This window comes from Amborella trichopoda, chromosome 7 (genome assembly GCF_054954075.1).
Source record: "Amborella trichopoda isolate Santa Cruz 75 chromosome 7, AtrichopodaSantaCruz75HAP2 v2.0, whole genome shotgun sequence".
Lineage (NCBI taxonomy): Eukaryota > Viridiplantae > Streptophyta > Magnoliopsida > Amborellales > Amborellaceae > Amborella > Amborella trichopoda.
The window spans coordinates 43,990,527-44,117,573 of NC_142342.1; the positions used below are offsets into that span (position 1 = coordinate 43,990,527).

At 35.3% G+C, this 127,047-nt stretch overlaps 6 protein-coding genes across 31 annotated transcripts; 1 reads left to right on the forward strand and 5 right to left on the reverse strand.

Moving 5' to 3' along the window:
• Positions 1 to 2,341: 2,341 nt before the first annotated feature.
• LOC18423147 (splicing factor U2af large subunit B) lies at positions 2,342 to 16,977 on the reverse strand. 17 transcript variants are annotated; one of them, XR_016059062.1, is made up of 19 exons: positions 16,647 to 16,977; positions 15,882 to 16,231; positions 15,405 to 15,518; positions 9,586 to 9,653; positions 8,901 to 8,974; positions 8,722 to 8,766; positions 8,591 to 8,650; positions 8,374 to 8,434; positions 7,841 to 7,953; positions 6,047 to 6,162; positions 5,843 to 5,941; positions 5,398 to 5,473; positions 5,161 to 5,249; positions 4,885 to 4,951; positions 4,458 to 4,547; positions 3,798 to 3,879; positions 3,422 to 3,698; positions 3,022 to 3,245; positions 2,342 to 2,837 (listed from the first exon to the last, which is right to left on the reverse strand). XR_016059062.1 is itself a non-coding variant. In XM_088871602.1 (19 exons), the coding sequence occupies exons 1-18, from the start codon at positions 16,779 to 16,781 to the stop codon at positions 3,067 to 3,069; spliced, it is 1,824 nt and encodes a 607-aa protein (XP_088727728.1). In that variant the 5' UTR covers positions 16,782 to 16,977; the 3' UTR covers positions 2,342 to 2,837; positions 3,022 to 3,066. The 17 variants fall into 17 exon arrangements, 15 of the variants coding, with proteins under 15 accessions (XP_088727728.1, XP_088727727.1, XP_088727726.1 ...); XM_088871602.1 differs by having other exon boundaries at positions 3,022 to 3,210; positions 3,631 to 3,698; positions 15,405 to 15,494; positions 15,882 to 16,228; XM_088871601.1 differs by having other exon boundaries at positions 3,022 to 3,210; positions 3,631 to 3,698; positions 8,371 to 8,434; positions 15,405 to 15,494; positions 15,882 to 16,228.
• Positions 16,978 to 24,751: 7,774 nt separating this feature from the next.
• LOC18423148 (trafficking protein particle complex subunit-like protein) lies at positions 24,752 to 42,399 on the reverse strand. The gene is made up of 12 exons (XM_011627277.3): positions 41,486 to 42,399; positions 40,711 to 40,795; positions 40,363 to 40,493; positions 39,988 to 40,090; positions 39,727 to 39,741; positions 38,908 to 39,050; positions 38,542 to 38,737; positions 37,745 to 37,819; positions 36,025 to 36,141; positions 33,669 to 33,713; positions 33,480 to 33,578; positions 24,752 to 24,891 (listed from the first exon to the last, which is right to left on the reverse strand). The coding sequence occupies exons 1-12, from the start codon at positions 41,773 to 41,775 to the stop codon at positions 24,871 to 24,873; spliced, it is 1,320 nt and encodes a 439-aa protein (XP_011625579.1). The 5' UTR covers positions 41,776 to 42,399; the 3' UTR covers positions 24,752 to 24,870.
• A 3,382-nt stretch (positions 42,400 to 45,781) lies between these two features.
• SFR6 (sensitive to freezing 6) lies at positions 45,782 to 60,333 on the reverse strand. Of its 3 annotated transcripts, none has more exons than XM_006827739.4 (16): positions 59,778 to 60,333; positions 58,135 to 58,203; positions 57,920 to 58,008; positions 57,383 to 57,495; positions 57,183 to 57,284; positions 56,575 to 56,662; positions 55,792 to 56,382; positions 54,791 to 55,412; positions 54,608 to 54,687; positions 54,423 to 54,505; positions 53,392 to 53,628; positions 51,361 to 51,520; positions 49,613 to 50,148; positions 47,941 to 48,120; positions 46,491 to 46,865; positions 45,782 to 46,064 (listed from the first exon to the last, which is right to left on the reverse strand). In XM_006827739.4, the coding sequence occupies exons 1-16, from the start codon at positions 60,053 to 60,055 to the stop codon at positions 45,924 to 45,926; spliced, it is 3,744 nt and encodes a 1,247-aa protein (XP_006827802.1). In that variant the 5' UTR covers positions 60,056 to 60,333; the 3' UTR covers positions 45,782 to 45,923. The 3 variants fall into 3 exon arrangements, with proteins under 3 accessions (XP_006827802.1, XP_088727734.1, XP_020526132.1); XM_088871608.1 differs by having other exon boundaries at positions 51,367 to 51,520; positions 59,778 to 60,288; XM_020670473.2 differs by having other exon boundaries at positions 56,575 to 56,636; positions 59,778 to 60,251.
• Positions 60,334 to 85,065: 24,732 nt separating this feature from the next.
• On the forward strand, positions 85,066 to 92,768 carry LOC18423150 (cold-responsive protein kinase 1). 6 transcript variants are annotated; one of them, XM_011627286.3, is made up of 7 exons: positions 85,066 to 85,266; positions 87,468 to 87,599; positions 88,683 to 88,803; positions 89,961 to 90,171; positions 90,615 to 90,852; positions 91,840 to 91,990; positions 92,189 to 92,768. In XM_011627286.3, the coding sequence occupies exons 3-7, from the start codon at positions 88,801 to 88,803 to the stop codon at positions 92,543 to 92,545; spliced, it is 960 nt and encodes a 319-aa protein (XP_011625588.1). In that variant the 5' UTR covers positions 85,066 to 85,266; positions 87,468 to 87,599; positions 88,683 to 88,800; the 3' UTR covers positions 92,546 to 92,768. The 6 variants fall into 6 exon arrangements, with proteins under 6 accessions (XP_011625588.1, XP_088727736.1, XP_088727735.1 ...); XM_088871610.1 differs by having other exon boundaries at positions 88,683 to 88,798; positions 89,961 to 90,181; positions 90,631 to 90,852; XM_088871609.1 differs by having other exon boundaries at positions 88,683 to 88,798; positions 89,961 to 90,179; positions 90,623 to 90,852.
• Positions 92,769 to 93,537: 769 nt separating this feature from the next.
• On the reverse strand, positions 93,538 to 98,699 carry LOC18423114 (clathrin light chain 2). Its single transcript, XM_006827741.4, has 3 exons — positions 97,908 to 98,699; positions 95,148 to 95,301; positions 93,538 to 94,583 (listed from the first exon to the last, which is right to left on the reverse strand). Exons 1-3 carry the CDS (start codon positions 98,363 to 98,365, stop codon positions 94,113 to 94,115), a joined length of 1,083 nt encoding a protein of 360 aa, XP_006827804.1. The 5' UTR covers positions 98,366 to 98,699; the 3' UTR covers positions 93,538 to 94,112.
• A 5,490-nt stretch (positions 98,700 to 104,189) lies between these two features.
• LOC18423152 (wings apart-like protein 1) lies at positions 104,190 to 115,530 on the reverse strand. 3 transcript variants are annotated; one of them, XM_011627297.3, is made up of 14 exons: positions 114,674 to 115,530; positions 114,127 to 114,226; positions 112,387 to 112,726; positions 111,977 to 112,089; positions 111,149 to 111,277; positions 110,944 to 111,037; positions 110,739 to 110,819; positions 108,765 to 108,842; positions 108,250 to 108,656; positions 107,017 to 107,297; positions 106,400 to 106,556; positions 105,624 to 105,721; positions 105,392 to 105,473; positions 104,791 to 105,273 (listed from the first exon to the last, which is right to left on the reverse strand). In XM_011627297.3, the coding sequence occupies exons 1-14, from the start codon at positions 115,219 to 115,221 to the stop codon at positions 105,190 to 105,192; spliced, it is 2,592 nt and encodes an 863-aa protein (XP_011625599.1). In that variant the 5' UTR covers positions 115,222 to 115,530; the 3' UTR covers positions 104,791 to 105,189. The 3 variants fall into 3 exon arrangements, with proteins under 3 accessions (XP_006827805.1, XP_011625599.1, XP_088727738.1); XM_006827742.4 differs by having other exon boundaries at positions 104,190 to 105,273; positions 108,250 to 108,842; XM_088871612.1 differs by lacking the exon at positions 108,765 to 108,842.
• Positions 115,531 to 127,047: the final 11,517 nt, after the last annotated feature.

A 127,047-nucleotide genomic window follows, 5' to 3' on the forward strand; every position in this document is an offset into this window, starting at 1 on the left:
CATCAAAAATAGGTGAATCTTTGAAAAATATCAAACATGAAATAAATTGATCAAAATACCCCCAAAATATTTTGATGGGTATTTTAATCATTTTATTCTTCACGAATAATTTTTTTTTAATTTTTATTAGGGGCGTCTTGATGAGAAGAACACACACCTAAAATTTCACGTGATTTGGATACGTAGAAAAAAAAAAAAAATTCAAGCACTACCTGACATTTGTGATTGTTAGATCGGCCCGGATTCAATATGGGCTGTTGGGCTTATATGTTCATATGAGCTAGTAGGCTAATTCCATATATATATATATATATATACCCTCCCCCACCCATGTGTATAGGACCTCAAAGGATCACCATTAAAATTGACATGGATCTCTAAAAAAAGTATCACAAGGGTGTAAGACTTGACTTTTCTATTGATCCGTGCTAAATTTAATGGTAATCTTTTGGGGTCCTACACACATGGGTGAGGGAGGGTTCTATAGGATCATTTCTCATATATATATATGAAAATAGTTTGGTAAAGCTGTAGTTCTATCAAAATAAATAAAACATCACCTCATAACTCATTGAAAATTGCAATTTAAGAATCGAAAAACCTTTACATCGATCATCTTGGCTTGAACATTACGGTTCTCAAAATAATTAAAGTCTTACATCAAAACTCATTGAAAATTACAATTTAAACATTGAAAAACCTTTACATCGATCATCTCGGCTTGAACATTATGGTTACTAGAATAAATAAAGCCTCACCTCATAACTCATTGAAAATTGCAATTTAAGAAGTGGAAAACCTTTACATCAATCTTCTCGGCTTGAACATTATGATTATGAAAGATTTTAAAGTCTAAAAATAGTGTATATTGTAACTAATTATCTAAACCGTCCATTGTTTTAGTAAAACATACTATTTTTTTAATCTTAAAATTTATTGTCCATGTTGGAAATTTTGAATTTAGTGGCCATTATGGAGATTTCTGTTGCTAAAAGCTCCTTACGAGCAAGGATTTGAGATGATGCGTTATTTTTTTTGCATAAAGCTAAGCCTTATAGCGACTTCATCTAGAAGAATTCATTCCCAAAAACTTAAATTTGACTCCAATAGGTGATAAAATGAGATAAAGTAAATTTAGTGGGCTAGTCATATATAACGCACACTCAATACAACACTTGCTAAGAGATACAAGTTTGTTCAAATGGAATGCTCAAAAAAGTCAAGAGATAGGCCAAAAGGGCAAATCCATTAGGTAACACGTGTTAGTCCAAGTCGAGTGTTCAAAAAAAACAATAGATAGGCCGAAGAGAGTATGATTGGAAATAGTGAAAAACTATATAGAAATTTATTGCCTCAATGATGGCATGGCTCTCGATATAGCAAAATGACAGAATTTGTATAACCAACCTCAAACAATTAAAAAAAAGTAATGATAATAATAATGATAATGATAATAATAATAATAATAATAATAATAATAATATTATTATTATTATTATTAAAAATTAAATCAAAAGACATGAGTTAACATGTTAAACAGTTAATCTCTCATCCATAAATATGTTTAATGTCCAAAGAATTATATCAATTTATTATTGTTAATATATTGTGTTGTCCGGCAGAATAACATCCATAAGAAAGAAAATAATAAAAGGGAAAGAAATGAGATTATTACACCGTAGTCCTTGAGCCTATTAGCTTGACAAGTGTGTGTATTGGTTATATGGGGTAGAGAAATCCTTGAGCCTATTAGCTTGACAAATGTGTCTTGGTTATAAGGTTTTCTACCCCAGTAACCATGAGAAGATGCCTTCCAACCTTCCAAAAAAAACAATAAAACAGGAGATCTTTTGCAATAAAAATACTAAATTTAATGAAACTCAATGAAGTATATAGGAACCTCTCCAAGTGATTAAATGCACTTTAAGAAAGAAGTCATCGCCCCCACCCTTAAAAAATCGTTCATCAAAAAATGAGGAGTATTGTCTAAAATATACTTCCCCCATCAACCATTCGGAATGAACGGCAACCGAGATAACCCCAATGACAAAGTCACACCTCTACACTATTTTATTTTAAAATTTTCTTCTACCTAACATTTTGACAGACATCCACTCCTCTTAAACTCAACCCTATAAAAAATATTTTTTTAAAAAATATTCCCAATAAAATAAAATAGCCAAAATACCCCAAAAAATTTCAAAGATATTTTAGTCTATATTTTATCAAAAATATTTTTTAAGTATTATTTTCAGGTGCATTGAAATGATGGCATGTACCAAATTTCATATATTTATATCATTTGTTAAAAAGAAAATAAAAATAAAAATCTAAGATCAAATGGTCAAATAGCTCATCTAAATTGGACCATTAGATAGGGGAGAAGTTTATATCTTCTAGTTAGTGGAAGTATAAAAACCTTTCACTTGAACAAATACACCCAAAGCCACAATCTAAGGGGAAGTATAAAAACCTTTTAACTTGAACAAATACACCCAAAGCCACAATCTAGTACAGTTTTTCCCTCGTATTCACTGCTGCTTTTTTTTTCTCCTAAAAGCAACCATTTTCTAAAGTTTTGTCAAAATTCCTTCTCACAATCTTCGTCTGCCAGTACAAAGGAGATGGGCTCGCAAAGTTTGAAGTGAAACAGCTATCTCTAAGGCCTCCCATGAAAACATGTCATCCCCACTATAATCTGTAAATATCAGAGTTCAAGCTTTAGCATATACCAACATGCAAATATTCTTTGGAATTAGGATAGTTCAACAAATTAACATCATCCCAACAAGGATGATCCCCTCCCAAAGGGGCATTTAATCCAGTTATCCCAAGACCTGCACATTTGCACATCACACAGTACCAATTGTCAGTAAATATCCAAGTATCTTTGCTTTTGAAAAATCATCAATTAATTTAGCCATACAACTAAAGCATTAGATAGAATATAAGCCCTTGCAACTTCAAATAAACGAAGTGATTTGTCCATTCATAAATAGCTCCACAAAAAGAACGACGCACATTTTAAATGGGTTGTTTCTTTACTGGATCATATCCCCAACACATTCAATCTTCGGCATCGTATTCTCCATTGGAGAACTTATCCTCTGGATAGTAGACGGCTATAACGACATTGCCCCCAAACTTGCGACCATTAAGTGCGGTTCTAGCCCTTGCAGCACCAGCAGGATCCACATACTCCAGGAACACCTGAAAAAAGACCACCAAAAAATCAAAAAGCATTCCTAAGTTGAAGTATTTTTGTGTGTACGAAATAGATAAGAGGGAGAGAGAGTAAGAGATAGATAGAGATAGAGATAGAGAGAGAGGGGATCTCAGCTGCCAACATACACAATTTGCAATAGTTTTCTCTCGATATGTTACCCCAGCACAACAAACCAAGGGTTAGTGTGGGGGTCACAAACTCACAATATTAAATAGAGGGACAGTTAAAAACAACAGCCATGAAGGGCATTTCTAATAGTAATGGATGCTAGTAAGAAATGGTATAACTTTATATAAAATGCAAGACGCGAAAAAGAGAGAGAGAGAGAGAGAGAGAGAGAGAGAGAGAGAGAGAGAGAGAGAGAGCAACAAATTTGGAGGAACTAGTTGGCCTTTGTTCTTTACCTTGCCTAAGCCTGGCGTTGGTTGCCCATCTGGACTTGGACGGGGAATAACGACAGTAGTTAAGGGCCCTGAATCAGATACACCCAGTTAACTATAAGCCGAGCGTGTCAACAAGCGAGGAATGAGGAAAGATGGGGAAGGCTAGGAAACTGGAGTTAAAAGCATACCGAACTTTCTGCCCTCTTCTCTCATGTCCTCCAATATTTCTTCATATTCTTCATCATCCTGCAATTCATCTGCAGACACCACCTAAATATAGGCAAGATCCGCAAATGATTAGGATAAATAACCCCGAACCATTGAAAACTTACTTTGAAAATTAAATGAAAGCAAAATTTGCATAATTCATGCAAATGTCCCTCAGGGTTGTACATTTTACATGGACAAGATCAGAAATGGGGAGCATTCCAATTTCTAAGTTAGGACTCCAGAGAATCCACCATTCCTATGGTTCAACAATCAAAGTAAAACTTTTCATCACAATCAGGTGAAAAGACATTTTATTTTTTGATCGATAAACAAAGTGGATATGGCCTTTAATAAAGCAGAATGGAGAACCAGGATTCATGTAGCCGACCCAAATTACTTGGGAAAAGGCTAAAATGATGATGATGATGATCAATAAACAAAGTGATTGCAAGATTTCACAATAAATTCAGCTAGAGATCCATATTACCACAAAAAAGAAACATGCAATTGTATGCTCTTTAAGTTTTCACAATTAATTGTACAAGAAACTAAGATAAATCGGATGTACTATAACCAGTACATAAAATGCTTTCCAGTTGAAGGTGGAATGGTATCCAAGTTTCAAACAAGGGAGATACCTCAGTCAAACAGAGTACTTTAGTGGGGTTCTCCGAGACCGTAACAGCCACCCCTGGCACTGCCGCTCCACCAGCCTGTAAGACCAGCTTCTGCACCACGTAACACAAAGACATAAGTGTTTATCTATAGCAAAATATAGTCAGTAAAAGAAACAGGTACAGTCCAATGGTGTATTCTGGTGGACGGCAGCCTAAACTAAATCCACCGCTTAGTCCAACTCATGAATAGTTGTAAGAGATGTACTCAGGTACCCAGATGAACGTCCCTGTGCGCCACGCTCCAGTTAATCTCCAACTGCCCACAAATGGGAACAGATTGTAGATGTAGCCTTGAGTACCGTGTACCATATTGACAGTGGAGCACAGTAACTTTCCCTGTAAGGATTTGAGGCCGCAAATATAGGAGGAAGAGAGCTTCTTGAAATACCTGCAATGCTATATGCTGCTGTGCTTGTGCTAGAATAATCTCCTGATCAGGTTTTGCTTGTCCAGTGCTGTAAATGATGACATATAAGCCTCACTTTTGACCGCTTAAAGATGTATAAGCTAAAAACTATCAAAAGCTTACAGGATAATAAGAAGAAACTATAAGGAGCAAGAAGAAACAACAGAAAAATTGGCTTCCAAGTTCCAAAACATCTTCCATTTTGTTTTATGTTCTTTTCCCCTAGTCAGAAAAATTTTAAAAACCACTTCTGGATACCTTGCAGTGGCGCGGCGAACAGTGAGAGTTTTGTCACCCATTTTCAAGCCATTGAGAGCAGCACAGGCAATGTCTGTAACCGCAGGATCCTGAGAAATTTGAGAATAGGTTAGCAGTTATGTTAAAAGCCATTACCCATTGGGACACAAGAAGGAAATAAAAAACTATAACATAGACAAAAGAAACAAAGATAGGCTTCAGATTACAAAGCACTAATTCACATCATTAGGCAAGCACCTGGTATACGCAGAAACCATAGCCTTTCGAGTTCCCAGTATCTCTGTCTTTAACAAGATCAAATCCTCGCAGCGGCCTGTAGCAAGTTGTAAGCGGACAATTTAACATAGATTAGTATATTGTTCCATGCAATTAAGGAAACCACACAATTACTACCAGATACCAAATATTACATAAAGGATATTTTGAAAATCCATATCCAACAATCAATTCAAAAGTTTCATACAACAATTTTAACAGTTTTTATAACCACTAGACACAAACACAAAACATAACAGATATATGTGTGTGTGTATCGGAATAAGTGTCTGCACATAAATTTCAAACTACATATTCCTTTTCTCCAACTTTAGAGGCACCATGTGCCATTAACTACTCGTATGAACAACTGAAGAGAAAAGCAAAGAAAATAATGTCCAGAACAGATATAGCTAGTGACAAATACCCGAATGACTCTAGTAGCTCCCTAATCTGGGCTTCTGTGAAGTAGTATGGCAAGCCACCCACAAAAATACGATCAGGTCCCTCGGCTCCACCAATGGCTCTGGTACCCACAAATTCAGGATTCAACAAATACCGAGCCTTCTACTTGTACAGACAACAGCTAATAATTGACACTAGATTCACAAAGAAAAGTATGGCGTTTTACCCAGGTATGAGACCAACAGCTGCTAAGGTGAGATGAGGACTTGGTTGGCTTGGTCCAAGTGCTGCAGCCAATGAGGGATTGTAATCAGTAGGCCTCCGAACCCTTACTGAAACCCCCTGTCAAGATAAAACAAATCCCACATAATTGATCAAGAAATTATTTCTGTACTATCTGTTACTTGGCAAGCTATAAAGCATGAATGCCACCAGCTTACATAAATTTGCTTTTCTGGTTATATATGTGGCTTTAAGGAAATGAAGTTATCTTAATTTATAGGTAATTAATCTGCACATGTTTTTCTAGTTCCAAGCAAGGACAAAAAGCTGTTGCTTAAACATTCCGAACTCCTATATATAAAATGGACACTTTACTTTTAACCTATGAGACTTTATCCATAATCCAAAACACAAAAACAAAAGTTTTCAGAGAATCAGATAACGACATAAAAAAGCATATGAAAATTGACAATGTAGAAAAAAACAACTAATCACCCCAATAACAGGCCAACAACCCAAATATCCAACCAACAGAATGAACCACCATTTTAGATGTAACAAAACAGTCAATAAAACAAAGCAAACACCCAATCTCAATAAGCAAAAGATTGAATTCATGTTGCTTTGATGAATCAGTGTTACAATGTCAAAGCTAGATAAATAAAATAGAATAATAACACAAATGTCGCAGACTCGAAACCTGTATGGGCCATACCCATGTTTTTTACTGAGCAAAAAAGGGCAAAAAAAAAAAAGAGAGAGAGAAGACTTGGCTCCGTCTTATTCTGTAAAAAATTCCAATAAGTTCCAATTTTGTCAGAGCTATCCTTTCTTTCAAAAAAAAAAAAAAAAAGAGAGGAAGGGACCGAGCTGAGTCAATGTGGATAAGTCCAATGTCTCTTAACATAGTTTCTAGTCACCATTATACTCACAAAAGAATCTAATATGGTTCATTCCTAGAAAAGCAACAGAAGCAATATATTATACAAATATATATATATATATATATATATATATATATATATATAAAATTAAGAGCAAGCTTTCTATACTTACCCTACTGTCTAAAACTTATCCCCTATCCAACCGTCCATTCTGAATGGACGCGCTTGATATGGCCCTAATCACAATATCATGCCTCTACACTACTTCATTTTTAATTTTCTTCTAAAAAAACATTTTGACACCAAATTTCGGCATCCACTCCTCTCTTAAACTCACACCTGTAAAGAACATTAAACAAATATTTTTTATAAAACAAAATGACCAAAATGTCCCCTAAAAGTTTCAGGGGCATTTCGTTATTTTATTTTATAGAAAATATTTTTTTAGGTGTGCCCCATTGAGATGATGGCACGAACCAAATTTCATATTCATATAATTTGTAGAAAAAAACTAATAATCATATAATTTGTAAAAAAAAAAAAAAAAACGACTAAAAAAAATATATTCTGGGGCGTCGGATCTAAATCCAACGGTTAATGGCTCACTTGATCTAAATTCGATGGCTAGAGGGGGTGGGGAGTATATATCTTCTATACAGCATGGGAAAAATAGAACCTTTCCCTATTATTAAAGGCTGACAAACCATAAACCAGGTAAAAGACAATGTTACCATGGAAGAAACAGCAAAATAAGAAAGAAAAATAAATTGTCAAAATAGAATAGAGAGAAGTCAAGGTGGACCAAAGTGCTGCTGGCTTGATAATAGAAATTCTCAAGTTCTTTAACAAAGTCCATAGCAGAAAGGATGCCCAAGATATACATCACAGATAGAACTTTATGAACACATGGATACCTCAAATGTAATCCCATCTAATGCCATTGCATTACTTGCTTCCTCAACAGTCCTCATCTCCACAAATGCAAACTTCTTTTCATGGTTTATGTACACATTAACAACAGCATCACCTGCAAATACAAAGAGAAAGCAACCTGGGTAACATCACAATAACATCATATGCAATACAATAACAAAATGGATAGTTGCACGAACTGATTAGAAAGTATGAAAAGAAGAAAGTATCCACATAAATTTAATGGACGCTTCCAAAAGTGTTAGAAGAGATCCAAGAGATCATAAGCTCCATGTAATCCCAATTTCAGTAAGTGAATAGGGAGATGACAGTAAGAAGCCCTCGCGCCGGACCACGTGGTGTTGAGGGCAAGTTTAAGTGAGATTCAACATTGAGTAGGTAGAATTCTCTCCTCTCAATGTAATGACATGCTTATTTTATGGTACCATCCATTTTATGATCAAAATGGATTTAAATTGCAGGAAAAAAAATACAAAAGAAAGAAAAGAAGGAAAGTACTAGAAGTACTTACTACCTGGACCTGCAGTATTTCCTCCAATAGCTGACATAACATGGCTGAAAAATGTTGCGATCGTCTGCATAAGATAAACAAATGCTGTTAGCAGCAAAATTAAAAACCAAACTTATAATAAATACAATAATATCTTGGCTCCATGAATGAGGGAAATGTACATTGTTTTTCATATACAATGGGAGGGAGAACTACTTATATAGATACAAGAATATCTTACCTGCTCATTCGCCATGGGAGGGAGACCTCCAACATATACACGGCGCGCATGCCTTGTAGCCTGTTGGAAAGTGAAAAATGTGGTTCCTCGTTTCACAAACTAGATATTGTCAAGATAGGATTCTGACGTACCTGTTGAGTCATTGCTTGTGCCGGCATCATTGCCATTCCAGGAAACTGTAAACCCAAAAAACATCAACAAAATATGTACATGAATAATGTTTGTCTAATGTTCTGAAAACATTCAGGTGCATGACCCAAGTTTGCAAGCCAGTATAAAGCAGTGCTTGTGCATGTGCGTGTGAACTCACCGGAGCAGTTGTCCCAAAGGGGAACATGTTGGGGAGCATTCCAGGCATGGGCTGTGGGACACCAGGTAACTGCCCTGTGTGATAGAAAGAAAATCATTCAATAAATGAAACAAGATTAATTGCCAAACAGCGACATTACTAAATGTGTTGCGACAAGCAATCAAGCAACACATAGACAGCTCCTGTGTGTCACCTTAATGCATGATTTTCATAGGCCTACTTGATATGATGCCTTTCATAACTGAAATTCATTTATGAAAAAGAGAAGGAAGTCCATCATTTCAGATGCTGAAGGAAAATCTGTAAGTCTACCAAAAGGCAATAGTTGCCGGTTGAAGGCGAACAAGATCCATACTGGTGCATTGATTCCTCGTTGAACATTAAATCTACTGTGGTCACGCCAATGGGCAGCACAGTGGGACATGTGGCCCAACATTGCCTTCTTACCCCAAAAAAGTAAACACAAACACAAACAAACAACCACACACAACAGCCAACAACCAAACAACCGGCCTCAGTTTCAGTATGAAACCACTAATTAAACGAAATATTCCTAAAATAAAAATGATAAAGTCCTCATGCATATCATAAGCTAGTGCTAGAATGCACATGCAAGTATGCAACAAATCACACATGATGAAGATATAGCAAAAGCAGACAAAGTCCAAAGGGATGTAATACGTACCTGCAATAGGAACCCCAGGGATCACAGAAGCACCAGGAGGTGCCATGTCAAAACCGCTAGCCCGTTTGCTGACAAGTATTTTGCCAATAGTTAGATAATTATATAATTATTAATGGACAAACGAAATTCCTGTACCCATAATATTTGTCATCCATTAGCTCATCTCACATTTGAACTCCAGAAAATTCAGAGAAGCCATTAGAGAAGTTATGAAGAAACACTAGTAGTACTTGAATTAAAGAATAGAATCAGTAAAAAGGCAGTGAATATAGAAGTTCTATTATGAAATGAACATAGAGATATTAAAAATCTTACAGAACAGGTATAAAATAGATATCTACTGGCATGGACCATCCTAATAGCGTATACATAGGATGGACACATAAAAAGAGAGATGCAAGTATACACATGCACAGGCAGAGGCAGTAAACATGCATGCATGTGTATATTACATAAGTTCATAGAATGTAAGTATAAAATGCAACCATACAATGAAATACCTAGATATTTTCATATCCATTGCATGTTTGTTCATTTTGTACCATGCATGAGTGAATAACATTTACATATGCTGGCACATGGTCACATGTTTTGAATCCCAGTATATGAGCATTTTTTGCCCATCGCACTGATGAGTGCACAGACACATTTGTGTGTTTGTAATCAAATTGTGACATACACTGAAAAGGATTTGGAAAGCCCACTTGTGTACAGAACAGTATATGCCTAACTGCCGAGATTCAATCTTGGAGAATAGGACAGCCACCGTCACATGTTAGTCTGTGAGTTCTATTTTTTGTTTTTTGTTTTTTACAAGTAGATTGATATGAAACTATGTGTGTACGTATAACTAGAGCTCACCTAATAAAATTACAAAGAACAGAGAAAAAAGAATGACCAAATTGCACTGAATGTTTCACGGGTATCTTGGTCGATTGTCATTCTGCAAATTTCTTTTATACTTTATTTTTTGATACCGTTAACATTGTATTGAAGGAAAAGAGAAATTACAAAGATACAAAACAGCCCTGGAAGTGACAAGGTCACCAAGGGAGGTGACAGGGAAACCATGGAAAATAAAAAGGGGAACAAAGAAAAGACGGGAAAAGGGAAAAACAGTAAACACTAAAACAGCAAATACAGCCAAACTAAAAGACGACTAACACTTGAAAGCAAACACATCAAAAACTAAAAATTGAAAAAACTGCGCCACTCAAAAAGCGCCCACCAAAATTTCGTTTATACTTTAGTGGGTGTGCATAATTTATTTACACCCCAAATTTTATGTGAATTGGATTTGTAAGAAAAAAATAAAATTCAAATCCCAAATGCATTCATGGCCATCCACACAGCCCAAGTTCAATCTAGAACGCCAAGTATACGCTATTGTGCACATGAGATGGAGCATTAAAGCGAGCTCAACATCTTCAATTTATATTTAAATCCCAGCATATGTGACTAGCATTAAATATATATTTAAATCCCAGCATATGTGACTAGCATTAAATATGCACATCTTGTTCAAAAGAATTCAAAGCAAGGTCCTGTCACTAGCTGCAAGAAAGGAGCCTACTTTGGCCTCCTAGGACATCTCCTTATTTAGTAGCAATAGAACAGCCTAATAGATGAAACTGAGTTGGAGGTGTGCAACAAAGCACAAGTTAAGGAATGGAAACCCACTTATCAGGAAAATGCTATCAATAGGCCTCCTTTTGGACTTTAAGATATATATTAAAAAAAAAATTGCCATTGTGATGAAAGTTGCTCCACTTATTTTCATGAATGCCCATCAAGGCCACTAAAGATAGGGACTTGGATGTGGCTACTAGAACGTCAAACGGGCCTAAAAGATATCATATGAGTATGACATCTTACAGAACTGCCATCCTATGAATATATATAGTTAAGACTTAGAAAGTAGCAGTTTTCTGAAACAAATGGCATTACTTGTCATGTAAAATCACATCTAACCAACAGCCACTCCTACAATGCATACCATAAGTAAAAAAAACCAAAAACCAAACTTTGCCAAGACAAGACTCCCCGAGTTTCCTCCAAGCTGGAAAAGTTGCCCAAAAAATCAGGAAAAAAATAGAAAAATAAAAAAATAAAAATTCGTATGACATATTTAACAAATGGAAAATGATAAAAATTTGATGTTATTGGCTGACATAGTGTCTCGATTTTAAAAAATCTCAGAATTCTGAAATTGACTGGTTGGTTGTGAAAAATAAGCATGCGATTTGATAAAAGCTCAAAAAATGGGCTGAGGTAACAAATTTCAACCAATATCGAGCTATGGTCACAAAAAACTTGCAAGCGTTCGAACTTCAGCCAAAACCTAGCCTGCAAATTTCGATCTCTCAAATTCGAGAAATTTGAGTTTTTTCCTCAATTCGGATCTCCAATAAAAATGGATAGATCATGCAAAAAAACTGAGCACAAAAATTTGGGCTCGATCTGATCAATGGTAGACCCTCCCCTCTCCCTATTAAACTCAAAATTTTGAAATCAATCACAAACTCGCTAAGTCTTTTTTGGGGGCGGTTTGTATAGAGCCTAGGCTCTAAAAAATCAAATTAGAGCCTACCTTCAAATACTGTTGAGAAATATGGTTTCAATACTGGAAATCTTTTTGATAGCCTTAAAATATATTTTCATCTTTATTTATAAAGTTTAAAGCTTCAAAAATAGTGTAGATCGAGAGATCTATGAAAACTTGAAAATCTTTAAAATTGATAGTCCAAAAATGCGTTACAAAAACTTGAAATCCATTTTTTTCCAAAACTTGAAATCCATTTTTTTCTCATGCCCATGCATCTTGATGTCTAGATAATCAATTTGAGGATATTTGGGTATCAAAAGAACCTCTTCTGGTGAAATTTTTGAGGTAGGCTCGAATTTGATTGTTTAGAGCCTCGGCTCTATATAAATTTTTCCCGTCTTTTTTAGATGTCGCCCAAGTTATCGCATTAACTCAGGCAAGTAAGTGCCCAATCCCCAAACCCAAGTAGAGGATATTCTGAGCTAAGCCGGACTCTGCAAATCTTCCAATGTTGGTTGATTTTTATCAAAGCGATCCAAGCACAGAGTAACACATCTATAGAGAGGAACCTACTTAAGACATCTTATAACTACGAGTCTTACCACACTGGAATCCTACAAATAAGTGTGGAATCCTACAAATACATACTAGAAAGTCCACCGCTTACAAAAATAGTAATTTTTAAATTATCTAGCATTATTAATCATTATGACTCACTAATTTTAGCCACATACAAATATATACCGCCAATATAAACATGAATAAGAAATCCATTGGGTGCCAGAGCCACTATGTGACGTCAAGCGGACCAATGCTATCCAACACCAATAGACACCACAAGAATAAATAAATATATAAAACAATTTTCCCAAAATAAGGAGCAAGTTCTAGTGGGGCCAACCAACCAGCTTTCTTTAACCAGCCTTACCATACTAAAAATGTGCCATTTTTAATTTGTTCATTACGCTATTGTTTTGAGAGTATCTTGAGGCTTTAAGCAAAAAAAAAAGTGAAATAACCTAGTTCCCCTCTCCATAATTTATTATCCACATAGACCCTCAGGTCAATGTAAAGCTTGTACACCCCCTCTCATTGAAACATAGGATTGAAACCAGCGTTACCATACTAAAAATGTGCCATTTTCAATTTGTTCACTACGCTATTGTTCTGAGAGTATCTTGAGGCTTTAAGAAAGAAAAAAAAAGTGAAATAACCTAGTTCCCATCTCCATAATTTATGGTCCACAAAGACCCTCAGGTCAATGTAAACCTTGTACACCCCCTCTCATTGAAACATAGGATCGATATACCCCTTCCTTACCGATTTAATGCCAAATTTATTAAATTGACCTTTTTCTTTTAAAAATGCCAAAGTACTCCAAATTTTACAAAAAAAAACCATAGCAAACTCTTCTAGCAGAAGAGTCACCAGAATTTGGATCTTTCTCTTTTATTATCTTGCTTCTTGTGATCGATTTCATTGGACTTTTTCTCTTCAGAAATTTGATTATTATTGGAAAGTCCATTTTTGAAGAGTTCTAACAAAATATGCAAAGAGGAAAAATTGCTAATCCTTTCCTAAAACTCTAGAAGTAACATAAAAAAAAAAGGGAAAAAAGAAAGCAGTGCTCATCAAAGAGAGAACCAGCTATCCATGCTTATATACTTTCTGTGTTTTGAATGAAAGAGAGTTCTCCATGCTCATATGCTTTTATAACATTTCATCAAATCTCCATCTCACAAGAGGGAGGGATGGAGGAAAGGAGGAAGGGGTGCAGATGCAAGCAATGACGATGATGATTCTAATTCTTATTGATGTCCTCTCTCTTCTTTTGTAGTACCTTTATTGCGCCATCTTGGTTTGGGCTTTAAACATTTCGATTTTGGATGTTAGACAGACTTTGTTTTGCCTTTTTGGACTATTTTGTTGTCCGGTTTTATACTTTTGAAAGTTAGTTTGATGAAGACTTGGAGAGTTGGAGACTTGGATGTTATTATGGTTTATTTTATGGATAGGGAATATGGAGAATTGGAGAGTTGGAGACTATTAAACTATTACTCTTACATAACCTATTAGACTTTTACATCTTTTGTATGGGTTGATTTTTGAAATTTTGAACAAGTTTATTCTCAACATACGATATGTCATATGTTTGTATATAAAAATGCATATTACAATATTTTCAAATGCAATAAATTACAAAATTGACACAAATATATGCATATATGTACGTTTGGACAGTAAATATATGCATATACACCCACCTGGGCGCTAGGTGCCAAGCCGGCCACCTAGGGGCTGCCTAGAGTTTTTTGAACCTTGGGGGACCATAAATTATGAAGAGGGGGATTATGCCATTTTCTCTGAAAAAATAAAACATTACTGGGAAGGCATTAACTCTTGTTACATCTTGGCAAAAAAGAAGACAAAGGTCAACCTAATCAAGGAAAAACCAGTTACATATTACTGTCATGACCATACTCTGGAAACAAAACTACAACAAACTTATCCTTATGCCGATAGGGTGATGTATTAGAAACCAAAACCATACGAAGTGAATAAAAACATAGTCATACTCTAGATGTCACTAAATATCTTAAATCCCCAAACTGACATAATCATCATCATCATCAGCTAAGCCTTATTCCAACTATTTGGGGCCAGCTACACAAATCATGTTCCATCATTTCCGCTCTATCAAGACCTATACCCTCGGGTCCCATAAGTGACCATAATTTTTCTCAATACTTTCGCCCTTGTAGTTTGGGACCTTCCCCTTGCCCTTTTAAAACCTTTCACTTGAACCAAATGACCCGTCCTTCGGTCGATGTTGCACATTATCAAATCACCTAAGTCTATATTCCCTTATTTTTTCGCCTATTGGAACCATCTCTAAGTTTCCTTGAATGTATTCCCTACGAATTCAATCCTTCCATGTCTTGCCACTCATCCATCTCAACATCATCATCTCAGCTACACTCATTCTATGGATATGTTGTTCTTTGACTGCCAACATTCTATTCCATTAAGCATAGCTAGTCTTACAACCGTCCTACAGAAGTTTCCCTTCAATTTGATTGTGACGATCCCATAAGATAAATTTCGCCCAAAATAACTAAAGCAGCAGCCAATAACATTTCCCAAAACCTCATGTAGCATCCACAGTATATAATCAAACAATACAACGGATATGTAGATCATAGCTCACTTTCTTTCAGCAAATGCATTGAAACACAAGATGCATAAATTTGAACCTTGAAGACAGCAACATTACCTTCTTGAGCGGGAACGGGAACGAGATCTAGATCGGTTCCTTGACCTATCCAATGAACGTGAACGTGATTGATGCCGATGCCTCCTATCTCTATCACGATCATAATCATGGTTCCTACCCAATAATAAATATCATTATTATTGTTATTACTAGACACAAATGTTACCCTTGTTTTGATCAATGAAAACACTAAAATTATTAGTATTACTCCAGATATTGGACTATTATTATTAGTATCACTCCAAATATTGAATCACTTTTACTAGATGAAGAAAGAGGAGAAAACCAAATAAAAAAGAAATTAGGTTTCCAAAAGACACCCTATCAATAAGAAAGCATAATTCAATATGTCACATCAGTTCAAATATCAAGAGTCTCAAAATCAAGGAAACCTTGCACAACTGGATCTATGGGTATCAAAGTTTAACAAAATCTGATATAATCATCTACTCAAATATGCTGCAGACTATTTATTACCGATCAGAATCACGGCTACGATGGCGATCGTAGTCACCGGCTCTCTCACGCCCTCGTTCATCCCTCGTACTTCTATCCCTTTGATGACGATACCGATCTTTATCCCTTTCTCTATCTCTGTCTCTTTCTCTTTCTCTTTCATTTTCTCTGTCTCGGTCTCTATCTCTTTCATTCCCTCTCTCTCTTTCTCTGTCTCTGTCTCTTTCTCTATCTCTCTCTCTCTCTCTTTCTCTGTCTCTATCTCTGTCTCTGTCTCTGTCTCTAACTCTATCTCTATCCCTACTCCCTCTATCTCTTTCTCTCTCTCTACTCTTTGATTTGTCACGGTCTGATTCACGAAATGTGGGCTGCTGTAAAATGAAGACTTATCAGAAAATTGCATAAAATGAAGCATATAATACACGAATTGCAATAATTTGTTAAGAATAAACAGACCCAAAACTCTTAATGGGATGAATTGAACATATAATGGATCTTTTTTTTTTTGATAAAGAACATATAATGAATCTTTTGGACAAATTGAAAAAAACATGGATTTTTACTCCAGCAAATAACTAATTTGCAGTAACATACACATCTAATCACAAATATATCAGAAACCCACAAAGAGAAAGGCAAAATAACACTGTAATCTGCGGAATATACAGAAACCCCAGACAAGAACCCAAAGAAAAAGTGGCATAAAACCATATAAATAAACAAATGATAAGACAAAAATGGAAACAACCGGTGTGATTACTAGAAAATATGCAGGTAAAAACCAACCTGGGGCTGTGAATCTCGGTCTTCAAAGGCATCATAAAGGGAAGAGCCATCATAATCTGGTTTTCTCTGACTTGGAGAGCCCCATTCATGGAAAACCTCGCCATTAGCATCGCAACTCCCATCATAAACGGACATTTTGAATTTTGTTGAGAAACCCTAGTTTCTCAGGACCTCCAGGGAAGAAAACACCCTCGATTTCTCCCTTAATCCCTGAATTTAAAAATTCGATAAGGCAAAGGCCTACTTTGCTGGATTAAACCTTTTGCTCAAAACAACCGCGTCGAAGACAAAAAGAAAACCCTAATTTTCTCATCTCTAACATTTCGAAGAGTAACCAGAGAAACTTGTGCTTTTGAGTCCGGTTATGAGGAGAGAAAATATGGAGAAATTCTGAATATTCTTTCTTTATTTTTTTTTTCCTTACGACTCTTGACCGTCGAAATAAAACATCAAGGGTCAGGATCGGGCCTTTTGTGGGACCAGGCCATCAATGGATAGAATGGACGGTGGATGAATGAAGAGATGGCATTACATCGACAGGGACGGTGGAGATATCAGCCAATAATGATGAGCAATAATATGTAGTCATCAATGTTAGGGATAACTTAATCAATTTATTTTTCTTATATTATTTTTTAGATAATATTATTAAAAAGGTATGAAACCCCCAATAAATTTATTAAATAGGTTAAATTATCTCTATTAATATTTAAAGGCTTATGTTTTTTTTCATCTCAATTAGAGATATGCTAAAAACAAATTATACGTTTCCAGATTGCCTTTGTTCAGTATTTGGATTGCATAACAATCATGGGCTTTTTTATAATAGAAGCCCACGAAAATATCTCATTTATGCATTACAAATGAAGAACATTTCAAAATTGATGGTAAAAAAATGCATTATAAAATACATTATTTTCAAAACTTGAAATCAATTTTTTCTCATGTCCATGTATCTTGATGTCGAGATGATCAATTTGAATATTTTTTGGCATCAAAACAATCTCGTCTAGTGAAATTTTTTAGGTAGGGTCGAATGTGATTATTTAGAGCCTCGACTCTATATAAACTTTTACCATTATATAAATACTCGTAGTTGTTACGTGTTAAATGTATTTAACGCTTTCACCATTAAGGCTTCTTGCAAGGTCAAATTACTAAAATACCTTGCATTGTTATTTATTCTAAAGACTGGATAAAAGTAATTTAGGTATTTTAAAAAAAAAAAGTGCAGATATCTAAATGAAATGAAAAAAAAAAAAAGTATGCATCAAATGTTAATATAGATAATATAACCCATGATTTTTTTTAAGGGTTTCATCCTCTTTAATGATAGTTTCCCTTACTTTTTGTACTTTTTTTTGGTATGAAGTGTAAAAAACCAAATAATTAAAGTTAATCTAATTTATAAAAAACCTAAAATTTGAAAATTACAACATTCATCTTCCTCCATTCTAATGTGACCATTTAGGAGGCTACTTCTGCACTATTGACATGATGTACACACTCAAAAAAGATGCACAAGCGACTATTTAGATTAAAAGGGAAAAAAATAGAGGGTCATAATTGTATGGGTGCGGTTTCTATAAGGTTGCAACCTTAAACAATCCAATTAAGACGCACCTTAAAATGTTATCATAATATATAATTTTGTTGTAAAAAAATCTTAGTATTATCGTAAAATCTATTTTCATACCTAATTAGAAAATTTTAAATTTTAAAAATGGTTAAAATCAAGTAGATCTATAAATGTATGAAAATCTTGAAAATGGACGGTCTAGATAATATGTTGTAAGATACACTATTTTCGAGATTTTTTTTTTTTATATTCATAGATCTCGATGTCGAGATGATTGATTATAGGGCTTTTTAAACATTAAAACAACATTTCCGATAGATTTTTGAGGTGCATCTGTGATTCTACATTTTAAGGTTGCAACCTTATATAAACTTTTCCCTAATTATATTTTACAATTTGCTTAATTTTTATACATAGAGAATTACATGAAATTTACAAGCTTATTACATCTAGATGCAATTAAAAAAGGAAAATTGTTTCATGCAGGCTGAACCGCATTTCTACAATATGCGGTCCAAAGTATAAAGCATCCATCTTTAAGATGGATGCAAATAGGTGGTCCATCTAAAAGAAAGTATAACTAAAAGTCCAAATGTTTTTTTAATATAATTATTATTTATATTTCTCAATTTATTTATTTTTTGTATATTCATGATCTCCATGTTAAATATAATATATCCTTTATAAATTAGAATCAAATTATATTTAAAAATATATTTATTGCCAAGCCCGTATTTTTACAATATGCAGACTGGCAACATAGAAACCGTGTCCCTTAAAAAAATCTAAAAGAAAACATTTTATAAAATTTAAATCGATCAAAGTACCCATAATATTTTAATGGGTTTATTGGTGAATTTATCTTTCAAAAATTTTCATATATTTTTAGGTGGTTTTTGATCGAGAAGTGTGTATGCACAAATTTTCAAGTTAATTTAATTTGTAAAAACATAAAATTAAAGTGCTATATGTAATGATTCTAAACATGACTATCAATTTTCGTTCATCCTAATCCGAAACGTCGATAGCACATTTAGCACCATTCAAGTGTCCACATGTACTGCCCTTTTGAATTTTTTATTAAAATAAACATTTTTATTTTTATTTCACAGTTTAATTCATTATCCTAAATACTACATTATTAAGTTGCAGTCAAAGGGCAACAATAAGTTGAGACTCAATTACAAGAGAGAATGTGGGGCAGGCGACTATTAAAGAGAAATATCTTAAGAGAGGACGTAGGTCACATTCAAATCTCTAGCGAACATGGACTTGGAGGAGAGAGATATATTCCTAATTTCCTCGAGATATTCAAGAAGTTTTAACGAAATGCTAATACATATATATTCTAATATCATATCTTTATTTTTGTTTTTGAGTTGTTTTGTTGGCTTCTAGTTTATATTAGGGATTGTATATAATGAGACCATTTACTTTTGGTATAATGAAGTCATAATTACTTATAGCCATTCGATATGAAATTTGAGAGCTTAGGTGCCACAATATTGGAGAAATTTTTTTTTTTTTAACTTCAAGCTTGATCGATGAAATAAATGCAGACACTCAATTTCACATCCAATTGTCAATATTAATTGTGACCACCTTCTACCAAAGATAAAGGCCTCATCCATTTCCTTTATATTAATATCTACATAATGCATAAAAGATATTTTTAAGGAATGATGGTTATGATAAATAGAAAAAATCTTTAACTAGGGATGGATAAATGTTCCCAATCTTGGATGGTCGCCTCCCGATTGCAATATGGTGCTAGGCATGGTGTTAGGGGGATGTCTTATTGTTGGAGGTCTATCAATTCTTGTAAAAATCTTATTAACAGAGATATTCGATGGTGCTTAGGTAATGGAAGCATGATCTCCTTTTGGCACCACAAATAAGTAGGTGACTCACGGTTGAAATATATTTTTCGATTGGTTTTCCAAATAATGGATAACCCTCATGTCGTAGTCTCTGATTATTATGAGCGCAGGGGTGAACAAATTATTTGGAATATCATCCTCCCTTATAATAGAATCCCTGACTCTCTTTTATCTGAGCTCTCTGATTTATTGAAATTATTGGAAGGTATTTATATATTTCATAATGTTGTTGATGAAGTTGTTTGGGATATGGATAAAGATAGAGAGTATTCAATTAAATCGATGTACCAACTGCTCTTTCATGATAGATGGAGGTAGTCTACGCCTCAAGCTGCCATTATTTGGAAATGGCCGCTCCCTCTTAAAATTTAAGGTTTCATATGGATGGATGTACAAAACAAGGTGTTGACGATAGATAATTTGATCAAAAGATGGAGGATTTTGCTAAATGTATGTCTTTGTGTAAAGAGGATAGGGAAATTGGTGACGATCTCTTTCTATATTGCCCTTTTACTTATCGCATTTGGAGCTGGTTTTTTACTCAGCTTGGGACTGCGATGGTAGTGCCCTCAAAAGTTCAGGGAATTTTCTCAAATCTGACACTTGCCCTCATCAGTTAAGGAATTTTCTCAAATCTGATACTTGACCAAAGAATCACAGGTATGATTCTTTGGCAGATTTCGAGAGGTGTGATTTTATGGGAAGTGTGAAAAGAGAGAAATAAGAGAGTGTTTGATGGGAGTAGCATGCCTTTTGAGAAAATATTGGAAAAAATTTTGCACGCAATTTGGCTATATATGTGGGTTACGAAAGTTGTGGAACATATCTCGGAAGTTGCTGTTAGGAGGAATTTGCCGAATCTTTTCCATTTGAGTTTCATCAAATGTAGACCTAAAGGCAGGTGGGTGGCTCCAGCTTTAGGGGTTTTAAAGCTTAATTTTGATGGGAATTCGTTAGGGAACCTTGGTCTAGTAGGTTTTGGAGGAGTGGTTAGAAATTGGAACGAATATGTTATTTTAACGTATATAGGACCTCTAGGGATAAGGACGACAAATTATGCCGAAATCTATGGACTGTTATATGGCTTGTGATTTTTGGTGGCAAGGAATCTGGATTCTTATTGTATTATTGAAGGTGACTCTTTGAATGTTATTAACTGGTGTAATGGGATGCAGAAGGCACCTTGGGAGTTGAGGTTTGTCTTACTACAAATTTTGGATATTTCAAGGCCTTTTACCTTGGGAGTTGAGGTTTGTCGTACTACAGATTTTGGATATTTCAAGGCTTTTTATCTTTATTTTCATGTATGTTTATCGGGAAGCCAATGTGTTGACTGATTACCTTTCCAAAGGGGGTTCCTTCTTATCCGAGATTGTTGTCTCGGACTCTATAATCTGGTTTTGACTTAATAATATTTTAGAATTCCTTTCCAAAAAAGAATGTTCCTAACTAAAGAGATTTTAATAAGGGTGTGGTTTGTATAGAGCAGAGGCTATAAACAATCAACGTAAAGCGCACCTTCAAATAGTATCGAGAAATGTGGCTTTAATAATGGAAATATTTGTGATAGCCTTAAAATATATTTTCACCTTTAATTGTAAAATTTAAAGCTTCAAAAACAGTGTAGATTAAGCATATATATGAAAACTTGAGTAGATTGAGTATATATATGAAAACTTGAAATTTTTAAAAATTGACGGTCAAAAAATGCATTACAAGCTGCACTATTTTCAAATTTTGAAATCCATTTTTTTCATGTGTCGACGCATCTTGATGCCGAGATGATCAATTTGAGGACATTTGGGCATCAAAACGACATCTTCTATTGAATTTTTTGAGGTGGGCTCTAATTTGATTGATTAGAGCCTCGGCTCTATATAAACTTTTTCATTTTAATAATAGAGTTTAGAGAGAGAAAGGAAGTGGCGTAGTAAAAAAAAAATGAAGAAGAAAGTAATTAGTCTATAATTCCATTTGTTATTTCTTGTATGTACAAGTCCGAGTGAAAATTAGTTTTTAGAGTTTGTATATTATGAGACCATTTACCATTGATATAAAGAACTCACAATCACTCATAGCTATTAGTTGTCAAATTGGATCGTTTGTAATGAAGTTTGAAAATATAATCGACTTTGAATGCACCCGATTCAAAATGTGACAAACAAAAATGATTGTGACATCCTTGTATTAAAAATAAATAATAAATTTATTTTTTGTTCTTCTTATCGCAATAAGATCAAGGATTTACTATTAATGTTGATAGTCAGTACCAAGTACAATCAATCGATGAAAGCTTTTCCAATAATAAATAAAAAACAAAAATTATGTGGACATTTGAATGGTGCAAATACACGTTCTCAACGTGCTCAGTTAATGGCAAGAACCGAAGAAGCTCTCACTTTCTCTCTCCCGTAACCCATGCGATTCGTGTGTGCTTCTACTTCAGGTGGTTAATCGGCCTGAGCTGGCTCTTTTGCCGGGTCCAATTTTGGCTAAGATTCATGCATGTTAAGGGTTAAGACCCATAGGCCCAAAATATTTTTATTTCATGTCCATGGGGTGGCAATGGATCCGGATCCGATGTCTGGACCTAACCCAAGTTTAGGTATGGTTCTAAGAACTGAACCAGGCGGGTCGGGTTTGGGTCCAATAATTGGATCCGAACACTATTTAGGTCCGGGTCCATGTGGACCTGACCCAAATAGTGTTATTATATAAATAATATTTAATATATAACATGTTAATAATATTTATTTAATATATAAATAAATATGATGACTTTAAAAGTATATATCACAAGTGTAGCCTAACAAAACCCGTAGTTATAATAGTTAAATAATACATGTATATATTTAAGTATTGTTACAATGAGACCATTTACCTTTCATACAAGAAAGTCACAATTAGTTACAACCATCATATGTGAAATCCGATAGCTTGGATATGTCACAAAGTTCGAGAAACTTTATTTTGAAATTGAAACTTGATCGATGGAATAAATGCAGTCATTCAATTTCACATCAAATGGTCAAGATTAATTATGACCATCTATATTTAACATAATATATATATATATATATATATATATATATATATATATATATATTATTTATTTATTTTTTTTTTATTTTTTTTGAGTTAAGGTCCAATTAATTCCATTCCGATCCAAGTCTAAGTCTAGCCGGATCTGATACCTTCCGGTCACGTCTAGGTCCAGGTTGCATAATTTTTTTCTAGATCCGGGTTTAGCTGGACCCAAACCCGACCTGACCTGCTGCCACCCCTACGGCTCCAGGTCAGCACTAGCCCTCCACCAGCTCAACCAGAAATTTTTTTAACTCTATACTTATACAAATTAAAAACTTTTTATCATATTTATGTAGGGCCTAGCCCATTCCAGCCCAATTTTATTCGCCTCGTTATCAAGGCCTGGGCTGACCTGTAATTTTTCGGGTCAGAACGAGCAGGCCCAAACTTGAGCCGTTAACGGTCCTACTTCTACTTAGGGCTAGAGCACAGTTGTATTTTTGCATATGGCGGAAAAAACCTGGAGAGTTGGACAAGCAATGTAGAGGGATCATTTCATTGCAGATATACTGGCACCATGAAGATTGGGTGGCATTGACTCAAGGGTACTCTCACGGTCGAGTTTAGGGAAGCACTAGGTTTGTTGTTTTGGCGACTTTGGGCTGGCTTAGGCTTTGCCCAATCACAATTCAAAGTAAGCTTGGTCTTGGACAGAGTGAAAAAAAAGGGTCGGGTCCTCTATAAATATCGAAAAAATTAGTTTTATATAATATAAAAATCATCATTGTCGAAACATTTTTCCAATTAATTAAAATTGGCTACATAAATTTTGATACGTCATTCTATTATATTAAAGGTCATACCCTCATTTAGATCATAAATCCCCATATATCTTTTCATTACTTTCGACCATTTCTTTTTGTACCAAACCCCTTCTCTTTTTTAACGTTCCACTTGAACTAACTCGCACCTTCTAACAATTATTATACTGGGTTTACGCCACATGGCCAACCCACCTAAATCCTAACACCTGAAAATACTTTGGCCCTACCAGACCTAACCCACAACCTCAATATGCAACCCAACCCGATTCAAAACTAGCTCCAGCCCAAAGGGCCACAATCCGGCTAAGGCCCTTTCACAGCATTACGAAGGAGAGATGGGATTGTGAATCGGTGATCTATCCATGATAAATGGGGGCTCAAATGTGTGACCCAGTTCACACGAAGTTGAGGGTTTGAAGTGCATGTCATACACAAACCCCACCCATTTATCCAAAATGATTTATTCATGCAACTCTATCCACATGAAAAAAGGGAAACTTGTCTATGGCTCCTTATGCAGGTCTAGATCCTGAAAGTTGTCCGACCCCTATAATTGAACTGTTGATAGACCAACACTGTAATTGATGTGTGACATTATTTTTTGTACACTCCCAAACATTCAATTAAGATCAGGCATCGAAATAGTTCACCCAAAGAGAGTACGGACAAAAATAAACATGTTTGGATCCCCAGATGCACTCTTTAATAAAAGTAATGCCGAACTTCCTGAGAAAATTAAATGGAACACCTGCATGGACTCTCCCAAAGCAGTTCTAAACTCTAAAGAAAACAAAATTGAAACCCTGAAATGCTCCTAGTCATTAACAAAGATACCCACTAAATCCAAAGTTCCTAATGCATTAAAAAGTCGTAGGACTGCACAATTTCTTGACCAGTAAGTGGGCAGCTTGATATCAATCCGGACTGACAAATATCTGCATAAGAGAAAAAATTACAACTCTACATCAGAAAGACTCAATTTGAGCATGCAATATAGAGATGGAGAAAATATGTACTAAGATAAAGGCTACATAAACTTACCAACTTAAGCCTAATAAAAACAATATGGCCCTCTCAAGTCTATCTGACATTAATCCAGGCTTTTCAGTTAAGAAAGGAGTACTGCATGGTATGATATCCAGAAACTCCTCCTTTTTCTGTTCTTTTTTTCTTTTTTGTCCTTGTTTCTAAATGAAGATTCCCAAACCTTCTATACCATAGAGTACCCAAATCGGTGATTTGAGAAATTTGCACTGTAGGGGCAAATGCATGTGTGTGTATGCAGGATCATGATAATAATGTTATGACAAATAACAGAACATATCTCAAACTATATATCATGACATTTTTAATAGATAATATAGTATATATGAAAAATATGAATTATTTTTTAAAATATATATCAAAACATATAATTGATTAATCTAAAAAAGAAACAAAGATTCCCCCCTACCCTCCCCCCCCCCCCCCCCAAAAAAAACAAAAGGAAAAAAAAGAGATATATGGCATATGTTTATGTTGTATAATATAGTCCATATTTCATATACTATATGGCATAACATCTAAAATTTTGGATTATGGATTAGGATTGACATTTACAAGAAGCTCACAATCAACCCTAGTCATTAGATGTGAAATGCCATAGCTTGGGTTGTATCAAAAGTCTGGGAAAATTATTTTGGGACTTTGAGCCCATTCAAAGACATTTCAAGCCATCCAATTTCACATCTAATGACTAAGAGTGATTGTGACCTCTTTGTATCAAATGTAAATTGTCTTACTATATCTACTTTCTCTTGTAGATTACAATTATCAGCTGGTAATCAATGTAATATATATGTACCAGAGCTAGGACAACTGCTCTCTATACGATCAAGATGTTTTGCTATTAAGCACTTGATAGCAAAACACTCTATGGTAGCTGACTACATTAGCTCTGTGCATAATCGAGAAGATGTTTTAGTGCATTCAATCTGTGTCTATGGTGCTTCAATGCTAATGACTGTTGTGCATCCAACACATTTTGCAAATGATCTTTGCGCACAACAGTATTTGGTACTTGCGAATTGGACATTTGATAGTATAAAATTTTATTTTGATGCTTTCATATGACAATTTGGAGCATTTATTGCAGTTGTTTTATTTGAGCATACCTATACAGCTAAAAGTTGTTATATGTCACTAAAATAGCCAGGGCCTTGCACGACTAGACATACATGAATCAAGGCACATGCCCGGTGGCTCCATAAAACTCATTTCCAGCCAATACTGGAAAGGTGGACATTATGTCCTTAATGACTTTCTTAGGCTGGGGAAAGAACCAATGGTCATCATGACTTTGAACATGGAAGGCAGTCACCTATAGTCAAGGTAGGATCATCTTTTGACCTTAACCATTAGGTGCAGCTTGAGAGTAGCCATGAATAAGCCCTCAGACATTTCGGCTGAAGCCAAGATAGGTACAAGCCCCTGGTGAAAAATCCATAACGAGCAAACCCATTTCCCTGTGTAAAATATAGCTTTCATTTTTTTTTTATAATGTTAACGTTTATATAGAGGCAAAGGGGGTACATAAGGTTGTTCCAGGGGACCCACTAGCCCGGTCGCATGGCAAACAATAGGTTACCCAAAAGAGTAGCCTTATACAAAAAGGGGCTTATATCAGTTGCCCAATACATCAGTGTACAGAGAAGGCCGGCAAAGTAAAAGAAGTCGGCCATATACAAAAGAAACCAGAGGAACAGTCCTTTGGTACCAAAAAGGCTGGCCCTATTTTCGTCTCAGAAGGTCTATGATCCACCATCTGTGCAAGAGTCCCATCCCTAGCCAGCTGGTCTGCGAGGGAGTTTGATTCCTCCAGGTATGCATCCACAAGACGGGAAGATCTCTGCAAATGTGGGAGATTTCATCAAAGATGGGTGCGAGGTACCAAGGAGCAGGGGCATGTCCAGGCGCCCAGATTAAGATGTTCTTCGCGTCTCCTTCTACTAGCAATGGAAGGTCCCAGCCAGATTGGAGTGCTTTGAGTTCCGACAGGAGAGCCAAAGACTCAGCCAACTGAGAATCAGTATGACCTATGTGAGTCGAGAAGGTTGCTAGAATGTGTCCAAGAGGATCTCAGAACACCCCCCCCAATGCTCGAAGGTCTGGGATTCCCAAGGGAACACCCATCAAAGTTTAACTTGATGTGATTTTCCGGGGGGGGCAACCAATTGTTTGCTCTCGCAGGCCGGTGCGGATGGAAATGAATGACATTTTCCCAACTATGAATGAAAGCCGAGGCTGAGATGCCATTGAAGGCTTTGTGATTAGATGCCCAGAAAATCACTAAGGATGTGATTCTATGGAAAAGGTTTGTGACCTCACTTTTGGCACTCTAAAGATCCTTGAGTTTCTCTCGGTCCAAATGACCCATATGGTTGCCACTATGGATGCCTTCCATAAGAGTCTACCTGCCTTAGGCCAAGGAGGGTCCGCGGCGAGGAAGAAGGGGTCTGGAATAGAGGCTGGAGTTACCCGAAGAGTCCAAGGATTTTACTCCAGAGGCTATGGGCGAGAGTGCAGTGTATGAAGAAGTGGGGGTTGGTCTGTTCCTCGCAGCAGCACATTGCACACATGTTTGGGATTGGGATACCTTTCCGTTGCAGGTGATCTACCGTGAGGGCTCTTTCCAAGCCTGCAACCAGTTAAACGCCTGCACCTTCGGTGGGGCAATGGAGGACCATGCCTTGAGGACGACTGAAGAAGGGGAAGGAGACGTAGAGGGTGGCAGCAGCAAAATCTTGTAAAAAGAAGGGACGGAGAATAGTCCTGAAGGCAAGGGAGTCCAGATGATTCTATCAGCCCCAGAATGGGTCAAGAAAGTGGAGTGAAGTAAGGATGCCAACGAGGTGAATTCTAGGAATTCGGGGTCCAAAAGGGACCGTCTAAAAAGAGGGTTCCAAACCCTTGGGCCGCCTAAGGCTGGGAGCTCTTCAGCTATGGAGGAGGATGGATAGGAGGCCTGAGAGAATAATAAGGGGAACCTATCCCTCATGGGCGTGTGACCTAGCCAAATATCAGACCAGAAACTAATTTTGTGACCACTCCCCGGGTGAAACCGAATATTCTTCCAAAAAGCATCAAGACCGTAGAGAAAGATTTCCAAGCCCCCGAAGGTTCTGGTGGGTCTTCTACCCTCGGGCAGCCAAACATTTTGTGGGATGCGGTATTTAGAACAAATCACATTAGTCCAAAGAAGATTGTTATCGTTCACTAGACGCCACCACCATTTGCCGAGCAGAGCAATATTCTGTTTTCTCAAATATCTAATCCATAGTCCTCCCAAATGTTTGGTTTGGCAGACTTTTTACCAAAAGACAAGGTGAAACTTAGTAGAGTCAGAGCTGCCTGAGCAGAGGAAATTTCTCATAAGCTGTTCGAGGCGATAGGCTACTGCCGTCGGCATGTGGAACAGAGACATAGGTAGACCGGAGTGTTGGACAAAATAGCCTTTATCAGTATAGTCCTGCCTGCGAATGATAGGAATCTGCCTTTCCAGCCAGCCAGACGTGGGTCTACTCTATCTATAACATGAGACCACTGTCTCTTTTTGGGTTTCCCAATACCCAAGGGCATCCCTATGTAGGTAGTAACTAGGTCTTCGACTTTGCACTGCCAAAGGGGGATGAGTTCTCTGGTTTCAGAGGGGGAACGAGTGACCCCAATCATGGTAGACTTCCCCATATTGACCTTGAAGCCAGTTGTGTATTCAAAACACTTTAGGAAGCGTCATGAGTGCTCAATTTTGAGAGGCACAGCATCGATGGACACCCGCGTATCATCTGCATACTGTAGATGAGTAACCATGGGGCCTCTAGGACTACTCTTGAAGCCTGAAAGAAGGTGGGACTGGTACATGTGTGAGATAGAGCAGCTGAAGACCTCAGCTGAAATTGCAAAGAGGAAAGGGGGCAAGGGGTCCCCTTGCCTAAGACCCCTTGAGAAAGGGAAGAAACCACTTGGTGTGCCATTAATGAGCACGGAGAAGAAGGGATGGGTGTAACAGCCCCTCATCCAGTTTCTCCAACAGGTCCCAAATCCCATCCAAGCCATTGTTTCATCCAAAAGTTGGCTTGGTCTCACAAGTAATTGTGGAAAATTTCAGATCAACCACCACCTTAGAGGGAGACGATGTACTTCACTAATGTGCACTTTGCCAAAAAGAAGTGAAGCGCTCTCACATAAGCGGTGCTCCCACGGAAGTTTTCCCACAATGGAAGCTCCCACAGCAGAAGGCTCTATTCTCAAGCCAAGTACTTGAGTGCGTTGAACTTTAGCCCTTGTAAAGAGAAAAAACTCTGATAAAGGGTCCAAAATTGGTAATCCCATTCTGAAGGAAAGTCGATGATAACTAGTATGACAAGAGGCAAGATATGATGGCTACACATTACTTGCACGAAGCAAGAAAAGACCACATGTCATTTGGAAGGAGCAAGGATGACCATGAGTCTTTTGCCTCCATGACCAACAGAGAAGGACAGAAGATCTCTTAGAAGTTATATAGTGATATGGTAAACTCAATTTCTTAGCTGAAGGGCTCAGGTCAAGGAAAGTTGTATCTCGGGGTCCGCTATGGGAATTGTTGTGTACTATACTCAGTTAACCACCGGATAGAGGAGGAGTATTGACCTTACTACCTAGGCTCTGTCTTGAACCTCCTTCTGCATGGGCCTGAGAACCTAGAAGAATCCCGGGCTGTCCAACAACATAAAGTGCCAATTTCTCTCTCTAAATTAAACTTATTCTCTGTGTTGCTGTTCTATAGGCGGCAGAAAATTTGAAACTTCTCTTGTAAGTTGTACGACCTAGTTCTTGACAATGGTAAGTAGGATTACTATGAAATTTCAAACACATCAAGGAATGTGAGAAAACTTGATGTACATTAAATTTCATCTAAAATGATTTATAATTTGTAAGGTATCGACATAATTTGCAATCTCATCATCATCAGAGCCTTTTCTCAACAATTTGGGGTCGGCTATATAAATCCTGGTCCGCCATTCTATTCTATCAAGGACCATACCCTTAGTGAGGCCATAACTCCCCATATCTTGTCACACAACTTCCAAGTTCCAACTATGTCCGTTTGGCCCTACTACTTGCTCTTTTTAAGTCTACGTAATTTGTGATCTGCCGACCCATTAGTTGGGATAAAGCTCGGATGATGATCATGATTGATGTATAAGTGATCACTGCCACCATGCAACTGCAATTTTCAGGAGTCTCCTGTTCTCTCTTTTCCTAGGACCAGCATTTCTTAACATTAATAATGTCTAATAAGTAACAACATGGCAAGGAGAGAATTCACCTCCTACATGATGAATGATTTGAAGCCTATATTGGAGAGCTTTGAGGTTATGCATACTATGGAGGCCAACCTGAAACCAGTAGGGAACTCTTGTCCCAAAGGCAACAGATCACAGCCATTATTAATGCCTTACCTCCTTTGTAGGGGGAGGTTCAGCAAAACTTCGACACCCTCCCTGGCCAAAAACTGTTGGGGAGCTCTGCACATTACTCGTAATTGAAGAAAAGGCAAGGAAAGCCCAACAACAGGGTCAACCACAGCTGTATATAGCTGTGGAAGATAAGAAAGATCAACGGAGGATTCAATCCTCTCAGTCGGCTCTGTTCAGGGGCAAGAATCCTGACTTCAAGAAGAACGTCGGGTGTTTCCAGTGTGGGAACCTGGAAATTTCAAACGAGATTGCAGGACCAAGAAGAAGGAAATGATTCACATTATCGAGGAGGTAAATGTGGTTGCAGAAGCTCTGACTGCATTTTCCAGTGGCTGGTGTGGGTAACCTTCTCCCTCCTCTGGTTACTCTTTGTTGTTAAAAGATATGCTTCCCGTATACATAGGTTCCTAACTTCAGTGACCATCTTAGAGAAATCAGGTTTTGGAAACTACGTTAAAAAATGACAAGTTCATCAGTTATGGAAACAGTTGAAAAAATTGTATAAATTGAATGAGATCTGGTGGTTATAATGTGTCTTTGATAGATTCGGCATTTCAATGGTACAAAAGGTTAGACCACATATATTATGACACTAAGGCACCTAGCACAAAAAGATTTTTTTAAGGTTTGTGAGTTAGATAACTCACCAAAGGCTGTAATGTAATACTGATATTTGAAGGAAACTTGCATCTCGAGAGAGCTTTCGAGAAACTCCTTTAAGGAAGGCACCTTTCTTATAAAACTTGCATGGCAAAAACGTCATCAAGAAACTTCTTTTAAGAAAGGCATGTGTGCATCTGAGCTATTGGAAGTGGTTCATACTGATATTTGCAAGAAACTTCGAAGTTCATGTGGGTATAGTGAGTATTACATCATTTTTATTGATTACTATTCAAGATATTGTTATGTGTCTTTGTTAAAATTGGAGTCGGGCGCTTTTTGAAATTAGTTGAATATAAATTGGAAGGTGAAAACGTGTTGGGTAGAAGATTCAAAGTGTTAAAGGAGCAGCAGGGGAGGAGAATATAAGTCTACTGCACATGCATTATTCACTAAACCTCAACTCCTCACACGTCCCAACAAAATGGCCTTGCTGAATGAAAAAACTGAACCCTTGCAGAAATTGCCCAATAAATGATTATTTCTCCTGGTCTTGATTACAGCCTTTGGGATGAAGCCCTTATTGGCTACCAACTACGTGCTAAACGATATCACTGCTAAATCTTTGTTTATGTTTCCCTGTGAAAGATGGACAGGTAGGGCTTCTAATCTCAGTGACTTCAAAGTTTGGGCTGTGTTGCACATGTTTTCATTCCATCTCAGATCCAAGCTAGACCAAAAAATCGCCCGTGTTTTCATTGGGTATGAGTAAGGAACTGAGGGTCCTAGATTGCTTGATTTAGAGACTAATAGGCTGATTATTAGTTTGCTCACTTCCTTGAAAATGAGTTTGTTGGTCCGCTCAAAAGAGCAAATTCCCAATACCTCAGGGTTCTAGAATTCAAACCCATTCATTCTCTTTTGCCCACTGGACCTTCTGATTAACCTCTACAGTTAAAGGAGGAGTTCTTGACTATTTTCACCCCAGATTTCTTCACCTTTCTTGCTGAGTTCCAAAATGATCCATTGACATACACTGTGCTATGGAGTCTCTGACAGTGACCAGAAGATGGAAGCATTACAAGATCAGATGGAATCAATTATGCCAAATGGAACTTGGGAATTGGTGGATGCACCAATAGGAGTGAAACCAGTGGGAAACATGTGGATGCACTAATGGGAGTGAAACCAGTGGGAAACAAGAGGAGAAACGGAAGTCGAACCCAGATGGTAGTGTGGACAACTACAAGGCCAAACTTGTAGAAGACGGATTTCTCAAAAGCATGGCATCAATTTTTCTAATACCCTTCTCGCTAGTAATAAGTACTAAAACCATCCGTATTTTTGTTGCCATTGTAGCGTGTCTTGACTTGGACACATCAGTTAGATGTTAAGGCAACAATTTTTTAACATCTTGATGAAGAAGTGTTATCTGAAGCAACCAGAAGGATTCATCAAGGAAGGCAAAAAGAACAGAAGGTGCACAAGATGAGCAATTCTTTGTATGCGGATTAAAGCAAGAACCCTGAAAATGGTATAAAAAATTCAGTACAGAACTTCGCATGTGGTTTTCATCAGCGTGATGCTCATTGGTGTTTATTCAAGAAAATAAGTGGGGGTTCAATCTTGTTGCTTACCATTTATGTGGATGATATGCTACTAGCCAAAAATGATTTGAAGTTTTTGGGTCATGTCAAAAACTGGTGAGCTCCACAATTGATGTTAAGAACTTGGGAGGAGTATGTCTCGGGAATCAAGATAGTACGAGATAAGGCAGGCAAGTTATTATGGCTACTTCAGTTCCATGACATTGAGAAAGCGCTAAAACAACATAAGGTATATGACTAGAAGACTCTTAGCATACCTATGTATGAAAAACTTAAGCTGTGATAGGATATGAACCCTCAGGATGAGGGACACAAGTGCCAGATGGGGCATACTCCATATGCCAGTGCCATAGGTTCTTTGATGCATGTTATGACTTGTACTATACCAGATATTGGCTTTGCAGTTAGTGTGACCAGCCGGATTCAGGGTAATCTGGGAATGCAGCATTGGGATGTCATGAAACTCATCATGATGTATCTTGAGGTACCCTTTGGCATGGACTGTGGTTACAGGATTCGACGCTTATATTTGGAAGGGTATTGTGATGTGGAGTGGGGAGAAGACAAGGACAAATGCTTGTCTACCTCAGATTGGTTGTTCACCTTAGCCAGTGGGGTTATCTCTTTGTGCAGTAAGACACAGTGCGTGACAGCACAGTCCACTATGGAGGCTGAATACATGGCAATGCATGCGGCATCCTTGGAAGCAATTTGGTTAGTGAAATCGCTGTGAGAGTTCCCATTCAAGGTTCATGGCAAGTGTTACATTATTTTGTGATAAATCTATATTTTAACGGTGGCACAAAGAAGACAAACCTCGGAAGTTGGTAAAGAGTCATAGATCTTCTTTTCTCTTGCATCAAGCACGGTGATACCAGATATCTTCTGAACCCCCAATCTTGTAGCAATTAGACTCTGCTTAAAAGAAATAAGAAACAGAAGAGGTACATATGAATACTTTTTCTCTGCAATCAGAAGTTAAATACAAGATTGTAAATTTCTCACCAGGTTGAAATTCATAGAGCTTAATGCCTCTAGTTGGGGTAAAGCCTGCCAAATTATCACTATGTGAGAAACCCCATAAAGAAATGAGAAAAGTAGGATATGCAATGAGCATTCATTAGCGAAGCGATGTAGGTGAACTTGAAAAAACTTAGAAAACATCAGCAAAAAGCAACTTGACACAAGCAACTTTGGAGAAACCCTAAGGTTCTCCCACCTAGGCATCAAGCCTTAGGCTTCTTTTACAAGACAAAGTCTTTCTTTTCTTAAAGAGGAATACATGAATGACTCTCCAGCCCATCCATACCTTTATTTATATTGAAAAATTATTGTTTTGGATAATATTGTTCATACAATTAACTTTTAACCAAAAGGTCCTAACTTAAGTATAACTTGAAACTAAATTCTCTAACTTTAATTAAAATATTGAAAAAGTCTCTAACTTTTTCAGCAATGAAATAAATAAATAAAAACATCTGAAATAGCCTCAAAAAACTAAAAAGAAACACCCAAACTATTTGTTGCTCTTCTTGTTCTTCTTGGAAGCCCTCCTACGGTTTTCATCCTCCAAATATGAGCGAAAATTAGGACTCTGTCGCTCCAAAAGAAGATACCCGTGGCTACTTGTTGTGCTCTGATCTCCATCACGAAGGGAACAACATTTACAATCATGAAAATAAAATAAAACATCTATCCTAAGTTTCTCAAACCCCTATCCCGCACAGAATGGTACACCATAATAATTTGTTAGTATCTTTGAAATACAGCCATAATGGTTGCTTGTCTTGATGATTGTTTCTAATTCTCGTTATACTTTTAGAATACAACATTGTTAGCCACATATTGGCTATACAGCTATCACAATCCTCAGTGGCCAGAAGGATGAGTTTGTCTCCCATATAGAAATCAGGTCACAATCCTAGGGGCCACTGAACAGTTACAGCAATTGCTTTCTGCTCGGCATATGACTCTTCTGGACAATTGGCAGGCTTAAAAGGCAAGCCTCAAGTGACACCTAAGGATGGTCCCTAGCCCCTAATATGGGAAAGTACAATTACAAATAGCTAGCTTCAATAGCAACACTAGATATACCTTTACTAAATATAAAAAGGTTATGTTAGGGTACTCATACATGTGAGTATGTCTTTAATGTACTCAATATTTTAGATACTAATTACCCTTGCTTTGTAGGTGGCAATTAATGCTCTATGTGGGTGATGTCACCCCTCATGTGGATAATGTCATTCTCTATTATAGTTAATAAATGCTCTTCTCTCTATCATGAATTTCTACGTTACCTTTGAATAATTACCTAATATACCCCTAGACAAAAAGTCGCTACATTAGCGGGTAAAGGTATTAAATGTCTAAAAATGTTGAATATATCAAGGAAATACTCACATGTACAAGTACCCTAACATAACCCAATATAAAAAGCATCATCCTCGTTTTTCCTTCTTGAGAGTAACATTCATACATAGCTAACTCACAGAAATGGTGTCAACCGCGAATTTCATTTTGTCACCTTTGAAAAGCTAAACTCTAGTTGCTTTAGGTTTTTATTGCTATAAATTCTATAACAACTGCATGCCTTTACTATTATAAGACCAACGTAAATAACAAGAACTATCCTAGTCTTTGTCACAACATCTGAAAGTTGCGATCCAGCTGCTCAAGGAACATCTCCAAGATGATGCCACATCATGATCACACTAACATGTTACATTTTAAAACGACGTGTACAAAGAGAAAACACAAAGTCATTTCTACAAACAGCATGTTAGCCATGGTTGTCCTGATTCAAATAAATGTGGCTTAAAAAAGGTAATGGATTTCCGAACTCCTTTTACCAATTAAATATAGAGGGAAATAATATTTAGAAAGGAAGTTTGTGGTCTTTCTCTTTCAATTCAAGATCTTCCTTAATAGGGTAGACCATCAATATGGCACAGCTCAAATGCTATAAAAAAACATGATATAGGCCAAAGTTTTAAGTATCCTGACATTTAAACTTAATCACTTGTAATTAATATTGCTAAAGGTTTCTCATAATCTTTACTAGAGAATGGGTAGAGAACAGATAGCCTCGGCCAAATTAGCCCAATTCTTGAAATCTCCCATCATGAAAAACAGATATGAAACACAAATATTTTATTTTAGATAATGCTCCTAAGGAAAAAAATAACCACATAAAAAAGGAATAAGCAACTAATAGTCATAGCCACAATTTTCTGGATTTAACAGCTAAGCAAAAGAGAAAATTGTAAATAGTAGAACAATTATTGATGGTACACCACCACATAAGATGTCATTAATGCAAATATACAAGCGAAAATCCTAGAATAAAAAAAGGTCATACCAATTTCCAAAGACCATTAACGTAGACAACATTACTCTCAGGAGACTCATCTCCGGAGAGAGATACTTCAAATGGCCCAATTCTCCTTTCTGTGTGGTTTGTAAGAATCAAGTGTACCTGGAAAAGCATGAAAACTGCATATTAAAGGGAAACGCTTGCAGATCTGTTTACAGGCAGAAAAAATAAACAGCCAAAAGAGTACATTAAACTCAAGGCCTGAAATTACAATAATCCATCAATATTTGATTTGCACCCCCAAGGTCTTTCACAAATAATAGCAGATGCTAATGTATCCAACAGAAACATGAGCATACATAGAATTATATATTTTCTTTCCATAAATGGGAAGTTAAAAAGCATGTGTGAGGAGCGACAAAAGAAAGACAACCATATTAGTTAGAATTCATATAATAAAATACCATATTAGTCACAAAGTGCATATAATGAAATGACATTCACAAATAACCAAGAAGAATGCATAGGCGCAGGAGTTAGATGGGAAACATGCTCTAGAAGACGACAGCACCATTATACAAGCAACTAATTGAATAGCACAGAACATAGAGCAAGTCTGGGAGAATCAATTTCTTGGTATCTTTTATTGGTTGGGAAAAAATAAACCAGAAACAAGATTTTTGCCAAATCACAAAATTTCCAAAGTGGATATTTTTGGATGGTTACGTTCAAAGAGAGGAGTTTAACCATCACTAATTCGATTTCTTTTTCACCAAAAAAAAAAATCTCCTTTCTTTCTTCAATTGTGAACTGTAATAGTCAGCATATTGCTTGAACACAGTTATAGGTGTCATGTCAAATATTCATACACATGGATCCCCATGCAATAAACAAAAGAACTCGGAACACCTTGCATATATATAATTTATGTGCGCTATTTTATTTATTCACTACTATAAGCTTGTTTCCAAAAATTACACATATAATCTAAATTTCTCAATTATTTCTTTTTTTCCTTCTGACCATGCCTTAGGACAAAATTGCTAAAGTATACATTCTCATCTAGCTCTTGTAGGCCATTATACACTTTCTAGAATCTTGGTTCGCATATAGACACCACAGAGATACAGTCATCACTCGTCTAGCTAATCCAGATTAAAAAGAAACACATTTTCGTCCTCTCTATGCCGCTTGGACTATATGAACAAAAAGATTTCCCAGCTCCATCTTTTACAAGATTCTGTGCAATGAACCCCTACGGCTGGGGATCGTAACCATAAATGCAAGTCAATTTCAACAAGAACAGTTAGAGAAAGATCAGCAATATCTAAACAATTATCTTTTCAATATTTATTTCAGTAAAATTGACAAATAGGAAGCAGCATGTATCAATGTGATACGCACACAGACTTCATTTCATTCAAGGAAATAAGAATTGGATGCAAAACAAGAGTTAAAATGATAGTTAATGCTCATAAAATTCAAAAATTAAAGTTTTTATAATTAGACATGTGGAACTAACCGACCCCAAATAGTTGGGATAAGGCTTAGATGATGATTATGGTATGTGGAACTACAGGGAAGTGAAATGATTGCAGAAAAAATGGTCAGATAGGTACAAATTACATAACAAAATACAGAAACAATTGAATTAACCCAGAACCTCAACAGTGTAGAAACATAGAATATTTTAACAGAAAAAATGGTCAGATAGGTCCAAATGGCAAAAGATGAAAATTAGGTATTGGAATAAGGATATTCTCACCAGAAAAGGTTTATCTAATATGATAATGGAAGGAAGCTCTCCAATCTGTAATTCGATCTCTTTATGTGAAATGGGCTGCAAGAGAATTGCATATGCTTAGGTAACAAGAAAAAATTTCCGCAATGGAAACAGTCATGATATTTTAAAAAGAATTGCCATAGTCCTATAGAGCAGCAGTACAATGATTTCAGAATAGAAGAACAATAGAGAAACCCAAAAGATAACAATGTTCTACCATATAATTCTACAAAATTATGAAGTACGATTTTCAACTGATGGCGGTGTGGAAAAGCCAAATATTAGAATGAAGCTTAATTTTACGTGGGTTAAAGTATGATGGAGCAATGAAAAGCATGGAGTTAAATCTTTTGAGGCAGCAGAGCAGGTGTTAGATGAAATGGCCTGGATGAAATGCCTCAGAAACGGCAAGTGCAGGTCACTTAGAAGGTGAAGTTTGGGCCAGGCTACCTATGCACCTCATGTCTTTGAGTCATGAACAGTGGCAATTTTAAGTTATTTTCATAGGTGACCTTTTTATTGGATTTCACAATGATGCATATACCAAGATTGCATATGGTAAACAAAAAGGAGACATAAAAGTTAAAATGGACATATAAACAAGCTGAATCTTGTAATGACCCAGCTGGAATAGGCAGAGTCACAGATAACGAAAACCAGATCAAATTGGCTGGTCCAGTCCATTTTTATGAAATGGCTATTTTAATGGGCAACAAAAATTCCATGTCAAAACAAATGAGCAACAAATGCTCATGAGACTTTTTTTAAGAGATACTTACACTACCAAGAATTTGTTGTGTCTGAAGGCGCCCAGGTTCTCCCAAATTAGTACGCCAGGTTATCTGAAGTTTACCAAAGATATTGCTTCCTTCAACCTTCATTTGTGCTGATTCAGGGGATGATAATGTCAACTGATAAAGATAATTACGAATTCCTCCTCCTGCTCTAATGAGAACAGGAGGTTTAAATACCTCTCTGTCAATATGAATAGAAATCAAGCAAACCAATAAAAAAAGATCAGTCTGTATCATACAGCTACAAACAATTGGAGACCGCAACTAAAGAAAACAAACAATAGGAAATAAGCCGAGGACGAGGAAATAAGAGCAAAGTAGTAAACATTGCATTTTTGTGCATTTCCATACCTAGGCTGAATAGCTTCTGAACTATGTGTGTCAGCTTTCAAGATTGTTGCAGTCCAATGCTGGGCAGGCTCAAACTCAACTTGATCCATATAAAGGTTTGACTTTGTATGGTTTTCAATGCAAGCTTCCAAGAACGTATTTTCCTGGTTAATTCAATGCTCTGTGCATCAGTAAGGGAGAAGAAGTTATCAACAGCAAAACAAAGAGGTATCGAAAACCCAAGTGCACTGAAGAAAAATTGTATATCAATGTCAAAAAATTATGCCTCCAATACACCAAAATCAAGAGAAAACAGCATAACTATGTCCATTAAAAAGAAACCAGCATAGCTATGTCCATTAAAAAGAAACCAGCATAGCTATGTCCATTCACAAGACGAAGGCATATTCATATAAGTTAAAAAAAAGCCAGTTAATTATATTCATGAAGAAAACAACGAAAAGGAAAACAAGCAGAAGGCACTGTAGTCGTCAGTCACCATATGCAAGTTGTAAGCCTTTTGAATGGAATATCAAAGTTTTTTTTTTGTTTTTAACATATTTAAAACATAACCAACATTCAAAAGGTATTACCAAATGGTAGCTCAAATTTCAGGAACTCTGTAATATATCCACATTCAGGCATAAAAGTTTTGGAAGCAACTTTTCAGAAGAAATCTCATGGAATCCAGGACAAATTAATCTACCAAATAGCGAAATCCCCCCCCCCCCCCCCACCCCAAAAAAAAAACCCAAAAAAAAGAAGAAGGGGATTTGGAATTCGAAGTTTAAAATTAAAGAAAATCAATTACACTCACCAACTTCTGAAGAGGAAACCTACCTTAACAGAGCGAACCTGCACAAGAAAATTGAAAAAAAAATAAATGAGAAATTTTGATAGGGAGGGTTAAGTTAAAAAGATAAGCATCAGGAAAACTTTTGAAATCAACACTCTCCTCTTTCCGTCTTAATTGATTACATGTATCTTTATATGTTGTTGGAATTTTAAGCTGTACTTTCATGTTTTTTTATAAACTGAAAGTTACTACAGCAAATGCATGGTATTTGAGATTATCTGCACAAAACTACAAATCCTTCATACCTTTGTCCTAACTGAAAGGGGATTTGCAACTGCAAACTTGAAATATTGAGGAAGATATTTACGCTCCCCATCTCCATCATGGTACAAAGCAGTGCAGACCAGCCTTGAATGTACATATGTCGAAATGATAATTAGATTTTTCATATCTATGACTGAAAATTGCAGAAAATGAATCCAAGCAATCAATAACAGAACACAAACTGTGATGCTATGTGTATTCTACAACTAGATTTACATTGATAGCACATCATGTATTTGAAGAAGTCAAAATTGATATTTCTATGACATGTAAAAGTACTGTATGGAAATATCACGAGAGTGTGATTCTACTTCCCATCAATATATTAATGGGTTCTATGGCTAGAATCAACTTACGTATGAGGTCCCAGTTCCTTCACATCATGTTCTACAATGAAATCATAGCGCCCACCGGATCTTATGGACTCTACTGGTGATTTTGAAGTATCCAAAAGCAATAACCGTTGCCTTTCTGTTTGAATTTCTGCCTACATTCATACACCACAACCATTTCCATTATATTTGGGATTCCAATGTTTTGCCTACAAAAGCTATTATAGCTTAAGACCAGACAGATTAATTAATTACATGGCCAAAGTTATATATTAGACAAATTAAATATATTATAATGTCCCATTCCATAACCCAAATATGTACAAAGGCCCCATAAAAGAGATCATAACAATTAAAAAGAACATCAAATACCTTGATTGTGACATCCCTCACTTCGAAATTAGAACTGTTATTAATACTAATGTAGCTGCAGAATGTCTCACCAAGGTAAATTGCACTGCAAGCATAAAAGCAATGATATAATCCCTTCTCAACCAGCCTTTCTGATCCCATCAAACGTATCAAAGAAAGTCCTGAATTTTGGTTAAGGAACAATTCTCAGCTGAGGAGTAAAACCCAACTTTTCTTTTAATGGAGGAAGGGCAGCCAAACATAACCATCTCAGTTTTTCAGCCAGCGAATGGAGAACCATATTGAAATGATTTTAATTGTTTTTGAATTTCGAAAAGTAAGTCTGAAGACTCTGAACTATGCTAGACCCAGTGAAAACAATCCAATTCAAAGACTAAGTTTAGGAATATCAGCTCTGCAGAAACAACTAAATTTCATTTCACATTCAATTATGAAAGCAAGTAATACAATTTGATAAAAACGGATTAAAAGTTAAAGAAAAAATGGCAGAATTTTAGCATATTAACCAAATTTGGATTTGGATTTGATAAATGAGACATACAAACTGGATGAATAAGAAGAAATTCTAAAATTGGGAAATTTTGATTCTGCGTTCCGGTAAATTCAGGTTTACCATGAAAACAGTTGCAGAGATTTGCACCAATTTCAATTCCCAAGAGGGACAGAAGCAAGAATTGAGCCAAATTTTGAAACACTCTGGAACGGATCCCATCAAAGATCCAATCTTTAAGGTTCGGTAAATGAAATTGCACACAATACAGGAGAAGAAGCTAACCCGAAAGACTGCGGAACAACCAAGAGGCCTGAGAGACCCATGGCATCAGAAGGGTTTTCGAGCACAAATCTCCTCCAGTAACTCATATCTCTGCTCTTATTCCTCTCATCTTCAGAGAAAGAGAGGAGGCGAGAGAATTGATCGATGGCTTCGCCATTGTCGAAGAGGTCTTCACCAAAAAGGAGATCACTGAGAGGGTCGAGCTTAAGGGGGTGGTCCACCTGAAATGAAGGCCTGCAGAGCCTCATAACCCTGAAGGCCAAAGAGTGCGACCCCGGAGTCGAGCTCATGTTGATGGAGATGAGAATTTCTCTCCCTTTCTAACGAGAAGGGATCAGAAGCTTTTGTTCACCAAACGAGAGACAAAGAGAAGCTTAATAACCAGAGAATAACCAGACTAGAGAGAGATGGTTACTAACCGGAATAGAGAGAGAAGGTTACTAACCGGAATAGAGAGAGAAGGTTACTAACCAGACGAGAGAGAAAGAGAGAGAGAGAGAGAGAGAGAGCAATACACATGAACGAGGAAGTGGAACCAGGTTTTAATTGTATATTTTGTGGTAATTAACCGTGATTTTTTTTATCCCAACCCAATAACCGTCCCATTTATTATGAAAGAAAAATTATAAATAGCCCCCAGAAAGTTAAAGAGTAGGAATACCGCCAAATTTAACATACTTTCTAAACCCCTCAAAACTTTTTTATCTCACCCTAAATTCAATATTAATTTTTTATATATTTATATCTCAAATCTAAAAATCAATAATTTAAAATAAAAATGCTCTACTTTTTCTCTTATTTTCTTTTTAGAGTAGTGACTCTCTCAACCCACACTCTCTCTTCCGAAGTAAAAACCAATATCCTCTTTTTCTCTTACTCCCTAACAATCCATATCCTCCCTTTTTTTCTCTCTTTCAATCTCTAGTAACGCAGTCTGGTATATAGGGTATCAGTAATGCAGTCCGGTACATGAGGTATGAGAGGAAAAAAAATTTATGGTCCAGCACAACAAATTGTGAGACCACACAAAAATTTTTGATCCTACTAGTTGGACGGCATTACAAGCCACCATATTGGAACTCAATGCGGTCTAGGTGCCGGACCGCATTATCGCGAATAAGAAAAAGAGTGAGAATGAGAGAGAGTGAAAGAGATAATAGTTTATACTTTGGGAGAGAGAAAGTGTTAGTAGAAAAAGAGTAACGGGACTTCAAATAAAGGGGATTAGAAAAAATAAAGGCACTTTGTTATTTTTTTATTTAAGGGGTTAAATATTAAAAAAAAAAATAGTATCAAGGTTTAAAAGTAGAGATACAAAAAGTTTAGGTATAAGATGTTTAGAAACTTGAAATTGGGGTATGTATATCTCCCTTCATATGACAATGTGTTTTCAATTATTTACACTTCTTCAATTATTCCAATTCACGATGATGATAATGTACCAAGATTCTTGAAATTAAATATCCCTTTCTTTTGGGGTATTCAAAAAAGAAAAGTTAACATAGGGTCGTAATTTTTTACTATTGCACACCTTAAAAATCCTACAACTAGAGTGTTTTAGAGTCGGAAAACCCTTCAATGGATCATCTCGGGCCTTGAGATATATACATACGAAGAAAAACAAGAATTTTAAGCCCTAAAATTAGTGCATCTTATGATAAGTTATCTAGACCTTCTATTTTAAAGTGTTTTGGATTTTTTTTGAAATTTTATATTTTATAACTAAGGGTCAAATTAAATTTTTAATTCGTTATAACGGTTCCAACCTTGGAACGACATCTCTTCGCCAATAGGTGTGACTTATCTATGTGATATAAGGACACAACCTTATATAAACCCCACTCTTTAAGTTGAAACGTATGTAATCAGATCATTTACTTTTGATATAAGGAGGACACAGTCATCATTAACCGTTAAATTTGAAATCGGGCGGCTAAAGATGTACCATTGTTTAAGCACAAAGTCCAGAACAAAATTTCTTAAATGTCATGACACCCTTTCATCTATTGGATTTTACATCCCATGCCTAAAGTGATTGTGAACCCCTTTAAAATATAAAAACGTTAACATTTACTTGGGGTACATTCATTTTTTTCCTTTCTATTTTTCATCCAAGCCCTTTTTGGAATGTGTTGAAATTAGTTTCTTACGATAAATATTGTTACTAAGTGTTCCTGAGATATTTGTCTTCGAGAATGCCATGAGAGCTAGCAGGACCTACTTCTTCTTCTAGCTTGTATCTATATTTTCTATTTAATTTGGTTGATCATATCAATTAAAAAGACCCAAGTTACTATTTAAAAAAAAGAAAAAGAAAAAAAAAAGACTATTTATGTCTTAAATGCAATTCGGGACTAAGAGCATCAAACAAAGTTCATATTTTAAGGAATTGTATACTACGAAACCATTTACTTTGTATAAAGAGGTCACAATTATTTTTAGCCATTGAATATTAAATCCAATAGATTGAAGTATGTCACAACATCCAAGAAATTATCTTTTGGATTATGTGCCCAATGACACATCCTTGACCACCCGATTTCATATTCAAAGGTCAATTATGATTGTCACTATCTTGTATCAAAAGTAAACAGTCTCGTTGTATAAACTTCCTTATTTTAAATGTTACATTCAGTACTAATTTTTACTGCAACTCAAGAGTAAATCAGATATTACAATGATAAGGTTTTGATGAGCCTCCAACCCTATTTATATGAGTTATCCCTCCAAAATCCATCTCAGAGATGGATTTAAATCCAAAAATTTAGTGATTGAGAATGTCCAATATGATGAACAAGAATTAAAAAAGAAATAAATTTAAAAAAAAGAAAATGACATTTTTTTATGCGTTTTTAATGGTTGATTTGACGATTATGTGGAATTATGTTCAACGATTTTCCAAAGTTTAAGTAATTCAAATTTCAAAGTGTAGTTTGATCATTTTTCCATTTAATTAAGGATCCTGACCATTGTGCTGTAACAATAATGAGCCGTGGTTGAATGAACTCTAAGGAGAAATAAACAAACAATAGCAATACGAAAATATGAGCAGGAAAATTTGGCGTACTGATTTTTCTTGTTTTGCACGTTGAATTTGAGAGAGAAGATCTTAGGGGGTGACAAGAGGACGGATCGGGTCTGGCTCAACCTGAAAAAATTTATGGGGCCCAGATCCAAACCCGACCGGAGCCGATTGGACCCAATCCAAAAATAAAAATATATATATTTAAATGTTATGTATTATTTAAAAGGTGAAGTTTGTATAAGGTATTGACGTTATATTATTAAAGTAAGATACACCTCAAAAGTATGCTGAAAATGCAATTTCAATGTATAAAGCCTTGCGATGATATGAAAATCTATTGTTGCCCTAATTATGAAATTTAAAATTTCAAAAATGGTGACGATCAACCAGATCTATAAACACTTAAAAATATTGAAAATAGAAAGTACAAATAATATGTTAAAAGATAAACTATTGTACTATTTTTAGGACTAAAAATTCCCTTTTTTTTCATGCCTATGAATCTCTAGGTCGAGATGGTCGATTTAAAGATTTCCAACATAAGAACAACCTTCTTTAGTGGGATTTTTAGGTACATCTTACTCCTATAATATAAGGTTGACACCTTACATAAACTTTATAAAAAAGTTAAATAACACAACCTTACCTCATTGGATGTTGAAAAACCCTCTAATTGATCATCTCAACATTAAAATGTATGAATATGAAACAAAAAAAAAAAAGATATGAATCCACAAAATAGTATATCTTGCAACACATTATCTGGTCCATCCATTTTTAAAATTTTCATGTATTTATAGATTTACTTGATTTGAACCACTTTCATAATTTAAAATTTTATAATTAGAAAAAAAAATGGATTCTTTAGTCATCTTAAGAATTGTTTATTGATAAAATTTAGAGGTACACTTTAATTGGATTTTGGATTGTTTAATGTTGCAATCTTATGCAAACCACACCCATAAACTTTTTCTTATTTAAATATTATAACTTAGGAAAAAGTTTCTATAAAGTTGCAATAACTAAAATATATAGTTATATTTACTGAAATATTAATAAAATATTAAATATCAATTATAATAACATTATTTGGATGAGGTCCGGATCAGGTCTACATGGGCCCAAATGCTGACCCACTTGGACCTAGACCAGGACCCGACCCGCCGGATCCAATTCTTGATTCTTGGACCCATACCGGGACCCATGTCAAGTCAAGACGTCAGGTCTCAATCCATTGCCGGCCTAGAAGACTTCTATTTTCGTTACTCAAATTCGCATAAAAACAGTGTTACCTCTTAAATTATCAGAAGCAGCCTAAAAATATTACAATTAATGGCAAAATTGCCCACTGAATTTACCAAAAAAAAACAAGAAAAAAAAAGAAAAAAAAGAAAAAAAAAAAAAAAGGGGAAACTACACCACCCGGACCCATGGGCCACCGCACATTGGGCATCCATATGCCCATCGGCTGATCCACCATGCTTCTCGGTCACTCTGGGGATTGGTAGGGCCAGGAAGGGCTAAGGCCGAAGTTTGACGCAGGCACCTTATGCACTGAAAAATGGAGAATGCTTGATATTATAATCCAGTGATATTAAAAAATAAACCACAAACGAAAAAATAGCCCCATGGAAACAAGAAAAATGGGTTTCTTAGAGAAAAACACACTTACTGTGGAAGTGTAAGGGGAGAGAGAGAGAGACAGAGAGACTAGGTGGTTGGTGCCCCGAGTTTTATTCCTATAACGGGTAGGGGACCTTTCCCCACTGAACTACCAGAGAGCATAGATCAATTCAAAGGTGTGTGAGAGAGAGACTATAGATCAATTGAAAAGGTGTGAGAGAGAGAGTATAGATCAATTGAAGGGTGCTTGGTGTTGCAAACTAGGGCTTATGGATTTAAAGAATGACACATGCAAGATCGAGAAGGCAAACCTTATGGATTTAAAGAATGAGACAGGCAAGAGAAAGAAAGGCAAACCTTATGCCACACGCCTTCAAGACCTGTTTTCCACACTGCCATGATTACGTCCCTTCGAGATCCCATCAAACCAAGATAACCTCCGAGACCCACTGAGGTTTTCAGGCCAAAAGCAGCATCTCTCTCAGATAACCTTCGTTTTCTTGGCCAAAGGCCCTGAACACCATTATAGCTATCGTAATCTTGTGAAGAATCAAACTCCCAAGGCTCGGCAACTGAAGAGGTGCTTCTCAGGCTTGGTGTTTGATCCTCTTCCAACTCGGACCATGGTCCACCAAACATATTACGTTTGTGCCATTCTTCGGCAGGTGGGTGGAGCTCCAGCTCACGGAGCAACAAGCCAGCAGCATCTGCACCCCTTGGCCGGGGTAAATTCTAAGGGAAGGAAAAAGATGAACATTTCACATATGGTTGTGTTTTTTGTGTCATCTCAGTTATTAAGAGTATACAACTCTAGGTTAGTATTAAGTTTTGCAAAAGGCTTACAGTAATTTGAGAATCTAATGAACCAAGAGGAAATCTTTGAGGAATTTCATGGCAATGTGGTTGCCATGGAGATTTTAAAGTTTCAACATTTATCAAGAAATCCTTGGGTGAAACTGTAAAAGAAAAAGGGAAATTTATCAAAAAGAAAAAGTTTATATAAAGTCACAACCTTAAAATATAGAATTAAGGTGCACCTCAAAATTCCATCATAAAAAATTTTTTTGATGTTAGAAAACCCTCTAATTGATCATCTTGACATCGAGATCTATGAATAAGAAAAGAAAAAAGATTTCGAGTCCCAAAAATAGTGCATCTTGTAACACATTATCTAGACCATTCATTTTTTAAAATTTTCATGTTTTTATAGATCTAATTAATTTAAATTATTTTTGAAGTTTAAAATTTTATAATTTAAGATGAAAATAGATTCATGTGCCATCCAAATAAATCTTAACACCAAAATTACATTTATGATAAACGTTGGACGTGCGCCTTAATTTGATTGTTTAAGGTTGCAACCTGACGTAAACCACACCCTTATCAAAAAATACCTAACCTATAACATTTTTATCTTTTTCAACTATTCCAACTCTTCATCATGTGTACTTCGATGGGGCTTTTGAAATGAAATTAAAAAAGGGTTAGAATGCTAAATAAATTATCTCTTAGGTGTGTTTTGATGAATTTCCAAAAGAAATATTACAAGAAGAGAAAGGAAAATAAAGGGAAAATTTAGTAATGAAATTAAGAAGAGCTGAAAATTATTTTTTTAATACAAGTCAAAATCCACAAAGGAGGGAGAAATGACATGAACTTAAGGAAATCATCCTTCTTCCGAAGTCCCATGATTTTTCTGGATTTTCAATAAGATGGAGATGTTTGAATCTAAAACAGCAGATGTAAGAGGTTTACAATGAGTATCCGAAAGCATTTCATACTAGGACCTGTATTAAATAAACATTACCTGCATATGAGGGCCGAGGGAGGCCTCTACAACCTCAGGCAGGACAGTATAGTTTCCATCAATATAATGCAAGCGAATAATGATGTTGCTGGCCCCCCCAACTTGAGATTGTGGCAATGGATGAGGAAGAGATGCCGTACGCTTACAAAGATCAGCCAATACAAGAAAAAGAACCTTGACCTGCATGGATTATTACACAAGCAAGATGGTTAAAAAATTACCATATGAGGCACTCTTTCACTGATTTCTCCCAATAAAGAAAGGCGCTTAACGAAAAAAAAAATCCTTTAAAAATGTAAAATCCCACAAAAATTACCAAACTTTTCGAAACAGGGGTGCCTTTCCTCAAACTCACTATTTGCTTGGAGATTATATAAGGGCACAAGTAGAATCTTCAAATGTATAGAGCCTCAGCAAGTGATGTCATGGAATCGATCAACCTGAATCTCATATCTTTTGAACTAAAATTATATTAAGGATTTAAAACTTTAAATAGGCAAGAGGAGCACAGAAGTGTTTCTTTACTTTGTTAGACAAGGAGACGACAAAATTGAGTAGTCATAGAACTTGTAAATCATGTACCATAGGGTAAGAGAGTTTGAGTATGTCCTCTGAATGTCAAGCTTAATTATGAAGGTAATTTGTTGAGGAACCCTGGCCAACCTGTTTTGACGGGCTTCGTAGAGATGAACAAGGTATAGTGCAGAAGGCCTTTGTATTAACAAATTATGAAGGGGCAGAAGCCAGAGCTCTTCTCAATGCGAATTAAGAACTTCACAACTGCTTTGGCCTCAAACCAGTGAAAAAGGACTCGGAATCTTCAATTCATTGGATCACATAGAAGGCCCAATCCCGTGGACACAAGCACAAGTGCTCAAGGACACAAGAGAACCAAAACATATTGTGCATATCTATTATATCTATTGAGCATACTCAAAGACAAATGAACACAAAGGCCAATTCCCTGCTAGAGAGAGAGTTACTAGTACAGGTCTGGGTGTTTTGGATGTCTTCCCCAGATTGAGATCTTTCTAGTGTAACAAACCTCTCAGCTTTCTATGCCCTAGTAAATAGAAGTAAATAACAGAAAAAAAGAAATTGCCCCCATATAACAAATTGCACAATGTGCAAGTTAGCTTCCTCATGCTCATAACTGCTGTTAAAGTGAGAAAACAATGATCAAAGTACATGTATTAAGTGTATAGCAGTGGTATGTGCAACCGCATACTGTAGGTAAAACATTTTAGCATGCAACTATGCAGTTACCATTGCCAACCTCCTACATTTTGGGTAAAAGGCCAACTAATAATCTAGACATTCAGCAAACGATTTGAGATAAGTAAAGTTGGAGGGAAAGGCCATGTAACAAGACAAATAGATGTATAAGATAGAATTTGGGAAGGCAAGCAAACCATCCCTTAACAATGGATCTCAACACCCTATGTTTTTATTTTTCTTTATATTTGACATGTGCCCAACACTACCCATGATTAACAACATGAAATTTGACGCTGACAATAAAGTGAAGCAGCCCCATAATCATAAAAATGATGCCGAAGTTGTAAAAAAGGGAATGTCACAAAGATACCAAATAAGCTATAACCAATACAAGTTCCAACTAGAAAGCAAAGACAATTTATTTTTACTAACATAAAAGCAAAGAATTTTTCACCTCCTCTGATGTGTACCCTTGACCAGCATTCCCCGATCCTAACCGTAGAGGCCGACCTCCAGAAACTTCTTCAAGCCCTTTTGCCCCAGGAATCAATTGCCCAACACGGCTGGCTTGACCCTCTTCTGGTTTGAGCGAAACTGGTGCCGAAGGCCTGGCCCCTACATTGTTCGTCTCCTCCAAGCCCTTCCCACCACCAGCAGCAACAGTTTGAGGCTTAAGCGGATTTGTTTCAGGGTTTCTCAGTGTGGGCCCAGTAGCTCGAGGCCACTGTCGTCGTCTAAAGAACAAACAGAAGAGTAAAAGTTGGCACAATTTGTGAAGAAAATGGCAATCCCCAATAAGCCTAACGGCAGGTGTTCCTGGAAATGTTCCTGTATTGATACTAATTGGCATGAAGGGAGTATGACCACCCATGGGGTTTGGCGTCAGAGAGGAAGATCCATCACTAGTGTTACTAATCTTGGCGATAGCACCTTGCACCCAAGCTTGCATTTGGGTGCTTCCAGTGGTATTTGATGAGCCACTTTGACTTCCTGAAAAACATAAAACAGATGACACGGTCAGAGAAAAGTAAAAATACCCAATACCCCTACCAAATATTGTATAGGGTACTCAAAGCACCCATCCGCCATCCGTACTATCAACAGACAGAGGAAATGAGCCTCTGCCACTATCTTTTAATATTGTCCCGTTCATCAATAAAGCAGCTGTTCATCTCTACTGTCCTTTAAACTACATATATGGCAGTATGAATACCTTATATAATACTTGATAGGAGTATAATATATGGTCCTCAGAGAAAATACTGAACCAATTCTTAAAGCCATGGTGGACCTTCAAAAACCCCCTTCCCAAACAAGTACCGAACCAAGTCCCTCCCAAAACTCCCTCCCCAGAGAAGTACTGAACCAAGTCCCTCCCAGAACTCCCTCCCTCCCGCTGTATGTGTATGTGAGTAAAGATAAAGAAGAGCTGACGAGGAGGCATCTAAATACCCCCTTAAGAGTGCCAAAACCTACCTTTATTTCTTAGGCAATAGAGAGGAACAGTTGAATGGATCTATGGAATGATGGCAGTCAAGATGTTTCATGACTTCAACAGCTGGAAGAAAAGGCCTTTGAATAATTTAGAAGTATTGATGCACCCTAAAGTTGAAACAGCATGGCAAGAAGCCAAACTACAGGAGAGTTTCTCCACTTTCATGTTAGTAAGGAAGTACTTCTGATTGGAGCACATTATCCCGACAGAAAACTTTTCAGTCAAGCACCCAAATACTGCCTCGCAAAAGTGACCCACTATTTCAGACCCAAACTTCCACGTCTTCCATGTGTGCTTTTCTTATAAAAAACCAGAAATCAGACTTTATTAAGGGTAATTCCATTTGTTTCTTGTTTGTAGGGGCCATTACATTCATTTTGAAATATTACTGCTAAAAGAAATATGCGAAATTGGATGTTCTGGTGTTTTGTTATTTGTGAAGATTTGAGAATGATGATCCTTAAAAAAAAAAAAAAACCTTGGGGCTCTGACATCAAGCCAAACATAGAAAACAAAGATATTTTATTTTTCTGGAATTTTCTGTGATAAACCTCCCACATCTTAATATCCACAAATGATTTGATTCGTCAAAAAAAAGAAATAGAATTAACTTGGTCAATGTTTGAGAAGATCATGGAATTCAAATGATACAAGGCTAAAGCCCAATACTTGGCATAATATTTTGTTTAATTAGCCAGTGAACAGACCTTGACTAGTTGTCTGAGCTGAACTGTGAGAGGGACTTGCTACCATACTTCGAGCACTGCCTGCATTTGCATGGCTCGCTAAAGTACGACAAAAGCTAGCATAGCGTCGCAATCGTGTTAGAAAGTGTGAAGCCAGATCAAGAACAGCATCAACATATCCCTGCAATGTATTATATGAAATCAAGACATGCATATTGCATACAGACATCTCTCTGACAAAAGAACCATAGCTGCACAAACTAATAAAAAACTTAGAAAGTGTCAAACCAGATAAAAAATAGCATCAGCATATCTGTGCAAGATATCATATAAAATCCAAATATCAATATTCCATGAAACAGTTTCATCAAAGTGAGGTTTGTATAAGGTTGCCTCCTTATACTGTAGAAGTAAGGAGCACCTATAAAATTTAGTTAGGGATATCATTTCGGCGTAGAAAACCTTATGATGGCTTCAAAATCCCTTTTTATCTTCAGTTATAAAATTTAAAATTTCAAGAATGGTACAGTTCAATAAACACTTGAAAACTTTGAAAATAGACGGTCAGATAACATGTTACAAGATGCACTATTTTTTGGACTTGGAATTCTTTTTTTTCTTCACGTTCATTCATCACAAGGTTGAGATGATTAGTTAGAGGGTTGCAACCTTGTAGAATTTTGGAGGTGCACCTTCAACAGTATAAGGTTGCATCCTTATATAAACTTTTTCCTTCCATCAAATACTATAAGAGCAAGGTTGTGGCTTATGATGCATGAATCAGTGTTCGCAAAATCAAACCGGAATGGTTAACCGGACATGGGCCCGGAAGCGATTTAACCGGCCTAACCGGCAAACCTGATTCAACCGCTCTAACCGAGCAAGTTCCGAATGATAAAAAAAGTGTTGAAAACAAAAAAAAAGATACAAAAAAAATCTACTGAAATATGAAAAGCATATAAAAAATGTGATTAAAACAAAACACACTCAAATGAAGTTAAAAATTAATAAAAAACATGGATTTTAACGAATCGATTTGTACTTAGGGGTATTTTTAAAATTTTTTGAAAAAGATGGGAAAATATAAAAGTGAGTATCAATGACCAAAAAAAAATTTAATCTTTATCATAATGTAAGAATATTAAAATAGTGTTAAAAAAATCAACTTGACCAACTCTTTTGTTAAAAGAAAATGCAAAAAACTTAAGTTATATAAAATATAGGCACTTTTTTTTTTATCATTAAGTAGTAAATGGCATATTGGTTAGCTGGTCTGATAATAAAGGACTTCTTTAAGAGAGGATTCTAGTTTGATTCTGGGATTCCAATGGGCAAGTAATTTTTTTGAACCAACGAAACAAATTCTTAAAAGAAAACACGCTGGCAGCAGGATTTGAACCATGATTCATATAAAACTTAATCATCAAAGCTCACCAATAAACCATTCTAATGTATTTGATATAAATTTGAAGTAGTATTTTATTTAAAGTTTAAAATATCGGTTGATCACCAAAACCGCCCAAAACCGGAACCTGCCGCTGGCCGGTTCCGATCTAACCGGCTGGTTAGCGGTTAGATCAGCCAGTTTTGAGAACACTGGCATGGATACGGCCATGAACATGGATAAACATTAAAAGCTAGTTTAACGGGACAAGCAAACAGGCATAAACTATTTCTTTAATATACTCGTCATGGAACATTTGGTGAAACATTTGTTCTGCTTCACTTTTTTATTTACTCAAAAAATGCCTCAAAACGGCCAAAAACACCACTACTCAAAAAAAAAGAAAGTGTTTTTCCGTAGTTCTTGATTTAGAACAGTAAATACATCTACTTGGTCCACCCAAACTTACCCTAATTTGTGAACTTACATACATTTTTCAACAATAAAAAAGGAACTACATGCATCCTTTTGGAGTATCCGACACAGAGACACAGACACACCAAACATTTTGAAGTATCTGGTTAGAAGTTGCAGGTTATCAATAGAATTAAACTGATAAGGATTTCTCAACAAAGAACAGCAGAAAGGTTAGAAATATCAAATCCAACCTGGATGCATGGAACCAGTTGTGGTTCCACAGCCATTGCATCAGCACCAAGACCGGATAATGTTTCACCAGAGGCCAGCCATGGCTCGGATAATAGTGCTGAAGGGTTAATTAGAGACGATTCAATCCCCTTCCCTAGCATGTCAAGCAACAATCTCGCTTGCATATCCAGAACAAGTGCTCTGACATCTTGAGCAACTGTACCTTCCAGGAGCCTGCATTTTATCCTATCTAGGCCCTGCATGAAACTACAAGATAGATGTGAATTCACAGCGAATATACAGAATTCACTGCAGAAAAAATTCAATAGCTGGATATACAAAAAAAAAAGTTATTTGCCTCCAAAAAACAAAAGTAAAAGTCATTGAAGGAGCCTGCATTTTATCCTATCAGACCGTGCGTGAAACAACAAGATAGGTGTGAATTCACGGCGAATAAACCGAATTTGCAGCAGAAAAAATTCAATAGCTGAACATACACACAAAAAATAGAAGTTATTTGCCTAAAAAAAACACAAAAATAAAAGTCCTTCCAATGTACTGCATCAAATTAGACTAATGTGTTCCCCAAGGATATACATACTCTTCTGCGATAAATCTCTTAAGAGGATAACTTATGAGAAACAAGAATGCAGAATCAGTTTATGGAGTCCAAATTTCTTTGTAAAGTGTTTAGAATAGGAAACCAGTGAAATAACTTTTTGATAATGATCAATCATTAAGCTGTTGCCTGAGTTTTTCTTTTTACATATAACAAAAACATTACTCGACCAAACTTGAATCTTGTACAGAAAAATGGAAGTAAAGAATATGGCAAGATTTCATCCAAACGGCATTTTCTACAAAGGAATCTCTCCAAGAGTTTCAACAAATATACCCCCCCAAGACACACCCTTATTGGCGGCTCTAATTCCCACATTATTGCCTAACCTTTGTTTCAATCCCCTTTATTCTTAGTACCCATTTCCAAACGTTTTTTAGTCAGTTTTCTTGATCAGATAAACGGGCAAATATCAAACAGAGTGATACATACAGTGCCATATTGCTGCCTATGCTGAATAGATGGTAGGGAATGAAAGTCGGAATCCAACACTGCAATCACGCTATTTAGGTACACTGCAAAAAAAGAATAAGTATATTAGTATAGTATTCTTCGTGAAGTATATTACCATTGTCTTACTCATACCTAATTCCAATTCAAAGGCAGCATTCGCTTACCAATCCCATCCTCTGCCGCACTCTGTGTACAGCCAACTGCATCCCACCAATCAACTCCAGCCATAAGGCTCCACCAAAGCCTGCCCATCTAAACCAAGTCAAAAGCAATATGGAAAACAAAAGAAATGGAAAGTGTAGGGGAAAAGTGAATCCTTGTATTCATTACAACATTCTGTTGAATACCTGTCTGCAATAGCACGTTCCCAAGTTGCAGAATTGGCTTTCGCTTGGATGCTAAGAACAGCAGGAGGAAGAACACGGATAATCTTCAAAACTGTGCAGTCTCTACTCGTGTCATGCCAAACAGATGCCAAGCAACAGCTCGATGAAGAGAAGGCGGGTGCCGCAATTGTGGAACCAACATTGACATTATAGTAATCAACAGGTGAAAAGTTTGCACCTGAAAATAAGCGCACTTCGCCAAGTAGAAAGGCAACAGCTACCTCTCCACCATGACCAGAAAATACAATTTGGGCTAGTATTCGAACATCACTAGGCAGATCATAAGGATCAAAACTGAGTATGTTTGCCTTCAAAGCACCAGTTTCAGTTGAATTTCGCTCATCAGGCAAATTTCCAGTCATTGGGGGTGTTTGGGGGCCTTTGATATCACTCCTTGGTGGAATACTTTTATTGACTTTTGTTTGCCAGACTGTTTGCATGGGAGGCTGACCGCCAAAATTAGAAGCAGAATTCTCGAAAAGTGGATGAAGAACAACAGGTTGCAGAGAAGATTCCCAAATCTGTACTCTCCATCCGGTGATTGACGGTCCCTCATCAGGGTCGTAAGGAGACATGTACTGCCCTGGGATGTATTGCATTCAATAAACAGAATCCCCCAATTCAGTGTAATCGAAAGCACAAGCCCAATCATTCCAACTTAACCATTCAAAATAGGCAGAGTGTGGTCATTCCTATGCATATGCATGCCCACCGATTCACAGGTTAAGCACGTAAGCTAAATATTCAGATAATAAAATGAATGTGTTTCATACAAATTGACCTCAAAATCTAAAGTTTCAACTATTAAGAGCAAATCAGTAACATACATCTCTCTTAAACAGTGTCATATGCAGGTTTTGCGCATGGCATTTCCAACTTTTTGAGAACAAAGCATTCAGTTCCAGAAATCCTTTGAAGAAAAGAAAAAAAAAAAAGCACATGAAACGACGGCAGATACTAACCTTCAATTATCACAACAGCTATGACCGATCCTCCTCGTGCTGGATCAAATGCCACTGCAGTAACGCCTGAACCCCATGTGGTTGTAGCCTGAGACGCAGCCTCAGGACTTACATACGCAGAAAAATTTGAAACAGGGGAACAATGAAGTGAAACAGTTTGATTCATATCTTGATCAGTCTGCTTCTGTGATTGCTTTCCCTCAGCTACGAGATACTCTTGCCAACTAAACAAATATGCAGCCAAAGGAGCAAAACCAGTCCATGATGGAGGGTTTACAAAAGGGGGAATTCCATTGCCTGAATTTGCTTTTGTAGTTGCCTGCAAACTGTTTCCTGGACCAGGAGTAACCTCCCAAACCACCACTGTTGATGGGTTTACGATGGGAACTCCTGCCACATGCATGGTACCAGCTTCTGTTATGATGGCATCAGCTGCCATTATACCGCTTGGCCCAGCTCCTAACACAGCTTTACTCGTTGAAAACCATTTAGGAGATGTGTCAACCTGTAAAGGAGGGCACTGCGACCAGTGAAGCTGCACTGAGCCTGATGAGAACACTGAGCAGACACAAAGGAAATTGGGCCACCTAGCTGAAATGGAACATATGAAATTGCATCAGATCCTGAGAAATCATTGAGTGAAATTTTTACCCAGTATAACAAACTCGTGCATTTCCCATGTGCTGATGCAGGAAAAATACTGGGATGAGTGGCTGCAATTGCTTTGCATTTAAAAATACAAAGCAAAAATAAGAAAGAGATTAAACAAGAGAAATGACAAACCGGATGCTTGTTGCTGATATGAAAGAAACCTTTCCTCGAAAGTCATTTTTGAGCTCGAATTACTGGAATTTGAAGGAGGCCAACGGTACTGGATTTCAGAGAAACCCGAGAAGTTTCTTAAAGCAAATAACAAGCTAAAGTATATGTGAAATAGGTAATTGGAAACACACAAGATAGCAACAAAACAAGAACCAAATCTTATAGTTCATGCACATGCTGCTGCAGATACATTTGCACTTTAAACTCATAGCCATCTTCAATGAACTAAAACTAAAACAATGTGATTAGGGCCAGAGAATAGTGTGAATAAGATAATAAAAAAATACAAGAGAAAGTTCTTGAATGTGACTGCCAAAGGAGTTGCACGTTTCGCTACCAAAATACACGTATCTCATGTCATTCTTATTTGGTAATGCAATATGGAAGCCATTATAGATTTATAATTTTCCAACAATCAAATACACAATCAATCTTAGTATACTTAATGGATGCAAAATCAACAGGTATGCAGCACACTTATTGGATTTTTACCAATCCCCAGGGCAAAGCCAGACAGATATATTAGCCACAAAAAAAATCAAGACACCAGAAAATGCAACAAGTCATACCAGGGACATCCCCGAAAGCCATTTTGTAACAACTGCAAGATCTTGCCTCCACTCATGCTCACAATGCCAACAGTTGACAGCCCGTACAAGATTGACAGCACCCTGTAATTAATGAAGTATGAAACAAAATCACCATTAAAATGGACGTTTGCACACAAGTGAAACACACCTCAACAAACAGTGCAACAAGTATGACTCACTTGAGAAGGTTGTGTCCAAATAGTTATTCTCCCTTGGAAGTTAGCGACCAGTAAAGCACGAGGGCAGGATATAGGAGACCATTCAAGAAACTGAACTGAATCCCGAGGAGAATCTGCTCAATGTAAACCATGTAAATTCTCAAGAAAGCAGATAACCAATTTATTCTTATTGTCATACAAAAAATTTATAAAGGAGTAAATGTAAACATACTAAATATTCAAAGGAGTAAATGTAAGCATATTAAAACTAAATAAGAACTGAAGAACAAAATTTTTCACCAGTGAAGCATACCAAAATATACAAGTGAAAATATGCAATTCCATTTGGCATAAGGATCCTATTTAGTTTGAGGTACTTGTTTACATAGCTATTTGAAATTCCAAACCATCTAACCTAGGGTCTGAAAGATTACAATGCATGCATATGTCACATCATTTGCCCTATTGACATTTACCAATTCACATTTAATTAAACAATTTCCGTTTCTTTTGCAATCAGCTGCTTGTCAAAAAATTAAAGAAGAGAGACAGATTTACCAGCAGGAACATCAAATACTGCATGCTCAGTTGGTCGCTCTGGGTTTACTATATGTATAGGTATCCAAAATGGTGGTTTTACATTAGAACTGCAAAAAACATAAAAGTCGGGTGAACCAGACATAATAGTGTGAGTTCTCCATCCAATGCCATATAGAGGAGATATAGCATGTGAGTCTGTCAAAAAGAAAAAATTGTGCAGGCAAGTTGCTAACCTTGGAATCCTTGCACAAGTCTCGGATGCACAGGCAATGACATTCAATTTCCCGCACCAAGCAACAGCACTGGCCAATAAACAGAAAGCATGATTTGACTAGGGTAATTAACAATCTAGACTAGACTTATATATATAAAATTACAGCATGTAAAAGAATAGAAAAAAAAATCATGATTCTATCTTCAGCTAGAGCAAATGGGCTTCCGCAACATTAATAATTAACATGTCCTTAATACATTGACTGTCAACTGAAAATCCTTGAAATGCTTAGGAAAGAAAGCAACGAAGTGCAAACCTAAAAATCAAATTCCCAAACTCATAGTTTGAGGAAAAATTAATTAAACTCCAAAACTCACATAAAGGTTTTATTTCATTTCTACTCCAAGTATTGTTTAAGCATTAAATCCAAGTTGTCAAGATTGTTTTGATAAGCCTTGCGAAAATTAAGAAAAGTGTTTCATATTTTCTAAGTATATAATGATGTTATGAATGTTTATGTTGTTGGCTCGTGATTTCCATTCTTAGATGTTTTAATCCCCCACAATATAGAAAGTAGTTAGCAAAATTTTCATCTCGCTCCCCAATTTTTACTATGTTCCCCATTAGTTCACTGCATCCCCTAAAAAACAAATCACAATCCGATCAAAATATAACAACAGAATGGCATTCAGAGAAAAAAAAAAGTATGATTCAACGTGCAATACAGCATCAATGGAAATCCAATTGTGATCAGCTGTGAAGAAAATTTCTGATCCCAGGCTCATCAAGTAATGAAATCATTAATTTTCACTTCCTCTAGTAAAAAGCAAATCACAATCCAGCCATAAAAGAACAGTATAGCATAATATATGTGCATGTGTGTCTGTGTGATTCAAAGTGCAGATAGAGCATAAATGGCAATCCAATTTTCATAAGCTATGGAGAAAATTTCTAATACATGGTTCATCAGGCAATGAAATCATTAACTTTCACTTCCTCCAGTAACACACAAATCATAATCTAACCAAAAAAACAATTGTGGCAGTCAAGAAAACTTTTTTTTCAAAAGAAAAAAGAAAATACGATTCATAGTGCAGGTACAGAATTAATGGCCATCCAATTGCGATCAACTATTGAAAAAAACTCTACTTAAGGTTCATCAAGTAACGAGGTTGTTAACTTTCACTTCTTTTGATAATAGCTAAATCAGAATCCACCAGTAAATAATGGAAAAAAAAGTATGCCACTCAAAGTGGAAAAGCCATGATTTAAAGTGAAGATACAGCATCAATGGCAATCCAATTTTCATCAGCTATACAAATTTCTAATCTCCCTTCATCAACAAGTGGAATCATTATTGTATTTTATTGTATTTTTTAAGAATGTTAACCTTGTATTAAAAAGGGGGATCAAATTGCAGACTGACTAAGAAATGGCATCCCACAAATTGAAGTGCAATCATTAATTTCCAGCTCCATCAATATAAACAAAACAAAAAATAAAACAGTATGGCGCTCAAAAAAAAGTCTGAATTCGAAGTGCAGATACAGCATCAACAGCAATCCAATTGCCATCAACTATGGAGCCAAATTCTAATCTAGGGCTCATCAAGGAATGAAACCACTAATGAAGAAAGAAAACTTAGCACCAAATTCTACTGACCTAAAGTTCCGACATAGTTCAGGGACGCTCATCTTGTGTCGAAGGTTCGAAGGCGTCTGATGAAGATGGATGCTGAACACCGTACCAGCCATGGATGCCTCCTCGGTCGAAGGCCCCTCGTGCTTCTTCTTCTCAACCTCTATTGCTCCCTCCCCTTCTGAATTAGGAGAAGGAGGAGGAAGAGCTTTTGGCTTCTCGGAAGAAGGTCTGGAAGAGCCAGCACCATTATCGGATGGCACCACTTCCTTCTCCTCCTCTCTGAGAGAGGGATTGTTCATTTGAATATAGAAAAGAAAAGGGAAAGAAGAAAAACTATAGACAGTGGGTTGATAGAAAAGTCGCCATTGATGGGGACTGCTACTCACTACTAAAAGGAGGAGAGATTCTAGGGTTTGAAATTTTGTCTCCTCCTTTTTATCTCTCTCTATCTCTGCCTTTTCTCAATTGCAATTTTCTCTCACTACTGTGCGTCTGAGTTTGATACAATGGAGTTACATTTGCTTTTACCAGTGTCTCAATTGGAGGAAATAGGAATAATAAACAACCGAAAATGTTTATTAGACGACGGAAATATTATTGCAATGGTTAAACCATCTCAAACTTACAATGTAGTTTTCAGACAATTACTGCTCTTTTTTAAAGTCCATTCATTTAGGTAACCTCTTCAATAATTTTGGTGATTTTATTTTGAAAAATAGTTTGATGGGGTCAAAATAAGTAAATCCTTAATTTTGGTGATTTTATTTTGAAAAATGGTTTGACAGGGTCAAAATAAGTAAATCCTTGTCTCATAACTCATTGAAAAATGCAATTCAAGTAACGGAAAAACTTTACATGGATCATCTCGGCTTGAACATCATGATTGTGGAAAAAAAAGGATTCCAACTAAAAAAAGTATATACAGTAACAAATCATATAGGAGGTGCACTTTACCTTAAAAATAAGTGTTCATAATTCCATAAAATTTGTATCATTTTTTTAGTTTTAAATTTTATTGTCGGTTTTGAAAATTGATTTTAAAATTATTATGGAGATTTCCGTTGCTCTATTTTATTTTCAAGCCTTATGGAGACTTCATCATTTTGTTTTGGACTTATGACCCCAAGTGAGGTCATTTGACAATTTGACCAACTAAGGTCACTTGAGCCTTAGGATATGGCTTATATAGGGCAAAGGTTCTAACTAATCAATGTAAAACGCATTTTTAAATAATGTTGAAATATGTCGTTTTAGGACTTTTCTGATGCCATGAAAATTTATTGTCATCTTTAGTTATAAAATTTAAAGTTTCCAAAATAATATAGATCAAACATATTTATGAACACTTAAAAATCTTGAAATTGACAGTCTAGATAATGTATTATAAAATGCCCTATTTCCAAGACTTGAGGTCTATTATTTTTTTACGTCCACTTATCTCGAGGTCGAGATGATCGGATTTGAGGGTTTTTTGACATCTAAACAATTTCTTATAAGAAATTTTTGGGGTACGTCTTAATTTGATTGTTTAAAGCCTCAAACTTATAAAAACTTATTCCTAATTAAATTAGGCTTCTTATTTTGAGTTCCAAACTCAAAATATGTTTTCATTAAATAACCTTATTTTAGAAACCACCATAGCTAAAAGACAAAAATAGTACCTCTTGTATTAAGTTCCAAATCTACAACAATAATTTAAAAACAAATGATCTTGTTCTGAGTTTTGGAAACTGGGTACTTAGATCATTTAGCTTAAGTAAAGTATCTTTACTGGCCAAAATACCATAATGTTCTCAATGGTTAGTTTTCAAACTTGGAGCAAAGGCAGTTCAAGCATTTTTAAACTAACTAAACAAATTTTTAAAAATAATAACTTTATAGGCAAGTCAATTGATTTAACCACCTTATAGAATTTTTGAGGTGGCTTGATCATTCTATTAAAAACAATTCTTTTTTTTTTCTTTTTTTCATGGCATTCAGGTAAGCTAGTCTATTAATTTAAAATTCTATTTTTCCTTTCTTCGCTAAATAATCAAGATTTTTTATTCAAGCAAGATTCTATCTTTCTTGCCTTTTGATAAGCATGTGGAGCTGATTCACACAACCTTTTATTTTAGCAATGATATTCGATTAAAATGGTCCAACCAGCTAAAAAAATCAATAAGTCAATACGAGACGGTTAAATTTAAGGAAAATTGTTTCATGCAGCAGGAACTGCATTTCTACATTTGCGATCCTCGATGTACAAAGCATCCGTCTTAAAGATGGATGCAAATAAGTGCTCCATATAAAAAAATTGAAATTAACAGTCCAAATGTTTTCTAAATAGAACTATTATTCTTAATTTTCAAAATTTATTTATTTTTTCATATTTATGATTTCTATGTTAGAGATTACATATCCTCAAAAATTAGGCCCATAAACTCAAAAATAGATTTTTAAGAGGTGAGTTATTTCTACATAGACTCATAAAAACCATGTCTTAATTTAAAACATAATAATTTAGGGCCTGGGCGTTACGAAAATAAAATAAAGCCTCCCCTTAGATCCTCGTTCGGAAAGCACTTTTGCCAACGGATATCTCCATGATGCCTCTAAAATCAATTTCAACACCGATAATAAATTTTGAAACTCAAAAAATTGACATATGAACACTTATTTTTAAAGCGAAATGAAAGGTTTAGCTATGTTGTTACAATATACATTATTTTTAGAGCTTTTAACTCAAAATTTTTTACAATCATAATGTTCAAGCCGAGATGATCAATGTAAAGGTTTTCCAATGCTTGAATTACGATTTTTTATGAGTGATGAGGTGAGGCATAACTTATTTTAATAGGGATGCAGTCCTATGAAACCATTTTCCTTTGTTAAAAGATACGTACGATGCCCTTGTTTTGAATTTGTAATTGGGGAGGATATTCGATGTTGAATTATAAGAATTGAATATGTTAAAAAATAATTAAAAAATTATGAGGCTTGGATAGAGTACTCATGCCTAACCTTCAATGCAAGAATGATAGGGGCAATGAGTTATACCTAGTCTTTTAGCGCCTTTTTTTAGAGTACCTAAATGCTAATCTTGCACAAAACATAGTATCTAAGGGTTATCCTACTTAAGTGACTTGAGCCAAATGACAAAATTATAAACGCTTGTATTGAGTTTCAAACTCAAATATATATTCTTTTAAATTAAAATCTCATGTTGGAGTTCATAGCATGTCGAGGCATTTTGATGATTTGATCCTGTTGATGATAACCAAATTATATCTGCTCGTTCAGAATTCCAAACCCTTAGGATAGGCATCTGGAGATTTTTAAATACAATAGTAGATGAGGTACCTTAATGTAATGATCCTATTAAGGTAGTAATTTGATCCATTTGACAACTATAGTTCAACCATTCTAACGATATCTTCTGTCTATAGAATTCATTGCACCGTGATCCTGATTTGTATAGATGAGTGAACTTCCTTAGCCCACGACAAGAAATAACTAGTGTGGCTTGATTAAAGGATGAAGTTTCTACAAAGTTTAGGCTTTATGACAACAAAATAAAGTCTCAATTCAAATCCTCATCCGGAAAGCACTTTCGACAACAAAAAACTCTAATTTGTCTCCAAAATTTCCAACACCGGCAATGAAATTTGAAATTAAAAAAAGTGTACCGATCATGCGAATCTATGAATACTTATCTTTAGAGCGAAATTGATGGTCTAGATAATTTGTGACAATATATACAATTTTTAGAACTTAAAATCTTTTTTTTTTCCATAACCACAGTGTTCAAGCTGATATAAAAGTCTTCCGATCCTTGAGTTGCAATTTCAAGGATTTGTGAGGTGAGACTTTACTTATATTGATAGGGCTACAGCCCAATCAAACCATTTTCCTTGATTAAATAAGAATGGGTAGATTATGCTCTCATGGGAGTATATTGTATGCTTACTCTCTTGAGCAAAAGAGTAACTTAGGAAGATTTTTCTGATCCAAAAATTTTTAAACTATCTCAAAGTCACTAGATGGTTATATATAAAAGAAAAAACTTGAATATCGAGTTTTTCTAACAATAGATGTGATCCTTCAAAACTTGAGTTGTTTATATTCAACCTTGAGGCATTATTATTTTCTAGCCTATAGAAAATGAAATATGATATTTTCTTCTTTAAGTACAACATATGGGATTGAAGAAGTTACATCCTCCAAATTCGGTGGCCTATAATTAATCCTAGATTGGTTTTGCCTGAGGAAGTTAATGGATAGCATGCTCCCTCGAGATCATGAAATATTATAACGTTAAAGGTCTGGTTTCTATAAGGTTGAGGCCCTAAACAATCAAAGTAAGATGCACCTTCAAATTGTGTCGAAATATGTTGTTTTCGTATTAAAAATCTTTGTGATCCCTAATTATAAGATTTAAAGCTCAAAATAATGCAGATCAATAAATGCTTGAAAAATCATGAAAAATTAATGGTCCAAAAAATACATTTCAAAATGTACTATTTCCATGATTTGTGGTCGAGATGTCTTTAATGAATGTTTTGGGTGTACCTTAATTTGATGGTTTAGAGTATCACTCTTATATAAACTTTTGCCTTAAATGAATAATCTTTCAAAACACTATGCAAATTTGGCTTTCAAACAAAGGTTAATGGATGGCTTGGTCTGCCCATTTTTATTTAACTTGGACCAACTTTAAATGTGGACCCCATCGAACAAACATTTGATTCATGAACCAACAAGTGAATGAGAAAGAAACAGATGTTAGCGTCATTTGTCAATCTCATGAGCCATATTGGGTAACGTGGAACGCGGAATTTGGCATTGTGTATAATTGTTCCAGGTGTAGCAATCAGTAAGCTTAGGATTTTTTTGTTGGGTTTATGTGGCATTTAAAAGCATTATGAATATTTGTAAAATGAAATGTTATAGTGGAACATGAACTCAATAGGAGTGTGGTCCCTCGTGGATTATACTAAGCAAACGATGTTTGCAGATACCGGACTGTGCTTGACGATCTAGGTCAGACGGTTGAGAAAAATCTAAGTTACATAGGCATAACGAACAAACCGAGAAGGGTTCTAATGGGTTAACCCTTGATGAGGTCGGCTAATATGCCCGGATGAGTGAGCCGATGGATTGTGTGACCCTTGTGTGTGACGGTGACCTACAGAAACGGGGGCCAAAGCCTCATCTATGTACCATCACACAGCAAGTATATCGATATATCGTTCGGGAAAGCCATAAATCAACCTTTTAGGGTGAAGCGTATGTATGTGCGAGATATACCATTATGCACTATAAAGCTGTGGTCGCATGAGGTATTGGAGACATTGACTTGTCTCTAGGGGAGGACCTGAAATCCACAGATTGGGATTGCGATCCCGTGGTTCATCGACCGGATTTTGGTGACTCGCTAACAAGCCCCTGCTTGGACTGTGGGTCAGAAGAAACACTGGGTCCGTATGATAAAGCAAGTGTGGTATGTAGTCCACAGTTGAAGGTGGAGTGCCCCATGATTGTTGATTCCTAAACCATATGGAAACTTTTCCTATCAAATTAATTTAATTTTATTTGTTTTATGATGGAAATTATTTTAATATTATTATTTGAATTTTTATGAACCCCTGGATATTTTATTTATAATTTTTAGAATTATAAAATTAAAGATATTGATTTTACAATTGTTTAAATATTTAAATAATATTCTAAAATCTTTTTATTAATTTTAAATATACGCAAATATCATGGGGGCCCATTGTGCACATGGGGCCGCCATATTTTTAGAAGGTGGGGCCTGACTGCCTCCCTTGGGTGGCACGACCCGCCCTTATTCTCTTTCCTATTTTTTGATTTGTGGCATGTGGTCAAATCTTAGAAGGGATATATTGACCATGGCTTTATCTATTTTGTAGCAAATTTGTTTTAAAGAGATATGGTCAATTTGAATTGATGTAGATCTTACCTTATTTATATTTGGTAGTATTTATCTACTTAATATTATTTGACATATCCTTATGAAATATGTGACATGGATCGTGCAATTTTATAGTGCATGATATTTATTTTATTTAATATATTGATGGGAAAATGGTTTAAGGAAGGGGGATAATAGTTCAAACACATTCCATAATATTGATGGCCCATTTATGGAATTGATGGCTCGAATCTCTCACCCCACAAGTTACCCTTGATCAACAGTCTATCTTCAATCTTACAAGAAGAGGCAAGCCAAATAAAACCCTAAGAAACCCTAATCTTATTGAAAGCTTATAAAAATGAATTGTCTCTACCAAAAAATCTCTACACCTTATCTTTCTATCTCTCTCTTAAAAAAGTTTATCTCTCATGTTTGATCTCTCTCTCCTACATTGTGAAAGAACCCAAGGGTTTAGGTTATGAAGTTCTTCTATCCTATCTCTCAAATATGGATTTATGACTAAGGGTTTTAGGGTTTAGCAAAAAGATAATCAATCTCTCTCAAACTAGGTTGCTAAGAGAATGCACTTAGTGTTTGAGTTTGTGATCAAAGGGATTCATGTTCCATTGGTGTGGCTTGGCCGAAATTTGTTTTTTTGGTTCATGATTGAAGCTAGACTGTTGATCCCGCGCCATCGGATGATGGTGCCCGATTAAGGTAATCTCCGACACTCTTCCTTTTGTTTATTGCAATCTTATCGTTTATTCTCACGCATAGTGCATAGTTGTTTCAATGACATCAAGTTGTTAATATCTTTGATTTTATTTTGAAATTTATCTTATTATAATAAAGACCACTTGTAAGTGATCTTTTGCCAAAAGAAAGGGGTGAAAAAATAAATAAATGTATTCCCCAGTAAAAGATCACATAGGTATTTTTTTCATTAGTATCAAAGCTATTGATACTTGATGCCATTAGTTATCTTTTATCTTTATTGAACTTGAGATCAAGCTTGTGAATGAGATATAAGAAAGCTAATGACCTTTGTAGTCAATAAATACACCTACGGTTAAGAATTATTGAAATATTCCAACAGCGAAAAGGCATTTGTATAATGAGTATTCTGGGCTATTTTGGAGTAGAGATATGAAAAATATAATGAGGTATTTTTCTATTACATACTTCAGTGATATTTGTGTATTTGAGAGTATGATCTACCTGAAAAATTTAAGTAGGAGATCCTAAGGGAATTGAGAGTTATGGAATCATTAATAAAGTGTGTCCATTCTGACCCTGCAAAATCCAGGAACTGTCCATTGAGTTCCGTGATTTTTCCCACCAATCATATGATTTTATTTATTGCTAAAATAACGCATAAAATTGAGTCCACTTTCAAGAAAAAAAGGTTTCATCAAGAAATTCCTTATGGTTTGAAAACTATTGCCATGACTTGGAAGTCATGATTTTATTTTTATACTAAACAGAATATTTTATGGTCCACACTAAAGTTTTAACTTCTATTATGAGTCTATTTTCTAATAAAATTTATTTGAAAGAGAAATATCTATGGGAAGAGAGGGATAAAAATTTTAGATTGAAAAGAGGTCATCCTGAATTTTTTGCAATTTGGTATGTTCTACATTGAGATATGAATAACTATATTTATCAAGCCTACTTAACAAAGTCATATGAGGCTTGTGAAAATATATGTGCTATCATTATGTGTCTAATTTCAAACAAAATTGGTTTGAAAGTGAAACTCCATGATAGTAGAGAGAAATAACAATTTTACTAAATAGTGTTCATCTTGGAATTCTGCAGTATGATTTATTTTGTGACCTAAATGACACTTATTTATTTATTTGAAGAAAAATATTATTTAGGACTCAAACTATGATGTTATGATTTGGTTTTGAGTCTAGTTTTCAACACAATATTTTAAAAATAAATTCTTTGAGGATTGAGAGAAACAAATTTTTTATCAAGAGGAGCTCGACCTGACTTTCAACTGAGAAAATTGCATTGTGACCTAAATGTCACTGAAACAAAGACTCATTATATGGTATGATTTAGGAATGGAACTAAGCATTATTTTATATTGTTGAGTCTATTTCAATACTCAAAAGGATTCGGAGATAAACTTTTTATGAGTTGAGAGATATCATATTTTTATCATGGGATGCTCAAGTTCTATTATGCAGTAAATTAAAAGATGCGGTTTGTTAAGGAACATCCTTGAATTCCCAATTATGGAGACCTTTAAGACTCATTTTAAAATGCTTTATAGTGTTTCATGAGTATGGTTTATTATAGTACAACTTCAGAGATATGTAATGCAGAGTTAGCAATATAAGAGACTTTATGTGAAAAGTATTCGATCTGGGAATAGCAGAAAAAAGAAGAAATACAATACCTATAAATACATATTGGTTTCTTCGAAATGAAGGGATATATAAAGAGAGACTTGGTGGAAGCGTAGAGACGCTAAAGATCAGTGAGATAATCGAAATTGTGATATTTGAAATAATGGGATGAATAAGATATTTTCTTCACGGTGTAAGACAAGAGAATCTATGTGCCGAAGAGATGGACTGTCACACCCCAAGAATTTACAATACTGTTATTCCTGAGATATGACAGACAAAACATATATACATCTATTGATAGGACAAATTTACAGTGGCGAATTCTTACAAGCTAACAAAAGAAAGTTAAGCTAGCACAACAACAATATCTTCCAGAGTTGATCCCCACAAGCACTCAAAATGAACCGCAGTTATCCTGAAAAATGTTTACCGTAGTTTGATGAGTTTGGCTACTCAGTGAGTGATCATCATAATCCTAAAAATAATCATGGTTGAAAGGTATCAATATTTTCAAAAAGGAGATCTATTAACAGAAATGCATCAACAGTTTCACTTTCAATAAATGCATAATTAAATATAATCCGAATAATTGAAATACATATAACACTTTAACGGCAGTGCATAATTCAAAGGATTTCACAAAATACCCTACTGGCGTCCCAAGTAGGTCATCTATATACCCCATCAGCGTCCTGATGGGTCCACTTAATTCCTATCGGCATCCCAGATAGGTCCACTTAATCCCTGCATGTCCACTTATACCTCACCGACGTACCGGATGAGTCCACTTAATCCCTACCGGCATCCCGGATAGGTCCACTTATACCTCACATGCGAACCGGATGAGTCCACTTGCATACTTAAAATATTTATAAATCTCTTTAAACATCTGAAAGCAGCAATATCATGTACCCAACATATCGCTGAAATCACTAATATGAATTTTACTGAAACCATTAATAACAATTTCTTTTAATAACATTTAAAAAATAACCAATCAAATATTTTGGGCTTAAATTTAGACAGGTAACAGTTGGTAAAGACATTATAGCATAATTGCCAATGTATAGAAAACTCTTATAGAAATTCAAGAATACGGAATTATCACAATTTATAGGATGTCAATTCGCAAATAAACATTTCACAGACAATGCTATAATCAATTGCAAAAATATCAGTTTTCAGATAATAAGGCAGTCATTTACACATGAATTTTACAATGTCTAAATATAAAAAAAGCAGTAGAAAGAAATCTCACAATTTTAGTAAAAGCAGAATTATCATATTTATTTTTAATAATTTTACAGTCTCTAAAATTTTCTAACAATAGACAAGAAAAATAACTAAATTTATTTCTAAGAATTTACAGCATTTAAAATTTATAACATAGATACAATATCACAATTTTATTAAAAAGATTATTTTTCAAAATAAAGAGGTCGCTTGTGCAAAACTTATAAAATAAAGATCCTGGACGGAAATATCACTATTTATTAAAACAGACTATTTTTCAAGAAGACGATGTCACTTACTCAAAATATTTGAGAAGGAGCTTCCGATAAAAATTCGGCTAAAGAGAGGAGTTCACTGTATTTCGACCAGAGAGAGAAAGATCTCAAAAGTTTTCTAGGGTCGGAGTCCTCACCTCTCCGAATTTAAATTCTAATAACATATTATTTTATTCTTTTATTACGTTACAGGTGTGAGCGTTAACTTACGCTTTAAACGCTTAAAGCCCACGTCTTTTAGTGGACGTGGCAAGAGCAAGGAAGCAACGTCCTTTAGTGGATGTGGCAAGAGCAAGGAAGCAACAAAGCTTTTAAAAGTAGCGATGGTCCCTAAGGACCATCATGTTCAAACGAATCATCATGTATTAAAAGTTTTTTTTTTTTTTTTTTTTTTTTTTTTTTTTTTTTTTTTTTAAAAAAAAAAGTTTAGAATTATTACATGGATACTTCGTGACATGTGAAACCAATAACCAATATATTCTCCATCAGTTGCGTGCCCTTCAAATATCACAAAAGCTTGTCAAACAAGTAAAAGCAATGAATCAAGAAAGCTCAGGTACCACACTACATGGTTTGAGATATGAAATCTATCCCACATTATATGGTAAGGTTATATAGGGAAAGAAGATTCAATAACTTTGTTTAATGTGCTTTGGTTATATTTTGGTTAATTGTTTTATGAATATGTACGGAATGTATAGACATTAAGTAATAAGTGCTAACAAATTTGAAAGTGCCAGTTTTGAATACCTTGTGTTTTTATGCCGCCTTGTGCTTGAGCAAGAACTATATAAGGTAGTGATATACATGAATATGTGATTTGATCAAGGGCTTTGAGCCCTATGGATGAAACACGAGAGATGGGTGTGACTCATTCAAATACGTAAGCACAAAGGGAGTGTTCTGATGGAACTTGGTCTTGGTGACCATCCTCTCAATAATGTCTATAATATGATTTGTTGCATGCAATGGTTTAAAAAGCGGATTGGTGACCCGGATCGGGCACCTCAAAAATCGATTCGGATCGGCGAATTGGCGATCCGTATCGAGAATTGGGTGAATCTGTCAGAATAAAGCTTCAAAAAAATCCGAAAAAATTATTAAAATTCATTATAAATATTTTTTTTTAGGAATTCAATAAGAAATGAGGGTACTCCATTAAGAATTTTCATGTTTTTGCATGAATATGCGAATATTGATATGTTCTTTCCCTCCATGAACTACTATTCAGCATTTAATTTACATCACACAAAAGGATAAACATAGAATTATCATGGAATAAGTATATCAACATACATGGACTACAATAAAGCATACAATTAGTAACATACGATCTAAAAATAAAATGACAAACGACGTTGTTGTTCTTCTTGGTCACGCTGGTGCCATTGATTGAATTCGTTTGACAATTCATTGATTCGATCTAAAAATGAATCATCGATATTAGCAGGCGTCTGACTATACCCAAATCCCTGAGTGTTAGTGTTTTGTTGTGTTCCCAATCCAAAATCCCCGAAGCTTGTCCATCCTTCATGCTCACCTACATTGTCGTGCTCATCCCTACACTATTGTTGTTGGGACTCGATATGTGAATAATATGGCTGGGATAGGGTGGCCTAAGAATCATTGTCTCTCTCATTTTCTCTTAGACCCCCTTCCCACTCTCCTTCATTAGGTGCAATATCACATACATCTCCGAAAAATTGTGGATACGTTGGCTGACTGCTTCCTCTTTCATGCTGCTCATCACCTTCTTCAAGATTTTCCTCACCGATAGCCTCAAGGAACGTTCTCTTGTGCAACACTGGCTCATCCTCTTCTACTACCCATTGGTCTGCTGTGTCTGTGATAAATATTGTGTCTAAGTCTATCGGTCCATAGTCTTCAAGCTTCCTTCTTATTTGTCGCTCTCGGAGGTTTAAATTATAATGAACGTACACTAGTTTATGAAGCTTCTCAGAAGCAAGTCGATTCCTCCTAGTAGTGTGCAACCATTGGAACGTACTCCAGTTGCGCTCACAGCCAGTAGCAGAACATGTCTGGGAGAGCACCTTGATTACTATTCTCTTTAGGTGAGGTGCATCAGTACCATATCTCCCACCATTCAGCTGGATTAAAATGCAAAAAGCATTGTAAGGGCAAGAACAATTCATAAGATTAAATATATGAATGAACAAAATATTAGCGAGGGGATAACCTGGATCCATCATAGTTCGAGAATTCTTGGCAAGTCTAGTTCCGAAGGATCCTATAGCATCCCTATACATAGCAAGCTAAAACAAATATATTATGTTTTAGTGCATTATTCCTCACAAATATAACAACTCAATGAATTTCTTACCCAAACATTAAATAATACCTCTTGTATTGCTGCTACTTGGTTTCGATGGTTTCTCTCCAACCTTACAATAATGTATATGACCCCTTTCATAATCTTGTGGGGATGTTTAGGTGTCAAATAGAAAAAATTGGGTTGAAGTAGTAACCTACAAAATATATAAATAGAAAAATGTCACTTACAATTTCATAAAAAAATGATTTAAAATGAAACATTGTAATGATATAAATATATATTTATCAGCATAATGAATTGGACGTCCAAATTTGGTGTTTCACCTCCTTTCTATAATCTCGATCACTTTGCTAGCAAAACTACACTTCTCCCCAATAGCTGATTTCGCCCTCTCAATACCTTCATAAAGGATACACATGGTAGCTTTCTTGTCAGCATCCACCATTCTTAACACCGTGACCAAAGGGGCAGTGGCCTCTACAACACTGGAACATCGAGACCAAAACCACCTATTTGAGACTATGTTGTCTACTTTTATACCGGTACTAGACTTCGAGAGGCGGTCATTTAACCACTCTTCCCAGGTAAACAATCTCTTTAATGCACATTCAGATTCTCGAATGGAGTCCACAGCTAAGTAATCGGTTGCAAAGCGGGTTATGGCAATCCTGATTATCTATTTTTTCTTAAAGTGTTCTCTAAACATAAATAAAATTTTAGAGTGGTTGTATATAAATCTCGACACCAACCTTGCTTCCTCTAAAGTCTCCTTCATAATTTTGATCTCACTGATATCCTCTAACATAAGATCGATGTTGTGTGCAGCACACGGGGTCCATATTAGATGCTTCCTCTTATGCATAAACTTGCTGCCCGCAGAAACACATACACGCGCATTGTCCGTAATAAACTGGACTACATGCTTATCTCCCACCTCCTCCACTATCTGATCATATAGTCGTACGTAGAAGTTTGCATCATTTTTCGTCCCTGATACTTTTTTGCTAGACAAAAAAGCTGTACCTTTTGGGGAATAGGCCAAGAAGTTTAAAAACTCCTTTTTGCTAACTTTATTCAACCAACCATCACTCATGAGAGTAATGCCTGTCCTTGGCCAACTCTGTTTATATTATTCAATCCACTTTGTAACTTCCTCCACCTCTTCATTTAATATTGGCCCACTGAGCTCATATGTCGTCGATGGTTTTGCCCTAGGCCCGACTCTCTAGATTGCACTGACCAAGCTATTGGCTGCATCAAAGGGAATCCCTTTATCGTGGATTTACCAACAAATCTCCCCAACATGTTTCTTGTACCTTTAACCATGCCTTTTAAGGTCATCTGTTGTGACTTAGGCTTTGAGAAAAATGGGTCTTTACGATCATGACCTGCAATACTGGCACTCCTAGGTAACCTAGAAACAATTTCTTCAAGATCTGATTCTCCTTGATACATATTGCCACCAACCCCTCCATACATATTTGAGCTGGGCCCGCCATACATGCTCGAGCTAGGGCCGCCATGCATGTCTGAGCTAGGCCCACCTTGCATGTCTGAGCTAGACCCACCGGGCATTCTAAACCCATGTTCCCTCTGATATTGTTCATGTAAACTCAATCTTGTGGCCATGTCCAAGTCATTATTATATTGCTCTTTTGTATCATTTCTGCTTGATGGCGTATATAAACTAGCTATCTCCTCATTCATCCTATGTTTGGCAATTTTTTTACCTTTGTTAGCATTAAGAATTACCGCCATCTGTTTGTTTACATTACTAGGGACAATAGTGCATGCAGAAACATCTACCTTAACCCCTGCCAAGTGTTGCTTAAACCTATGTACCCCCACTACTTATCACTCTTTGACAGTAATTACAAATAATTTTGTCTTTTTTGTTGGGATCAAGTCTGACCCCATGTTGCCATGCGGGGTCTTCTGCAGATCTTGACATGATTCAACTGTTTTAAGATGTAAAAAGTTAAAAATTAACCTGACAGTTTAACAAGAAAAATAATAACCATGTGTAGTGATAATATATTGGGGTAGTTCATGTAGTCATATTTGTTGTTATTTGTTATTGCAAAATACCTCTATTGACAATAATATTTTCGTATATATCAATTACCAACATTCAGGATAATATAATCCAAAATGCAAGCTCCAAACATGGCTACAACTCAAGTATCAAGAACATACATTTTTTGTATTAAAAAATTAATAATAAAAACAATTCTTCACAGAGCCACCTAACATCAGTCATTCAAACTAAAGAATGCATTAACAACAGATTAAAAAAATACAGTTTTGCATTAAAAATATAATAACATGCATTTTTTTGCATAAATAATCTATCAAACTTTAACAATAAAAAATTTAAATATGGTTTAATACCTCATGATAATTAAAACCTTGTCACGATTTTCACATCTTTCCGAAAAATCATCATTTTTCAAAAAATTGGATCATGGAAAAAAAAAAAAGTACAGCAAACTCAAACAATAAAAATTAAAAATTGGGTTTAATACATCTTGATAATCAAAACCTTATCACGATTTTCACATCTTTTCGGAAAATCATCATTTTTCAAAAAATTCAATCATAAATAAAATAAAAAATAAAAAAAAAGTACAGCAAATTTTTAAAAAATTCAATCATGGATTAAAAAAAAAATTAACAAATTTTCAAAAAATTCAATCATTGATTACAAAAAAAAATTTGATCATGGATTTAAAAAAAAAAAAAAACAAATTTTCAAAAAATTTGATCATGGATTAAAAAAAAAAAAATCACAAATTTTCAAAAAATTCGATCATTGATTACAAAAAAAAATTCGATCATGGATTAAAAAAAAAAAAATCACAAATTTTCAAAAAAATGGATCATGGATTAAAAAAAAAAATCACAAATTTTCAAAAAATTCGATCATGGATTAAAAAAAAAAAATCACAAATTTTCAAATAATTCGATCATAGATTACAAAAAAAAGTTTGATCATGGATTAAAAAAAAAATCATAAATTTTCAAAAAATTCAATCATGGATTACAAACAATTCGATCATCGATTACAAAAAATTCGATCATGGATTACAAAAAATTCTATCATGGGTAACAAAAAAAACAAAAAATTCGATCATGAATTACAAAAATAAAAATAAAACAATTCGATCATGGATTACCAAAAAAAAAGATTATGTTCTTTATAGAGCCATCTTACATAAGCCATTTTAACTAAAAAATCCACCTCTAAGTGAATAAATTACATCCAATTGAGTACATTTTCTGATAAACAACAATATAAGGAATCAAAACCCTAAATTTTGAACACATTATCATCAATAAATCCAATCAACGCGATTAAATTGAGCAAAAAAAAAAAAACGCAGTTCTTTTCTTCACAGACAACACTCATTGAATCTAAAAAATGAAGCTCAAATTGAATACATCTAATTTATAAACAACACTATAATGATTAAAAAAGCTAGAAATATAACACATTATTTGTAATATATCATGGACAAAAAATCGAAAGGCGGAAAAGAAAAAAAAAGAACAAGAAAAATGATAAAAAAATGACAAATTTTGAAGAATCCCGTGAAGAACATTGTGCAGCCCGTGTTCTTCACGGGACTCGCCGATTTCGTACAATGAATCGGCAAGTCACTGTACACAAAAAACCGAGACTCGCCCGGTTCACGGGCGAGTCTCGGTTTTTTGAGCGATTCGAGACGCTACTGTCGATTCCCGAGTTGAACCGGGCGAGTCCAATTCGACTCGACGGTTTTTTAAACACTGGTTGCATGTAATGATGATCTCTTGATAAATTCTCCATAAGTGCCAAAAATAAAGTATTTTGTCAAGGCTTTAATAGACATTATTTAGTCGTGCTTTATTTTGGATAAAATTATAAGATGGTATATATGATTTGTTTTTGTGGCTATGAACTTGACTTGGTAGGAAATTAAAGGTGAATGCGGTAAAATAATTTTTGAAGGCTAAGCATGAATTTTAAAATTAAATTGAATGATTTGAAAAAAGTCTAAGTCTATGAATAGTTTTGAGAAAGCCACATAGTCTTGTAAGGTCCATTAAGTCTTTATAAAATCATTTTAAACTGTCATACTATTATATAACTATTGCTTGTGGATGCATATATATATATATATATATATATATATATATATATATATATATATATATATATATATATATATATATATATATATATATATATATATATACACACACTACGTCAATTCTTTTTTATTAAAAAAAAAAATATTGTGTCTTAAACGTATTTATAAAAGTGGGAGAAAAACTATAATGCACTGTTTTTTATTAAATACCTATACGCCTTGACCCATGTTTCTAGTTATTTAGAATCTTCGATTACCTAAGACTTTGAACCGTAGGGAATGTTGTAGGAATGTCATCATGCTGGGCTTCCCTAACACATGTTGTGTTGATTAGATAACTTGGTTTGTATGTATTTACTATCGAGATGATTAGTGTGGTTGAACCTTTGTGGTTCATGAAGGTTTTTACATATTGTGAAACCAACGGGTATTGAATTATATATTGTATGAGACTTGATATGCTACCTCATGATATATGTATAAGAATGTTGAGAATGCATATGTTGTATGTGCAATAATTGAGTGAGAGCGACTACAGTCCCACGTTTTTTTAGTTGCTTGGATATTCAGATATACAGGTACAAGTTATCTCACAGATCTAGATGATGCGAAGTCTACATCTGGATATATGTTCACGCTTGAAGGGGGTGCAGTTTCTTGGAAATCAAAGAAACAGGATGTGACGAAATTGTCCACCATGAAGGCAGAGTACGTGGCATGCTGTTTGGTAATCGAGGAGGCTGTATGGATTAAGAAATTTCTTAATCGACTTGACTTTCACCTCGTGCGTTGTAAGGCAGTAAAATTTTTTTGCGACTACATGGTAACGATATGCGTGTCAAAGGAGCCACGATTCCATAAGAATTCCAAGCATATAAAACCATGTTTTTATCACCTGAGGAAGGAGGTGAGATCGAGAAAGAATGAGATCCAAATAAACTAAATATTTTAGTGGAAGCACCTGCTAGTATTTGACATGCCAAATGGAACAGCAGACTATAGTGTTGTTCACCCATGGAACCCAAATATTTGATGTTGGTTGTATGGCTACAAAAAGGAGCAGCTTATTTGAAGAACTCTTTTGAGCCCATGAACATATGACTCCATGCGATGAGGGTATGTAATGTTTTTTTACGACAACAGGTCCATGATTCGCGATGTGATGTGAAAGATGAGTAACGACCATTGTTGGGATGAGATCCGAACAATAAAGAGAAAAATATGTTGCATCTATAAATCTTTTTGCGAAAGGATTGATGGCAAAAGCCATGATTAATGTATTGAGAGAATAAGTAAAAATACTTGAGAGAGATTGTAATTGGGAGAGAGAGATGGGAATGAGAGAAAGTGAGAAAGAGATAATGTAAGGTCTTCAAAGGCCAAGTGGGAGATGCTGGGTTTATGTGACCTTTAAGGTCTTATGAGTACTTGTAAAATGACATGATATAGTGGAACATGAACTCAGTAGGAGTGTGGTCCCTCATGGACCATACTAAGCAAACAAAGTTTACAGATATTGGACTGTGCTTGACGATTTAGGCCAGTCGGTTGGAAAAAACCCATCTTACATAGGCATAAAGAACAAACCGAGAAGGGTTCTATGAGTTAGCCCTTGATGAGGTCACAGAATATGCCCGGATGAGTGAACTGAGGGACTGTATGACCTTGTGTGTGATGGTGGCCTACAGAGATGGGGGCCAAAGCCTCATTCATGTGCCATCATTGATAGATCGTTCGAGAAAACCAGAAATCCACCTTTTAGGGTGAAGCATATACATGTACGAGAGATACTCATATGCGTCATAGAACTGTAGTAGCATAAGGTCTTGGTGACATTGACTTGTCTCTAGGGGAGGACCTGAAATCTACAGACTAGGATTGCGATCCCTTGGCTCATCGGCTGGACTTTGATGATCAGTTAATGAGCTTCTGCTTGGACTGTGGGCTATGGAAAACACTGGGTCAGTCTGATAAAGCAAATGTCGTCTGTTGTCCATAGTTGAAGGTGTAGTGACCCATATTGTTGATTCCTAAACCATATGGATCATTTTCCCATCAAAATAATTTAATTGTCTTTGTTTAATGATGAAAATTATTTTAAGATTATTATTTGAATTTTTATGAACACCTAGATATTTTATTTATAATTTTTGAATTTATAAAATTAAAGATATTAGTTTTACAATTGTTTAAATATTCAAATAATATTCTAAAATCCTTTTATTAATTTTAAATATATAAAAATATCATAGGGGCCCATTGTGTACATGGGCCCACCATATTTTTAGAAGGTGGGGCCCATGAGTGCTTCCCTTGGGTGGCACGCCCCGCCCTTATCATCTTTTCTATTTTTTGATTTGTGGCATGTGATCAAATCTTGGAAGGCATATACTTTATATATTTTGTAGCAAGTTTGTTTTAAAAAGATATGGTCAATTTGAATTGATATCGATCTTACCTTATTCATATTTGGTAGTGTTTATCTACTTGATATTATTTGATTTAAATATATTGATGAGAAAATGGTTTAAGGAAAGTGGGATAATGGTCCAAGTACCCCATTGTGGTCCATAATGTTGATGACCCATCTATGGAATGGATGACTTAGATCTCTCACCCCACAAGTCACTTTTGATCGACGGTCTATGTTCAATCTCACAAGAAGAGGCAAGCTAAAGAAAACCCTAAGAAACCTTAATCTTATTCGAAGCCTATAAAAAGGGATTGTCTCTACCAAAAAATCTCTACACCTTATCTTTCTATCTCTCTCTCTTAAAAAAGTTTGTCTTTTTCATGTTTGATCTCTCTCTCCCACATTGTGAAAGAACCTATGGTTTAGGTTATGGAGTTTCTCTCCTATCTCTCAAATATGGATTTATGGCTAAGAGTTTTAAGGTTTAGTAAAAAGAGAATCCGTCTCTCTCAAACTAGGTTGCTAAGAGAATCACCTAGGGTTTGAGTTTATGATCAAAGGGGCTCATGTTCCATTGGTGTGGCTTGGCCGAAATTTACTTTTTCGGTTCAAGATTGAAGCTAGACCATTGATCTCGTACCATCAAATGGTGGTGACTCGATGTGGGGTGTAATAAGCCCGGTTGAGGTAATCTCCGACACTATTCCTTTTGTTTCTTGCAATTGTATCGTTTATTCTCAAGCATAGTGCATACTTGTTTCAATGGCATCAAGTGGTTAAGATATTGGTTTTATTGTTATGTTGATTTTATTTTAAATTTATTTTATTATAATAAAGAGCACCTGTAAGTGATCTTTTGCCAAAAGAAAGGGGTGAATATTAAATATATATATATATATATATATATATATATATATATATATATATAGTCCCCGGTTAAAGTACACATAGGTCTTTCTTTCACTTTTTGTGTAATTCAGTAGGGATGACAAACCCTGTCCATTTTCTAAATCGTTAGTAGTTTTTGAAAGTGTTGGGTGAAAATTGAAACTTAGACTTTAGCTGGGGCATAAATAGTGCTTCCACCTTGACCCCAACCCCATTATCAACAGTAAGCTTAGGTACAAGATTGTAGTTACAAGAGAAAAAATAATCTTGGTATAGGATTGCAATAAGCAAGGCTCTAAAAATTCAAGAATGTGAAATAGTGGTCAATTTCCATACTAGTTGTCGTGTTGTGTACACTAATGAAATAACCAGAAATCGAAAAAAATATGAAATTGTTCTGTTGTATAAATAACACAAAAGAAAAATAAAAGTGAAATTAATCAAATAAAGATATAGCAACAAAAGGCGCACTTGTACCGAAAAAATATGGGAAAGTAGACCCAAAATTTCGAACTTCACCACTAATTCCAGTTGCCTGAATCTTAACTAAATCCTCTTCCCATATGCAATAATGCACTCCATTTAGAGAAAATAAGATTTTCAACTGGTGCAATCTTCCTTCAACTCTAGAACTTTGTCGGAAAATATTATTGTTCATGGACTGCATGTTGTAAATGCTCGAATGGTGAACAGGGCTCGTGGGAATCAAACTCATGAAAGCTTACAAAGGCGGACGACCCAACCAGTATGACATCCCACGTCTAAAGTTAAAGTTAGATAGATACTAAACTTTTAAACTACTTTTTAACTTCTTTTTTTTTTAAGAGTTAAACAAGAGCTAAAAAAAGAGAATAGCTCTCGTGGGAATTGAGCCCGTAGGCTCTCATAGAGTGCAACATACAGATGAGCCTACCAATACAACACTCAATGATTCATGTTAAAGTACGGCAGGTTATACTACGTATTATTTTTTTTATTTTGTTTGTTGTCTTCTTTTTTTTTAGTGAACATAACTCGGGCAAGTTATGTCGCTCCAAGGATCTTTCACCCTTAATCTCCGACATTCAGTGCTTGGCCACCATGTCGGCTTATGCCTCACTCCCCGCACGACTGTTCCTAATATTAAACATCGTCGATCGTCGATTCGATGTGTGCTCTAAACAGCCGGTTGGCTGCGTGAAATTGAACGTTGATGGTAGTGTAAGGGGGGGCAAGGTTTGGTTGTGGTGGTCTTCTCCGTGACCACAATGGTACCATCATCTAGTCGTATTTGGGCACCCTTCATGCCTGTAAGATCAAAGAAGCTAAGCTTTGGGCAGTTAAAATGGGAGTTTAACATCTTGCTTGGTCCCAAAGGAAGATTATCATTGAAGACGACTCAGCTAATGTGGTCTTATGGTGCTCCCAACTGTCTCGGGTACCTTAGAGGCTGAGTGTCATTATAGATGAAATCCTCCTCAGGATAGAAGACAAGGAATATGTCTTCATCCATGTTTATAGAAGGACCAACTCCGATGCTGATTCCTTGGCTAAACTGGTTACTGCTTAAGTCGTCTCAGTTGTCGTTTTGAGCGCTTCGTGTTGACTTTCCCTTCCTGTTTTGGCTATTGTTTGTTGTTTCTTTTATTTTCTTTTTGCTTTTCTATTGTACTTCTTAATTATCTCAATGAATATCACATTTTCTCAAAAAAAAACAAAAAAGTCGGACGAGTTACTAGGACTCGGCTGAGAAACTCGCATCGGTCAAGGTTTGAGTACCTTGGCTACGTCGTGCTCCAAACACTATCAGGAAGAATATTTTTTTGTTGAATATACTGCTAATTATTTATTGGAATGTAAGTTTTTTAGGTAATACATTGTTTGCAGTGGTGAAAACTTTTATGATATTTTTTGTTAAATCAATATTGTTAATTCAATCTCACATTTAGTAAGTTTATCTCAAAACCAAGATTCCAAGGTTTCAAGTAAACAGAGAGAGGGGTAGCTTAAAAAGCTTCTGCAAAACAACAAATACATTAAAACATTGTAGAAGCTGTCTTTAAAGATAAAAGATAAAAGATAAAGTGTGCATTTATATGGGTTTCCAAGGAAAATTGCGATTTATTGAGAATCATTTGAAACACATAGAATTTTTGACAAGTTTTGAAAAATTAAAATAAAATATCATATTTTAATCAGAGACTTACGAATCATAGTTCTAACAATAACTAGCTTAGGACTTGGGTTGGGTTTGAACAGTTGGCTGACTTGTAGCAGCACTACGTCTCAAGTTATTCCCATTGCTGAACAAACAAAACCTAACTTGACAAGAACATTTAAAAAACACAATGGATAAAAGTACACGTCCTATTTTTATCATCTTATTGAGAATTGAGTCACTCATTATGTAATAAATGCACTACTTCTATTTTTCAAACTCAAGAAATACCCCAACAAGGAAAGGGGCCGGGGTCATCTTGGTAGCACCGCTACACCCTAATCACCACATTGCGAATTCTATTTTCACCACGAGCACCACCTTCAAAAGGGTAATTCTTAATCTACTTGAAAAAATAGGTAAGGGCATGTCTTCCCACTGCATTTATCCAAAAATAAATAAAAAAAAAATTTTCTCCAACGAGAGCTGAGTTTATGACCTTTTAGTATTTGCACATTATCTTCCATCAAAAACATAGTATATAAAAGCATTGCTCTAGCCTATATTGTTTTCCATAAGCTATGCTATATCTACATTCATGTCTTGCCATGGTTGGTAGCATTATATTTTTTATGAGATTATATACTATGAGACCATTTATTTTGGTACAAGGAGATCACAATCATTGTTAATCATTGGATGTGAAATTCAAAAGATGAAAGTATATTACAACATTCGAAAAAATTTATGTTAGACTTTGTGCCAAACAATGACACAACCTCAACTACCTGATTTCAAATCTAATGGTCAACAATAATTGTGACCTCTTCATATCAAAAGTAAATGGTGTCATTGTATTCATTTCCATTGTTTATTTTGTTTTATTTGAATGTTAGCTTTCTATTGTAACATGTGAATGGGGTCCCTTTATTTGTCAATCACAAACCTCTTTGGAAAGTCATGTGAATCACGGAATAGGATGAGTTTTTGTTGGTCCCTTCACTGGAAAAAGCCAAAGCCAAAAAGGCTAACCATGCACATTGAAGAATTGGAGGACCCACTTGTCTTGGTGAGTTAAAGGATATAACTTAAGGTAAATTTTCTTGCCCCCCACCTATATTTAAGGGTGCCCCACCAAACAGAACCCTATAAATACACGCAAAAAATAACAAAAATGCTAGCACTACATGCATGTCAGTGAATGTGGGTTGTTCATATTGAAATCTGGGCCGTTTGGCTTAATCTAGGTTAATTCCAGAGCTTCATTATCGTCATCATCATAACCTTTTTTCAACTAATTAAGATAGGCTAGTTCTAGAGTTTATTAATTTGAAATTGGCCTATTTAACTCTGATACAGACTTTTGCCTCTCACAACTTATTGGGCCGCAATGACCTTTTGATATTTATTTGAAACTTAGAGTTTCTCTTGGCCATGAGCATTGGTCATGTTGATCCACTTTGGGCCAATTAGAAAGGTATTTAGCACGGTTGGTTGGAAACAAGCGTTGCTCCAAGTTAGTTTAGACATCGGTCAAGTATCTTTGGGTTGCTTTTGGTTATTTTTTAGAGAAATTATCAGAAATATAACTTAATTTTTGTCTAATTGGAAAAAAAAAAAAAACCTAACTTTTGTAAACCTCGTTCACACCTTTTTTTCTCAATTTTGATATATTTTTTTATCAAAATTATCTTCACGGTAGTCGTATTATTATGAAGGCTCTATCATTATGGTACTTTAAGTAATGTAATGTGGTAGTATTACGGTAATATGACTATCGTAAAAGCTATTTCGGTTAAAAAAAAAGTCCTAATTGAGGAAAAAGGGTGTAGATGAAGTTTATGAAAACGGAAGGCTTTTTTTTCCAATTAGAAAAAAATTAAAGTATAGTTCTAATAATTTCCCAATTTTTTAAGGTGATTCAAAACCACCTAAACAGATTTCCCAATTTTAAAGGTGTCAGTGGATGGTGTCAGCATGATTAGAAACCACAACATGGTAACTACGTACAACAGTGCTACCACCACAACCCAAGCCCTTTCCTATATAGATTGTTTTCAAAACACACGAATTCGATGTTTGATTTTCTAAACATATTTTTAACAGAGGTCATTTTGGGTTTGGGATTCAAAGCTCAAGTGTCTTAAATGAGGCTACTTACCAAAATGCTTTGTTATGGGTTCCAATTTGAGGCAAGATTTTGACTCAAATGATTTCAAATTGCCACAATGTCTTTACTTTTTCACCATTATGTATTCGGAATAAGGGCAATTTGTCCAAATTTCTAAAAAAAAATATTGAAGAGGTACCGTTATAGAAGAATTTTTGGAATTGTTGCGATGCGCAAACCATCCCAAAAGATATTTTATTTTGGTTCCACCTTGAATAATTTATGTGCATATCCCTTTAATTTACCATTGTTTGAAAAGTTCTCTAAAAAACTGAACAATTACGTTCATACCTATTTGTCTTCTTTTTTTCCCAAACCGCCCTTACTTTGGGTTCTCAAAATCGTCAGTCTCGATGGCAATGAGCAGGCTTATTGTATGTAAATAAAACTTAAGATTAGACAACTTTAGATCTTGAAATCCGAAGTTTATTGTAGCCTCCAGCACGAAAACTTTGGATTTTTTTAAACTCAAAGTTTAGAGTACATCAAATTTTCCAAGATTCGCATTATTTTTAAGTTTTATAACCACTCAAGAAGAGGTCCAAGTGCTTTATCCCAAGTGTAAACGTATCCTCGAGATTCAAAGTAGGGGTAGTATTGTCATTTAAAAAAGTAAAAGTTAAATACAAATATTATAACATAAAAAATTCAAGAGTTTCTTAAATAAGGGAACTTTAGGAGGACATGTGAATTGCTCTTAAAATTATTGATGATGAAAAGTTTCATTTATCTATGGATGAGGTTTCATTTTCCTTTATTCTGTTTATTTCATTGTATGAGCTTTGAGGTGGTTCAAATTTGACCATTTCAACGATTTTTAATAAAAAATGGGTGTGGTTTCAATAAGGTTGCAATTTTGATCATAACATACAATTTTGATGTAAAATATTTTTAGGATTATCTTAAAAACTATTTTCATATCTAATTATAAAATTTTAAACTCTAAAAATGGTTAAAATCAAGTGGATATATAAACATACGAAATTTTAAAAAATAGATGGTTTAGATAATTTGTTGTAAGAATCACTATTTCTAGGATTCAAAATCTTTTTTTCTTTTATAATCATATATCTCGATGTCGAGATGCTCAATTAGAGGGTTTTTTAATATTAAAATAAATTTTTCCAATAAATTTTTTAGGCGCATCCGTAAACTTTTTCCAACAAAAATATATATCGAACACTCATTGAAAGGGTATTTGTGTCATTTTCGAAATTTCCCGGAAAAAGAAAATGTCAAACCCAGACGCACGTGCAGTTTTCAAATATTCCCGGTAAAAAAATAATCAAACATTGAATCTGGATGAATGGGAGATGGGCCTCGCGTCGCTTTCATTACAGTGGGAAAGTACAGAAAACAAACAAATCCAAGCTTTCTTCTGTTACGTATCCATGGCTTCCTTCCTGTTTCTTACCTTTGCTGTAGAGAGAAGAGAGAGCATTTGTTCACTTTTGTGGACTTTCTATGCCTTTTTTTGGGCTGGAGGGCGGCTGAACGCTTGAGTTTTTTTTTTTTAGGGTTTAGTGACGCTTGTCTTCTCCCTCCGCCGATTCTTACTGTTCAATTTCTCTCGCTGTTAAATTTCTGGGGCTAATTTCTAGGTGTCATTTTGGGGAGGGCCAGAGCACAGAGAGGCTTTTGAGTTAAGCTCGTTTTCTTCTCTGTGTTCCTGAACTTTGAAGGTAAGTGCCTCAAATGAACGGTATCATTTTTATTTTCTTTTCTCTTATTTTTTTAATGCCAGTGATTCTTTCTTTATCTCTCTCTCTTTCTCAATTATTATCAATATTTACGTCTATTACCTGTATGCTTCAATTTGCTCTCTGTTTAAATCTCTCTCTAACCTGTTGGATCATGAGGAGCATTTGTTTTGTGATATTGAAGAGGATATGTGAGTTTTGACAATTTTGATTATGGAGTGTTTTGATTGATTCTTTGATGTTCCTTGCGTTTCCTTAGGGTTGAGAACCTCCTATTTGATTGTCAATTCCTTTAGTAATAAGATCTCTTTTTGTTGAATTAACTGATCCTCTTGCTTTCACCAACTTGTTGAATTGATGTAATTGTTTTATAAGCACCGTATGCTCATTAGAATCATATGCTGTTCACTTATTGAATCTGTGGAATTACTTAGTATCCGAACAGAATTCCTCAAGAATTAATTGATGTGGTAGCTGAGGCTGCCAATGGGCCGAACCAAATATACAGGCCCAGTCTTAAACTTTTGGGCACAGAAACAAACTGCAACTTGCGGCTTTGACCTAACCTAAATTACTCTTTTTTTTTGGGGTTCCTACCTATGGTAGGAATGAAACTCAAGAGATCATGCTAGGGTGACCCACCATCCTGAAGTACTCAGTTGGAGCCCGAACCCTGCCTGATCAAATCTTGCTGGGCCTGGGCCTAATTTTGTGTATATATATATATATATATATAATTTTTCTTTTGGTGCTGGGCTAGAGCTTGCCCAAGCCTGGCTCAAAATTGTTCGAGCCTAACAGTCCTCTTCCCTGGGCCACTCCTGTGGGGCCTTAGAGTGTAGCCCATATCTGGTCAAAGCCAAAGTGCGGCCCAGTTGGCAGCCCTCACTGTGACAATCAAGATTGCAAGTTTATCATCAACTCAGTTGGCACTAGATTTTTGGGAAACTTTGTTTTTTTTTTTTTAATAAGTAAATTTTTGGGACAGTTAGGTTCAATAAATTGCATGAATTGGCCTCTAGATGAATTTGAACCCCATGGCTCACTGACTGCATTTAAGTCCTACCACTACAAGATCAGGCTTACAAATTTATTAATAATAACATGATAACATACTACAAGATCGTTTACCCTTCATACAAAAAGGTCATGATCACCTCTAGCTATCAAATGTGAAATAAGGCAGCTAGGGGTGTGTCACATTTTTGGCACAAGGTTTGAGAAACATTTCTCAAACTTTGCTTGCAGTCAATGGCATGCGTCCAACATCTCAAGTTCACATATGGTGACCAAGGGTGATTGTGACATTCTTTAACAAAGATAAATGGTCTTATTATATACTTTCTCATGACGTCTATGTCCTTAAACATGAATCTACCTATATTTTAATAGATATAAGGGGAACACTCAATCGACTGAACAAATTGTCTACTCGACATGCTTGATATGATGGAATCACACCCTTCTTGGGAAACTGGGGAAATGACGAAACAAGTCTCAGTAAGAGCCGCAACAACACGAAGTCACAAACATAACTGTGCAGCAACAGACCTGGGCGTTCATACTCCTAGCATTTCTCACCAGTCATTTGCTTCCATTGTAGAGTGAGTAGTTGACCATTTCTTAAGGGAAAGTGCATGCTAAGGTTCTCTAAGCAAGTACAAATGGGTAAACAGAAAAATAAGAAAAATAAAAGTAAAACTTTAGGGTCTACTTGAACTACGGGAGTTATCCATTCCTTTCTAATAATTTCATTTATTTCTAAGATTTTAATTGATCTCTGACTTTTGGATTCACTGACTACGTTATTATGATGACTTTTGGGATACTGATGGTCATATGCATACCCATGTTTATTTGAAGCCTAAATTAACGATGCAGAGCAATCAATATTGGCCATTATTAAATAAAAAGATTGCTAGTAATTAAATGAGCAAAATTGGGATTCAACCAAAGTATATTTAAATTTTCATAGGTCTTCATGTCCAAATCGGCTGCAATTTGAGTCAGGAGAACTTGTAAGATGACTTATGCTCATTTATACGATTCTAAGTCATGGCTTATTTTAACATATTACATGGAAAATCTGTCTGCTTCATCATAGTGTGCGTGCCATGTTTATTTTTTTGATGATTCTAATAAGCTATGCAATGACGGATCTGAAGCATTTCTATTTCTTGCAGAGTTGTTTTAAGTTGCATTTTGGAAAGTGCTTCTGGCTTTAGAGGGGCAGCTAATGGTTCACGTAACTATGACTTTTTGCTGCCTTGGTGGGTTCTTGGCAGGAACAAGGGACACAACTCAAACAGTAGATGGTATGGAAAGTGTTAAACAGTTGTGCTTGTCTAAGTGATGTTGAATGCACTATTTAAGTACCATCTGTGCTGTTATGGTTTTACAATTGTTTCATTTTTCTGAATTGCAATTAGCAATGATGAATTTTCAGGATTTGAGACTTGAATTAGTGTTGTTGCCTCTTTGTAGTAGCTAAGACAAGTTTCTTGATAAATCATCAGTCTGAGCGTAGTGTTCACTTCAACAACCGCTCTTAATTTCTACTTTGTAAAAATTTGGTGGAAAGTGCCATGGTAGTGGGTTCTACTCTAGGTATATCATACTTCGGTAAACACAAGTTAGTCCTCGAAGCTTGAGTTTGCTGATTCTCTAGGTTAAATTCCATCTCATGGTCGGGAGCATACATACTAGACCTTCAACACCAAGTTCTATTACTTCATTCATTAATTGCTGACAGGCTTATACATTTTAGGGTCTAGCCCCATTTGGCACCTGATTCATTGTTCGAGTAGTAGCCACATCAAAGGAATGTCAGCATATGAAATCTTGTACCAGTGGATGCCATGACCTTGACATTAGAATCCAGAACTTTGTGCATGCAGTTTGTTTTTTACTTAAAGAATTTTTTTAAAAGTTCTTATGTAGAGTTTGTTTCTTGTGGTGAACTTCTAGACGGAGGTTATGCGTTCAACCTTTAGTTGATGGGTTAAAAATTTGAATACGTTCTTTACTACTTGAATGGGAGGCATAATGTTAAAGTTGGACCCAACCTAATTGACTACTGTTACATTTTACAACTTGAGCGGTGTGATTTCCGTGAGTGGGACGTATACAATGTTAAGGTAGGACCCAGTCTATGAAACTATCATGGCATCTTAGTTGAAAGTATAATAAATGATGACTGAAAAAATGGAAATTCTTCGTAGTAATTTATTGAGATTTATATGTTTTCTTATTTGTGCTAGTATATAAATTTACATAAGGAACAAATCATAAGTTTGATTATGTCAATATCCATGCATGAGGTAATTCATTTTATTCACTTTGTTCTTTTACTGTTAGGCACTTACCATCTTCTATATTATTTATTTCTTCTTGGCCAGGACTTTTATCTCCCAAGAATATCAAGCTATTTTCCTACATTGAACTGAGGTCTGCCACAAAGAACTTTCATCCAAGTAATAGGATTGGTCGAGGTGGCTTTGGAACAGTCTATAGGGTATGGTTAGTTGCTAGCTCTTCTAATGCACAAGTTCTCATTCTTTCATGTTGTGGGGAAATATACTATGCTACAATAAACATACTGTATGGATCATACCCACCATACTTGATTAAATCTCCTTTGATACTTGGGGTAATGATGTTTTTTTTTTTTTTTGGGGGGGGGGGGGGGGGGAGGGGGTGGTCATTGGTTGTGCTGAATACATTTTGAGAGCAAGAAATTGCACTAAACTACAGGAAGTTAGGAGCTGCCAAGAAAGCTTACGCTGGAGAGGTTAGGTTGGTTTTTCTGTACAGAGGCAGAAGAAGAGGTGAACCATTATATGGACCATTCTTTTTCTTGAGATCATTATCTTGGCACTTAATAGTGGAAAGGGATTCCCTTGTTTTCAATAGATAGATTGTCAAGGCATTGCATTGCCCTTGGAGGATTGCAAATCTAACAGTGATGTTAGCTGTATACATACAGACAAGGAAGACAACTGAATGATTCACGTGCTGGTAAAATTTCAGTGGATTTGAGTGTACGATTTTCTTTTCTGGTTGCAATGAGCCGACAGCTATGACCCTTTTATACTTTTCTTTGTCGGCAAAAAAGCATAGATATGCTTTCATAAGGCATGCATGCACTTATTAGTTATGATCACTCTGTATTTATATACAGATAATCATTTAGGTCCCAATTTTTAACTTCTAATAAAAGAGGAATTCATTTTTGGTTACTAAATTCTTCAATTTAAGTGGGACGGTTGGATTTTTTCTTCATTTAGTCCTAAGTTCCAAACCAAACTACTCATAGAATCATGTTTCTAAAAAGGGCAAAAAGGACTAGTTGCAGAATTCAGAATTTTCTGGAAATGGCACAGTTATCTTAATAATTTTCCAAATAAATAGGAATTTATTTTCTGGCTTGTCTTGTTATAGGATAATGAACAAGTCAGGTTTTGCACGGGATAAATCATTGTAGTTCATAGGCATGTTCATTTGGGAAACATAAACACTTACAGCTCTTAAAATCCATTATTAAAGGCTCGTATATTGTCTTCTGAAGAAGGAAAATTGATGGCCTGTATATTTGATGCTTTCTCTAGTCCTCCTCATGGATACTAGACGTTACTTGCATAAGTTATATTTCTAATTCCTGTCATTTCCAAATGCAGGGAACTCTAAGGGATGGGACAGAAGTTGCTGTGAAATCACTATCTGCTGAATCTAAGCAAGGAGTTCACGAATTCTTAACCGAGATCGATATGATTGCTGATGTTAGACATCCAAACCTGGTCACTTTGATTGGCTGCTGTGTTCAAGGGAACCACAGGATTTTAGTCTATGAATACGTGGAAAACAACAGTCTTGCATATGCGTTACTAGGTAACAATGTGTGCAATTGACTACCATGTTAGAGCCAGTGTTACTGTGATACTATCTCTTTGCTGGTTTTGTGTGTCGACATATTCAGTCTCCAACATGTGTCGACGCCTGGGTATATAAGGAGTTAAATAAAAAACTGGGGGGAGCCATGCTAGAGCTACAACTCAAGCCTTCTGAACCGACTTTCCAATCCTCTACCACGGCCCCATCCACTTTAAATGTGCTAGATAAATGGAAATTATATTATGTATATAAGAAAATATAATATTTTATTTGTAAATAATAATAGCATGGATGTGCCCAGCCATATTGGCTTTTTAAGCCAATTTGCTAGACACCTTTGACAATAGTAGGGATCGAGTTGGTGTTCACGTAACACTGTTTTGAGAGTTCTCAACAAATTAAGAGGAAAACACAGGCATCGACATAATTCTATTTTGCAGGACCGGAGAATAAAAGGATCGAGCTAGACTGGAATAGAAGATCTGCAATTTGTATGGGCACTGCTAATGGTCTTGCTTTCCTTCACGAAGAACTTGAACCACATATAGTGCACAGAGACATTAAAGCTAGTAATATTCTCCTCGACAAGGACTTGCTCCCTAAAATTGGAGATTTTGGTCTGGCAAAGCTTTTCCCAAATAATATTACTCACATAAGTACAAGAGTAGCAGGAACAGTGTAAGTAGATTATCTTGTTGTGTGACTCAATCTTAATTTCAAGCATCTGTATACTTACATCTCTGTTTTATTCCTTTTCTTTTCTCTGGAGCTTGTTTTCTTTGATTGATAGTAGACTTTGATTGTTATCCATGCCCTTAATTCTATCCATTGGATTTCTTTCTAACTTTCAGAAGGGAAAATTAAATTTTGAAACACGTGGGGATTCTTTATAGCATTATGTGTACATAGATTTGTAACATATTAAGATTTTCTCCTCTTAGAATCTTCTGTCTATCTATTGGAATCTATTAGAAAGTTATTAGTCACTTGGTCAGCCCTATTCATTTATTCAACTTTCAGAATCATACTTGTGATGTTTGTGAAGAATTTATTGCTGAAGTGGAGAGAAACCTCAGAATTACATTGGAAGGTTAACCATTTTGTATATTCAGTTGGATCAATGAATTCAAATATTTTCCTTCAAAAACTTGCAAGTATAATTTAGTAATTTTCATAAGATTTTAAAAAATTCTAAGCATTGGCGTAGACACTTGTTTAGTTCTCATTTTCAAGACATACATCAAGGAGCTATAACACCTTGGTGTGTTGGAAGCCTTATTATGTAAGAACTTATAATTTAGAATGATACCCTACCCATGTGTGGTGGTCTCATCACAAGATGTTACCTTATCTTTAAATTTAGGTAGGCATTATTAACTGAAACATGCAAGTCACTATATTCATATTGAAAATAATCCTTGATATCAACATTTTTATTTTACCTTTAGTTATTGACATTTCACCAGTTTGTTGAGGTTGATAATTTTGGAGAGATGCTATTTTCCAGATTCTCTAATCCCCGTCACCTTTCTACTTGTCACTCTAGATGCTAGTTGAGTGCTATGACCATTTAGTATAAATTATGATCAATGTAGTGCGAACCTATAAGCTTTTGCTTTGGTGGAGCTAGAACCGTGGACTATGCTTAACTGGATCTATTTGCAGTGGTTACTTGGCACCAGAATATGCGATGCGCGGTCAGCTAACAAAGAAAGCTGATGTCTATAGCTTTGGAATCCTTATACTTGAAATCATTAGTGGAAGAAGCAGTGCAAAGGCAACCTGGTCAGCAATGCAGAAATTCCTCCTTGAGTGGGTAAGTTCTTCAAGTTTGTCCATCATGATAATATCTGATCATATTCAATTATTCATAGTGATTCATCGGCATTTATGTTAGAATGATATAGATACATAAGTCCACGACTTACTTGTAGAGATGCTTTCCATTCGCTTATTTAACTATTCGCAATAACCATCACTCTTTGGCAACATTCTTGCAAAATTTTGTGTATAGACATGGCAATTGTATGAAGAAGGAAGATTGTTAGAGCTAGTTGATCCAGAGCTCGAAGAGTACCCAGAAGAAGAGGTCCTCAGATTCATCAAAGTCGCTCTCTTTTGCACACAAGCTGCCTGTAAACAGAGGCCCGACATGAAGCAAGTGGTGACCATGCTCTCTAGCCATACTCGTCTTAACGAGAAGATTCTCATGGCCCCGGGCCTGGTCAAAGACTTGATGGGTATCAAAGGAGATTTCAGACCTGCAAATTCCAGTAATTCGGAAACCCCCATCCCCTCTACTTCCTCTGCTAAATCTGCAACTAATCTCCTCAGCTCTCCAATGAGCTTTACTGAGATAATGCCTAGGTGATCATGGGAAGTAGTAAGGTGATAATGTATTCATATTGTTGTTACTATAAAGGGGAATGTTTGTGGCGATGGAGAAATAATTATTAGAAGTTCAACTAGAGAATGATACTTTTATATGTCTCCATTTAGATTATGGGATTGTCTACAAAGAGACCATTTATCATTTGTACATAGATGTCACAATTATTCTTGTCCCTTCAATTTCAAAATGTGTGATCATAAAAGTGTGATTGATAGATACAAAATTCCCAACAAATAAATAAATTTCGGACTTCATGACTCACCCCAAACCATACAATTTGACATCTAATGAGTGTAATGTTTATAACTTCCATGTACAAAAGATAAATAATCTCCTTGTAGATAATCCCTTGAATTATTGGTGCAAGAAGAGACCCTTCAAAGCATAGAGGGGAACACATTATGTTCCCTTTCAAAACTTAAGTCTTGTATCTATTGTTAAAGAGATGATTGGTTAAAGGGAAAATTTTGAATTCCGGACTGCCAATGCTTTGATTTGTATATAGTGTGGTATTGAGTTGAATAAAAATTTGTGTTATTTGTTATGTACAACCGAGCCAGCTTTGTCGTGAAATTTTTTTAATAAAAAGAACTTAACCATCATTATTTCATAGACAAATATTATCCGACGCTGACCACCTAGCTTTGAGCCGATTCCTATCCCCTCGATTCTCTTTCTATACTTGTAAATATTTCGATGGATATTATTGAGAAAAACCCAAGGGACTGCCCTAGCCCATCCTCACCTATTTTGGGGACTTTAGGCACATTTTGTTTGTCCTAAGGCCCTGATGAAAATGCCAATAAAAATAATTTTAAAAAAGAACACCAGAAAAAGGTCTTTCAGACTCAACAACGCAAGCCATCAGCTTGATCCAGATCTGTAAGAACTCAAGCCTTAGAAGGAGAGAGAGAGAGAGAGTCACCACAAATCCTAACATATCACTAATTATAGGGTTATAATCATTGACATCATATGAAAGGATTATGTTATTGTTGTTAGAAGAATCCACATAGCATCCCTAAATAGTTGCAAGAAAATTAAAGTGTATCCTTCCAAACCTAAGGAACACAAGCTACTCTAAAACGAACCTTTCTAATCCCATCAGTGCAACTGCAAGTAAAACCATTGTAAAAACAAAAAAAGCTCCGCATCGCCAAGAGCACCAAAAAACAAAAAAATCTGTTCTTATTCACTACGAGTAGCACTAAACCCTAGACTGAAATATGAGAAGGCCAGGAAAAAACAAAGGCACTTCCAAAAACCAAAATATCAAAAAAAAAAAAAAAGATAAAAAAAGGGCCTGTCTACAATGAGACCGATGCTTTCTTACATAAAGGTCATTAACACGCCAAACTGTGAGATGTAAAATTGGATAATTGGCCTCAGAATTCTAGAGTACTCAAAGGTACCCACTTAGCTGTCCAATTTCACACCTGACAACGAAAGGGTGATTGTGAACTTTTTGCATCGAAGATACATGGTCCTATTGTATACTTTCCCGAAAAGAATGGTAGAAAATACGTGTAACGAAGTGGACTTCTCCTCAAGCACCAGCTTCAGGCTCAGAAGGGGCATCTTGCATGACATCCTCGACTTTAGGGGCTCTGCGAGCTGCTTGTGATGGATTGGGATCGGCCTTCTTAGGAGCGGGCTTAGGCTTGGGCTTATTGGGCTCAGGTTCAGGCTCCTTAGTTGGGACCTCTTCATTGGGCTTTGCAGCTTCAGTGGGTGTTGCAGCATCTTCAGGCTTAGGCTCGGGTGGTGGGGAAGGAGGGATCATGTGGGGTGGAGGGGTGTGCTTGAGCTTCAATAGGATGTGACGCATCCTCGAAAGGTCAGTAGGCCTGCCGGGCTTGGGCCCCTGAACCACGACAATGGAAGGCTTCCTCTCTTGCTCCTTCTTACCCCTCCTCTTCTCAATGCTTGAGATCTCGTGGGGGACAAGCTCTGCAATTGCCTTCCAATACTGCTTGTCTGCATTCGCATGGAACTTCTCCTGATTTGCTAGAAAGAGCTGGACAAAAACAATGCAAGAAATTGTTCAATCCAAGCAATATTTACATAACAAGGTCCTGAATTACATAGACATGGATATGAGTGTTAGCATTTTAAATTTATAAGTGTAAAAAATGTGAATATCAAAATTGGTCCAGACAATACATCCATTCACCATTTAAAGAAGTGAGACCCATGCAGTCCCTGGATGGAAGTCTTAACAAGGAGTTCATGTTTTCCCTTTTCTCAGATATTATTATAGGAAGTCACAATCACCCTAGTAATCAAATGTGAAATTGGGTAGCTAGAACTGTGTCATTTCCCTACATAAAGCTCGAAAAACATTTTCACACTGTTTGTGCAGTCCATGGTAAACTACCAGATGCCTGATTACCTATCTAATTGCTAATGGTGAATGTGAGCTTCTTGTACCAAAGATAAATAGTTTCATCATATACTTTTTCTATTATTATTCCAAGACTTGTATATAGACCGTTAAGGCCCATCTTATGATGCAGATTATCCCCAAAGAACACTATGACAGGACAGATAACTCATGAGTTAATAAATTTTCTGCCTTCACCTTCTCTCTCTCGCGATTGTTGATCTTGTTGGTTTCGCAGTTAACCTTCCTCTTCTCATAGAATTCCCGTTTGTATTCATCAGCTTGGGTAATTATTTCATTCAGCAATTCCTTTTCCCTTGCCTCTTTCTCTTGAAGCTGGATGGCATTCTGTCTGCACGAGTATAAATTATTAGTATCCCATTTCATTAGTAGGAAACTGCAAGCTTCTCAGGAAGATTTATAAACTAAAAATGAAGCATGAAGTGCCATGAACTATTTATAATACACAAATCAAACAAAGTATTTTGTAACATCTTTCAACCGTTTGGATGTATTAATTAATGTTGTAAAAAGTACTAGGTGTCACCTAGGCAGACAAGGGGAGTATATCAGTCAGTATATATGTATATAAGACATACAGCTATGCTCATATACTGTGTACAATGCCACATATATATATAATGTATGTGGCCAAACAAATAAATTTTATATTTTATAGTAAGTGTATGTACAGTCAAATGAACATTAAAAAAGGAAACGGAAAAAACCAAAGTTTAAAAGAAATCAATCCATTTCATACCATTTTTTTAAAAAAAATAAGTCAGTCAAAATCCCCCTTGTAACCTCTCTTGATATTTCACAATAATCAAATTAGAAAATTTTAGACTTAAAAATGATTTCTCAAACTTCAGTTTTTTATTTTATTTTAAAGATTTAAAAAAGTTGACTTTTTTTTTTTTTTCTCAAAAAAGAGGAACAAAAACAACATTACTTAAGGAGCAATAGGGAGGGGAGGTTAAAACTCCCCCAATTGTCTAACCCTATTAACATCGGGAAAATACCATATTGCCCATGGAATGGGCCTTAGGCAAGGCCCTTGAGGCACCTGATGAGGCCGCATTTCTAAAAGAATGGTATTCATGTTCTGCCTAAATCTACCCACGATAGGCAGCATCATTGAGAACAGTAAACCATGTCAAAGTTCGACAACCTTAGAGATCATGACAGCTTTCGAGGTTAAGTCACTTAACTTAGTGTATAATATACAAGGGCCACGGTTTCATGGTCTCCTCCCATCCCAAACACAAAAAATAATAGGGATTGTATACAATGAGACCATTTACCTTTGATGCAAAATGGCCACAATTACTTACAACCATCCGATGTGAAATTTGATAGCTTGGATATGTCACAAAGTTTGAGAAAATTTCTTTTGAAGTTTAAGCTTGGCCAATGGAATAATTGCAGCCACCCAATTTCATCCAATGGTCAAGATTCATGTGACCACTTTTTACCAAAGGTAAATAGTCTCATTCTATATTTTCCCAAAATAAAAACCTCTCTAAAATAAAAAAGTATCGTTTTTTGTAGTAACAAAAAGGACTCATGATTTTTCTTCATAAAAAAGAAAAAAAGAGGACCCATAATAGCCTCTGGTCGTGGATTCAAATCTTATCAGACCCTGATTCCCCTAAAACAAAAGGCATCATGATACATAATACCTTCTCAATGGGAAGGTGAGAATAATGAGGCTCTTCAGCAGGACTTAATCTATAGGATCAGTGGTCTTTTAGGCTACTCAAGTTTCAAATTTTCAATTTGTATGGTGCCGTATTTCACCTTTTTTTGTAACACTTTCGATAATAACTTTGTTTTGATTCCAACATCTTTTATTCTGAGAAAAGGTGAAATTTCATTGATGAACACAAACTGCAATTCTTATCCTTTTCATGGCTCATAAAAATACAATAACTGTAACAATCAAATCGAAGTCTTCCCACTTCCACCCATGCTCTACTCCCATTACAGGCATGAAAACAGTTATAATTCAGAAAAAATTATAAGTAGATTTCCCGACCACCTCAGAATCAGTCCCGCCTATAATTCTCTTTCTATAATTCTCTTCCATAATAGAAGGCGTTGAAGAATAATTTCATACAGTGTTAAGTTATGCCAGAAAAAAAAGGTAAATGAAAAAGAGATAGATGACAATAGACTCCCATGGATGAAATGGCAAATGGATTTCACCATCTTGTGCTCTATAGGCATCTGAAACACAACATCAAAGTTGTCCAATGTGAGGCTCCAATCAAAATTCAGCCCTTGTAGCTACATAGCCTATGGATGCGAACCAGTCGTCATTTTTGTTCTCTTCAATGCCCTATATTTATTTTCTTTCCAGATATATGTTAATTAAAAATCGGCTTATTAAATGGTCAAGCTGCCCAGCTAGGATAAGTCCTAGATGTGGTTTCGATGTAGTATAATCTGGATCATACCACTAACCAAAACTACAAATGATTCATCCAAACCAAACCACTAAGGTCCAGGTCCAGCTCCCACATCCAGAACCATTTCTGAATATTCACCCCTCAAATTGACCAGAACTTAAATCTCTCTCAGTTTCATCAATGTTTCATAAATAGTAATAGTTTCATCCTGAATCTAATATGTGGACTTCTTTTCTAACTTCCTCTATTCACAGAATTTCATGCTCCACTCTCGTTTTCAAAGCACAGAATCCAGTAATTAATTTTGACATTTAATAACGCAACTCCTAAAAAACGTCACAGGATATAATAATCACATCCCACATTTTCAAAAAAAACAAGAACCCGTCAACAAACGAAACAAAAATCAAGGAACCCAACTCCTAGAAAGCGGGAAAAAAACACAAAAGTACAAAACGAAAATTTCAAAACCAAGAAGACACGATTAACAAGCAAACTCAAATCAGCAAACCTAATTATTCAAGAGATGGAGGGAAAGAGATGTTACCGTTTCCATTCGCGAAGAATAAAACCTTCCTCAGGCTGCATTTCAGTGGGTGGAGGAAGAACTGGCCCATCAGAAACAAAGACCCCATCAGAGTAATCCCCACTCCCATAAACATTCCCATTCGAATCCGACATTTCCTGAAACCCCGAATACTCCGAAGCCTCGTGGTGATGACCCTCCGAATGGTAACCATAAGAAGAATGGTGAATGGGAGGAGGAGAAGACGGGTTCTCTAATGAGCTTTCAACGGGGAGCTCATCATCACCATAGGTTCCGTGATACTCAAGTGGGAGATCAGTGGAATCCTTGGAATCGTCTGCAAAAGTGGGGAAAGAGGAGGAATTGTAGCGCTGAGACGGAAGGCGGGGGTCGTAGCCAATGTAGCCATCATCATCGAATGGGCGAGATGAAGCCCTAGGCTCCTCCCCATCATGGCTGAAAGTGTCGAATCCGGACATGTTTCAGGAGAGACAAACACGGTAACAATGTCGAGAAAGGATCCAAACGAGAGATAGAGAGAGGATGGAACGGAGGGATGGATCAGAGGGACTTTGAGAGATAGATAATGGATCAGAGTGCAAGGGAGAGAGAATGGCGAATCAGGTCGATTTTAGAGAGAGAAAGAGAAATGATGAAATGAATGGAAAGACGGATCAGAGTGCAAGGGAGAGAGAATGGTGAATCAGGCTGATTTTAGAGAGAGAAAGAGAAATGATGAAATCAAGTGCGTCTTAGAGAGAGAGAGAGAGAAAGCTGGATCAGAGTGGTTTGAAGAGAGGGAAACTCTGGATCAAGGAGCTGGTCTTCAAAATGGGAGAGATAAGATAGGCCCCTCGTCCTTTATATCGATGAAATGACGATAATGCGGCCGCTCTTTCGTGTTAATGACCAGGAAAAACTCCAGCTTCTCCGACCATCCAAAAACCGTTCTTTCCTTTCGTTTCTTTAGAAAAATGGTTATAAAAACAAAATAGGATTTTAAGTTCTAAAAATAATATATATTGTAATGAAATATCTATACGGTCTATTTCTCCCCACAAATAAGTGTTCATACATCTATATGCAATACATGTTTTTTTTTTAAGTTTCAAATCTTATTTTCAGTGTTAGAAATTGATTTTAGATCTATTATGGAGATTTTCATTATCGAAAGTGCTTTCCAGACGAAGATTTAAATGCAGGTTGTAATTTTTGGATAAGCTTTCTATGCTTCTTCTACAGCATAAAAGTTCTATTTTCCTTTTTATCCAACCGTCCATTCTGAATAGAGGGTTAAGATTGCCTCAATCACAATATTACGTCTTTATACTATTTTATTTTTAATTTTTTTTCTATAAACTATTTTGACACCAAATTTTGGATGTCCATTTCTCTATTAAACTTGCATTAAAAAATATATATATATAAAATATTTTCAATAAAATAAAATGATCAAAATATTTTATCAAAAAATTGTTTAAAATATTTTATCGAAAAATTATTTTTAATATTTTTTACAGGTGCGTCCCAATGAGAAGATGACATGTTCCAAATTTCATATTCATACAATTTGTATTAAAAAAACCAAAAATAAAATACTTTGAGACATCGGATCTAAGATCAAACGATGAGCGACTCTCTTGATCAAAATTGGACAGCTGAATGGTAGGGAGAGGATAGAACTTGTATACTGTAGGAGAAGCATGGAAACTTTTTCCTTATTTTTTTTTAATAAAACTTAGAACTTACAAGAACTTCAAGACACCCAAAAGAAGAAGAAAGTTCTCTTTTTTTTTATTGGACATGGTTTTGCCTGGGACTTTCATGTAAAAATGAGTCCCCTCTTAAAATTGTATTTTTTAGATGGATTTTGGATCTACTTTTTAGAAATATATAATCTCTACCATAGATATCACTAATATGCAAACAAACAAATATTTTTAAAAAATGAAAATAACATTTTTATAAAAAAAAATATTTAGCCCATTTATCATAATATTTTTCTGAGGGACCACCTATTGGAATCCATCTTCAAGATGGATGTTTTATGATACGGGAAACCTAATTGTAGGAACGAGTCCCCCATCTCCCGATTCATTATTCTCATGCAACAATTTTCCTTTTTTTTTTTTTTTTTTTTTTTTTTTTTTTTGAGCTTTGGAAGGAAAAGCTTTTGTTTGTCATTGTGGCCTCCTTTCAAAATCCAAATCCATTTTATGAATGGATCTTGACTATAATCATGATTTTGGGGAAAAAGGAATTAAAATTTTATAAATATATAATTTTAAAAAAATGAAAAATGTGGTCCAGAAATAATTTAAAAATAAAATAAATAATTTATTTTAAATTTTAAAAATCATTATTTTTATAATACTCATAATGGTAGTAGGCGAGATTTCCAACCTCCTCATCTTTTCTGTTGTATAAAATCAATAATTGACCAATCGGGGATGCATCAAAATTAATTCCCTGTTTTCCCCTTTTTGCAACAACTGACTTTCCTGTGTTGAACAATGAAGACTTCCAGCTCTTTTCTTTATTGTTTTTGAAGTTTCTTTTGCTTTGCATATATTACAATTTCTAGTTTTGGTTATTACCTTAGAAGCAAACAAACATTAGAGCCTTATATGAGAACAATTTTTTTATTTTTTTAGAATTTGTCCTACACCAATGTACCAACCAACAATACAAGAGAAATGAAAATAATTTAATTTATTTGAAGTACCATGCACCTATTACATTAAATTACATCAAGCAAGTTGTTATTGGCTAATAGGGATACGCAAGTTAACTTTCAAAAACAAAGAATAATGTTTATCTTTATGGGAAAGCTTTTTAGGTTCTCCTTATAACATAGAAGTTCTATTTTTCCTCTTATCCAATCGTCTATTTTATAATGGAGGCTAAGATTGCCCCAATCACAATGTCATGTCTTTACACTATTTTATTTTTATTTTATTTTTTTATAAACTATTTTGACGCCAAATTTTGGATGTCCATTCCTCTATTAAACTTGCACTAATGAAAAATATAAAAAAATTATTTTCAATAAAATAAAATGATTAAAATACTCCTAAAAAGTTCAAGGGGTATTTTGATCATTATAGTTTATCAAAAAATTATTGTTAATATTTTTCTATCGGTGCACCCCAATGAGAAGATGGCACGTACCAAATTTCATATTCAAAAATTTGTATTAAAAAACTAAAAATAAAATACTTTGAGACGTCGGATTTAATATTAAACGGTGAGTGGCTCTCTTGATAAAAAATAGATGGCTAGATGGTAGGAGGAGGATAGAACTTCTATGCCGTAAGGGAACATAGAAAGCTTTTCCTATCTTTATTGTCTATCCAATTGGAAAGTATAGACTTGGAAATGTTTTAAAACACGAATCAAAGTTATATTACGCAAGATAAATGATGTAGAACTTTGTAACCTTATTTTCACAAAAAGTTGATGCCTTATACAAACTTTCATTGTCAAAGCCATTTCTCAAGAGCTAACGAATTTTGGTCTATCAATATGCTTTATTAAGGGTCATATTCCACTATCAGTCTATATTTTTTCTTACTACTTCTAACCATGTCTTTTTGGGCTTACCCTTTGCTTTTTTTTGGGCTTCCACTTCAACTAACTACCACCTCCTAACAAGTGTTGTACTGGGCTTTATATCAACTAACCTCTAAATATACATTTGCTTTTGAGTATGGTTTGTATAAGCTTAAGGCTCTAAAAAATCAAAGTAAGACGCACCTTCAAATAGTGTTAAAAGGTGTTTCCGTACTAGAAATATTGGTGATGGCCTGAAAATTTATTTTTCTTTAATTATAAAATTTACAGATTCAAAAATAGTGTGGATCAAGCAGATCTATGAGCACTTGAAAAGAAAATTGTTTCATGCGGCCAGGACTGTATTTCTACATTTACAGTCCCCAAGGTATAAGGCATCTATCTTAAAAATGGATGCAAATAGGTGGTCCATCTAAAAATAATTGAAACTACCGGTCCAAATGTTTTATTAATAAATTTTTTATTTGGGTACATTTTGTATAGAGCATAGGCTCTAAACAATCAAATTAGAACCTACCTGCAAATAGTATCGAGAAATGTGGTTTCAATGCAAGAAATCTTTGTGATATCCGTAAAATATATTTTCATCTTTATTTATAAAGTTTAAAGTTTCAAAAATAATGTAGATCGACATATCTATGAAAACTTTAAAATCTTGAAAATTGATGGTCTAAAAATATACTATTTCCAAAACTTGAAATCTATTTTTTTCGCATGTCCATTCATCTTGATGTCAAGAAGATCAATTTGAGCATCAAACCGACCTCTTCTAGTGAAAGTTTGAGGTAGGTTCTAATTTGATTATTTAGAGCTTCGGCTCTATATAAATTTTTCCCTTATTATTTTTAATTTTAAAAAATTATTTAGTTTTCATATTCATTATCTCCATATTAGATATTACATGTCTTTAAAAATTGGGTGCAGTTTGTATAGAGCCGAGGTTCTAAACAATCAAATTAGAGCCTACCTTCAGATCGTGTAGAGAAATGTGGTTTCAATATTGGAAATCTTGGACTAGCCTTAAAATATATTTTCATCTTTAATTATAAAATTTAAAGCTTAAAAAATAGTGTACATCGAGCAGAACTATAAAAACTTCAATAACTTAAAAATTGATGGCCCAAAAATACGTTACAAGATGCACTATTTCTAAAACTTAGAATCCATTTTTTTTTCAAGTCCACCCATCTTGATATTGAGATGATTAATTTGAGGATATTTGGACATCAAAAGAACCTCTACTAGTGAAAATTTTGAGGTAGGCTTTAATTTGATTGTTTAGAGCCTAGGCTCTATATAAACTTTTCCCTTAAAAATTAGGTAAAAAAACCCATCTAAAAAATAGATTTTTAAGCGGTGACTCATTTTTACATAGACTCATAGAAACCGTGTCCCACTTAAAAATCGTGATAATTGACAATCCATAAAATGCATTATGCACTATTTTTGAAGACTTGAAACCATTTTTTCTCATGTCTATATATCTTGGAATCAAGATGATCGATTTAAGGATTCTTGGCCATCGAATCAACTTCTTCTAGTGAAATTTTGATCCACGCCTTGTTTTGATTGTTTAGATCCTTGGCTTTATATAAACTTTTTACTTTGCTTTTTCATGTTAAAATATTTGTAATACTTGCTCAACCCTAAAATTTTTAGATATAACCTACTCAACCCACTAACAATCTACAAAAAAAAAAAATTACATTTGAAGTTGTAGCTTATACCAATTCTATCAGATTCGCTTCAGAGTCTTCTTCAATTTGATGAGAAAAATAAAGCAATTGGATACTTCAACCGATTTGAGAATTCAAACTTTTTTAAAAATTTAGTATAAATTTTATATATATATATATATATATATATATATATATATATATATATATATGGAAAGTGATCCTGTGGGCCAATGGGTTCACAAGAAAAAATAAGCCCAACGGCCCAGATTGAATCTGAACCGATCTGACGATCACAAATGTTTGATAGTATTGAAATTTTAAATTTTTTTTTCTACATATCCAAATCACTTGAAATTTTAAACATATGTTCTACTCATCAAGCCACACCTAATAAAAATATAAAAAAAAAACAATCCGTAAAATAAAAATTGACCAAAATACCTCCAAAACTTTACGGGGGTATTTTGATGAATTGTTTTCATGTAAAATATTTTTTTGATATTTTTCAAAAATTCACCTATTTTTTATAAATACACATCTAAAATTTTAAGTGATTTGAATTTGTAGAAAAAAAACTAAAATTCAAACACCTTCGAGCATCCGTGATCGACAGATCGACCCAGATTGAATCTGAATTGTTGAGCTCATTTTTACTTGTGAGCCCAATTGCTCACACGTTCATTTTCCTATATATATATATATATACAAATAATGAAAAAAACAATTATATAATTTTTTCTTTACTAGCCGAAGCATACCCAAAGCACTCTGAATCTGACTGAAGCAATAACACCAGGCTTCGCTTCTCTTCGATTTATGCCTAAAATCCGAAGGCTTCAGCATCGTCGACTGAAGCGACGCGAACTTGATAACATTGGCTTACACTAGCAGTGCCAAAAAAATCACACCTTAGATTGAACATGATTACCCAAATCTGATATGGTGATCAAGTTTTAGATGGTGATATCCAAGTGATCAAGAACTCACATGTTATTTTATTAAAACACTATTCATTTAGTTCAGCTACTCTACTCTAAATTGGATCCAAAAATTTAGGAAAAAATAGAAAATCACATTCAATGGGATTATGCTCAAAGGAGGATATACAGAATTTGTCCATGCGGAGGTTGCATATGTACAGGTTGGCCTCGCGGATCACAGAATGCGTTAATTGATGTATTTTACAAAAGAAAAGCATCAGGTAAAGGACAATTGAGGTGTTAAGAGGTTTTGTTTTTCCCATCCATGCCTCGAGGCCCTGAAACCTACAGAAATTTCAGCCAAAATGTCAAATGGCTGTAAAATGCATCCCTCTCTCTTTCTCAACTTAAAGGTATCAATGGAACTCTCTCTCTCTATCTCTCTAAGGTATCAATGAAACTCTCTCTCTCTGAACTCAAAGGTATCAATGAATCTCTCTCTCACTCTCTCTGAACTCAAAGGCATCAATGAAACTCTCTCCCTCTCTCTTGACTTTATAGAGACACTGGGATATGTGATGAAACTCTCTCCCTCTCTTTTGACTTTGTAGAGACACTGGGATATGTGATGAAACTCTCTCCCTCTCTCTTGCCTTTGTAGAGACACTGGGATATGTGATGTGGAAGATGTGATGCGGAAGGAAGAATGCTGAACCCAAAGATAAGTGTAAATTTCATTCCTCAAGCTAGCAAGACCCTGCATTTATGAAATGGAACTGAAAAATAATGTAAGAACACATATCAAAACGTGTTACATGAACCACAGGAAAGGTTCCTTCCAAATACTGCTACAACCCACCCAAGCCATATATTATCTGGGGGCAACTCAGAGAGAGAGAGAACCAGATGTCAATGGGTTATGACAGAGGAGAGGAGGGTGGGGGCTATGAGCATGAGAGAACGGTGGATAAAGACTTTCTTTTTTTTTTTTGGAGGGGGGAGGAGGGGAGAGGAAGGGGGGGGAGGAGTGAAGGGGGGGAGGGGAAGGGGGGGGAGGAGTGGAGGGGAGGAGGGGGGGGGGGGGGGGGAGGGGGTTGGGGAGGAGGGAGAATGTACAGAATCAGCACGCCACTAAGGCATTCTACACGATTCAATTACTTCACAAACAATTGCATGTGTATCCGGGGAAATCATGTTCAAAGTTAAATGGAATGCCTGAAAAAGAAGCAAGAAAACTGTGTCAGCCTCCAATGAATGGTTCATAACTCCATAACATTCATAAAGAAGGCAAAGAACATATTCAGATGAAAATAAAGTCCAGAAAAAAACATACCACAAATCTCTCCAAAACTGGTACGAGTGCTCTCAAATTATGCTCTGGGAGGCAACGGGCAATGGCTTCACGAGCATTCACACTATTCATAGTGACCAAGAAAAACCAAAACCCAAGCCATCAATCCTCTACTATAACTTACCAAGAAAAATATTGAAATAAAGCAACAAGTAAAAAAAGAAAATGAAGTCACGAGCTTCAAAGCATGAAACTTGAAAAGGCAAAAGCAAACCTTTCATTCGAGAGGAACGCAAGAAGCAAAGCTGCATATGCTTCCACAATCATCTTTTCGGCTTCACGCTCCCCTTGCAATATAGCAGCTTCATCATCCTGCACCAAATCAAATCCATCTCTAGGTTGACATTTAAAATATTTTAAAGAAAGGTGAAACACATTATTTCCAAAATTGATTATGAGAGAGTACATCATACACAACATGTGAAAGGAAAAATATATGCCACTGGGTTATAAGCTCAGATCTAATCTTAGAATCTGAATGAGAATCATAGGGATGCTGGCAACCCAGTTTTGTGTGCCTTTCCATACACGGGCCGCATGTCAAATTCAATCCCCAATGACCTTTTAATTCTACGTTTATGATAATATTATCATAATATATAGTTAAATTGGAAGGCGACTAAAATGAAATGTTATCAGGAACACACCAGTCATTGAACTGGTGAGGGCGCCGATCAGACCAGCTGGTTTAGCGATCAGACTAGCTGGTTTAGCAGTCAAACCAGTCTGGAAAATATAACTAAAATTTAAAAACTTGTCAAAAACAGTATCGAACCGCCTAGTTCAACCAGTTCAGCCTGTTCAACCAGCCGGTTCAGACTGGTTTTGACCTATTGGCAGTCCAGTGATCAGACAGAACCGGTTCCCCATCCAACCAATGAGACTGACCAGTTCTGTCAAGTCTTGATAACATTCACTCAGGCTGCAGAACAGGTATGTATGAAATACATACATATGGAATGGAAAACTAAAATATAGGAAGTAATTTACCCAAGGCGATATCGTTCCATCATTGACCGTCTCACCAGCTCCTTGGTTGGCCAAGAAGATGGAGCATAGGAGAGGAATAACAGCCTGACGACTCCCCTTGCCTTCTTCGGATCTTCCACCATCTGGTAGTAGAACACTAGCAGCTGCAAGCTGTGTTCTGCAGAAAATTTGTATTAATAAGTTTCGCTCGGAAACATTAACAAAAAAAGGAGTCATCTAGCTAGCACTTGCATAGTCCTTTGTTGCTCGGAAGTTGACATTCAATTCAAATTAAAACACCATGCAGGAAGAGTTGTTATGCCATCTCAAACTATTTGCTTTCCTAACGCTTTAACTTTTATGCTATTGCAAAAAAGGAACCTACATGTAAAGCCGATGCCAGAAATGGATCTCTGATTTAACTTCCAGAGTTCCCCCACATGCATGAGACAGGGCCATGACGTTTATATGTATAGATGTACATACATAAACAGTGTATGTATGCATATGTGTGTGTGGATAGATGGAGGTAGGTGCATTTCAAAATTGACGGTTAGCCATCTTCTCTAAAATATTTGCCAAGAAATCTAACTTAAAACATTACAGATAGATAAAAGAACAAAAAACATTACAATCACCTGTTTCCAGTGTCCTTCTCAACCAAATTCACAAGCACCCCCAAAATGGCAACTAGTAACTCCATTTCATGATCACTAAGATAATCCTTGTCATTCCGATCCAAATCACAGATTTCCGTTTTCAAGGATGGTGTAATATCTTCATTATCATGAGATAGAGATAAGGACGAATGAAATATTGGGAAGTGACCAACTATTAGGGCAGCCATAGTGTCAAGTCCTCCACAAGCTGCAATTTCTTTACAGCCCACCGAATTGTCATTTGTAAGATTCATCAACACCTGTCAGGTAAATGAACAGAATAACATGATTAGTTAAATCTACCGAACCCACATTTTCTAACCGGGGTGTTAAGGCGAAACATTGCACATATTTCTAAAGTCATAGTAATATTTACACGTAATCAATGCAACTTCAAACTTTCAACCTCTTTCGCCTTAGACATTTAATGAGCTTTTTTTTCTTCTGATAGTTAGTGATAACTGATAACCTAGATGCACCTCGTTATATACGATAACATACAGAAGCCCTTTTAGTATCCATCTCTATCATGAGTTTCCCATCACACCGAAAAGGTGTGAATCTACAAGCAATTGACCAGAAAAACAAAATATAATAGTATAATGTTTTAAGATACAGAGATAAATATGCGGCATGAAAGACCGATAAAGACTGGCCACGAATGCACAATTGGTTTTTGTGTAAATACGCAACTATCCGTCTTAATCCCCTGGTTCAAAACAAAGAACAAATTTTCAAGGAATCATGCATAACAGAAAATTAGAGGAGAGCGAAGAAGAAACTTCCAGCATGTCAAGGAATCATGCCCCCTTAGGGTCCACTTCCGAATAAAATGTACAATAATTTGACACTGTCATCTAACGAGTAGTGTTGACTATGTCATCTGAATAGTAGTGCTTACAAAACAGAGTAGATATCCAAGTTTATGAGGTGTTCTCTGCCTTATAATTTGTAATCATGCTTTATCTTTGAGTAAAACTCTACTCCAATGTACAACACTAAAATTAAAGTACAAAGTGAAAATTTTGGGAAGCGCATCGATATTTGCTATTCATAATTATATACCTAAGGCTAGTTCAAGAAGAACCTGATCTAGATACTGTAAAACCCCCTGATATCTTATTAAGGAACCAGTAGGTATTATTGACATTCAGGAATCTTATTCACAAAACTAATTAGAAGACAGTTCCTCATTGAAAAGCAGTCGGATACCTTTATAGCTGCACGAAGGCAATCGTCCAGAATGTCCTCTTCTGCAATCATAGAGGAACATGTGTCCACTGAAACATGACATGCCTTGCCATTCACTGCTTTTCCATTAGTTCTGGTTGCAAGCTTGAGTTCATGTCCATCATCCAACTCTGTGTCAGCACTGACCGTATTCTCACTTCGAGATGTACGTTTGTATATCGATGAGATCTGCTCCCACTTTGAAGGTTCCATGTCATACTCATCAAATGCAAATGGATCTTGACTGTCCACAGACTTGCATTCAACATCTTCAGACAAGCACCTCTTACCCAGGACAGCTGATTTTTCCTTTACACCATTATCATTTATAGAAGATATTCTCCCATTTAAATCTTCAGCTTTCTCCTTGGAATGAGCAGGCTCCTTTACTGAAAAAGTATTAGCCCCACATGAACTAGTAGTCATAGAATCTGTAAAAGAATACTCCGTCTGTGAACTAAAACTCTGATAGTCTCGATAGACTTTGCGGCTCATACCATTTTTAATTAAAATGGATGGCTTCTCCTTGTGGTATAACTCTTCAAGAGAACAAGTTAGCTTCGAATCTGACTTACCTGCAGGATTCAATTAGATGAGTAAGCGCATAAAAACTCAGAAACAAATAGCTAGTATATAACCAATGAAAAAGCTATTCATATGAAAAAAATTGAAAAACGCAGCTTATTGGAGAATGGAAGTTTTGGAAAATTTCTGGCACTACAATAGGGGAGTGTCGGACAGTACCTTTAGATCAAGTATCCAACAATGAAACTTAGTATTCTAAAGATCAAAACCCTTGCATAGACACAAACTCGAATGACATGGTACTCAACTAGGGTACTCTTTTCTATATGGGACAAATTAATGATGTAATGATTTCTTAATTTTTTTTATTTTTACCTTGTTTTTTTTAGGGTTATTTTTGTCTTTTTTTTTTGTCATAGAGATTTGAGAGACAGATTTGGAAGTTTATTAATTTTAGAGATGAAAGCGGTCAGGATTTCTTAAAAGAGGATAAGGATGGAGCATAGAATTGGATGGGGATTCCTAACAATTAGGAAGTCAATAGGGTTACATGAGATCAAGAGAATAAGATTGAGAGAGAAAATGTGGGGGAGAGAGAGAGAGTTTTTGTCATTTTTATTATTTCTCACCCAGACACCCTCTATTATTATTATTTTATTAATTATTTCTTCCCATCTTCCTTGCATCAGTTAGTATCAGAGACTTGAGATCCATACAACATGATGCTTTCACAAACATCTACATAACTAGTTATGGAGCGTATAGATCAAATATTTGAGCGATTGGATCAAAAATTTGAAGGAGTCAAACAACATCTGATAGAAACGTTATAAGATCTATTCAATAGTTTGCACCATGAGGAACGAGAATATGAAGAGGTAGAAGATCAAAAATCAAACACCAATCCAAGCATTAATCTCACACCACAGCTTCCTTTGGAAGTTGAGTTGATTGTAAAGCATTAAATACAAGTGGTGGAAGGTGCAACCGTGTAAGAGATTTTGGCATCACAGTTGATTTTCCAAGCATATCATAACTCTAATCCACCACAGTGATCTAATATCTTTTCAAGAAAATTATGCGATAACCTGGGGGGAAGAAAGAAGGATATTAGGTCCAACAATCAAAAGTTCGATAAGAGAATGGTGAAAATTTCTAGATGAAACAAAGTAGAAAATATATTAAAGGAAATTTTTCAAATTCCATAAGCTCGAAGTCAAGCTTCTCCTAATCCCATGAGAATGATGTAATGAGTTTTTTTTTTTTTTTTTCATTTTACTTCTTTTTTAGATCTTATATTTGGGGTTATTTGGGTTTTTAATTTTCTTTAGGGTTATTTTTGTCTTTTTTTGTAGTAGAGATTTGAAGGATAGACGTGGAGGTTTATTATTTTTTCAAAAAAAAATTATTTTACTTTTTTTAAAAAAAATGTTGGATTTGGTATTATTTGGGGCTTTAGTTTTCTTTAAGGTTATTTTTGTCCTTTTTTTTGTCATAGAGATTTGAAGGGTAGACTTGGAAGTTTATTATTTTTAAAGATATAAATGGTTACGTGTTCTTGAAAGAGGATAAGGATGGCATGTAGAGTTGGATGGGGCTTCCTAACAATTAGGAAGTGAAGAGAGAGAGTTACATGAGATCAAGAGAAGAAGAAGAAGAAGAGAAAGGGACAGAGTTTTTGTGTTTATGTTTAATTGATATTATTTGTTTTAAGTTTGTATTTAAAAGGAAGAAGGTCCTTTTTGAACAACATGGTTAATTTGAGAAGAAAGAAATTTTTGGATCTTGTGAAGAGATCTTTGGGGTGGATTCTCTCACAAACCCTTGAGAGACGGTATATTCTCTCATCCCTCTAATATTATTTTTCATTTAACTATTTCTATCCCATCTTCCCTGCATCAATTAATCATCGCAAATGCATTATTTCTACATAAAAAGGACAGTACCTTTCAACTCTTCGAAATCATCGAATGATTTTCCTCTGCTTGAGGAACTAGGAGAATCTCGTTTCCCAAGCAAAATAAGTCCTGCAAATCAAAAGTAACCATGATCAATGACAAGAGCACAACTGTAACATTGGCATTAGAAGACTTCGGATACATTTCGAATTCCGAGAGATTCTTCATTCAGAAAACCTGCACTTTAATCTACCTGAAATTATTTTGATGGCACTCAGGATGAGTCCAACGAAAGATAGTGGTGATCCCGGACATTCCAACTTCGCATTCATCTCCAGTAAATGATTCTATTGAGAAAATGCATCAAAACACAAAAAAGGTAAATTATAAGCAACACCAAAAAATTTAATGGCACTGAACCAAGAAGCACCACAAACCTCAAATAGTGAAATAAGTACCTGGTTCTCTTTACTAAGAAACGTGGCATTCTCTATAATCTTAAAGCATCTTAAGAGTAGCGCTAAACTTTGCAAAGCTCCTTCGCTTTTTAATTTATGAACTGCAAGAGAACTATGCTTTAAAACTCCCTGCAAAAAAAGTAAGACATGCATGAACATAAATAAAACAGTACCACCAAATTACCAGGGAGAACAAATTTACATCAACAAGACATTGGAATAAGCAGCATCAAAGCTAAGACAATATAACTAGCATATAAAAATGCTTTGTTCAACTTATATGCAACAAAATGCATTTGGTAAAAAATAATGGGAAATATTCCAACAATGTATAATATGTTTGTGCTTGTACCACTGCTGAATAATAATCTGCCAAAAGTACAATATCTCTACAAAATTGGCACTATGAAAGAAACCAAAATTATAGCTCCAGTTTCCAATGTAAAGGAAATTTAATCGAGACTGTGGAGCATGCTTTGCATTTATTTCCCTTTTGGTGTTTAAGATGCAATAGCCGACCCCAAATAGTTGGGAAAAGGCTCTGATGATGATGATGATGATGAGGTGTTTACGATGCGTCTTGGGCATCTTTTACCATTTTCCATGTCCTTGGTTGCATGGTCATAACATCATCAACCTTTCTCAGAAAAATGTAAAGGAAATTAAAAATAAAATTACACTCAACCACCAAACCATGTACGAACTTTCAAGATGAGCAGCATATTTTCATTTCTCCAATAAATAGAAGGATCAGGGAACACTATACATTCTTGACAACAGTTACTTTTAATTTTGAGAAAACGGAAACTACCAAAGCTCAGTGCTCACCTCCAGAACAGAATGGCAGTCAACGATGACATCAACAATGGAATCCAGACCCCCAAGTTCCCGAAATCTTTCCTTAAACTTTCCTCCAACCCTTCTAACTGAACCAGAAGTGTCTGAAACAATAAAGGCATGACAAATGAAAAAACTACTGCCACTATGTGGTAAGAAAGCATACATATAACCATAATTTAAGATTGGCTAAATCGTATATGTGATAATGAAGATAGCAATTAAACTTGCTAATAGTAAACTAGTTTATACATAGTGCAATGCCCAGTGCCCCCAAAGGTTAAGCAAGCCATTGTCATTGTAGTACACAAGACTTTAGAATGCACTTGGTGTACAAATGATATAGAGGTAAAAGACTGTTGGAAACACAAACAGCGCTAGGAAAGCAATTCCAAGTTCACCTTCAAGAGCAACAGTTGATAAACATGCTTTCTCCAAGGTCAGTAAAGCTATCCATTTCGAGCTCAGCTCTGGCCTTCTCATTCTATTTTCCTCTGTTCTGATCAATTTCATCTCCTCACCAATATGGAGGATCTCCAGAACTTTTGCATCAATTGCAGAAACATTAGCATCTGAACTTTCAGGTTTAGCTCTCAACAGTCCACTATCCACACGTGCTGCTAGAAGCTTACTGCCAATTGTTGGCACTTTCTTCTCAATAGTAACCGTCTTTGGTGGATGCAATAACTTAAGGAGAAACTTAACACACTCAGAAGATTCCAGCAAATGTTCATCTTGACCCTGGAACAAGGCATGGGATTTAGAAAACAAAAAAATTTGAGCAAAGTAATGAAAAAAGACCATGCTCATGTACAGAAAGTAAATCCTAGGCTTATATTGCAATCCATAGAGGCTAATTTCTAGGCCATACCATCATGAAGACAACGATTTATTGCCTCCAAAAGATATCCTAAGATTTCTTTTTGAAAGAAAATCCTAAAAGTGTTTCATTGGTTACCTAAATTTTGTCATAAAATGAGAAGGCAAAATATACTCAAACAAACTTAATATACAATTCCTAATGAGAAGGCAAAATCGTGGATGCCCCCTTGCGGGAAGGGGGAAGAGAGGGGGGGGGAGGGCATCTAATTTTTTTCTTCTTAGGCAAGAATTACAATTTTTTATGCCTTCTTGACTGTTAAGAACAGAAGTCACAAAACAAAAGAACAAACTAAAAATGGAAGCAGCCAATAATTATAAAATTCTTACTTCACTAGTACAATCTCTTGGAACCACTCATAGACACAAGGATTCCGGTCAGGACTAGCACGAGTACCAAGCTAGAGTCAGGCCTGACAGATTTGGCCAAATCTGTGAAAGACTAGGCCAAGTTATAAACAAAGGATAATAAAATCTTGTGAATCAACCAGACTCTTTGTCAATGGTTGCTCTAGAAAAATCTAGAGTAATATCTGATTGCTCTAGAAACTTGTCAACCCTTTCTCAATGGTTGGCATCTGATCTCAAACTCCATCATGTATGGTGTGTAATTATGCTGCCCATATGGAGATTTCAATAATATTCATATGTTCACAGAGGTAGAGGTAGCAGTTTTTATTCCTTTTCCCTGATTATGAAAATGGCTCGTATGTTTATATGCATATGGATTCCAAATGTAATTATGTGGTGCAAAGTACTTCTGAACTTTCTCAAGCCTGAATATCCTTACGCATTAATTCACATTCACTCCGAAACCAATAACCCAATTTATGTCGAGTGAGTAGAAAGCAAGGCTGCACAAATTTCCCATGGTTGCAATGGGCTTTGCTTTTCCCCTTGACAGCAAAGTTATCTATGAAACAACCATGTTCCATTAATCCATTGTTTACATTCACTCTTGCATTTTGCATTTATTAATAATTCATTCTTTTCTTATTGGCATTCAATTTTATTTATCAGTAAAAAAGCAGGAACAATTAGTTCAAGGTGAATGAGATAGTATGAAAACATGGAAATGTGGTTGGTCCAAAAAATAAAAAACAAATGCCATGCTGGTGGTAAAAAAATATCAGAATAAATCTTAACTAAGACACCAATATCTAGCATCAAGTACTAATTAACCATGCTGAAATGCAAAACTTAATTCTTCATGTGTATTTCTAGCTTCCTAAATAGACAAACAGCAAGGTGTTGCAACTTACATCACTTGCCAAGACAAAAAAAATAGCTGCAGCAGCAAGAGTGCTTGGAGAATCATCAGTGTGCAAAATTAGTATGGCATCAAAGATTGCCTTAGCCATCCTGCAAAAAGGAACTTGGTAATTTAGAACCACCATAACAAGGGCACGTCATCACAATAAACAAATAGTATTCAGACTTTCCAAATTGAAAACAGAATAAGTATGACTCCACGTAATGAACTGAAATAGAAAAAACAGGGAGCCCCAACACATTATTGAAGCGTTTGTTCTTATCGTGGAAATCGCTGATTGGTTCATGGGGTGAGATACATTTCAATTCCAATAAAATGGGCAGACCAAACCATGTCATTTGTAACTAAGCAGTCAAATTTCGTCACCAACAAACTGTAAAGAAATCATCATCAACCCAACTCACCCAACTATTCAAAACAAGCGCGTGAACCATAGTAAAATTTATCAATTTCAATGGACATAATTCAATTTCTTTGGAGAAAATTGATAATATTGAAACATTCAAAACGAAGGTGAATTTCTAAATCAATCATACCCCTGAGCTCTGAGAACACGCCTTTGTTGCGAGGTTCCACATATGGATAGCAGCGATAAGAGACTGGCTCTCTGAATCCTCAGAGGTTGGCCTGGTCTCAAACCATCCAATGCAAAATAGGCTTCATCAACATGCTCCATCATCTCACCAAACTCTTGAGCCTCCATTAAACTGGCAGTTGCGGGAACACAAGACGACCAGACCCCCTTATTTCTTCTCGAGCCATCCATCTCCTCTGAAACATCGACATTATCCATGGTTTCAGAAATTAGGGTTCTCGGTTTCTTTGATTTTGGACAATCGGATGAATTGACAAGGGGGCGAGGGGGGAGGGGCCATAGATCTAGGTCTTTTGATGAAGGGCACAATTCTGTAGCCTCCATGGACCAGGAAGAGGAGTCCTGAGACGAGAAGGGGTAAGAGAACATTTCCTGAGAGCTTTCTTGAGAGAGAGATTCCCTGAAGCTGTCCTCATCGCCATAGCTACTGCAATCAGAGAGGGCTCGGCCATTGCAGCGGCTCCGCCTGTGGTACGTCCTCACTATCATTTTGGCTATGGCGGAGAATTACAGTTTCGGGCTCTCATCTGGTTTTTACAAAGAGGGATAGAAAGCAAACCCCCGGGTTCTCAAGAAAGGGGAAGATTCCGGCGTCGATGGGGTGGGTGAGAATTGACCGGAAAATGGGGCTTCTCTCTGTAGAGAGAGAAAGAGAGAGGTTTAGAGAGAGAGAAAGAGAAAGAGGGATCATGAGAGAGAAAGTGAGAGCGCCATGAACGAAGGTTGGCCTCGCCCTCTGCTCTCATAATTTTTTGAAAATAACGATTTCGCAATTTCCGTATTTGCCCTCTCCTCTGCTGTTTGCTTCTTTTGCTTTGAACTTCACGGTATGCAGTACAACTGTATAGCCGCTAGATATGAAATTGAACGGATGAAAGTGTATAATCCATTGCATCCAAAATTTAAATGAACTTTTCGTTAACTTCATGATACATGTTTCAACGTCAGATTTGACATCGGATGGTTGGGAATCATCATGACCTTCTCTCACCAATGTTAATCTTAGGGGTATTTTGTTTTCAATAGAACTAATCCTTGTATAGGTTTTTATAAGGTTGCGACCTTAAACGATCCAATTAAGGCGCACCTCCAAATATTATCATAATATGAAATTTTCGCATAAAATATTCTTGTAATTATCTTAAAATCTTTTTTCATATCGATCGTAAAATCTTACTCTTCAATTATTGTTAAAGGGAAAAGTTTATATAAGGTTGCAACTTTAAAATGTAGAATCACAAATGCACCTCAAAAATCTATATGAAAGGTTGTTTTAATGTTGAAAAACAGTCTAATTGATCATCTCGACATCGAGATGTATAAATATTAAAAAAAAAAATGTTTTTGAGTCCAAAAAATAGTGCATCTTGCAACACATTATCTAGACCATTTATTTTCAAGATTTTCATATGTTTGTAGATCTACTTGATTTTAACCGCTTTTTTAGTTTAAAATTTTCTAATTAGATATGAAATTAGTTTTTAAGATAATCCTAAAAAAAAAATTACAACAAAATTACATGTTATGATAAAATTTGGAGGTGCACTTTAATTGGATTGTTTAAGGTTACAAACTTATAGAAACGGCACCCATTGTTAAAATCATGTAGATCTATAAACATATGAAAATATTGAATATTGACGGTCTAAATAATGTGTTGCAACTATTTTTGAAACTCAAGAACTTTTTTTTTTCATATTCATACATCTCGATGTCGAGATGCTCAATTAGAGGTTTTTCAACATTAAAGCAACGTTTTTCGATTGATTTATCAGGTGCATCTTTAATTCTACATTTTAAGGTTACATGCACCTAAAAAATCCATCGAAAAATGTTGTTTTAATATTGAAAAACCCTATAATTTATCATCTCGACATCGAGATGTATGAATATGAAAAACAAAAACCCTTTCTGAGTCCTATAAATAGTGTATCTTGCAACACATTATCTAGACCATCTAATTATAATATTTTCATATGTTTATAGATCTACTTGATTTTAACTATTTTTGGAGTTTAGAATTTTATAATTAGCTATGAAAAATAGATTTTTAGATAATCCTGCAAATTTTTTATACCAAAAATATATGTTACGATTAAAATTGGAGATGCGCCTTAATTAGATTGTTTAAGGTTGCAACCTTATAAAAACCGTACCTATCATAAAATGGATAAGGTTTTTGTACTTCCCATAAAACATAGAAGATCTATGCTCCCCCTGTCATCCAACCGTCCAATTTTGATCAAGTGGGTCACTCATCATTTGATCTTAGATCGGACGCCTCAAACTATTTTAAATTATTTTTATGCATATTGTGTGAATATGAAATTTAGTACATGTCATCTTCTCATTGGGACGCTTCTACAAAAAATACTAAAACAATTTTTTTGATAAAATATAATGACCTAAATACCCCTTGAACCTTTCATGGGTATTTTGGTCATTTTATTTTATTGGGAGTTTTTTATATATATGTTTTACATGTGCGAGTTTAATAAAGGATTGGACGCCCAAAATTTGGAGTCAAAATATTTTGTAGAAAAAAGTTAAAAATAAACTAGTGTGGAGACATGACATTGTGATTGAGACAATCTTAACCCTCCATTCATAATGGATGATTGTATAAAATGAGGTATATAAGTTTCATATTGCAGGGGAAGCATAGAAAGCTTGCCCAAAATAAAATTACCCGAGATTAGCTTGAAGACAATTTTACAAATAAGTTTATCATTTCGAATAGCTCATCATCATTATCATAGCCTTTTCCTAATTAATTGGGGTTGATCATACAAATCATCCTTGTCATTCTACTATATTAAGGGTAATACCATCATTGAGGCCACAATTCCCCCATATCATTTGGTGTAGCTATTTTTACTTATTCAATGAGATTTGTTGTGATATTTGCTTCCTTTGGGACCATTTGGTTTTGAGTGCTTCACAAAACTTTATTTCAAGTAGATACGTTTCCATTGTTTTCCAAAAGTCTTTAGATAATTTTTCTTAGTGTTTATCTGTAGTATATGGGCCCAACATAACTGCTAACATGTCTGCTTTTCTTGAGGAACTAACAAATATTCAGTTAAATTTGAATGTGCCTTAGTTGGTCTGTGGTAACTTTAATATTATTAGACGGCCTCGTGAGTCTACATCTTCTCCTTCTATGTCTTCTTGTATGATATTGTTTTGAGGTTATGCAGCGCCATCAATTGATTGATCTTCTTTCTACTGAGGCTAACTATACCTGGTCCAATCATAATTTACAAATATTATTTTGACAAGGTTATGCATGTCTCTTGTCTTTTCTGAGTTTGTTACTCGTTTGCCAAAAATAAGTGTGAAAGCCTTACCAAAAATTTATTCTGATCATGACCCTTTTCTCCTTAACTCTGACAGTTTCTTATCTGGACCATCCCCATTTAGATTTGAATTGGCATGGCTATCAGATAGACCTTTACTTAGTCTGATTGAAGATTTTTTGAAAAATACTACCACTGATGGTTGGAAAGGTTTTCAAATTTCAAAGAAGCTCAAACTATTGAAACAAATGACTATTACATAGAAGATGAATGTTTTGAGAGATTTACAATCTAAAATCAGGGTTGCAAAGTCTCATATAAAAGAGTCAGGTAATGTTCAGTTTACGGGATGTGCTCTAACACGTGATCATTTCAGAGACAAAGGCTTATGGGTGGCTACGTATAAACAGTTGCTTAATTTGGAGGAAATCCATTGGAGACAAATATATCGTGTGAAATAGCTCAAGGATGGCGATAAAAACACGAGTTTCTTCCATACTATTGCTAATACAAGGAATAGGAGTAACTCAATTCAAAGCCTTCGTATTGAAGGAAAAGACTGTAACAACATGTCAGAGGTTGAAAGGGTCATGGTTGATCATTTCAATAAGTCTTATGAGACCGATAGTGTGATTCAACTATCCATTGAAGATCTACCTTTTACTAGGTTGTAGTTAGAACAAGCTCAGTGGTTGGATAGAAAATTTGAAGAGCAAGAAATCATATATGCAGTCTTTAGCCTATGCAGAGATAAGGCTTTTGACTCAGATGGATACCTAATGGCATTTTTTCAACATTTTTGTGATATTTTGAAAGATGATATTATTCAATTATTGAAATAATTTTATTTGAAGGGTCAAATTAATATTGTCATAAATCATACTTTTACTGCTTTAATTCCAAAGAAAATGTCATTGCGGATATCAAAGATATTTGGCCTATTAGTATTATTGTTAGTCTTTATAAAATCATAACAAATATTTTAGCTAATAGACTGCGTCTAGTGATTCACATGGTTATTAAATGACCACAATCAACATTCTTGAAGGATAGGCAAATTATAGATAGTATTTTAGTTGCACAAGAATGTATCCACTCAATAATTAATGATGACAAATCGGGTCTTATTTGTAAGCTATAATTTGATAATGCATATGGTAAGATTGATTGGGGGGTACTACAAAGTATCATAGCTAAAATGGGTTTTTGTTCAAGGTGGAAATTGTAGATTGATGGTTGTCTATCTTCTAACCATTTTCCAGTTCTTGTTAACGGCAAAGCAACTGGTTTTTTCAAATGATCAAGATGATTGAAACAAGGGAACCATATTTCACCATTTTTATATACTTTGGTAGCTAAGAGCTTCAGTGTCATGCTTAATGGATTGACAGTGCAAATGATCATATCAAGTGTTAATATTGGTAATAATGGTCTTATAGTATCACATTTACAGTGTGCTGATGATATCATTATATTATGTGATCCTACTGTTAAGGAAATCACTTGCTTATGGATTTTATTAAAAATGTGGAACTCTCAACTGGACTTAAAGTTAATTTGAGTAAAACCAAGCTCATTGGTATTGGTTGTCCGCAAATCATATGTCACACCCCAAGATTTATAACACTGGAATCCTTGAGATGTAACAGTCTATCTTTAACAAAATGAAAATTTTCTACTTCACCATTTATTGCACTAAAACAGATTTTTCCATTTCTAAGAGTCTGTACAAAGTCTACTCATAACTAGTATTAACATGAAGGTTTAGATATACATATGTTGATAGGACAAAATTTACAATAGTGAATTTGAACAAAAGTCGCAAAGAGAAAATTTCATCATAACTATGACTTCTTCCAAAGTTGGTCATGTTGTGCCTTCAACTAGAGAGACTGCAATTACCCTAAAATTTTTTTACCATAGTTTGATGAGTTTGGCTACTCAGTAAGTGATCATCATTGTCCTAAAAAATAATCATAGTCGAAAGATGTAAGCATTTTAAAAAATGGAGGTCTATTAGAAACAATGCGAGCAAAAAGCATTTATGGATAACAATTTCACGTTTAGAAATGCACAATTAAACATAATCCAAATGATTGAAATGCATATAAATATTTTAACAGCAATGCATAACTCAAAGGATTTCATAAAATACCCTACTGGCGTCCCAAGTAGCTCACCTATATACCCCACCAGCGTCCTAGATGGGTCCAAACAATCCCTGCAGGTCCAAACATACATCACCGGCGTCCCGAATGAGTCCAAATAGTTCCTACTGGCGTAACTAGATATGTCTAAACAATCCTGCAGGTCCAAACATACCTCACCGGCGTCCGGATGAGTCCAAATAGTCCCTAGCGGCATAACTGGATAGGTCCAAACAATCCATGTAGGTCCAAATGTACCTCACCGGCGTACCGGATGAGTCCAAATAATCCCTATCGGCATCCCAGATAGGTCCACACATACTTAAATTATCTCAGAAACTCTTTAACATCGGAAAGCATTAACATCGTATATTCAAAATATCATTGAAATCATTAACAATAATTCACTTGAAGCAATTTAAACAATTACTTTCATTGAAATATTTGTAAGTAACCAATCAAACAATTTGGATAAAAATTGCAGAAAGGTAGCAGATCGAACATGTGTATTTGAAATGGAATCCAATAAGCAGTCGATTATCAATTTAAGAGCTTTTATAGAAATCCAAGGTTAAACACATAAATATCACAATTTTATGGAATGTAATTTCATAATTAATTATTTTACAGGAATGGGTAAAACTTATAGTATCTAAAATTCATAGACAAACAAAATACAATTAAATGCATAAATGCGTAAATCTCACAGTATTGGCAATATTATAATTAATTTCAGAAATATCAAATTTTCACATAATGATTTTACCAGAAATGACATCACTTACACATAAATTTTACAGTGTCTAAAAGTCATAATAATAGGCAGAATTTTTTTTTTAAATAATTTACAATATCTAAATTTCTAATAATAATAATTTTAATAGAAAAAAAATGATACCTTATGCACATAAAATTACGGTATGAAAATGGTGAACATACTATTTTTCAGGATAATGAGATCATTTATCTATAATATTTGAGAGGGAACTTTCGATAAAATCGGCTAGAGAGAAGGAATTCACTACGTTATTTAATTCACAAGGAGGGCTCATTGTTACTAAGAGGGAGAGGCGTATGAGAGTGTGTTTTTGCAGAGAGTGAATCCAACTCGTTATCCTCTTTTAAACACAACAAAAATATTATTATAATATATTATTAACCCACCTCATAAATGAGGTGTTTAGAAGGTGTTACATTAACACTTAAAGCCCACGTCCCTAGAGGATGTGGCACATGAAACAAAAGGTGAAGGTAAAAAGAGCAACAAAAAAACAAAATGATGGTCCCTAAGGACCAACTTATTTGTATGGACCATCAAAGGTAAAAGGTTTTTTTTTTTTTTTTTTAAGTTTAGGATTGTGACATCATAGTTTTAAGAATGACACATTTTATTAGGTTGTGGTGTTGAGTCATTACATTGTACTTATTTGGGAATTCCTCTAGTGGTTTCGATGCCTTCAATATCAATTTGGGATCCAGCGATGGAGAGATTTGACAAGAAACTTGACACTTGGAAAGCTAAAACTATTTTTATTGGGGGAAGTTATATATTGATTAAATCCACTTTGTTCAACCTCCCAATATATTTTATGTCGTTAGTTAAGATGTCAAATAAATTAAAAAATAACTAGAGATAATTGTGATAAATTTATTGTGGGGAGATAATATAAGAAAGAAAAGTTTTCATCTTGTGAGTTTATAGACCGATGAAGAAGGGGGGATTGGGTGTTAAGAGATTGAAACATATGAACTCGGTACTTTTAGTAAAATGGTGGTGGATAATCCATACACACCCTAAGTCTTTCCGGGTGCTTGTTCTGAGAGATAAATATGGGATGGATTCGAACGTTGGCCTAATTAAAAGTCCATGAAATAAGACAAGTTTATCCCATGTTTGGATATGTATTGACTATGAGAGATCTGTGTATCTACGACAATTTCAATAAATAGTAGGGAATAGATAACAAATCTCATTTTGTATGACAAATGGATTGAAGATAAACCGTTGAGATACATTTTCCTTGAGATTTTCTTAAAAGCTTTAAACCTACTAGCATCTGTGAAGGAGGCTAGCGGGGGTGTTTATATTAATATTGTTTGGTTCATTCCTTGCAGGTACATGAGAGGTACAGACAGATTCATTAAGAAGTATCAGATATTGTTTGAATTATTAAATAACATATGGATGGTAGCTTTATTTGGGATCTTACCCCTTTGGGAGATCAATCTATTATTTTTTTATCATTGGAGAGAGTTGGATGTTGGTTTATTCAAGATTAAGACATTGCATGTGCCTCTTAAAGTGCATGTATTCTTATGGATCTTGTGTCAAGATAAATTAGCAACTGTTGACAACTTGATAAAGATGAGATTTATTATCACCAGTGTATATATCATTTGCAAAGACAGTGATGAAACTTCGTAATATATTTTCCTCTCTTGCCTTTTTGTTACATATCTTTGGGATTGCGCTTAGCAGTGCTTCAATCTGTCAGTACCTTTGCCCCAAAATGTTAAAGCTCTTATTGACCAATGAATCACACCCGATATTTCAAAGATGATAACTATTATTTGGAGATCTATTTAGGTTAGCCTTATTTGGAATGTGTGGAAGGAAATAAACAAAATAGTATTTAATAGTATTAGTACATATCTGTTTACATTAAAATCAAATATTTTGGCTGTTGCAGCTGATTGGTTCATTGCACATAAGGATAATGAATTTATTCCTAAAAATCTTATCATTAGCAATCTATTGTCAGTGACGACTATGGGTATTACCAACAACACTCGTAGTGAGGTTGTTTGGATACCACTATTAGTGAATTCCTTCAAACTTAATTTTGATGGAAGTCCACTCGACAATCCATGGCCAACTGGCTATGGTGGAGTTATAAAAAATAATTTGGGTCACATTATATTTTATTACTTGGGTCCTTGTGGTATCACAACAGCAAACGAGGCGGAAGCACGAAGTTTATTAAAATGTTTGAAATTGTTATGCACTTTTGAAGGGGGCAGGATTATCGAATGAGACTCAGCAAATGTCATTGCTTGGACTAAGAAAAAGACCCATATTCCTTAGAGATTAATGACTATTTTTTGTCAATTTTGGGATATTTTGTCAACCTCTATGGCAACGGTCCAAGATTGTTATAGAGAGACGAATGAAGAAGTTAGTGTTTTTGCCAAAGGATGAGTTCATACTCCCTCTCTGTTGGTTACTTTATTTATGTAATATTGTATTTTATATATGAATTAATGACAAGTCGTACGTTACCGTTCAAAAAACAAATGAGATTTGTTGAAAATCAAATATTGTTAGCTATAAATAACTAATTTTTTTAAAAAAGTTGAAAATTTAAAAAATTAAATACTAATATATATGCAATACAAGATTCATATTGAGTAGGTAACAAAATAATATTATGCAAAATATATTAATTTAGTCTATTATATGAATTGTGGCATGCCATTATGTTGTATTAAGGGTAATACCCTCATTGAGGCCATAGGACGCTCATGTCATTTTTTACTCGAGGAGGTTTGTTGAAAATCAAATATTTTTAGTCGTAAATAATAATAATAGTTAAAAAAAAAATTAAATACTAACATATAATACAAGATTCACACCGAGTAGGTAACACACTAATATTATGCACAATATATTATTTTCAATATGTTGTTTTGTATGAGATATTCCATTTTTTATTGTATGCAATCCCAAGTGAGCAATGTTGGGCTATTAATGGCCGAACGTTACTCTTCTTATAAAACTTAATATTTATTTTTTGATTTTTTGATTTTTTGAGTGTGAATAATAATACATCATTGTTTTCTATTGTTTGTTTCACGAATTATGTAGATTTTATAATTGCATTGTAAATGTACTCTTGTTTTAGTTTTTTATGTTGGAAATTTATTTTAGAGCAATCATGGAGATTTCCTTTATCGAAAGTGCTTTTTAGACGAGGATTTTAGGGGAGATTTTATTTTGCTTTCATAAAGCCTGGGCCTTATAGAAACCTCATCCTTTTTAATAGGGTGCGGTTTATATAGAGCCGAGGCTCTAAACAATCAAATTAGAGCCCACCTTCAATAGTGTCGAGAAATATGGTTTCAATACTGAAAAGTTTTGTTGTAACGTTAAGTTATATTTCATCTTTAGTTATAAAATTTAAAGTTTAAAAAATAGTGTAGATCGAGCATATCTATGAAAACTTTAAAATCTTGAAAATTGATGGTCCAACAATGTGTTAGAAGATGCACTATTTCCAAAACTTGAAGCCCATTTTTTGTTTCATGTGCATGCATCTTGATGTCCAGATGATCAATTTGATGATATTTGGACATCAAAACAACCTCTTCTTGTGAAAGTTTTGAGGTAGGATCTAATTTAATTGTTTAGATCCTAGGACCCATATAAACTTTTCCGTTTTTAATATCCCTTTTGTCACTTATCTTTCTTGCATTTTTATTTTTATTTTTTGAATGGTAATCGTTATTGTGATTTTCTAATTTTTTTTTTTACATACATTAATATATTTTATCCACAAGTATCTGGTATTCTCTTTTTTTTTTTTTTTTTTCTCTGACATGTTAAGAGCAATAATGATGTTGAGACATTATGTTGATGCATCATGGCCCTGGACCAATCAGGTGTTTCAATATATATACTTACATATTGATAGATTTCAAAGAAAGTGATGGAAAAATTTCTAAGAAACTGAAGCAAATTATAGTCTTAATTATTGAAAAAAAAATTGGAATTTAGTTTTCTTTTTCTTGGCAACTCATCATTAGTGGTGGTTGTTCCATGGTCATTTTCTAAATAAATTATTTTGGATGGGAAATTCCACCTGCAATGTCTCTTATCACAACCCTTCCTCACTCACAAACACTCTCTTTCTTAGTGGAATCCATATATTTTTTAAGGGATTGTAAGTTTTGTGATTATTTTTTTAATTTATTTTTAGGCAATTTATCTAAATATTCATGATAGATGAATTATTTAACATTCTACCAATATTGTTCGGTTAATTTTAAAGTCTATACGATAATGATATGGAATGGTTGCAGGAGGATAGGATGTTAAATAATTAATCTCTTGCAAGTATTTTAATGAAGGGTGTGGTTGTATAAGGTTGCAACTTTAAACAATCAAATTATGGCTCACTTCCAAAATTTATTTTAAATACAAATTTGGAATAAAAAATTATTAGGATAGTTTGATAATCTATTTTCATCTCTAATTATAAAATTGTGAACACAATAAATGGTTCAAATCAAGTAGATCTATAAACACTTGAAAAGTTTGAAAATGGACCGTCTAGATAATGTATTGCAATATACACTATTTTTAGGACTCGACGTCTTTGTTTTTTTTTTTCATATTCATATATCTCAATGTCGAGATGATCAATTGATTGATTTTTCAACATCAAAATAACTTTTTATGGTGGTTTTTTTGGGTGAACCTTAATTCTACATTTTAAAGTTGCAACCTTATGTAAACTTTTTCCATTTAATGAATCTATGTTGTTTTTTATTTTCACAAGATCATGGACACCCAAGCCATTAGATGTAAATTCAGGATGTGAGACCATTTTATATAGAATGCATGAAAGATGTTTTGAATTTCAAGCATGGTTAATTGTATATTCAACCACTTTGTTTTCTTATTTAATGGCTAGGAGTAAATGTGACTTTTTTTTGTACAATACATTTATTTTATTTTGGAATAATATTTCGTATAACCATGATGACTAGGAGTAAATGTGACTCTTTTTTAATAAAATACATTTATTTTATTTTGGAATAATATTTTTTAGGGCCGTGACTATATATAACTACCCAATCTATACCTCATATTTAAAAGTGCATCGGAAAGGATGCAATCAATTATCTTGACCGTAACGATTATGAATCTAAAAATAAAATAGTTTAGAAAAATAGTCCTTCTCACAACACTTATTTGTGTTAAACCCTTCATTTTGAGTTCTCCACGCATAAATTTGCAAGTCATCTCAACGTTTTTCACCATCATATCATATTTTCAGGCCAATTTCACATTGAAGACCATAAATAAGCATATCTGAATCTATAACATGTCCATTCAAATCATTCCCACTAGGTTGGCAGGTACGGGCACCTTTAATTCATAGGGAAATTACACAGGATTGCATCAATGAGACCATTTACTTTTGGTACATGGAGAACACAAACTACTTATAACCATTTGATGTGAAATCTAATAGCTTGGGTGTGTTACAAAGTTCGATAAATTTTATTTTGAACTTTGAGTATAGTCAATGAAATAAATACAACCACCCGATTTCACATCCAACGATCAAGATTAATTGTGACTACCTTGTACCAATGTAAATGGTCTCATTATATATTTTCCCAAATTACATATACCCCTTTAAATTGGACTTCCATACAACCTCTCCCCAACCAATTTATTTATCGTAACTTTTACCAAAAAACAAACTTTTATGGAAAATACCCTCCAAATCAAAAAATCATAGTGCTTTGGACCAAAATACCTTTCATTTAGAAATTTCCATGCCTCTTTCTGGCAGTTGGCTGTTGAATGCCGTCGGTCCGACAACATGTGCCATACAGTCCGACATATTGGCCATACAGTTAGGGATTATGTTCCATATGGTTCGACATATTGTTCGTATGATCCGGTAGTGTTTCTTGCAAGTCCTATGGTCTGATGATTTCTAAAGCGGTCCAGCGGTATATTTTGTCGATCCATCACTATGATGCCTCGATCCGGCATAAGTTGCATGCGGTTCGACAGATTGTTGCTGTGGTTCGGCAGTTAATGTGGTATAGGTTTCAGTCTAACAGTAATATGT

What these genes read in the sequence shown, in the direction of transcription:
- LOC18423147 (XM_088871599.1), bottom strand. Translation starts at nt 16,781, where the DNA reads ATGTCCGTTTATGATGGGAGTTGCGATGCTAATGGCGAGGTTTTCCAT. An exon ending in CACAAGCAATGACTCAACAG is followed by an intron (nt 8,651 to 8,721) that starts GTACGTCAGAAT and finishes ACTTTCCAACAG; the next exon opens with GCTACAAGGCATGCGCGCCG. An exon ending in GCTGTTGGTCTCATACCTGG is followed by an intron (nt 5,942 to 6,046) that starts GTAAAACGCCAT and finishes TGTGGGTACCAG; the next exon opens with AGCCATTGGTGGAGCCGAGG.
- LOC18423148 (XM_011627277.3), bottom strand. Translation starts at nt 41,775, where the DNA reads ATGAGCTCGACTCCGGGGTCGCACTCTTTGGCCTTCAGGGTTATGAGG. An exon ending in CACAACAAATTCTTGGTAGT is followed by an intron (nt 37,820 to 38,541) that starts GTAAGTATCTCT and finishes ATTCTCTTGCAG; the next exon opens with CCCATTTCACATAAAGAGAT. An exon ending in ACTCTTTACCAACTTCCGAG is followed by an intron (nt 24,892 to 33,479) that starts GTTTGTCTTCTT and finishes TCTCTTATGCAG; the next exon opens with ATATTTGTCAGTCCGGATTG.
- SFR6 (XM_006827739.4), bottom strand. Translation starts at nt 60,055, where the DNA reads ATGAACAATCCCTCTCTCAGAGAGGAGGAGAAGGAAGTGGTGCCATCC. An exon ending in TGCGGCAGAGGATGGGATTG is followed by an intron (nt 54,506 to 54,607) that starts GTAAGCGAATGC and finishes CTTTTTTTGCAG; the next exon opens with TGTACCTAAATAGCGTGATT. An exon ending in TTGAAGGCGTGTGGCATAAG is followed by an intron (nt 46,065 to 46,490) that starts GTTTGCCTTTCT and finishes TCCATTTTTCAG; the next exon opens with TGCATAAGGTGCCTGCGTCA.
- LOC18423150 (XM_088871609.1), top strand. Translation starts at nt 87,521, where the DNA reads ATGGTTCACGTAACTATGACTTTTTGCTGCCTTGGTGGGTTCTTGGCA. An exon ending in GCTTTGGAACAGTCTATAGG is followed by an intron (nt 88,799 to 89,960) that starts GTATGGTTAGTT and finishes TTCCAAATGCAG; the next exon opens with GGAACTCTAAGGGATGGGAC. An exon ending in ATGCGTTACTAGGTAACAAT is followed by an intron (nt 90,180 to 90,622) that starts GTGTGCAATTGA and finishes GCAGGACCGGAG; the next exon opens with AATAAAAGGATCGAGCTAGA.
- LOC18423114 (XM_006827741.4), bottom strand. Translation starts at nt 98,365, where the DNA reads ATGTCCGGATTCGACACTTTCAGCCATGATGGGGAGGAGCCTAGGGCT. An exon ending in ATTCTTCGCGAATGGAAACG is followed by an intron (nt 95,302 to 97,907) that starts GTAACATCTCTT and finishes ATACTCGTGCAG; the next exon opens with ACAGAATGCCATCCAGCTTC. An exon ending in ACAATCGCGAGAGAGAGAAG is followed by an intron (nt 94,584 to 95,147) that starts GTGAAGGCAGAA and finishes GTTTTTGTCCAG; the next exon opens with CTCTTTCTAGCAAATCAGGA.
- LOC18423152 (XM_006827742.4), bottom strand. Translation starts at nt 115,221, where the DNA reads ATGATAGTGAGGACGTACCACAGGCGGAGCCGCTGCAATGGCCGAGCC. An exon ending in ATCAACTGTTGCTCTTGAAG is followed by an intron (nt 112,090 to 112,386) that starts GTGAACTTGGAA and finishes TTATTGTTTCAG; the next exon opens with ACACTTCTGGTTCAGTTAGA. An exon ending in CAGTTTTGGAGAGATTTGTG is followed by an intron (nt 105,274 to 105,391) that starts GTATGTTTTTTT and finishes CTTCTTTTTCAG; the next exon opens with GCATTCCATTTAACTTTGAA.